At 53.8% G+C, this 139,308-nt stretch overlaps 4 protein-coding genes across 14 annotated transcripts; 2 read left to right on the top strand and 2 right to left on the bottom strand.

Moving 5' to 3' along the window:
* Positions 1-11,624: 11,624 nt before the first annotated feature.
* On the bottom strand, positions 11,625-21,732 carry MAPRE1 (microtubule associated protein RP/EB family member 1). Of its 3 annotated transcripts, none has more exons than XM_058850431.1 (7): positions 21,601-21,732; positions 20,839-20,962; positions 18,087-18,232; positions 16,608-16,812; positions 16,122-16,231; positions 15,292-15,444; positions 11,625-14,916 (listed from the first exon to the last, which is right to left on the bottom strand). In XM_058850431.1, the coding sequence occupies exons 2-7, from the start codon at positions 20,957-20,959 to the stop codon at positions 14,860-14,862; spliced, it is 792 nt and encodes a 263-aa protein (XP_058706414.1). In that variant the 5' UTR covers positions 20,960-20,962; positions 21,601-21,732; the 3' UTR covers positions 11,625-14,859. The 3 variants fall into 3 exon arrangements, with proteins under 3 accessions (XP_058706414.1, XP_058706416.1, XP_058706415.1); XM_058850433.1 differs by having other exon boundaries at positions 16,623-16,812; XM_058850432.1 differs by lacking the exon at positions 21,601-21,732 and adding an exon at positions 21,458-21,590.
* A 1,758-nt stretch (positions 21,733-23,490) lies between these two features.
* Positions 23,491-45,248, bottom strand: DNMT3B (DNA methyltransferase 3 beta). Of its 6 annotated transcripts, none has more exons than XM_058850919.1 (21): positions 44,622-45,248; positions 41,175-41,251; positions 40,464-40,744; positions 36,769-36,895; positions 35,972-36,078; positions 34,767-34,850; positions 34,088-34,276; positions 32,825-32,983; positions 31,978-32,085; positions 31,045-31,186; positions 30,695-30,823; positions 30,230-30,274; positions 29,807-29,886; positions 29,430-29,542; positions 28,865-29,048; positions 28,541-28,625; positions 27,823-28,064; positions 27,574-27,664; positions 27,214-27,362; positions 26,483-26,568; positions 23,491-25,608 (listed from the first exon to the last, which is right to left on the bottom strand). In XM_058850919.1, the coding sequence occupies exons 3-21, from the start codon at positions 40,566-40,568 to the stop codon at positions 25,467-25,469; spliced, it is 2,367 nt and encodes a 788-aa protein (XP_058706902.1). In that variant the 5' UTR covers positions 40,569-40,744; positions 41,175-41,251; positions 44,622-45,248; the 3' UTR covers positions 23,491-25,466. The 6 variants fall into 6 exon arrangements, with proteins under 6 accessions (XP_058706902.1, XP_058706904.1, XP_058706906.1 ...); XM_058850921.1 differs by having other exon boundaries at positions 27,823-28,055; XM_058850923.1 differs by lacking the exon at positions 34,767-34,850.
* Positions 45,249-48,752: 3,504 nt separating this feature from the next.
* COMMD7 (COMM domain containing 7) lies at positions 48,753-54,376 on the top strand. The gene is made up of 9 exons (XM_058850947.1): positions 48,753-48,888; positions 50,122-50,175; positions 50,261-50,363; positions 51,911-51,967; positions 52,048-52,085; positions 52,645-52,735; positions 52,858-52,907; positions 53,409-53,457; positions 53,989-54,376. Exons 1-9 carry the CDS (start codon positions 48,805-48,807, stop codon positions 54,063-54,065), a joined length of 603 nt encoding a protein of 200 aa, XP_058706930.1. The 5' UTR covers positions 48,753-48,804; the 3' UTR covers positions 54,066-54,376.
* Positions 54,377-75,273: 20,897 nt separating this feature from the next.
* Positions 75,274-139,002, top strand: NOL4L (nucleolar protein 4 like). 4 transcript variants are annotated; one of them, XM_058850716.1, is made up of 11 exons: positions 75,274-75,582; positions 93,220-93,375; positions 96,964-97,075; positions 101,568-101,677; positions 117,809-117,950; positions 129,222-129,493; positions 129,908-130,093; positions 130,173-130,364; positions 130,448-130,570; positions 130,842-131,043; positions 133,852-139,002. In XM_058850716.1, exons 1-11 carry the CDS (start codon positions 75,274-75,276, stop codon positions 134,049-134,051), a joined length of 2,004 nt encoding a protein of 667 aa, XP_058706699.1. In that variant the 3' UTR covers positions 134,052-139,002. The 4 variants fall into 4 exon arrangements, with proteins under 4 accessions (XP_058706699.1, XP_058706701.1, XP_058706700.1 ...); XM_058850718.1 differs by lacking the exons at positions 75,274-75,582; positions 93,220-93,375; positions 96,964-97,075; positions 101,568-101,677 and adding an exon at positions 111,742-111,846; XM_058850717.1 differs by lacking the exons at positions 75,274-75,582; positions 93,220-93,375; positions 96,964-97,075; positions 101,568-101,677 and adding an exon at positions 112,069-112,293.
* Positions 139,003-139,308: the final 306 nt, after the last annotated feature.

The raw sequence follows: 139,308 nt of genomic DNA, 5'->3' as shown, positions 1-139,308 counted from the left end.
TTTCTGTTTCTTTTGAATATTTCTGATGGATTCCTCTGGATTCTCAGTAACTGTCTGAGCACTGGAAATCAGTTGTGTTTTATCATGAAAGCCTCTATTGTTTTTTTTCTACTATTTTTAAGCATGCTGCATTTAATACCACCCATTGGCTCCAAGAGCGCTAAGAGAAACAGAATCCACTACTAAAAGCACTCAGAAAAGTCAAATCTCTTGTTTAGGGACATATGTGGCAGGATGGCTGCAGCATTTCCATTGGAGTCAGCTTCTAATGGCTCCACAGGGAACGGAGCAGAGCCATCAGCTCAGCACAGGACAAGCTCCACATCCAAGCAACATTCATTAAAATACCAAGAATATGAACTCCCCCCCTACTTCCTTCAAAATCAACTGTTTGGGGAAAGGTATGGCAAACAGCATCTTGCATTTGCAAACAACAGCCCCACTCAGGTGCTGGCAATGCCTCTGGAAGCTGGAAGAGATTCTGAACATGTACATCAGAGCACTGAGTCATGATCAGAGTTTTAATCTAAATTTGTTCCATTGATGTGACAGGAGATTTGTTCCACACCAAGCTGTTTATGTTTTGATGTGCAAGTGAGTAGATTTAACTCAAGTTTCAGCCTTCTGGAAGTCAAAATATTTCTTAGAAACACGGCCCATTTATTCTGCTTGTTCTTTGCTGCTGGAACACTATTAACATGCATGCTGCTTTTATTTGGATACCTTCCTATCACTCTTCAGCTCTAGTTTCTAGTGGGCACTTCTCCAAAACCATAATCCCCCATACAGCCAATTCACTTAAGAGCTGGACTCGATGATCCTTGTGGGTCCAAATATTCTGTGATTCTGTAATACCTCTACAAATATTCTCTGTGATCCCAGCCAGGAGAAGGCCAGAGACAGCCTGGACTGCAAAACAGTGATAAAGCATAACATAGCAAACATCATCTCCATGTGTTAATCAGCACTGATGAAAAACAAATTTAACATTTTTCAAATCCCTTAGGTGTTGATGAGCTGGACAATGTGTAACTGGAGTGTCTGAATCAAGCAGACAGAGCTGGTGATGCCACACAGGAGGGAGGGAGTCCTGTGCCATCAGGACTGGAGCGATGTCACCGCAGACCTGATCCCATCAGGAGATCAGCTCATGCTTCCAGTGCTGGAAAACCTGCACCTTGCACAGCTCATCCAGGGTTGACAAAGGATGCCTTGTCATCCCTGACAGATCATGTGGCTCAGGTGAGCCATCCCCAGGAGGAGGGAGCACATCCAGATCCCATCAGCTACACACCAACCCTTTATAAGGTACGACCTCAGAACTTATTCATTAGACAAATCCATTAATGTACAAAAAGAGCCAACCCATTACTGGCTCTTGCTGGAGACAGGCTGTGATAGCCATCAGACAGGTGCAGGGGCACGATAACTGGATTAGGAGAGCCATAAATGCAGCTTGTTGGGACTGGAAGCTCTTGTAACAATTTTAAAGGAGAAAGGAAAGAATGCCTCAAGGCCATTTGTGGTGCCTGTGAGAAGAAAAAGATCCTCAAAGCCCAGCACATACTGAAATCCTGGTCATGCAGAGTCTAAATCATTATCTCCTTGCAGGCACACTGAGGATTTCTCCTCTCACCCATGTCCCTCTCCCACCGGGAAGGTGGGGCACATGAAATTGCTCACTGCACTGGAACCAGCATCAACAACACGACAGCGATCCAACATATTCCTGCCAGGAATTATTTGCAGACAAAAGTGATCCATCAAGTACAGCCCAGGAAAAACCACATTAACATGCTACAAACATCGTGAGGCCAAAAAGACAAGGAATCGGGAGGCAGAAAAACTAATTGCATGGAGGCTGCTTAATTATTTTTAAGGTTACAAGAGAAGCCTGACAGAATATGGGCTCAATATAGCAGACACTGCAGAAATTTCTATCAATCTTATCACAATTCTACCCTCCTACTAGAGCAGTACAGCCGTGAATGCTGACCAGCATCAACTGACTGATTAAGACACAAATCTCAATATTACTAATAAAACAGCAAGTGCCAGAAATAATAGGCACTATGAGCATGTTCAGTTTCAGCTGCAGAATGAAGAAAAAAGAACTTTTATGGTGTCTTGCCAATAAATTCATCTCTGGGGAACCATCAAAACAGAGGATGCCTTTCTGTAAAGCAATCACTGATGGCCTATGAGCAGAGAAAATATCCAGCTCTGCATGACAATGACAGCAGGGCATGAGCCAAGGAGCAGATCCTCAGCCAAGCCCGTGTGGGACAGGTCCCTGTGTCTGACAGGCTGCATGGAGAACAGGAATTCCAGGGCAAATAAAGAGGGCACAATAGGGAAAATGATGGAAAATCGGAGAATATTAAAGAGGAGAGGTTAGATTTTAAAAAAAAAGGGAAGGCAAAGAAAGGAATAGAGGAGAGAAATTTATAAAAATATCCAAACTTTGAACCTCTGCAGTGGTCACAGACAAATTCCTGACCTAAACAGATTTAGACTGTGAAGCTCAATCAATTAGATTCATGTCCAGGTTAAACAAGATTTCAGAGTGCAAGGGCCATTCCTGGCCTTCTTTCCATCCCAATGCTGTGCAAATCTCTGCTTCCAGAAGGAAGACCAGGGAAACCTGGCACAGAGCTGGCAGTCTTTTCTGAGGAATATGGGAGGAAGAGGAAATCTCCTGTTGCAGTAGGAGGCAGTAGAATTTTGGGAGCTGTTAAAAATTGCAAGGAGAAGGAAGAACAAAGATGCATGATTCCATAATCCATACAGAAAAGGCAGCAGAGAAACAAGATTTGGAAAGGGTCACTCTGGAGAAGGATGCACCATGTGCTCCTGCTGCAAGCAGGAAAAACTGGGAAGCAGAAGTCAAATGCAGCTGCTCTTCATGCAATCCCTTGGACAGGACAGCAGCCAGGCCTGGGCCCTGGCAAGTCAGTGATTTACAACCTAAAATCAGAGTCCTAATAGAAAAATAACAGCCTGTCAGTGTAAGTGATGGTGCTTGCAGAGGCCTGCCAGCCTCGTGGAGCAGCTGCTCACCACAACCTGCCAAGGAATGGGAATAACCAGGAGAAAACAGGCTGTTTGCCAGGAGGGATGGGGGATTCCTCTGGTTTACAGGTCCTGGACAACCCCCTGAGCAGGATGCTCAGACACCCAGCAGTGCTCTCAAGATCAGCACCTGGTAGTCTAATGGAAGAAGCACAGTTTCTGCTAAAAACAAGTGAAAAATGAAGTGAATGCTGTAAGCGCAGGTGAAGAAGGTAGCACAGGGACAACTGATTAAAAACCAAGATCAAATTTTGGCTTTGAAAAGAGGCAAGAAGCTCACACCTTAGCCATGTACCAGAACACCTGGAAATTAGTGCCTCCCTGCACTAGAGAAAACTGCTTTGAAAACAGAAAAGGCATTTCTAAGAGGCACCTCTTTTGACCTTTGCTCCATTCCTTTGCCATGGAGCACAAAGTGGGGGTGGCTGAGGAGCAGCTCTGGCCCTGCAGCACCCTTCTCGGTTTGCTCTGTTCCTAAAAAACCCAAAATGACCTGTTTGAAAGGATCCAGGAGTACATTTTAACAGCAGCAACAGGGGTCCAAAGAAACAATTTAAACAGCCAAATTCTAAATATTTGTGAGTAGACAAGAATTTGCAAGCCACTCATGGGCTGAAATTCCCCCATATGCAAAGCTTATGTGCAAATAACAAAACAAACCCAAAAAAATCCGCAGAGATGACCTGGGTTAATCCCACTATATAATCCCATTTCCCAGCTCCTTCACTGAAAGCTTTACACAAACCTCAGGCTGGTCAGAGCACAAACCAAAGCCCAACATTACCACCTGGTGGAAATCCTCTTCTGCTACAGCCACAAGCAGAAAAATCATTAAATTCATTTGTCAGTGTAAAAGAAGCCAGGTTTAAACTGTGGCAGTGTTACACCAACATCGAGCTCAGTCCTGCACACCAAGGGCCCACCAGGGGCTGTGGGTTTAAAAAACACAAGTTTGGCAGCACAGGAAAATTACTTTTTCAGAGAGAAAGGCAACAAGCCCACATGCAAAGCAGCCTCCACATGCCCATGTCATTTCCCTGGAATCCATCCATCCAGATGCCAGAGAAGATCCACAAGAAGGATTTTTTAAGTAAGATAACACAAAATTTACAGATAAATAAACCATGACAGCTACAGAAGACTCAACATTACCCTATCCACCAGCATCAAACCCAGCCATTTAGGAGCCAGCAACCAGGATTTTGGACTCTTGGAAGCAGTGATTTAACATTCACATCTTTTGTTATTGCAAAACTGTTTGGACAGGAGAACTCCCTGCTGTAGAGACCCCCAGTTCCCAGGCACACATTGTTCAGCCTGTGTTGCTGAACAGCAGAGCCCAGAGAGGGAAAACAGGGAGGAAACAGCAAGGAAAACTGCACAAACAACACAGCCTCCCAACTTTATGGCAGCCCAGATCCAGAACCCTGTTTGGGCAGTTTCCAGCATCTTAAACAGCAGCCATGGGGCTGCCTCCTTGCTGGACCTCATCAGCTTTTGGGAGCTGGCTGAAAACAGCACAGAAGGGGAATGGGAGAAGGCAGAGCCAGAAAGGGAAAAAGTAAGAAACAGGAATGAGATGCAAATAAAGAGAGACAAAATCAAGGAGTGTGGATGTTTTTGGGTTTTTTTTAAATAAAGGAGGTGGGGAAAAAATGGAAAAGAGAAATTCAAATGGCAGGAAAGTTTGGTATGAGAATGTTTAACTTGGATGTTAAAATCCCAGCAGCATGGCCTGGTTCCACTGAGCAGTGGAGAAACCCCAGATCTGAAACACAGATCCTGTCCTGCAGGAGCCTGCCTGTGATTTGAATGGGAGCAAAGGAAGCACCACGGATTTTATCAGTGGCTGAGCAGGAGACAAGGCTGAGCTGAGGAATTAACTTTATCTGGTGGCACCAGTTCCCAAGGTGTAAAAGAGGAAGGACCTCACGGAACGATGTTGTGGTTGGAGCCTCAGTGCCTGTCAATGCCTTGCTTTTTAGGGCAAGATATGGCAGGGGAGGCCCTTTGGTTTAGTCCACTGCTTCTGCTTCTTCAGGAGAGTCCAGCGGGACATAAACAGTACCAGGTGAGTCCGAGGAAAAGCAGAGAGCAGGAGGGAATGGAGGGGAATGGCCACTGAAAGGAAAAACAGAATAAAAATCCAAAGGGGAATAGAGGAGTTACAGCATTTCTGTGCATACAGAGGTTTGGGACAGACAGAAGCTGAAGGTGCATCCCTGGCACTGAAGAAAGGCCACGAGAGCAGCAACATTCCCCCAGGACTCCCCACTACACCCCGGAGAGCAAAGGTTGAGTGAGGATCCACGAGCCTCCAGGGACAGTGCCAAGACTGGGTAGAGCCCAGAGCTACAGAAGGATCATGACCAAGGCCCTGCTCTCCAGAGAGCTGGCCTGGGGTGCAGCCACCATCTCCCAGGGACAGGAGCAGGTGCAGGAGCATCAGCAGCAAAGTACAATTCCCATTTTGATATGGGAAGGCACAAGGCAAGGAGAGCAGTAGGAGTACCACTGATCCACTGCTATCCGTATTTATGGTATGCCAGTATCTTATGAGCAATAAAAATATCCAAGGACAATTTTATAGAGCAGATTCACAGCCCATTTGAGACACAGCCGCAATAACAGTTTGCTACACTGTCTTACATGAGGCCTTCAAAGTCCAGAGCTCTTGGAGAGAATCTGTGAAAGACTGTCTCCTGGCCAGAGATAAATGCATAGATGTAAGCCTGGAAGAAAGCTACAAATTATTGATAAACATAATTTTTGCATAAAATAAATATATTTTAGATATATTTAATTGTCTCCACATATCATTTTGCAGAAAATAATAAAGAATTAAATAAACTTATAACCTGCAAAGCACAGATGAGAAATGAGTGGTGACCTGAAATCCTCCATGAGTAAGAAATTTGCAGAGTTCTCAGGAGCTGCCAGAATTGGTTTACACCAGGGAACGCTCCCTCAGGGAACCCTTTCCAGAAGGGAGGCACAGACTCCCAAAGCCCTGGTGTAAAGGAGGCATTTACCCCTTTGGAGCAGCATCCCACCCGTAATCCAAGGCCCTGGCACAGCTGTCCCTCCAGCGAGGGAGGAGATCCTGACACATTTGTTGTCACAGATATCAAAGAATTTGGTGCCAAGTCTGCAGAGGGAGACCCTGTGACACAGGAGTAACACCACAGTGGCTTCACACACTTTTAACCTCAGGCACCCACAGCCATTTTCACAGCACGCAGGGTATTGGATGTGCTGGTAACATCCCTAAATCACAAGCCAGCTGACAAAGGCAACATTCCCTTGACTTCCAAGAAAAGGACACTGCATGTCCACTCAGAACAGAAATTTTTGTAAATATCACAGAATTACTGTCGGGTTTGGGTTGGAAGGAACATTCAACCTCAGCTAGTTTCATGGTCTAGGACATGCTAGCCATGGTCAGGGACACCTACCAGACCTAGTTGCTCTAAACCCCATCCAACCTGGCCTTGAGCACTTCCAGGAATGGGGCAGCCACAGCTTCTCTGGGCAATAGTTCCCTGACATTGCTCAGACCCACATTTTTTGATGTAGCCCTTGATTAATGTCCCCAGGATGCAGAGAACAAACGGGTTGTTTTCAGAATTCAGGCAAAGCTGCCACAATCTGCCTCTCTACACTTCACTGTCACCTCAAGTGACAAACAGGTTTCCTCATGCCTCTGCTCTTGGATGAGCTCTGTCCCAAAAGAGCCGTAAGTCAAATGCTTTTCAGCCACAATAACCCTTAGAGACAAACTAAAAGTTCAAGAAAAACTCCATAAAGAATGTTAGGTTGAAGCTCACTGATGCCAAAAGGAGCGAAACAGGAATCAAGGATCTAATTGCACCTCTCCAGAATCCAACCTTGTGACCTTGTGCTCAGCCTAGAACTTCACTCAGCCAGCAGGAACCTAAGAGAGGATGAAATTATTCTGTTTAAACAGAACCTCCTAGGAAATTAATGAAAAATTGTTTTTTTCTCCATTTCAGTTCCTAAAGGGCAGCAATGCAAAGGAAAAGTATTGCTCTCAGACATCTTCAATCCATGCACACTCCCACCTTGTGACACTGCTATCTCAGCACCCAGGTGTGCAAACCCTGAAATCTCCTCAAAGAGTCCCACTCTGGATGAAGAAGAGAGAGGTACAAGGAAAAAGCTGGGAATGGAATGAAGTAGGAGAAGGGCTATCTCATATCATCATATTTCACCTCACTGAAAGCCCTTATAATCCCTAAAGAATCAGAAATGTTTAGTTTTTAAGCACAGAATCAAGAATGGATTCTCTCTCAGCAGCAGAGGGGGGGATGGAATCCAACACCTATTTATGGTGGAGTTGGAATCTTTATCCTTCTGCTAAATGTCTATCAACTTTTGCACTTTCCTTAGAAATTCTTGCACTAGTCCTGCCCTGCCTTTAGTAAGGGGAAAAAAAAAGTGTTCAATGTGGAATTTAATTCCATGAGCTCATTTCACCATGGACATAGACTGTTTTTACAAGAGGCTCTCACAACTTTAGTCTCCTCCTGCAGCCCCGGTGCAGTCGTTCTCCAGGTTGGATTAACCTCAGTTCTTTCAATCTTCCTGAATATGCCATTTTACCTCTAAATCCACACCCCATGAAGGAGAATAGCTGTCATAACTTATACCCTGATTTGCCTTTGTAACAGGCACAATCTTCTATATTCATGGTCTCACATACAATAGCCTAACCAGACTGGTTAAACCCAAAAGAGAACCCATTTGAAGGAGTCATTTATCACCCAATCTATTACTTCATAAGAGACATTCTTAAATGAAGAACTGGTTTATTAAGCCAGTTCCATCAGGAAGGATGCTCATGTTTTCTATTTGATGGAGAAATGAATGCTTAAGGAGCAGACACATTTCCTGGCAGCACAAGAGAACCAGTTAAAGTGGAAGACAAATCCCAGCAGCTCTGGATGCAGGGTTGGGCCTCAGAATGGCTTTCCAGCATGAGATCCCTGCTTCTGAATTTGGGTTGCACATAGCCCAGACCCTTCCTGCTGGACAGACAGTGACATGATGTGCACAGCACCAAAGGGAGCAGAATTAGTTATTGAGGTTCTGTGGTGCTCACAGGAGGAGCTGTGGAAGAATGGCCATGAAAAAAAAAACAAACCACTGCCTACCACTGGTAACAAATGGTGCTCCTTTTCTTTCTTTTTTTTTTTTTTCTTCTTTTTTTTAATACATCAGGAAATTACTTTTGCAATGCTACTCCTTCAGCTTCATCTTTCATCTCAGAGGACAATGCCATTAGCCAGGCTGTGAAGCATCACAGCCAGTGTCAGCCTTCAGAAAGTGCCATCAATGTCTCTATTGTTAATATGATCTATAATTTCTTTCATTGCCTGCAGAACCCATTCAAACCTGTGAAAACAAGCATTGTAAATTCAGACCTAGACTTAACCAGGTAATTCATAACTGAGGAAAAAAGATCATAAACATGGCAGGCTGTAACAGAAGTACCAAAAGTGAACCCCAGAAGAACCCTGCGGCACACTTCCAGAGTTTCCAAACCATTTATTAGAAGCCTGAATGGTGCAGTTCATGGCCATTACACACCTAGACAGGTATGACAAACAGTTATTTTTAAATTGACTGTTTGGACACAATGCTTTCCAGTTTGCAAACATACCTACAGTGATCTTGCACATAGAACAAACCACTATGTAACTCTGAAGTATTAAATTTGCATTGTGATTACCACTCACTAATCTAAACTTACCTAAATTGGTTGAAAAGGAGTCACAGGTTGCAGCTGTTATCTTGCTTTACTACTGGAAGCCTCATTCTAAATGCTATTGCCTTTAAATATTGAATGTTTGAAGGAGGAAGCAAAGGAACATTTTTCATAAGAAGCATATCACAAATTAGGAGGAGAGGAAATCCATTTCCTCAAGTATTTCCAGCGATGTTTCCCAGTCAGTTTGTTGTTTACTCTAAGTGATCAGAAATAGTATTTTCCTCATGTTGAGCATGAGAGGTATCTGTGAAAGGCAGTCATTGACCTCTGTCAGAGTTTCCTTGACTAAAAAACAGTCTGATTCCTGAATTGATCACGTGGAGTTTGACAGCACAGGGAATCTCATCACTATATCCTGCAGAAAGGGAGGGACAGGGACAGTATAGTAAATGTGCTGGAAATTACTTCTAATTGTGCCAGAGGAGATTTAGGTTGGGTATTGGGGGAAATTTCTTCCCTGACAGGGTGGCCCAGGGCAGCAGTGGAGTCCCATCCTTGGAGGAACTACAAAGCTGTGTGGATGTAGCACTTGGGGACATGGTTTAAGTGGTGGCCTTGGCAGTACTGTGGGACTCAATAGTCCTGGAGGGCTTTTTAAACCCAAACAATTCAGTGATTTTTACAAGGTCACTCTTTCTGCCACTCTGCTTGCAAAGCTTTACCACCCCAGGCAAGCCCTCACAGCTCCTGGCAGTGTGAAGATGCTTTACACAAATCAGCCTTACCTGAAACAGAGGGAAACCAGTTACCACCAGCTCATGGTGTCCCACGTTGCAGCACTGTGTGGGACGGCTGTCACTTGCTGTGGTGCCACTCACCCTTGCAGCAGCACATTCCATCTGTTCCCACCTCCCTGTGCATCCTCAGCTCACAGGGAGAGGCTCCAGGGTGGCTGCCCCAGCTCCCACCACTGCTGTGGGGCTTCCCCTCATCCTGACAGCCACTGTCACAAACCTCTCCTGCCACTTCCCTCCCTGCTCTCCCAGAAAACCCTTCCTTGAGTGAAAAGCCAAGATTAAACACAGGTTTTTCTTCAGGTCTTGGAAACGGACCCACCTCCACCATCTCTCATTTTAATCTCATCTGCTCATCACTCCATAAATATCAACCTGCAGAGCTTTGGACATGTTAAGATTTATATCCATGCTGTCCCCTGAGATTTAATGCCTCCTGAATGTCCATTCATCCTTATGCATACCCTGGGGACAAAATCAGAGTCAGAGAAGATTGACAGGCAACCATTTTATGAAATATTTTCGAGAGGAAAATGTCCGCAAAACATCTGTTGGACTTGAACACAAAAATTACACCAGTTCCTGTGTCCTCCAGCTTTGACAGGTCAGATCAAAGAACTTTTCATATATAAATGTATATATATATTTATATATAAATAATAGAAATGTATATAACATAGGTATATATAATATTTAATATTATTGTATGTTGTCATACTGTTTCAATATTTATATATTGTTTAAATAAATATTTACATCTATAATAGTATATCTCAAAGTTAAATATATATTATTTAAAGGCCACAGTTCACAAAGCCAGACAGCTGTGTTGAAAAAGAGAAGAATCATTTTTACAGAGAGCAGCCTTTGCCCCCTCAAAGCTGGGGTTGCCTTCTGAAAACTTTGTTTTTGGTCTTAGGAGTTTCAGTTTAGTTTAACTTTGTTCCTTCTCTATTAAAAAGAAAAGGAAAAGATCAAATGGATAATAAAGATTGTCTTATTGACAATCTTTATTATGTCTGCAGAGCCTCAAGAAGACCACTGTCTTCCCAAGAGCCAGATTCTTCACCTTAACAGGTGCTACTCCAGAGAGAAACCCCATTTGCTTTGCCTCTCTTTGGCTGGACTTTGCCAGTATCAAACCCAGCTCCCTCCCTGTGGCACAGCAGCACCACGCTGTCCTGCCCAGAGCTTGTGCAGCCATCCCTCCTCTATAGCCACAGAACAGAGCACTCTTCCTTCCTTCCCTCCCCTAGAGCTGTTTGCCCACACCAGACACCTTTGCAGTATTCCCTGTACCACCCCACAGCACGATTTTGTTCTGACACAGATTTATCCTCTTCCCTTATCACTTCTCGAATTTCTACACCCATATACACCCACCACATTCTCTGGTCACACCTTTAACATCCCTCTTTCCACTGACTCCAGGCCCATTACCTCTCCAAACGGAATTCCTGTGAGGAACCAACCTGCCCAGGCACATCACACCCCCAGTGCTCTCACTCAGGAGGTCGTTCAGGTCTCCTTCCTGCAGATGATGCTTTGGATTCGCTCCCTGCATTCAGAGCATCACCAGAGCAGCGCTGCACTCCCTCCACCCGCTGCCATTTCACTGCAATTAACCAGAAGTGGTTATTATGAATTGGCCATGGCTCCATCTCACCTCACTTACTTCACATTAGAAGATCAGTAATTCCTCAGCTGTCCTGACACAAATTCCCTCTCCTCTGCCAGTAACCTGCAATGACAGCTCATGTTATTATCCCCTTTTTCTTGTACTAGTACAGGATTAGAGGCACAGGATGTGGTCTCTGCATCAGACTGGCCTGAAATCTATGGTACAGCCCTTTGAGTTTACACTCCCTCTTGCAAAAAATACCTTTCCCTTGTGAGCATCAATTCCAGCCTTATCCTTGACAAGATGCCCTCAACTCCCACCCCTGAGCCTGTTCCTGTGAAAGGACATTCCACCAGACAGCCTATGAGATGACTGAGTGCTCAAGCAGCCACATCAAACTGTGATATGATATGACAACAAGAAAGTTTCTGGCCTTTATTTGAAGGCTTTTTACCAGTTACAGTAAGAATTGTCATTGCAAACCAGGATTTTTTTTAAAAAATGAATAATAAAAGTTAAAAAAACAAACATCCACGAGTCCACCTGCAAGTAAGACATGTTGGTACAGAAAGGAGACATGAGCTTTTGCTTCTTCCATTCTGTTTTTCAAAGAACTGATAGAACTAAGATACTAGGAAAGGTTGGATGCTATCAGAATCATTCCAGCAGGTGAGCATTTAACAGCATATACTGTACCAGGGTCACAGAGTAGCTATGTTAAATCTATGGGTTTGAGTTGAGCCTATTGTAATTTGTTTCTCAAAAAAGGACATTAAAAACCAGATTATGCCAAGATGTTATAATGGAGCCATAAGCTGGCTACATGAGTTTGTCCCCATTCTATTTATGACTCATCTTAGTAGCAAAGAAGTGATGTAAACAACTGGAATTCTGAGCAGCGTGTGGCTGACCAGGATGCCACTGCAATTTAGCTTTATAACGCACATCCAGTACATCCACACATCCTTTGGCCTCCCCAAGGCACATCAGCAGCAATTCTGACTCAGCCTTCTCTTAGCAGGAAAGGCCATTTACTTGCTTTGACCAAAATCAACCCATCTGATGACCTGTTGCTTCCCAGTTCCACACATGCAATCCTCTTGGAAAGAGACTTGAAGCAACCAGGTCCCAGTGCACAACTTCTGACCTCCCAAAAGTCATCTTCACCTTCAGCCACATCCTGCTGCCACCTTTTGCTTTGAGTTGCTGGAATAATGGAATATTTAGAGTCGAAAAAAATATGCTTCCGACTTCAAAGCAAGGAAGTAATGGGAAAGAAGATTTTATGTGCATCAAACCCCGGGTCTATGTCCACGCCTCTGCAGTCCAGCCCCAGCTGTGCCACACCAGCAGGCAGTGCCAGCAGTGCCTGTTCTCCACAGTAAGGCACCCACAGAGTCCTCAGGGTGCTCCCCAGCACAGGAGCAGCCCTGCAGGGATCACTTCCCATTCCAAGGTCAGATACATCCTGTGAGCACTTCTCTGCAGATGCTGGTCTGTGCACACAGCTGTGACAGGAACATTTAAGCTCATTTAAGAAACACAATTCAAGTCAAACAAATCAACTCAGTTTACAGTCAGTCTGCTCACAGAGCCTGGTGACAGAAAAAATTAACATCTCGTTTGTCTGTAACTCATAACCAGTGTTTTAGCAGTTTCAAAACATGTTAAACACACAAAGTCATGTGACAGCATGCCTGTAACACATCCCTATTCCCACTGCAAGAGGAGGAGGAGGAAGTCAACACCACACTCACATCCCATTGACTTGTGGGAGGGAAAATACAGCACAAAAAAAACCAAAAAAAAAACCAAACAAACAAACAAAAAAAACAACAACAACAACAACCACTTGTGCCAGCACACTCCAAACAAAATTCCAAGACTACTGCTACTGAGGTTAGCAATGCCTGGGGCTGGGGAATGGAAGCTGAAATTCCAGGTCCTGCAAGCTTCACCATGAAACTATCACGGGCTTCAGCTCTGCCTAATCATATCTGAAAGCATGAGAGACTCCAGCAGACATGACACTCTTGAAATACAGAACTTTATTTAGAAACTGCTTAAAATAGAAAAACCCTGTCAAGAAAAATCCAAGTCAAATATGGTTTCTCAGTAAAATGGAGTTTTAGGGCAACAAAAGTCTAAAAGGCCACAAGAGAAATAGCACCACTGCAATTTTAAACAATGGCTAGATACTTGCATTTTTGGCATTCACTGAATTTGGGTTTTTCTCTGAACTTCACAAAGATTCATGCACTACACAATTACCATAAAATGCTCTCCTACACACATTTTAGGACAAGCTACCACCAGAAACAAATGAATACAAGCACAACAGGACTGATCAATCTCAGTAGTGAAGGGGGGTCAGAAGTCTTGCAGGATCTTGCCAAACACAACAGTAATGAGGGGCATGATAGCAAAAAAGGACAGTTAAGGAAAGTATTTTAAATATTAATATTTAAGTTAGTCTCAGTACTGTATTTTCTGCAATAACATTAGCTCTGTTAGCCAGCATCTTTTAGTTTTTACCCCAGAAGACTACTGAACTGACAAGTGTTATTACTAATATGCCCTGGTTCAAAGAGGGAAGGGGGAAAAAAAAAAAAGAAAGCAGACAGAAAAATCTCATCCTCATGTGCTCAATTCACTTTCATTCAAAGCCAGTTGCACAGTGCAAGTCCTGTTACAACTATTGGGCATGTTCAGCATTCCTTGGGATGGGAAAGGGAAAAGTGAGAGAACAGAAGGGATTATAACTGAAATGAAAATAAACAGAACAAATAAAAACAAGAGCCAGGAAGAAAAATCACTTCTGAAGGACATTTTAGGCAGTAAGACCATGTGCCCTTTGCTTTGTTTTGCTTTTCTTACAGAAAACACAGTACGTTTTGGCAAAGCCACAATGCCACAGAAAAAGGCTTCAGCACTCTTCAAGGTAATTTATGTGTCTCAGCTGTTCATACTCCCTCTAATCTTGTGACAGGCAACGTTAAGGCCCATTTCATCGAGAACTAATCACTTAGTAAGCAGCTTTACATAGGAATGGAGTTTTGTTTTAATAGCCCCTTTTGAGCACTTGCTGACACAGTGAGACTGCCACGCAAGGCCTCTCGGACAGCAGTGAATGGAGTTAAACAAACGTCTACCCCAATATGAAGCACATAAAATCTCCCATCACATTACTTCAATTTGGCATATGGAAGCATATTTTAAATACTCTTAAGGCATTTATTATAATTTCTGTTCCGCAATTTCACATTAACTCAATCTTTCTGCGAGTCAGTCTTTAATTTCTCTACTGCACACCGCCTTAGATACAAAAAGAGTCTTCCCACAAACCAGTGTTTTACCAGCAAACCATTCTGCAACGAGCTCCAAATATTCAGCCTCTTGCTCCCTAAATATACCACCTCGATGTGAATACTGCTCTGCTACAGCGTGAGAGAGAGCTCTTAACTCAAACCCACTGTAAAAGTGAAACTTCCGCAAAGTGCACTTTAAGAAGAGGTACTTTTTGCTTATGAAAAGAAACCAGTGAGTCCTCTAAGAATAAAGTGGAGTATTTTACAGTTAAGCACATGATCTGGGGCAAAGAATTCTGATGTTGCTGCTCTGCTGGTACAGTATGTGGTCTGTTAATACTCTTCTTGTTCTTCCTGCGGTGCTCCTTCGTCAGGTATCACAAAGCCTTCCTGAAGGGGAAGAAAACAAGTGCTTTAATGAAAATCTGATGTCAAAACAGTTCCTGGCTACACTGTAGGTATTTTTTTTTCTCTTACTTCAGGTAAGACACCCTTAAGTCACTATTTACAGTGTCAAGATGTATTACCAGAAGTATTTTCCTCAACTTTGATCTATTTGTTACATACTAGTCATGAAAGGTCTACCTTGTTTGCTGACTATAATTAAGTTATCTGCTCCTTTATTGCAGGAAAAAGCTAGGCCATAAACCTCACAGGGAAAAAAAAAAAAAAAAATAGAAATAAAGAGAGCCCTGGAAAGCAAACCAGCTTCCAATTACAAGGGCAGGAAGAACTGTGCAATCCAGTCTATAACAGATTACTTACATCTGTGGCATAAAGAATTTCCACAATCCTCTGCAACACTGGATCATTCTCCCCTTCATTCTCCTGGCAGATCAATTCAATGTTCCTCAATTTGCCAAAGTAGAAGTCTCTCTCCTTCTCCAGATCTTCAACAGTAAGTTTCAATACGTTGATCTGCCAAGGAGCATCAATAAAAATTATATCCAGAGATAGAATTCATTAGGATCTATGCAAAAGGGGCATCCCAAAAGCTCTCAGAAGGGTGTTGATATACAAAGCACTTCAGCCGTAACCAATTTATGGGGGGAGGGGGGACTGTGAGAGGAGAAAAAGGGCCATTTCTCAAATTTTAATATCACTGACACAACATCCAGTCCAACATACACAAATCCACTTGGAAAGACTAAAGGCTGATTCCATGAAGTAGGTAAAGCACTGACTGCCAGCAGTTCTCTCTGCTCACACATTCTTTCACGACAACTCTTCTGCTGACAGCAGGTTCACTTGTGTTGCTCTCTGGATTTCAGTGAAGGAGCAGCTGCTCATAGCTCTGTTGGAATGCTGGGAGAGCTGCAACACAGCTGTGGGAATACTTACAACCCTGCTATGTGTGACACAGCCCACACTGGGGTGAAATGTCTGGGCACTCGTGTGCTACAGGAGGGGCTTTGCTTCCATCAGGAGAGCAAGACCATTATAATGAAGGGTTCCCAATTAAGTGATTTTTAAATGAGCTGATTCAGATTGTTTTCTTCCATCTGCCTGACCCAGACATTCTGTGGTATTGGAAAAACAAACCTGCACATAACTCTATCAAGCAGAGGTCAGTCACAGGGCTGTCCTGTACACACCTGCTCGATCAATCCTGCCGATTCATCGTCTCCTCCACCTTTTTTGCCCATCCCAGGCCCAGCTTTGGGACCTGCTGGGGTCCTCTGTGCAACAATGGGCCTCTGCGGGGCTGCAAGATCAATTCACCAATTAATTCAAATTCTCCCTCTGATAAAGGGGGAATAATAATTCAAATTCTCCCTCCTATCCCCCCCCTTCAAACATGCTTAGTTTGAAGACATGCTCCTTCTTTAACTCCATGTAACATGTCCTTTCTTTTTGGCACACTTTGCACCAATCCTTGCCATTTTCTCTTCTATAGAAGACTGTTCTTTCTGTAGCTTCCAGATACCTGGGAACTACAGCAGCCTCAGTCTTTGAGCCTGGCATCTCTTAAACAAAATGCAAAATACCAGAATCCCATACACTGATTTTAAATAGCAACCCAGTCTTCATTTCCCCAGAGTTTTTCATGATCTAGATCATCTTTTAACTATTTTCTCTACCTGCACTGCCAGTACCGAGAGATTTCCTGGTTTTGTTCACAACTGGAGTAACAAGGTTTGGTGCTATTGTGTCTTGGCCTTGTCGAGCAGCAACAGGATCATACTCCTTCCCGTCATAGTTTGCATCAAAAAATTTTTTGAACCACTGAACAAATTCAAAGTTGTCCTGAAATTTTCCTTTCACTAGTTTGTCCACAGGAATTATCTGAAGAGGGGGAAAAAGAAAAAAAAATAGTCAGACTCATATTAAGGGTAAAGAACCTCTCTGTGTTTTTAGATGAAAAGTTTTAAAGTTAATGCACTTAAAAGATATGCAAATTTAATTCTTGTCCAGTCTAAGGAAAATCCCCCTTGACCACTATGTCAAATAATAAGATTTGTGTAGCTATTGGAATGAAAAAACAATCATGCTTTGCCTTTGAGGGTCCAAATAATTTTATATAATTCTGCAGCAAAGTTTCTCCTAGACCAAGTTTACAGACAAAACTTCTTCCTGTTCACATGAAGCTGGTTCTGATGAATCTGATGATCAACTCCAGAACTGCTACAAGAGCTAAACTTCACTGTTATAGCAGACTTCAGCTTCTCTGGGATGAGGTGTATAACCACAGACTGTCAGAAAGATGCAGCAAATAGGGAAGTTTTGTTTGTAGGGAAATTTCTTATTTTCATAAGGCATTTGGAAGCCAGGCTGGTTGTCCAGATGGGTTGTGTGGACAGACTGCACAAGCCACTGTCCCCAGGCAGAGACTGACTCTGTGCTGGAGCTGCCAGCTATGGAATGAGACATCTGCTTAAAGAAAGAAAAAGCTTCAGCCCTGAATGTTCTGCATCCTACCAAATACACTGTCTGTAACTATTACCTGAATAAATCCCCCGTCCATCAGTGGAACTGTCATTCCATCTGAACAAGCTTTTTCACAATTTCATTTTCACTAGCTAAAAATCGCGTATTTTAATAACTGGAGGCACTTAAAAGCCATGTAGATGTGGCACTTGGGGACATGGTTTAGTGGTGGGCCTGGCAATGGTGCAAGAACAGTTGGATCTGATGGTCTCAGAAAGATTTTCCAACATTAACAATTAAGTAATTCTATACACTTGTAAAGAGCAGTCTGGAATCCTTAGGACTATCATAGCAGTAGGTTATGGGAACATAGATGGTCCTCCTACAAAGATGGTCCAAGGAGGAAGCTCAAGCAAACCTAATCTCATAGAAATTTCAGTATTATCTTGTGCCACAGAATTAAAAGGGTAACACTCATCTCATCATTATGAACTGGAAACCTGACCTTGGCTGGAGGAAAGCAAAATGTGTCCTAACTAATGTGAGGATCCCAAGGCAAGCCAAAACAAAAAGTTTTGAGGTTTACAAACCAAAATCAAACTCTGTTCCCAGATTTATTCAGTTTTAAATCTGAAAGTTCATCCCATCTACATTAACATTAAAAGTAGAGAGGCAGTTACAGCCCAGCTTACTTTGTCAACACCCATTCGTTTAAAACCTGCTTGTAGAACCTTGAAGTTTTGAATGTACTCATGTTCCAATTTTGCTTGAAATTTCACTTTCTTGAGTGCTACAGAACCTGGGAAGAGCATGTCCATGAACTGACAGTATGCAGCACCTGCCAAAAGGAAAAGAATACAAATCCTGGGATGAATTAAGTCAGCTCAGCTCACTAACCTTCATGAGTTTCTTTCCAGTCAGGTCAGCAAACTGACCTGACTCACTCCTCAGTCACACAAGCCCTTTAAAGGCAACACAGGCAAGAAAACAGGAAGCTTCAGACTCCTTTTTGGTGCAGCATGGCCATAAATAAGCTTAAAGGAGCTGGAGAACCAAACTTTTGGGTTCATGACTTGAACTCTTACAAATAAGAACAAACCTGCATCCACAATTCCAAGGGAAAAAAAAAAATCTAAGGAATAAATTGACTTTCCTTTCTTCATAGATACCAGTACAGATCTGAGATGTTATATGTGTCCAACAGGCATGTATTCTTCTCTTAACAATACTAATAGAACTAAATCAGAAAAAGAATTATTCTAAAAATTGTATTTGACCATTATTGAAACCATAATTCATTTACCTCCTACAAACAGAACCTATACACAATTCAAGGTGCTCGCCAAGATAAGAGGCTAATTAAGCTGAATTATATTTAAAGCAGGCCTTAATCAAAGCACCAAAATAAGATAAGTGTTTCTTCCTATTAATTTAAATGCTTCATGTCCTCCAATTCAACACTTGCTGTAATATGAGGAAAAGAGATTCCGTTCAGCCACAGAGTGGACAACCACCTCCATATCTATAAAATATACACACATAGTAAAAAAAAAAAGTGGTTTTAAACTAGATCCTCACTCTGCAGTGATGATACATAACCATTAAAAGCACAGGCACAACACTCAGAGGATTATTCCCACACCAACATGAATGAATTAAGGAGTAATGGAACCCTAACCTAAACCATACAACAGCTGCTCAACAAGTTTTTAGGAGCTATCTGAAGGCCAAGAAGGAATATAGAAGAGCACTGCCCTCAACTACTCTGTTCATCTCAACCACATCCAATAACTGTTCACTCTCTTATCAAGGTACTTTGCAGGCGCTCCCACTTTCACCTGCTACCAGAAGGCTGATGTCATCTACTGGTGCAAATTAAAAATAAAAACAACAAACCAGCTCTTGCTGTTTGCTCTCCACTGTGTCTCAGTTCACTTGCTGCAGAGCTCCAATCCCAATTCAAACACAGAGGACTTGCCAGACACCAGGGGTTTGCTCACTATTGGCAGTCGGAGCAATAAGTGCGATAAAAACAGAGGGATCACAGCGTAAGTCAAAGGGCAGATTTTGTGCATTTATGCAACCTCAAACTGCTGCTGTCACTGCTCCCCTTGCCAAAGACAGCAGAACAAGCTTGGGAACTCCAGCTTCCACAGGACTATGACAGCAAAAGCCACTTCATCCTTGCCAAGGCACAAAGCATTATTGCAGACAAAGAAAAGAGACGTTACTCAGGATATACCACATCAACAGCTCTCAGTCTTTTCCCAAAAACAGGTGAGTTGGAATTCTGCAGAGCCAGTACTAATTATCCTCACTTCCACACACAGCTCTCCCAGCAGGCAAGACTCACACCAATCCCATGCAAATCAACCCTGCACACGACAGGGTTTAACCTGCCTATCTGAAAGCAGACAGTGCTTATCACTTCCCTTCCTCCTGTGGTCATAGATCTTTAGTTCCCTCACCCTTACAGTTCTTGTCCATCATCTCACTAGACAAAAGCCACTACAAATACCTGTCAAATGCCTGTTATGTCCCTTGCTTCTCTGTAATCTTTGTGACTGTTTCGTCCATAGATTCAGCCACAGCCTGTACTGACAGTCCAAAAACTCACTTTTAACTAATTCCTCCTTTTATTCTACCTCAAATTTCCGCATCTCTCCTTCCATGAGCAACACCTTATCTTAAAGTTACTGTATGAGCCACATTTCCACTTTTCACCAAGTACCTGTTGTAGTTATCCAAATTATCTTGTACCCAGGCTGTATTCCTAGCCCTGGGTTTTTTTCAGCTCTTATTCCACAGACTATTATCTTTTATTCGTTCTTACAAGCCTCCTCCTCCCACACACTCCTCCCTGTGATGACACTTGACTCCATTTCTGTACCACAGACACTTCCCCTTTTCTGCCTACAACTGTACATGAGATTCAGCTGTGCTGAAGTCGATTCAAGCCCAGGTAAGCTGGGCTGACACAGACTGGATGTGCTCCAGGATGAAGAGGAGTTGCAAAGTCCTGCAGATGACCCCACAAGTCACTGCTTTGTCTTCCTCACACTCCAGTAGTCTTCCAGAACAGATCGCTGTTTTTGCTAGTTACACTTGTAAGACTTACTCTATCTATGCAGGCTAAATGCTTAATTCCTCATGGGAAAACAACCTCTTAGTCAGTCTTTTTTTCACATTAACATCCATTCCTCATAGCACCTATACTGTAGTGAGTCACGAGAACGTGCCTTTTCATTACACTGACATTATTAACAACCACTTCAATAACACCCTGACCATAACTGGATCATAACATTGACCACGAATCTGTTCACACCAGGAACGAAGCCAGGAGCACAGCTACAGCAGGGCAGCACAGAGGGTGCAGCTGCACCTCTACAGAACCAGGGTGCACATCCCGTGTGGAACTGCCCTCGGGGTGAACCCCCGTACCTGAGCACAGCTGTTCAATCTTGGTCAGCGTCAGCTGCAGAGACTCATTGATCCACGCCAGCATGTCATGTCGGCTCAAGTTATCGCTGGTCACTGAAGTAGAATACACATTCACTGCCATTTTCTGAAAGACAGAGCCAGAGGTGTGAGTGCCACAGACGCTGAGCTGCGGTGGAGCCGCCTCCTTTTGAGCCATCCCGACCCATCAGCGAGTGAATCGCGACGCAATTGCGGGCTGCCAACAGCTGGGAGGACCCTCCCGCACCACCACTGCAAAGGGCTCGGCTTCGGGATTTTTGACGAAAAATTAGCACCGAGGCGCTCACGTGGGAACCGCTGAAAGGAATCGCGGCTGCGGCAAGTTACACATCCCTCTCCGCCGCGCCACCGAGAACGGCCGAAGCACTTCCTGCCCGGCCACGGTATCTCCCCGGGGATCAATACCGAGCGGCCGGTCCCCGCCCAGCCCCGCCGGCACAAAGCGGAGCCGCCGGTGCAGCTGCCGCCGGGCAGAGCCGCCCGCGCTGCGGGCGGGGCACGGCCCGCGCCCCCCCCCGCTCCTCCTCCTCAGCACCCCCCGCCGGTCCCTCCGCCCCACCACCCGCGGTACCCGCCGCACCTCCGCCCGTCGAGGGGCGCGGCCCGGCCCTGCAGGCCTCGCGCCAGCCCCCTCGCGGCGGCGGCTTCCCGCCGGGCCGCTCCCCGAGCCCGGGGCCCTTCCCGCTCCCGCCCGGCGCCCCCGCCGCGGCCCCGGCCCGGTACCTGCGCCGCGCTCGCCCTGTCGGCCCCGCGTTCAAACCGGCCCCGCCCGCCCTGACCGGGACCGCGTCACGCGCACCCTGCGCGCCTGCGTCATGCGCACGTCACGGCCCGCGCGGGGAGCGCCGCGCGCCGGCACGGGGCGGGGGCGGTTGTCAGGGGGCGGGGCGAGCCGCTGCGTTGCTATGGAGATGCCACGCCCACTCCGCCCGCGGGATCGCCTGCCATTGGTCGAGCCGCTGGCCCCGCCCACACCGGGGGTCCCGCGTGCCCGAGGGGTCGCGCTGGGCTGGAGCCCGAGGGTGCGACGGGAGCGCTCCGGCCGGGGGCACCGGTACAGCCCGGCCCTGAACACCCGGCACAGCCCGGCCCTGAACACCCGGCACAGCCCGGCCCTGAACACCCGGCACAGCCCGGCCATGAACACCCGGCACAGCCCGGCCCTGAGCACACGGCACAGCCCGGCCCTGAGCACACGGCACAGCCCGGCCCTGAACACCCGGCACAGCCCGGCCCTGAGCACCCGGCACAGCCCGGCCCTGAGCACCCAGCACAGCCCGGCCATGAACACCCGGCACAGCCCGGCCTCGACCCTCAGCACAGCCCGGCCCTGAACACCCAGCACAGCCCGGCCTCGACCCTCAGCACAGCCCGGCCCTGAACACCCAGCACAGCCCGGCCCTGAACACCCAGCACAGCCCGGCGCTGAGCACCCGGCACAGCCCGGCCTCGACCCCCGGCACAGCCCGGCCCTGAACACCCGGCACAGCCCGGCCCTGAGCACCCGGCACAGCCCGGCCCTGAACACCCGGCACAGCCCAGCCATGAACACCCGGCACAGCCCAGCACGGCTCCAGCTCTCCTTGCACACCAGCACCAGCCACCTTGGTGTCACTGGCATCACCTCAGGGGCAGCAGGAGAGGGGCAGCTGGGCTCCCTGGCTGTTCCCCTCCTCCCACTGTGAACCCCCTTTATTTACCCAATAAGACTGTCCAGCCATACAGAAATACTCACTTTTAATCAGACATGATAAATGGTAAACTGTCGACATTATTTTCCCCACATGGAAACCAGTGAAATCATGTGGACAAGGCAGAGTTGCGAGTTTCCACACTCCAGGTTAAAAAATTGTGAAATGCGTTAAAAATTATACATTTCTCTCATTTTTAAAAGATTGTATAAAAACCTGCAACATGTTCAACATTAAAAAATCCTTAACCTAAAAAAATAGCACCAGGGAGAGTTAGAAACCTTTAAGAAGTATCAAAAAGGAATTTCTGAGATCCCCTCCCTTAACAACATTTTATAAACTCATAATAAAAGGCAGCTCTTACAGGGAAAAACATTTCAAGGAAGACTTGTCTACTATAATTCTCATCAAGTGAGCTTAATGCCAAGACAATTCTCATTCCTCTTTTATCTTTGTTTACTTTCCCCAAGTCCTTTTTTTCCCCTCATCTATTTGTTTTCCTTTTGATCAGATAGGAAAGGATGTGAGATCTGGAGTATGTAAGATCAGGGATGCCATGGAGTGGAGGGCACGTGTTCACCCAGTCTGGAAAAATCAAGCCCATCAGACCAGAGGATGGCTGTCACCCTGAGCCCCTGCACTGGATGGCTGTTCACCCTCAGGCCCCACGCTGGGCTCCAAATGGGGACTGCAGGAACCTGGGATGAGGAATTAGTGTTGTGGCTGGGGTCCAGCTGGACATAAGGATCACATTGGCGAGGAGTCCAAAAGCAGCTGGAGCAGTGCTGGCAATGCCAAGGCTTCCCAAAGCCCTCCAACATGGCACAGAACCCACCCTGCCATCTTCCCAGTCCAGGGGCTGGTGACAAGAGGGTGTCCCCAAGCATTTGTCAAGCGTTGGATGTGCCAGCAGTGACATGGACTAGCCTGCTTGGCTTTCCTCAGAGTTTTCTTAACTAAGGCAGCGTGGTTTGAACAAGAATGAACCCCCCAAGGAGTTTTCTTGAGTAACCTCCAGGTTAAAACAGGGGAAAAAAGCCTTTAAATTACCTGGGCTTCCCTTGCTATCCATTCCCAAGTACATCCTTGGGTTGGAGACCAAGAGAAGATTGTCCTCAGAGCTCGGATGGAAAACTGCACGCAAGGGTGGGAGGCTGCTGTCCTCCACCACAAGGACAGGGGTGCCAGAGAGGTAGAAGGAGCTGGGAGAGAAGCTCTTCCCAGTTATGCTGTACAGCACCTTGCAAGAGAGCAAGCATTGATTGGGTGGAGGGTTGGTTGGCCCATGGTTTGAACCTGAATAATTTTGAGAAGGTGCCCAAGGGCTCTTCCAGAGCCCCGTCACAGGTGAACAGCAGAGGTAGGGGAGGACAGAGGGACCAAAGGGGGAATGGTTTCAGTGCATTGAAATGTGCATTGGAATTCAGAATCCCCAGAGATGCCTGCTGGAACAGTAGCCCAGTGGCTACGGAAAACCTGGTGGAAACGGACACAGGCACCTGCACCTTCCCGGTGGCCACAGGCGCAGCGTGCCCAGGACAGCATGGACAGCATGATAATCACTCTGGCAGAGCTGGAGAGTAGAGGAAGGCAATCAAGTGAGTACAGTGGTGGCCACAGGAGCTCCCAGTTTGGGGGTACAGCCCCAGGAGCCCCCAGGGTGCTGCCAAGCTGGGGCTGGGCACACAATCCCACCTCTGTGCACAGGGACACACAGGGAGATGGAAGCACAGGGGAGGAGAGGTACAGCCCCCTGCCTGCAGCCCCCTGCAGACCCCCCCCAGCAGTGGCAGTGCTTTCCTGCCTCACTGTCCCATTCCCTGTGCACAGCATGAGACAGGCACAGGAGAGAACAGTGCTGGTCCCTGCACTCCACGAGGGTTGGGTGGAATTTTCCCTGGAAGGAATGCCCTGCCACCACTGCTTGGGTTCATGACATCCTACATGACATTTGGGGTGCTGAGATTTGAGGGTGCCATTGACCATTACACTGTTCTTCCTGCTGACATACCACATTCATTTGGGAAATGGATGCTCCAAGAACATCTTCCTTTACAGGCCCTGGAGCCCAAATCCTCCCTGCTCCAGTTACTGTGTAAGCTTTCAAACCATTCAGCAGGATTTCAAAATGTAAGAAAAGGTTTTAGATATTTTAAAAAGGAAGTAGTGAATATTTGTAAACTACAACCAAACATATAAAACAGTATTTCTTTAGTTCTAGCTAGAAAAGTAATTCTATCACCTCACAGTTCAGTTTCAGCTACATTCAGGTCTAGGAATCTCCACATTCTTATGTAATGCCTTAAAGCAGCAATAGACATAAAAAACAACAAAATTAAATTTTATCAAAAAAAAAGAAAAAAAAAAATTTGGTTTTTGTATGATCCTGTGTTCAGTGTGTAACCTGAGCAGGGTCCCTTACACCTGCTGCTATGGTTTGGGGGTTTTTTGGCAGTTACTTCAAGAGGTTTTGTTAGTTTAGGAAAAGCACCAATTCACTGTAGTTCAGGTTTGCCTGCAGCTCCCCGGCAGCTGCCCGCACACAGACTGCTCAGCAAGCGGTGACTTCCCGGCTCCAGGCTAAACCGGAATAGTTAATGCTCTGGAGGATGAGGCTCCCCGTCTCATCAGTGATGCATAGAGCTTCGTGTGCTGGGTAATTAAAGCTTTGTCCATCATTTCCTACATATCACTGTTAGTCCCTTTAAAGAAGTTACCCTGCCAGGTTCTTTGGTTACAGACATTCCTCGGCTCTCCCGGCGAGGCCAGGCTGCCGTCCCGCGGCACGTGGCCGGGGAGGGATGGGGCCATGGCAGTCCAGTGGCCGTGCCCGCCCCTCTCCCGCCACAGCAGCGGTGCTGTGCATCTTTACCAGAGAGACGAGGGATGCTCCGTTTGCTATTCACAGGCAAAGTAATCCTTGAGCGGGGAGAAGAGGTGCCGGATGACAGGGACGTTCCACGATCCCCCCAGCAGCTTCTGGCGCGTCCCACGGCTGATGTTGGAGACATCCGTGTAGGCGAGGGGGAAACCAAAGATCCTGTGGAGCAGAGGCAGGAAAGGGGAGGTGAGGCAGAGCAGGAGCAGGAATCCATTTCCTTGGGCAGCACCGCTCCCAGGCCACCCCAAAGACAATGAGCATCGGGAGTCTCCTGTGGGGAGGGGATTTAGCTCTCCAGCATAATTGGAGCCCCATGTGACCTGAGCAGAGTCACCATTCTGGATGGGGCCAGGCTTTGAATTCCCACCATCCTCAGTGCCCTCCACCTTGTAGGATTTCCTGGCAAGGCTACTGTGTCTGGGCATCCAGCCTGCCTCTGCTCAGCAGCACCTCTGCAAGCATTGCCCTGGGGGTACTCCATGGAGATAGGACTGAGTAGCTCTGGGTAGCTCTGAGTCATGGCCTGGGCACTTTTCTTACAATCAGATGAAAATCCAAGAGCCATTTCACATAACAAAGGCTTGGAATTGTCATTTTACTTTCAAATGCCTTTAGCTCAGTGTTAACTCCAACAAATACTGACAATTTAAATATAAGCAAGCAAAACTATTTAACCCTAGTTTTGTTTACTAGCCAGAAGCATCCAACTAAAAAACTTCAGTTTTTTTTCTCACATAACTTCATGTGCAGGACTGCTTGTAATTGGATTTATCTACTCCCACTCCTTCTGTAGTGTTTTGCCATGAATTCAGGGCGCTACAGGGTGTGAAGTGTGGAGCAGGGTGCACTCATGCTTTGCCACAGCAGCTGCATTATCATGTGCACATCCCTGCAGGGAAGCTGCCCCTTTGGGAGCTCACTCCCAGGAGCTGGGCTTAGAGCCAGGGAGACAAAAAGCCCACACGAACAGGCACCACAAAACAAACCAAAACTACTGTGAGAGGCCCAAGAGGACAGCAGACTGATTGATTACCGGTCCATCCCAGGGAGGTTGCCCCAGAAGTAACGAGCTCGGTGGGCAGCTGATATCTTGATCGCATCAATCATAACTGGGTTACACTAGGGACCAAAAAGAGGGGAAATAAGTTAGAGGGAATGTTGGTTTGACTCTCTCCTTCATGGACAGCCCTTCCCACTGCACTGCAGGAACTTAAAAGTTTTCAGCAAATCCTCAGAATTATGTAGCTCCCACAAGACCTGTTTCACACCAGGGAACAGCCTGGGTGGCCACATGAGCTCCCAAGTCATGGCCATGGCCAGCAGCTATTGACCATCACAGGGTGCTCAGTGCTGGTTCCCATGGACCAGGATCAGGATTGTCAGCCTCCAGTGGTGATTTTACACCAGCAGTCCCTACTGACCCACAATCCATCCTGGCTACCACAGAGTTAAAACTCCTCCCCAGTCCCTAACCCACCCCCCTCCCTAGAAATAACAGGCATTGCTGGGAACAGATGCTTTCTGCAAGGCTGGCAAAACCCCTCCCCCAGAGGACTAGTGCTTGGGTTTGACCTGATGAAATCCAGACGGGAGCATCCAGAGCCAAGACTAAACTTGATTCCTTGGCATGTGCACCAGGCAGGGGTTTTCCAGCATCAGGGCCACAGGAAACCATAGCCAGACCCTCACACCCGGCACACCCTGCACAGCCCAGCAAGTGTCACCTGCTCCAACGCCTTTCCCACAGCTGTCAGCAATCCCTACCTCCAGAAACCGGGAAATGTCCCTCTTGTCGTTGATCCTCATGGCCACCACATTCTCAAACATCCAGAAGAAGGGCCGCTCCTCGCCTGCCTTGGGACGAGCGTAGTTGAGCAGGTGGTAGAACTCGAAGAACAGCCTCCCAGTTCCTTCTGCGAGGAAAAAGCCGAGCAGCAGGTTTGGACCAGCTGGGACACGGGCTGCGGGGCTGGGGGGCCTGGCTGCCCTCCTCACCAAGATGGGTACAGAGACAGCCCATCACCAATACAGCTTGGGGCTGAAACACCTCCCCAGGCTGTAGGGTGGCTCCATGCCCCAGAACATCCCAAGGTATGCAGCCCAGCAGAGGCAAAGCAGCCTTACCAAAAAGCGCCTTCCTGGTTGGATTGACAAGGGAAACATCGTCACAGGGGGTTCCACCGATTACCAGGTCAAAAGGACCCCACTCCTCAATCTGCAGAGAACAGACAATCCAGACTGTTAGGAGATGCCACAGAAACATGTCTCTGCTCCCCAATGGGCCAGGGCACAAGCCTGTCCCAGAGCTGGTGGGGCGAGAGCCGTGCCCCCATGGTGCCATGTCCCTCAGGCTCCCACAGAAGCAGAGCTCACATTTCTCTTGGTTATGTTCCTGACATCGTGCACGTAGGTGATGTTGCCCTCGGGCCGCACGGTGCCCGCGGCGATGGGGTTCTCGCAGATCTCTGAGGCAATGTACTTCTCCACTTGGATGCCCAAGTCCTTCAGCACAGTGTACCCTGCCAACGGACAGAGGTCTGAGGTCGCACTGCTCTCTTTAGGCTCCAAGTCTCCTCCTTCGTCAGCACCGCTTGATGTGGCCGCTCCTGGATGTCCTAGGTGGGTGTAGTCAAACAGCACTTCAGGGTGAGTAAACTTTTATTTGACCCATTCCTCCAGGCAGGTTTGCTTCCAGAAAGCAGAATGCCAGGGCTGAGTGAACTGAGCCAAACCAGTTGCACTCAGGCACTTCAGAGTACAGGTTACTGGTGTCCCCAAAGCTCTGGCTTCTCAGGGAACCAGCCATCCCAGATCACACTTGGCACAGCAGGAACACCTCTATGAGATGCCCACACACGCCCTCTCCTCCATCCCTTCCCCTTCCATGCCCTCTCTCAATCCCTTCCCTCCTCCACAGCCCTGTCCAGCAGAAAAGGGAGACCCTGCCCTCATCTCTCTTCTGATGGGGATCTTCCTGCTTTCAGCCCCTCCTCCTCACCACAATTTTAGAGACAGGTTTGAGCCCATGGAATGACTCATTCCCAAGGCCCAGTGCCAAGACCTGCCCAGCAGTGCTCCCCTACTGCCTCACCTGTTGCGACCCCATCGAACAATGAGAGCACTCGAATTGGTCTCCTCTTTGCTGGAGGAACTGTTGGGTAGATTTTGGGTGCAGCCTGCAATGGAGACAGTCATGAAACCCCAGCCCTGGCAGTGCTGCATTGTCCCATAAGGCTCTGAATGCAGCACCTCCACCTTCAGGACAGCATCTGCGGGACCAAGAGCCTGGCACCCTTGGAAGGGTGGATGAACAAGACAAGGGAGAGGGAAGAGGAAGTTCAGGTCATTCACCCTGCCCTCAGTGACCCTCTTCCCCACATCCCAGCACACTGGGCTCCCTGCCCACAGCCCTTACGTATTCCTGTCCCTTGTCACTGGTGAAGAAGTCCTGCAGGCGAGTGTTCCAGTCCTGCCGGCGCTGCAGCACACCATGGTTCTGCTGGGGCTGGCACATGTAGCAGTTCCAGGGCTCCTGCTCTTTTACTCTGGCTGACGACCCTCGACCCACCAGCACCTCCAGACACTCCACACAGAAGCACCTGCCCAAACCACAACAGCTTGTGTTTGTCACCCCAGCAACTCCTTTGGGTCAACCCCAGCTTCTCCTGGAGTCTCCCCTGCCATGCACAGGAGCCCCCACCATTTTACAGAATATTTTTTCAGGCAGTACCCTGGTTTTTAGGGCTGCTAACACAAGCTGGTGACCAAGGCATGGGTAAATCTCCTGCCAACCTCCACAGGGCTTATTCAAGTGATACTAGGCTCAGTAAGTGCAGGTAGGCTGCATTGGGCTCTGCTGCGTGGCAGGCAGCTGGGGAGAAGCACAGCCCCTGCCCAGACTCATGGAGCACCCTGCTTCCTGCAGCTCCCTGGGAATGATGCCAGGCCCTCAGCCCCAGGAGCAGAGACATGGAGCTCACCTGCAGCAGCTGCTGTTGCTACAGAGCAGCAGCTCCTTGCCTGCGCAGCAGACGGTGCAGTAGGACTGGTACCCATCTTCGTCATACATGTAGAAGTACTCCAGGAATCTATCCTAGCAAAAGGACATCCAGGAGCAGAGGAGGATATAGGATCAGGAGCTGTGCTCACAGATTTGCACCATTCCCTGTACACGATGAGAGCTCAGAGATGCACATCTTGTTTCGGGTGGTGAGAACATGCTGGGGGACAGCCCCACGGGAGACACAGCATAGCCAGGACGTGGCACAGCCAGCCCCTGTCCCAGCAGCACTGGCTGGACCCCAGCCCCATCCTCTGACCCCAGGCTCCTGCTCAGCCCCAGCACGACAGCACTTACCCTGCACGTCTGGCAGAGGCCCCCCTTGAACAGTGGGTGGAAGGTGGCCGGGTTCCTCCTCCCGCAGGACAAACAGCTCTCTGTGGGACAGAGAGAGCTACGCTCAACCCAGGGCGGGGACTCCTTACACCACACCACAGGCTGCAGAGGCTGGAGCCTCCCCTTGGAGCTGTGTCTGGATAAAGCCTGCCCTGAGAACTGCATCCAAATGTGGCCTGACCTTGGAACTGTATCCGGATGTGGCTGTGGCTCCCCAGGGAGGATCCGCAGAGCACCCTCTCACCCTGCACCTCACCTCAGCACCCTGCACTCACAGCACCTTCCCCCCTCCTACATGGTGCAGTTGAAAAGGGACCCACGACCCTTGCTGAGCACCCCCAGCAGCTCACACCTCTTCCAAGCAGAGACAGGGCTAGTGTTTACCTTCCAACTTCCCGCTGTTGCTCGTAGCTTCAGAAACCATTTGCTCTTTAGAAAATTGAAAAGAAGAAAATGGAAAAAATAATTTATTATTCCTTATGTAACAAACTCTAAATGCACTCTCCTTACAGGTGCCTTATTTCTTGCATTAGAAGTACTCCAGCTTTGCTGAGAGATTTGGGTGCAAAACCCACATCCTTTTACTGATGGAGATTAGAGCTCAGCATAGCAGCACATGGTCATGCTCCAAGCTGAGCCACTAGTGGGGCCCAGCCCATGTCTTGCAGTTGGGTTTGCTGGTGTCTTGTAAGGCACAAGTCAGCACCACTAGACCATAAAGGCTTTTGTCTTCAGAAACCAGGCTCATGGTCCCTGGGAAGAGCCAAGCCCTTTGCCAGAACGGTATCCCAGTACTCTCAGGGTGCACAGCCCAGGCCAAGCCACTCCCCAGCTCTCTCTGTTCATTACCTCGGGTCTGGTCCTCTTCCACTCGCTGCTCCTTGCTGTTGTTGCAGGGGTAGGTCTTCAGCCTCTTGGTGGGGGGACACTGTTCAAGGGACACCACCTCCTCTGTCCCATTCTTCAGCACCCCATTCTCTGCAAGGAAAGGGAACCTTCCTTAAGCATCCAACCTCAGGATTGTCCCAGGGCACCTCTTGCCAAGCCCTGCTGCCAGTTCTCACTTCAGCCACAGCAGGACCCTTCCTGGCCACCTGGGTCCCTACACATGGTACAAGGCTCAGCCACTGCCCATGCCCGATGGCTCCTGCCCATGCCAGCCCCCACCAGCCCCCAGCCAGCTGATGCCACCACCTCACCTGAGCCTTTGGGTGGCCGCAGTCCCTTGAGCCCCAGGGGTTTGAAGCCAGTGATTGCCCAGTCAATCATGGGCTTCAGCTGCTCCTCCAGTGACTCCCTGGGGCCAGTTGTAAACGTCTTCCCCGACCGGCTCCGGGCAACCTGATGAGGATGAGCAGCAGGGGTCAGGGTGACAGGGTGGTGTCCGTTAGGGGAGCAGTCACAACCTGCCAGGGTCACAATCCCAGGCCCCCTCCCCACCCAACACACACACACACACACACACACACACACACACACACACACACGCACACACACACACACACGCACACACACGCACACACACACACACACACACACACACGTGGGGCTTGGTGGCCCCAGGACAGTGGCAGCTGATCGATTCCCACTCTGGGACACTCCGGTGCCTCCATCCCTCCAATGATCTCATCTGTCCTCCACCAGCCCCACTGGAGCCAGAAGCAGGGACAGCCCAAACACACCTCTTGCCCAGATTCTGCACCCTGGAATTCAGCAAGTGGCAGGAAGAAAAGGCAGAAGAGGTGCCTGTGGGTCTGCAGCCCCATATGCTGACATGTGATGCATCCCTTGGATGGGGAGTGGATTCATGGCTGCTCAGCACCAGATTTGACTTCAAAGGGCATCCAGCACTGACCTGGGACACCTCTGGCCAGCCTGGCACTGCCCTGCTGCCATGATGCTGCCACGTCTAAGCCCTCACTGGGAGCCTGGCCTGGGGATCTGGAACAGTGAGACCCTGGAGCAGCAGCAGCTACCCCTAAACCCTCAGGATAAGCAGAGTCTGGCCCCACAGCTGCACTTGGAAATAATCTCAGCAGTGAAAGGAGGGTTTTACTGCACCCCATCCCACAGGCCCCCCAGCCCAGCTGGTTCAGCTGGCACCTCCTCACCCACCCACCCCTTGTGGTTACCTCCAGGGCGTGGTAAATGGCACGGCGGTAGGACACCAGCTTGTTGAACGTGGAGGAATTGAAATGTTGCCTAAAGGCCATCAGTCCCACAAGTTTGTCTGCCGAAACCTGTGAGAGAGCATCAAGATCCCACCTGTGAGATGGGAAAGCCCTGCTTTGTCATATCCCCCCAGCAGTGCAGTCCCCAGCTCCAGCACTGTGGCGACACAAGGAAGCCCAGTGGCAGCTTTGCCAAGAGCAGCAGTGTGACACGGACGGGTGGGTTGCACCCTCTGCCGGCACTGCTGGCGTGACACCAGCACGGCACTTCCTCCCTCCTGCCTGCAGCATGGGAGGGGTTGGATATCCTCACTGGATATTAGGAAAAGGTTTGTGGTTGTGCACTAGAACAGGCTCCCCAGGGAAGTGGTCATGGCATGAGGCTGACAGAGCTCAAGGACTGTTTGGATGACACTCTTGGGCATATAGTGGGATTTTAGGGCTGTCTTGTGCAGGGAAAGAGCGCAACTCTAAGATCCTTGTAGGTCCCTTCCAACTCAGGATGCTCTGATTCTGTGAGGGTGATCAAGCTCTGAGGGGACATCCCTTACCAGACAGGGGAAGCCCTGGAGCATGGACAAAACCCTGTGAAGTGGCCAGGCAGATGTCCCTATGTCTGGATGCTGTCACCAACCTACCAGTCATTAATTACAGACATCACAGCCATGAAAACTTGCCAGGGCCTGGATATGCTTAACACTGGGAGGGGAGGCCTGGGAGGCTGCAGGAGCACATATACCCCACAGCCAGCCTCAAGAGGGGCAGAAACATGCAGGGAAGGGTGTTTAGGGCTGGGCAGCAGGCTTACCTCAGAGAACTTCCCGTCTCCAAACCACTGCACCCACCGCATGCCCGAGACTGCCTGGCGCTTGGCCGTGGCTCTGTGGGAGACAACGATCGCAGGCCACCAGGAAAAACCTTTGATCTTTCCCCAGACGAGTTCCCCAATTCCAAATTCCTTCCCATCCTGAAAGCACAACACAACAGATCAGCCAAAAGTACAAACTCCTCATTTTGTCTGGGCAGCTGCGCAGGAGAGCCCTGGAGCACAGGGGACAGCCATGGTATGTCACCACGTGTGCCACGCGTGTGGAACCTCTGTGCACTGATCTACAGAAACTGCAACCCCTCCCTCAAGCACAGGGCCAAGCCATTCTCCCCCGGGAGCACTGGATCCCAGCCCTGATCCATGCTGAAGCTTGGTGGGGAGGCCTGTGCGTGCCAGCCCCGTGCTGAGCCCGTGCCTGGCACACGGCGTGGTGCATGCTCCGTCCTGCACAGCCCACCTGGCATGGGGCCCGTGCGTGTCCACTCCTGCCTGCCCTCCCAGGGTCTCTGCGCACACGGGGAAGCCTCGCACCAAGGTTGTTCCCTGGGTGCCCTCAGCAGATGAGGCTCCCCCTTGGCACAGAGCAGCAACTTCACAGGGCTCACAACTCAGCCTTGCTTGTGTGGCTACACCCCAGGGAGAGGACACCCACCCACCCTCTTCTTGTTCCTTCGAGGGAGAGCAGGAAATGTGGCAGAGTGAAAACGGAAGAAGAGCTGAGAATCTTGGTGTGACCTGTCGCAGGCCATGCTGGGTGTGTGCACAGCAAGGCACCTCACAGGGAGCAAAGTCACCTCTCTGCCTGCAGAGCCCTCCTTCCCAGCTTTGTTCTGCAATTAGGTACTTAATTATGCAGCAAGATGCAATTGCCCAATTCCTGCAAGTCTGGGGCCGTGCCCTGTGGCCTGCAGGCGCCGAATCCCGCTCTGCAGCCCCAGCAGCTTTGATTCTCTCCAGCATCCCCGACAGAAATGTTTTCTGCACATGCAACTGCCTGTCTCAGCAGGGCACGGCACACAGCACACGCATGCGTGTCTCGGGGGCCCCCGTGTACCACCACTGGCAGCTTGGCAGGGCTGGTCCCCAAAGCATCCAAGCCTGATAGATGGAGACAGACCAGCACCATCACACCCCAGGCAGGTAGAGGAGGAGAAACAGCACTGAGGTTTCCAGTTTATTTTGGGACAAGTCACAGGATCCTTGTGCTCCTGGGTGCAGGAGCAGAGTTCAGCCCCTCCGTACCTGGTACTCCAGCGCCATGCCCATGTCTCTGCTCTCTGACTCCTCTGCCCCCAGCTCAACAGAGCTGTTCTGCCCCTCCTGGGAGCTGCTACCAGAGAGTGTGCTGCTGCTCCGGGATGAGTCCTGGGAATCCTCCTCCGTCAGGTCGATGGTCACAGGTGTGGGCACGGCTGAGCGACGCCTGGAGCTCTGCATGGCGGAGACAGAGGAGCGTGAGTGCAGCAGGGAGAGGGACAGGGGAGCAGAGACCTGCCCCACATCACCCCCCATCCCCACATCACACCCAGCCCTGTGCCATGCCCTGCAGTCAGATCAGAGAGGGGGAGCCAGGGAGTGAGGGCACCACTGCAGCCATCAATAGAGAGAAGAGCCCTTCATGAGGCCATGTGCAGGAGAACTGCACTGCTTTTACTGCCAGCCCCAGAGGAAATGGTGCACCACTGCCTCCTCCCATTTTCCTGTCCCAAATCCACCCCGGGGTGCTCAACACACCCAGCTCATAGCAGGGGCAAAATACAGCATAAACACACCCCCTTCACAGGGGAAACTGAGGCACAAGGAGACTGCACCATCTCTGAAGATACATGACCAGGGCACAGCAGCAGTGCAGATCTCTGGAGCCCCAGGGAAGCCTCAGGGAAGTCCCAGGGAAGAAGCCCTGGCCCTGCCAGACCCTCACCCGCACGGGAGTTGGCAGGTCCCTGAGAGTCTCCACACTGCGTGGTGGTTCCTTGATCCGCATCTCGTGCCGGGTCCGCCCTGCCTGGAACATGAGGCAGAGGGTGGTGGGCTTCTGCCTGAGGCTGCTCTCCCACCCAGCACTGCCCCAGGGCTGCACCTGCTACCAGCACAGAGGGCTGTCACAGCATGGGTGCTCTCCTCACAGGGGGACACGGACAGTCTGTACCCCATGGGGCTGAGCACCACAGGCAGAGCCCTGGGGAAGGTGAGAGTAGGCAGATGAATGCTGGAGGCGCCTTGTGCTGAGCCCCTTTGGGACACTTTCTCCTCCACTGCACCTCTGCAAGGCTCAGGAGCCCCATTGCTGCAGCCTACTACACCCACGTGACAGAGAGATCAGGAGCCAGAGCTGGGAAGACTGGGATGCCAGGAGAACCACAGAGCACAGCAGAGCATCCATCCCAGGCATGGTCCCACTTACACACCCTGGATGCTCTCACACTCCCGTGGGTGCTCTTTCCCACAGCCAGCCCTGCAGCAGCACCCAGGGCAACCTTTCCCTGGTGGTCACAGTTACAGTCCAGCTCAGACTTGTTTCCTGCATCCAGCATAACAGAGGTTCAAAATTAAATGACATTTTGCAGTGAAGAGCCCTCAAACTAAACATAGTGGGAGAGTTGAATTTTCACCCACTGGACTTACGGCTCTTTCTTTTGGAAGCTGCCTCATTTCAGGCAGATCTCCAACCCTGGTATTTAATTCTATCTCAAAACAATACAGCCAGAAGGCAAAAATAATTCCAGACCCTGGAGGTTTGTCACTCTCGTCAACAAAAGAGGGTGGGTGAAATTGGGGTCCAGCCCCACAGCAGCTGAAAGCAGCTCACCCTAACATTGGGAGGCACGAGATGCTTCCATCTATCAATACAGCCAAGACTTTAAAGAAATTATCAGCATAATTATTAGGCTGCTGCAACATGCAATGGGCATTGCTGCATCCCACACCACCCCCTCCTACTGCTGTGGTATCATGAGAAGCAGGAATTTAAAAAGTAAAATATTAAACTGGTGAGCATTGCATCCATCACTGACTGTTCCTCTAGCACTGAGCACAAGAGAAGCCCAGATGGAAAGAAATGAGGATCCTGGCACCAGATGCCCCCCAACAGAGCGGCCCCAAAAAGCACCCTAGGTGTTCGCTTACCCTCTGTGCTGGCGCCAGATCGAGCGGCCAGGCCAGCTCCTCCTTGGAAAGGTCTCCATTGCTGTCCTTCTCCTTCTTCAGGGGCAGCAGCCCCAGGCCCCTGGAATCTGTGCAAAGACAGAGCAGCCTCAGGCTCTGCAAGCCCACCTGGCTGTGTCCCTGCATGCCCCAGCCTCCCACTGCTCCCACAGCATGTCACGATTTGGAGACACCAAAACCTCATCTCGGAGAAACGCGGCTGAGAACAGAGCCAAGTGGTGCCCCGAGGGCTCCCCATTGTGGCACCAATGCCCCAGATCACCCACCTGACCCTAAAACTGGGAGGGATTAGCAGCAAGCATGGGGACATTCTGATCTACTGCTTTATTTCTGAAAGCTCAGAGGCACAAGGAAGCCCCATGCCAGCTCTTCAGGGCTTGTCACCAGGTCAATTAAAGCAGGACCTTGTGAACCCAAGAGGTGGGATTTGGGAACGCTGACTGGAGAATCCCAGAAGCAGCAATGCAGCCCCTCAGGTCAATGGCACCCCTCAGGCTGAAGGGGCTCCCCTGCTTTCCTCATTCAGTGGGGGTTAAACTATCGAGGAGCAGAGCCAGCATCCCAGTATGGCACCCACTTCCACAACCATAGCATGGCCTGCACGTGCTACTGGATCACAGAAATCCAGTGGGGTCATGGAGGGACTCTGGCCACAGCCACAGCACTTCATGGCTCTGGGACAGAGGCTGTGAGATCCCAAACCCCCTGCATCCTTGCACATCCTGGGAGCACTCTGGGCTCAGCATGGTGACCCTCACCTGGAGTGCTGGGCTTCCCATTCGCTTCCAGTACAACGCCAGGTGCATTGTCCCCGTTGATGAGGATCAGCTTTGCCCTACAGTCTGCCTCATCCTGCCCGTGGCTCTTGTCCTTCTTCATGGTCGCCTGTAGAAGCCAGAATGGAAAGGAAATTCAGCGGTGCAAGGAAGCCCCAGGGAGGGCACAGAAAACATAGTGAGGTCCTTGAGCCAGCTTTCACTTCATGCATTTCAGCAGAGGGGTCTGACTGGAGATGCATCTAAATGTCCTGGGAAATAAAGGGCATAACCTCCACACAAATATGGTGGCCCTGAAAATCAACCAGTTCCATCTAAAAAAGATCCCAGACACAACCCACTTATCCTTAGGGAAATACCAGGTTTTCCCACAACGTGTGTATGCTGGCTCAAAGCTGCCGATCCCCAGCTCACTCCGGTAGGCCCTGTCTGGAGAGGAGTTGCATTTTCCTGGCCACCCTGCAGAAACCAAGGGACAGCCCAGCCCTGGGGACAGCCCAGCCCTGGGGACAGCCCACCCCTAGGGCACCAGGCTCCCTGTATTGTGGCTGCCCAGCCCAGAGGTGGGTGGGCTGTTCCCGCAGCAGTAGGACAAGCAGGCAGCCTGTCATGAGGGGCAAAGTCCTGGAGCCTGCATTAAACTCTCCCAGAGAGAAAACTCCTCCTGCCCCCGCTCTTGGCCTCAGCTCCCCCGCCCCAGGGTGAAGGGGCAGAGCAGGGGGCTGTGGCACAGCACCCCAGCACCCCCTGCCCTGGTGTCCCCCTGCAGAGCTGGGGCTCGCCTTGCTTGCTGCCTTCCTTCCCTTGGGCCTGTTTTCTGAGCCTCCCTGGCTCCTGTTTTCTGAAGTGGAAGCTCCCAGCTCTCCCAGAGGCACCCGGACGCCATGAACTGTGCTGCCTCATTGCCGGGCTATGGGTCTGTGCTGCAACTTGCCTCTTCAGCAGCACAGTCATTTTAGCAGCACGCAACTCAAAAGCTGAGGAGATTGCAGGGCTTTGCCCACCTACAGCCATGTTAGGAAGCCAAAGCAACACCCCCCTCAGCCCCAGGGAGACCCCAGCTCCAGCCCACCGCCCCTTCTGCGTCACTCTCGTTCTGCATCGCCTCCAACCACTGCCCTAACAATTGAGATTTCTGCTTTGAAATCGTCTGTCAGCACCTCTGACAAACAAAGACCAGTTGGAGTTCGATGTTTTGGATGCAGAGGGCAGAGTTAAAAACCTGGTAACACTCAAACACAAAGGAAAACAGGTGTCCAGCACCCACCTCCACAGGCAGAGACCCCGGTGCACATACTGCCTCCCCCCTCGACAAAGGGAGGAGAGGAATGGCACCAGACACTGCATAACCCCCCCCAGCTGTGTGTGCAGAAATCCCTCTGCTGCAGCACATCTGCTCCCAGACCCGACAAACAATTCCTGGGAGCTGCCCAGACTCGCCGCCTGCCCCCGGCCCAGGCGGATGGTCCCACATGGCCCCAGATGCTCCAGGATGCAGCAATCCACCACAACACAGCCAGGTCAGGGTCAGCTCCTCCTGGTCTGCACCCCCTCCCCTAGCCCACAATGCTGCAGAGCAGCAGCAGCCATGACTGGCAGCAATGCTGCCACCAAAACCAGCAAAAACTCACCAAAAAAAGTAAATGTCCCTTGGGAATCCCTACAGGAAGGCGTTAGGCATGCTGCTCTCCCAGCATGAGGGTGAACTGAACCAGAGGAGATGGAGCTGCATGAGGCAGGTAAGATTCAGGGAGAACAGGAGCAAGCAAGGATATCTCCCAGCCTTCCCAAACACCTGCACCCACAAAACTCCACTGGGACCCTCAGACAACCTCTACATTCATTCCTTTGTCAGGAACCGGAGTCCAAGAAGTTCAAACTTGCATCTCAAAACGGCTTTTCCTTTCTCAGCCCCGGGACTGCCTCATGCCCAGCACACCAGGCAAGGGTGTCCTGTCAGTCTAGCACTGGAGAGATGAAGAGCTAAGGTGACAGTGTGGCCAGGTGTCCCCAGGGACACAGCCAGGACTGAACACCTAATGCCCCAAGCTCAGCTTTGCCACGTGCTTAGGGAGCTCCCACATGGCCTTTATTCCAGTTATAAAGTGGGGAAAAAAGGGTTATCCCTTTGGATGGAACTGCTCGCTGGCAGAGCGGAGACCCACAGGTGACAGCTCTGTGGGTCTATGGCACAGGCCACCGGCTCTACCGCGAGCACAGGCACATCAGCTCCCTGCTTGGTCCGTGCCCTTCTCCAGCTGCATTGCCCAGGATCACCTCAAGGACATCCCATCACCATCCTGATGGGAAAAGGAACAGCACACCATGGCACAAACAGCTCGTTCAAAATCCCTCTCCCAAAATCCTACGCCTATGCAGGACTGCAATTCCCATCCCTTTTCCTGCTGTTTGCACCAAGTGCTGAAGCCACATGAGCCCATCCTGCTGCCCACTGCTCGCCCAGGGTCCCCTGCAGGAGCCACATCCTTGTGAGCTCACCCCCTCCTGCTAAGGAAGAAGGCTTGGTTCTTTGTCCTCGCCTCCCCTCGCAGAAACACCAACATGTGCACTCAGGGCATTAATAATAAGAAACAGAGCACTGCCCTCACATGTGTTGGCTCACAGGAGACCAACCCTGCAGTGTTTTTGCATTGCCCAGCACCCTGCAAACACACGGGGTGCTCCACAGTCATGCACTCCAGACAAAAATCCTTAAGGAGGCAAATAATGCAGAATTCCAGTTCCATTGCCGAAAGCTCCCCAAGAGCCGGACACCAGTGGCAGCCGTGGCACTGCCTGGTGACCAGGACCTGCCCTGCAGCTAAATCCCACCGAGAAGACAATGAACTCGCTGACTCCACAGCCCGCCTTCATTTTGCAATACCAGTTTCTTTAAGATTTGCCAAACTGGTCAAAGACCATGCCACAGTATTAACTGCTTCGAGAGAATTATGGTCCCTGCCTGGCCACGACTGCCGGCCACCCTGGAGTGGGCAGAGCAGGCAGAGTGGGCAGAACGTCTGGGCTCACCTGGCAGAGAGGGCAGGGTGGGCAGGGCTCACCTGGCCGGGCCATGCTCTGGACTGCATCCCTGCCCCTGCTCCCGGGGCTGCTCCTCCAGCCTGGCCCAGGCTGGTTTCAGTTTTCCTTGCTGGGAAAACAGGCCTGTTATCAGGTGCATGTCCCCAGGAGGTGGGGAGTATTCGGACTTTGCCTCCAGACAGGGGCATGCATATCAAAAGCTGGAGGGAAGAGCTTTACCCATGGCTGGGATGGAGCCATCGCCCAAGCCCTGTTTGAATAACAAAAAGAAATAAAGGACCCTAATGGCCGGGCTGGCTCTGGGCTGTCGTGCACACTAATGGCCTTTAAGTCTCCCAAAAAGATACATTTTCTTCTAATCCTGGAAAGAAAGGAGTTGCTGGGTTGGCAGTTCCGTAAGAAAGGCGCCGATTTCGCAGATGTGTTCGTTGGGAAGGGCAGGGGGCGAAGGGCAGGCTCCCCCTGCCCGCTTCCTGTGCCTGGCCTCTCTGCTCTCCCGCTCCGGCACTTCCCTCCATTTCCCCCGGTTTCCTCCTGCCCCGCTCCGCTCCCCCCGCAGCCCTCGGCGCTCACCCCGGCTCTCCCCGCTGCCTCTCAGGCAAAGCTGGGTTAAAGAAAAGAAACAAAACACAAACCGGCCCCTCCTCTCCCACTGCAGACCAGGCTGGAGACGTCTCCCGGACAGCCACCATCCCCGCCAACCGCTGCTCCAGCTGCTCCGGGCTCTTTACCATGTTCATCCCGCTGGGATCCCGCCGAGCCCCCCGGCGTGGGGCAGAGGCAGCCGGCGGGCAGTAGCTGGGGGCTGTGGGCAGGGCTGGAGGCTTTGGGGGCTGTGGGGGCTCTGGCGCACAGGTGAGTCCCGCTCAGCGGTGGCGAGTCTTCTGTCCGGAGTCGTCACTGCTTCATTCTCCCCCTGAACAAGAGGACATAAAGATGACAATGACACCTGGTTGTCCCCATGGCCGCCCGTCAAGGCCCGTGCAGCCCCAGAGACGGGACTGGGATACCCGGCCTCACTCCTCAGTTGATTGAAAATTAGGAAACTGGAAACTGAGGCAGGAAAGGAGAGTACTAGTACTGCTCAGGGCAGCACGCTCCAGCCACCCTTTCTTTGCCCTCTCCCGTTCCGAGGGAGGTCGGTGCAGGACCACCTCTTGGCCCAGGACCACACTCGCCCAGGGGTCCCCCCGCCGCTCCCCTCTCCCGGCTTCCCGGGACTTGTGCCCCACGCTGGGGCCGCGCCGAAGAGTTCATTCCTCCTTCTCCGAAGACGTGCCCTCCCCGGAGGGAGGGCACCCGGGCTGGGCAGGAGGCGGATGCCAGCAGAGCCCTCCGGTCGATACCTGCTCCGGCCACCCCGTCCCTCCGGATCGGCGCCGGGGAGGCTTCGCGCCCGAAGTGCGGCCGGGAACCTCTTTTCCTGCCAACAGAGAGGGAAGATGCGCTGTCAGATCCCCGACCGAAAACCGAAAACAAAGGTGTTCGGCCCGGGGCAGCAGCGCCACCGTGTCCCGGTACCCGGCAGCTCCCCACGGTGCCCCCGGCCTGGAGGCGGCGCTGCCCGGGACGACCGAGCCGGGCAGGGGGACGCCCCCCGATCCACCCCGGCCCCGCAGCCATCACTCGCCGTATCAGCGAGGGGACCCTCCCGCCGCAGTCGCTGGCTCAGCCCCGGCCCGGCCCCGCGGGTCGCGGGGGGTCCCGCACCGGCCCCGTGGTGACAGTCCCGGGACGCGCCCCCGGGGCTCGCGGCGCCTCCGCGGGAAACTCCGAAAGTTGCAACGGGACCGGAGGGGTGGGCGGGACCAGGGGGACTTAGGGGACCATGCCCGAGGCTGTGGGACCGACGATCTCCACAACACGCCCCAGAGCCGAGTGCCGGCAACAAGTGGCGGCGGGGCCCACCATCCCCTGCCCAAGCCCTCGGGACGAAGCCGCGAGTTCCCGGTTACCGGACACCGGGGCCGCCAGACCGGCCGGGGCGCTCCCGCCGCCGCGCTCCGGTGCGCCCGGTGCCGCCTTCCCCTCCCGCCTCATTGTCCCCCGCCACCGCCGCGGACAACAAAGCCGCCCACGAGGATGTGCCACGGCTCCGGCTCGGACCCTCCGGTCCCCCCGGTCCAGCGCTCACCTGCGCCGCGGCGGGACGCGCCGTCCAGCGGGGCCGCGCCGCCGCTCGCCGCTGCCCGCGCCCCGGCCGGCCCCCGACAGCCCCGCGCTCCGGTTACATGGCGCTTTAACCCTGCCCGTGCTGGGCAGCCCCTCCTCCTCCTCCTCCTCCTTCGCCGCCCCATGGCGGGGGAGGGGAGCGCGGGGCCCGCACCGCCACCGCACCCGACAGGCCCCCCAAGCCCATGGGGCGCGCAGCCCTCGGGCTCCCGCATTCCCCCAGGGCCCGCATCCCCCGGGGCGCCACATCCTTCCCCGCGGCGACTCCATACCCCCCCGGTGCCCCAATGTGTCCCATCCACTGCCCCACATCGCCCGGGACCACCGCCTAGCACCCCATATCTCCCTTGCCTCGGCTCCCCGCGTACCCGCTCCGGTGCTCTGCATCACCTCCGCGGGGCTCAGCATCCCTCTCCGGGGGCTTCACATTCCTCTGATGTCTCACACCCTCCCGGGCTCCCCACCCCCTGGTACCCGCCGGCGTCCTGGTATCGCCTCCACTGCCCGGCATTCCCCAGGGTTCATCATTTCTCCGGGGCTCGGCCCTTGGAGCCCCGCACAGCTCAATCCCGGAGGCAGAGGAGAATGCCTTGGCACCCCGGGGCCGGGCAGAGCCCTCTCCCACCGAGCCACCGCTCTGCCCTCCGGTTTCCAGCAGCACCATGCCCCACACAGCCCCATGCAGCACAGTCCCGCGCAGAGAACCGTGAGCAGACAAAGCCTCACAAGTTTTACACTCAGTTTTTGTTTGTTCTTTCCCTTTCCCGTCCAGAGTCAAGACACTTGCAGGGCTGCGCCGGGGCCAGGGACACAGCCCGCGCCTCTCCTGCCCCAGACAAAGCATCCGGAGTCCACGTGGGGTATAATCTTCCCTGCTCGCCTGTTATTACTCTAGATTCAGCAGAAAAAAAGTGTGTAACAGTAAGAAAAGGAATATGGTTATCCTGGTGTGATAGAAATGAGCTTTCAAGGTCAGGAGGAAATCTCAGTTAGCCAAAGTGTCTGAAATCTGCAGGACCAGCCCCAGGCCTGTACGGCAGGTTCCCCCAAACCACACCTCCATCCCTGCAGAACACAAGCATGAAAAATTTGGCAGCAAATGTAAAAAATGCTCTGCAAGTGAACAGGAGGAGCTGAGAAATCCACTCTGAATAAGCCCTTGGGGATACTAAACGTCACCATTCAAACAAACATGCACCACATAAACCTAAAACAAATTTGCAGCTCGGGCAAGTAGATTAAAACAGGCAAATATATTTTACTCCCATTTGTTTTTCCAGATTTAGGAAAGGGGAATGCTTCTGAGAGCTGTGCTCATGAGAGTTTCCAGGGCACTGTGAGGGTAGAATCAGCCCTTCCAGCATCCACGGGTTCCTCTCCCTTTCTACAGAAACCTTCCTGCTGCTGTTGGCCTCGCTGACCTGCCATCAATCTCCCGCCAGCCGAAACGCCCTCTTTCCCTCTCTGCCCCTCAGTTATCATTTTATTCAGAAGAGCAAGGCTCTGCAAACTGCTTGTGGGAAAGGTCTGGTACCAGACAAAGCAGCTCTGGCAGACGATGAGCAAAAGCCTGATCCTTTTCCTGTCTTTGCTACACACACCACAGAGAGATGCTGAGAATTTATTTCTGTTCAATCAAGAGGATTTGTATGTCATTTCACAGGAAACAAGGTACCTCTATAGAGGATTTTATATCCAGGCTCCTGCCACACATTCCAGGTACCTGCATCACACTCTCAGCAGCTCCTGTTGACCCAGGGCTGGCTGGCATCAGCAGCCTCTGTCAGAAGAGTACCAAAGCAGCTCCCTCACTGCTTCCCACCAGCCCTGTGGCTTTCCAGCATAGACCAGTGATGGGACACGGCTGTGTGGGCAAAGCTCCTCCACTCCAGAGCTGGAGCAGCTGCAAGGAGCAGGCAGCATGGCCAGGGCTCATGTGAGCAGGAAGGGAAAGCTGGGGGGTCCCTCACCATGCCTGGGCATAAGCAGCATGTCCCCCACACACCATGCCATGGCCACATCCCTGCCCAGGATGGAGGAACTCCCATTGGCAGCAAGGCTGGGCTGCCCAGCTTCTGCAAAAAGTGATTCCAGCAAGAACCATTCCCCCAGTCTGGCTGTGCTCCTTTGGCTGGCTGGCATCTCAAATTCATGGAGCCAGTGACCGATCAGCTGAAGGAGCCATTCCCTGTCACTATGACACAGTCGGGACTGGCAACATCCATTCACATTGGAAGTGACTCCTCATTTTGCACATGCTTCCCAGAAACCATTCCAGCTCTTCCACACATAACTCCTCACTCCCAACCCTGAATCCTTCTCTTCACTGAAGGCTGCTCAGCCAGTGTCTTCTCTGAAGTGCACCTGGGGTATGCCACCATGCCCAGTTCTTCTCTGTCCACCCAGTTCTCACACTCCAAATTTCTTCCTAAAATTCTCCTTTGCCACCCTGGCCAGGCAAAACAATGCCACTCCCTGCCCAGAGCTCTGCTCTAGCTGCCACCACCTCCCATCTTTTGCTCTGCACCCAAAGGTTTTAGTTGGGACCTACTCTGTGTATCACAGCAGTGTTCATGGAGATCCTCCACAAATAAAGCGATTGAGCAAATATGTGTCATTACCTATAGCTGGCAGCAGTGTAACCTTGTCACCTCCGGATCTTTTGAGTCCCAGATTCCCACATCCCAGTAATGGCTGAGCACTTGTTTGGTCTTCTTGCAGGCAGGGAGAAGCACCAGCACCATTGAATCAGCTTGGACAGTCGCAAGCTGGGGCTGAGAGCAGGAGGAACTTCTCTTTCCACCGGAGTTGGCAGCGATTCTCCTGCTGCATTCAGGCTTTGGGGTGCCCATGTTGTTGCACACACAGCTCAGCAGCTCTTTCCCAGCCCACAGTAATACCATTCTCACTGCACAGCATTCTTCACTGCAAGACCCCATCACAGCACATCCCACAGGATGTCTCCTCCTCTTCCATGAGTATCTTCATGGTCTGAGCCCTCACCCCAGCCCTGTGCTGGCCACCTGCCTCTCCACCAGCTCCACCAGTGCTGCTCCATCACAGCTCTCAGCAGCCAGTCACTCCTCACCACAGCTCCCCAGAGTAGGTCTCCTGTCCCTGGCACCTCTCTTGAGTGCAGGGAGAGCTGTGCCACTCAGCAGGGCTCTGACTGCTGGAATCAAGGTCTGTTCCTGCTGTGGGAGAGCCTCATCCTGCTGCCACATGTGGGAATACAGCCCCAGCCTGCCTTACAGCTGGGCTAGCTTTTCCCATCTGGGGAGAATTGCTGTTTACACAGAGATAGGAAATGTTATCCCTCCTACAAGAAGTTTCTAGCCCTTCCTGTGGGCTGGCCAGGCCCACATGATACAAACCTCTAATAAAAATAAGGTTAAAAATAAGTGTCATCCGTGTACCCAGAACATCTAGAAAGTCTGCAGCTACCCGCCTGCAAACTTCAAACGCCAAGGCACACAAAGAAAAATCTTCAATGCCTCTCTAACAAAGCTGGCCACAAAATCCTCTTTTTCCTAGAAAACAGGATACGCCTGCTACAGCCTAATCTGAAGTGACGAGGCCTCCCCAAACCACCCTCCTAAGCACATATACTTTTATCAAGAGGAACGCTGCTCCCAGGGGGTGGCTGCCGACAGAGCCCCCTCCCTCCACGCCAGGTCCAGAGCTGCTCCTGCCTGCCCGGGTCAGGGATTATGGTCCCTGCTCAGGAGCAAAGGAGCCGCTGGAGAGAGGGAGGGTTTTGCCTGTGCCTGCAAGGCAGGAAGGAGTGTGGCACAGCCCAGCACTGGAGCTCCCAGCCCTGCTCCAGCTTTGCACAAAAGGTTGGCAGCCAGTTGCTCCTGCAGCAGTGTCTGCCTGGGACCAAAAGCTGAGGAGTGTGATGAGGAGAGGAAGGGACATTAAACTGCAGAAGAAACTGAAATCCTGGTCTCAAAGATCTCATTTATCCAGGGGGATAGAACTCCTTGGAAATATCAGCTGGGCAGCCAAGAGGTCTCACAGCATCCCTCAGACTATGTCCAGAGATGTCCTCTTAGTGCTTCCAGCCCAAGGCAGACACTGCGGGTGGGCAGAACACTGAGAGAGCAGGTGGGCTCTGAGAAGCTGTGTGAAAGCCCTCTTGGCTTCTTCATAGACTCTTGCCTTTTCCAAGCCTTTCTCAGGCTGGCAAATGTAAGCAGTGTTCCCCTTCAGCTGCAAGGCTGACCTGGGAGCAACTGCAAAGGGCTGGGAGAGGTTGGCATAATGGCATCAGAGAACAGGATGGCGACACCCCAGGATTCGATCTCTTGGGAATACATAAGATACTTCAACAGGTAGCACTCTCCAAGTGCTGAGGAAGCTTTTCAAGTAGGGCACATGGATCCTCTGCCCAGTTTGAAGAGCAACGTTTTCAGACTGTTTTCCTGTGTGTGTGTATGTGTCTGTGTGTGTGTCCGCATTGCTTTTTTGCTGCTGCTTTCACTTTGGTATTTATGGCGAACAAGGGCACATACCTGCAACTCCAAACTGCTGCCCTTGGCCTGTCCTCAACTCTGATGAGTCCATCAGCGACGCGTTCTGCATGAGAATGGCAGGAGCACCCATGGGCTAATAGCTGCCTGCACCCCTACGGCAGCCCTGGGGCTCTGAGCACCATGCCCCGCCAGACACCCCTATAACTACGGTCATCACCCTGCAACCTTCTCTTTTATTCGTGTAAATCCTTCTTGATTTGAGAACTGAGCAAGTTCTGGCAGCGCAGAGCCGCCCGTGCCATAGCTGGGGCTCGTGTCATGCCACACTGCCGTCAGCTCATATATCCCAGGAGGAAGGACCACCGAATTTCCTGGTGATTGTTTAAACAGGATGTTGTGATCACGTACTTCAGCCGAGACTCTTCTTCTTGGATCCAGTCACTCAACTTTCCTCGAGAATTTGGTTCGCTGCCGGAGAAGTTGTTTTGGCAGCGTTGGCATCACCGTCCTGCCCTACCTCCGGCGTGCTGGCACACGCGCGCACCCAGACCGCCCTTCAGCAGCTCCTAAAGCATCACCCTGGGAAAACACGGGCAAGGAAAGATCCTCCACAAGACTGCTCCTGCACGGCTGACCTCGGCTGCCTACCTGGCAGAAGGCTGACTCTCGCCTGGTTTCAAGTTTTCGAACACGGAGTACAGGGGGAAATGTGGTGGCTGTGAAAATGTGCGATAATTAACTGCAACTACTAATTTACACTTGGGAAAAATTGCATAGGGCTGTCTGCAGCATTTTAAAGCCAGAGAGGAATTCTGTGTTCGCACATACTGGTATCCAGTTGATACCCGCTGCATCCCATTCCCCGCAGGAGTTTTAGTTCAGATTAACTCATTTATAGACACAAGGATTTCCCATGATTTAAATGTGCTGGCTTGGACAGTTCACCACAGAAACCAATACATTGTTCCAACATGAAAAATCTCTACCTTGTTAAAAGGTTTCTTAAATATTTAGGATCAAATCCTGCATGCTCCTCCACGTGCAATTTTTTCACCCCAAAAATCGAGGAGGTGCACAGTCTCACCTTGGATCTAGGAAACAGAAACAGAAACCAGCTGGTCTGGGAGGTAGAGGGGGAAGGAAATTAAGGTGGAAGCCATTGCCAGCCAGACAACCAGTAAATATCTCTTAACTCCCCATCATTAGTGGTACTTAGCTGCTTATCTCCTTGTTTATAAACCACTGCTGGGATAGTCTTACAATGAAAGCACTATAAAATTTCCTATATTCTCATTTGCAATTGTAAGTGTCAGTAATAAACCAGAAGACTTGTGGGCTATCGATGTTTCACCTTCCACAAAGGTTTTTACACACCGTCCTCTGGCCCGACAGACAGGGAACACCTTCCATGGTAAAATGGGCCAGACACGTTCACACTGATAGTGGAATCCTGGAGAGCTCCTGCTCCTGCTCAAGGGAAGCTGTGAAATAGCAATTTAAGGCAAGGGAGTTTTTCAGGATGGTATCAGTTCCATTGTCCTCTTCCGGAATAAATCAAGTTTCAATATTCTTGGACCAAGGCCTTCCTCCCAAGACGGAACAGAAACCAGACTGTGCAACAGGGCGTGAGAAGGCAATTCCTCTGCCTTCCTACAACATCTTTGAGTCAAGAAGACCTCCTGCATATGGATTATGTCGAGAACTGGGCCAAAATCTCCCTGTGGAACCCTGACCCCATGGACATCTGGGCACTTTCTGTCCATGGGCTGGCTCATTCCAGGGCAGCTGCTTCCTTGCCCAACATCTGTCCATTCCACGGAGCCCAGTCCTGGGATGTGGGCTGCTCATCCCTGGGCCACCCATCATCCCGAGCTGGGCAGAGAGCAGCGCTGGGAGCAGCAGTCGGAAAGGGAAAAGCACCGAAGTTGCAGTTCCCAAGTGGAATTTTTGGGGGAGGAAAAAAAAAAATCCAACCAAACATACAAAACCCAAATAAAAACCCAAATTATTCACCTCATACACTTCATAAACCATGTTTACAAACAATTATATATATATTTTTTTTTTTTTAGGTTTTAGGGTTTGGGTTTTTTTGTACAGTAAAAAATCCTACAGTACTCAGCTGCCAGCCAGCTCTCCACCGACCCCCGGACCCGCTGCGGGCGCTCGGGCTGCGGGGGCCGCGGGGCCACTCCGGGGTGCTGCCCGGGCTCCCGGATGCCCTGAGCGCGGTCCGGGAGTGCGGAAAGTGCGGCCGCCAATGCTCAGGCTGGCGCGGCGGCGGGGCCGGGGCTGGGGCCGGGCCCGGGCGGGCGGAGCCGCCGCCGCCATGGGGCTGCTCAACTTCACCCGTGAGCCGCTGCCGGAGGCGGTGAGCGCCGACATGCACAACCTCAACCAGCTCAGCGCCCAGGTGCGCCGGGACGGGCATGGGCGGGTTTGGCTGCGGGGGCAGCCCCGGACACGGAACCGGTGGGGCCGCGGCGGCCGGGCCGGCACCGGGAGCGGGACCCGGCCGGCAGCGCGGCACCGGAGCAGTCCCGGGTGTGCCGGTCCCAGCGGGTATCCAGGCCCCTGCTGGGCCCGGTGCCCCAGCCAGGGCGGGCAGCGTGGTCCCGTGGCCGGTGGTACAGCCCCGATCCAGCCAGGCGAGCGCCGCGCATGCCAGAGCTGTTTGAAGGATGTTTATAGAACCATGGAAACCCAGAACGGTTCCGGATGGAAGGGACCTGAAACACCATCAGTTCCACCCGCCTGCCATGGGCGGGGACACTGGTGGAGTTCCTGGTGGAGGGCTCAGATCGTGCCTGGTGTGCAGTGGGGGTCCTGTTAAACACTGGGGTTTGTGGTGGGACCACACAATGTTCTGGTTGTGGATCCCACCCCAGATTCCCACCCTGCGCTTCCTGCCTCAAGCTGAGGTCCTGCTCTTTGGTACCATCTGCCTCCGGGTCACTGACGCACCGGGTGTGCAGCCTGGGCTGAAGTTAGTCGAAATGCTGAGGCTTTTCCAGCCCAGCTTGCCAGGACTGAGGGTATCAACCTGGTAACAGCCCAGTGCCATCTCTGTTACATGGCCGAGGCCAGGGCAGAATCTGCAGCCACAAAGCAGCGAATGCCACTTTTGGCCGTAACCAGAAAGTCACAGTCAGCGCTGGTGCTGCAGAGGAGGGTGCTGGTAGTGCTCCGACACTCGGACAGCCTCGCCATCCCTGCCTGCCAGCTGCACACCCACAACACTGAAAGCAGCAACTACACCCTTAACCGGTTCTCTTCCTTTCCCGAGTTAGTCTGGTTATCCCGTGGGGTTTGTGAAACATGAGACTGGATGTTCACAACTTTTCCCACTCGCAGTTTTTGGATTGCACAAGATAGAACAGCAGCTTCCGATTAGCCACAAGTCACAAAGGCCCTGTGCAGTGCCAGCTACCAGCTGCACAGACCCCTTGAGAGGCTCTGAAAAGCGTCCTGAGCAAATCCCATCCCATAACGCCAAGGACGGGGCACCAGCACAGGTCCAGCTCTGGGACCAATGTGCTGGAGGTGGGTGGAGCTGGGTCGGGGGGTACATCACCACCTCATCGTGGTGCTGGTGGGGTGGTGAGGTGCTGATGTCCGAATCTAACACTGTCCTGTTTCTTCACAGCAATTCTCAGCGCTGACTGAAGTGCTTTTCCGCTTTCTGACAGAGCCCAAGGAGGTAAGGCAGAACTGGAAAGATGTGTGAGTGCAGCTCTGGTCAGAAAGAGATAAAAGATTTGGTCACTGCTCTTTCTCTTGAGCAGGTAGAAAGATTTCTGACTCAGCTCTCAGACTTTGCCACCATGAATAAAATCAGCTTGGGCCCCCTGAAAAACATTGTCAAAAGTATTCTTCTGGTACCCAACGGTAAGTGATGTATTTGCATATGCTCCCCTGAGGCCAAACTGTTCCAGCCATTCCCGCAGGGCTTGGTTTGCACAATAAGTGTAAATGGTAGCTAATACAGTGCTTAGCACTTAAGAATCAAAAGTTCCCCTGTTTGGTGATTCTTTGTATTCTTTATACCCTGCCTGCATGCACATTTCACAGGCTTAAGTAAACTCCCTTAAATATCTGTGCATTAAATGCAGCACAGCCCTGTGACAGTGCTTGGTTTAAGCAGCACCTGTAAATCCCTTTTGCCAGACCAGGGCAGCCTCATGCTGGCACCGAGTCTCTGCAGGAACTTCCACCCGAGTGACCCAGTGCTGTAATTCCTCCAAGGACAAGCGCTGCTGGAGACAAATTAGACAGCGCACACCCATTTGGAGCGGGCTGGGGACTGCTGCAGTTCTAGGCCATGTGAAGGAGACAGCTGACCCTGCAGTCTTGTTCTGGAGAAACACTTAACGTGTCCAGCTTCTTCTTGTTCATAAACAGTGACGAAGAGGTTTGGGGGGATTCCACTGGAATACCCCAGACTCCAGCACTTTATAGGATTACTGTGATGTTGTGGCTATTTGACAGGATAATGGATCAAACACTCCACGGCACATTCATTGCATTGATCCTTCTTGTTATTAATAGTCCCTCGCTATTACCCTTCAGCCCTGGGTTCCCTGTTCCTTCCTTCACAGCCCTGATGCACAACTGTTTTCTGAATTTATTTTAAACTTGCTCTACTGCTTCAAGCCACCTTCCCTATCCAGGAGTAGCAATGATTTTCTTTCCTGTAACCGTCTTGTGGGGATCTAATGTGGAATTTGCATTTTTTCCCATCCTGATTCAGGCCTTGGTGGCCTCATCTTGTCGTTCCTGTGTGTGTGCTCTGGCTTCAATCCCGTTCTAACTTTTCCTCAGCTCTGGGATGCCACGGACGATATCAGAGCAGATCACAGCAGATAACTTTGCCTCTGTGCTACACAGCCGGAAAGCCACGTGGGGCAGGCAGTCTCCTTGAATTTATGAGATTTCTGCTCTTGGCTTCAGAGAGCAGAATCCTTGTAAAGGTCCCTGTGCTGCCTGGGCCCCAGAACAAAGGGGGAAGGCGCAGCGGGGGAAAGTGTTATATGCACACGTTCACACCCATCATCCCAAACACAGCAGGTAGGTCAAATTAGCAGCCCGCCAGCCTTAACAGTTCTCCTTTAACAAGCAAAGCGGCTACAGGAGAGAAAGCAGCAGCTTCAAAACATAACCGCTGCCGCTGTTCCCATGGATACCTGCAATGGGATCTCGCCCTCTCCCAGGCACTCCCAGAGCCCGGACTTTTAAAGCACTGGGCATCTGCAGAGATACCGGCAGGCACGACTGGGTTTCCGATCTCCGAGGAGCTGTGTGGTTTGCTTCAAAACACAGCTCAGAAACAGAGGCTTTCCATCGTCGGGTCCTGTCCCTGCCTCTATTTGACTCAGTAAAAATTGGTTTGACTCATTAAAAAGTGGGTTTTTTTTTTCTTTGTGGTGTTTATTCAGGTGCCCTGAAGAGGAATTTGTCTTCTGAACAAGTCAGAGCAGATTTTATTGCTCTAGGTAGGTCACGTGATTTCCACTAAATAAAAGATAATTAATATTTATCATATATAGTAATCTCATATGGTTTCCCCCCACAGGCCTCAGTGAAGAGAAAGCCAGTTATTTTGCAGAACAGGTATTCATATATTTTTGCTTGTTTCTAAGCTAACAAAATGTCAGTTCTGTGAGTGGGAACAGGTAAAACCCCACTGCGCCCCTGAGATGTGTCAGCACTTTGGGTATTTTCTTCAAAACCAGCTTGAGATTTTGAACTGAAGATCCTCAGAGAACTAATAAGGAGCAGTTTGTCTGATGATACTTCTGGTTTGCCAGGGCCTCTCCCCCATCAGTGTCACAGTTCCTGCACTGCTGTGTGGCTTTCATGTGATGTTTTTGTGCTTCCCATGCTTTGAGCCCTGAGGTCATGCAGTTACATGAACACATGGCTTTTTGCACAGATATTGTTACACGGAACCAGTGCTAAAACAAAACCAGTGAGTTTCATTTACAGAAGTGACAGGGCAGATGGAAATCCTAGCAGGATTCAAACACCTCTGAAAGCCCTCCTGAGCACATTAGTTCTCTCTTTATTCTGAGCTTCTGCCATCCTGTACCTTCTTTCTGACTCTTGTTGAAGTTTCAGGTACAAACAGGCCTCTTTTAATTAATTGCTGATGTGTCTTTTGCTCTTGTAGTGGAAGGTGAATTCTCCCACCCTAACACGCCTGGCTGTGGGTCAGACACTGATGATTAACCAGCTGATAGATATGGAGTGGAAGTTTGGAGGTAATAAAGCTACAACCTAAACTGGAGGGGTTGGCAAACCCAGCAGCAGCTCTTGGCTAAATAACGTTTTATTTCACCTTTAACTAACCGATTATCTGCCTTCTTTTCTTTCTGACTCACAGTGACTGCTGGGAGCAGTGAGCTGGAAAAAGTGGGAAGTATCTTCTTACAGGTAAATCTCCCACATCACAGAGTTCAGCTTGTAGGGCAGTTGAGGAACAAGCTCCAGCCAGGCATGTGGGAAGCACTGGCGGGGAGGGGAAGGGGAGGGCAGCTGGGTCTCATAGGAATGGGCTCTGTGACTGCATCTTCAGTCTCCAAGTGCTGCTGCCAGCAGAGAGCAGACAGGCTGCTGTTTGTTTCTCCTCTGAAGACATGAGGTATCACAAGAACGTGGCCCATTCTGGAAAGCTGTTCAAAAAGCTCAGTTTAGCAAAGGTCAAACATCTTGGGGAGGGAGGGAAAGTGGGATCAAGGACTTTCAGAGATCTTCCCAATCTCAAGGACTTCCCAGAGATCTGTTCCTACAGTGACACTTCTTGAAAAGCCTGTCAAAGATGTGTATGCTGTGCAGCAGTCAGATTCACAGGAGCATACTCCTGCTCTGCTGTCCTCTCCTAGTCACAGATACAGATCCCTGAACTAAAATACTTCTGCTTTTCCTTTCCTCAAGCTGAAGCTGGTGATTAAAAAAGGGAGCCAATTGGAAAATGTGTATGTTGGTGAGTTAACAGTTCTGGACAAGAGGGAAGGACAGAAAAGCTGCATTTTGGGGCTTGGGGTGTTGCTGGGGGAATCTGGGGGCAGAATCAGGGTGGGGTCACTGCAAGAGCATCGCTGTGGTTACTCCTGCCTCAGCTTCTCCGTCACTGTGGCTTTTCCTGCCCCAATCTCTCCCTGCCACAGGCACTCCAAAACTGTTTAGGAACACGGACTTTTGGGCATCTTCACATCTGTGCCTCAGTAAACACAGATCTGCCACAGAGCAGTCAGAGCAGCAGGGCAGAGGAGGAAAATAAATTATTCCCAAGCATGGAGTGCTGTTGGGAGATCCCATCCCAGGGGGATGATCCCAGTCTAGCCCCCCTGGCAGCCTGGCTAGCATAAGGAACCAGCTGCTGGGAATCACAGTGGCTCATCCTGCCCAGCTTAGGTGAACATGAATTGCTTCATGGTAGCACCAGAACAGCATTGCTAATGTTGGAAGTGTAACCTGAAATCTAAGACTTGATGCCTCTACTTTTTTTCTGCAGAGTTAACTTTGCCCCAGTTCTACAGTTTTCTGCATGAAATGGAACGGGTCAAAACCAGCCTGGAAAGCTTCAGCTGAAACTGCACAGACCTGAGCCGACATCTGTCTGGGATGTTTAATTCCTCCTCATGGGTCTGCAGATCTGCTCTTTCCCAGCTGACTCTTCACACCCTGATAAGAGAAGACAAGCTGAGCAATGAGCAGTGGTGTCATGGCCCAGCAGGACTCATCAGTCCTTTAGAACCTGAAACTTGGGCAGAGTTTCAGCTTTTTCAAAGCACCTACAAGTCCACTCTTTATTTTTTTTTTTTTTCTTACACTATAGTATTATCAGAAGTAATGTGGGTAACTACTAAAATAGCAAAGAAATAAACCCATTCCCACCCTGCTCCATTTGTATCAGAATCTGTTTTTGTAAGAAAAAGAGAAACAGGTTTAATTTTGAAACATGGAAGAATTGGCAGAGAGGATGAGGAAAACAAGGAGATCATCTAATGTGGGGAATCAGTGATCCCTTCAAGCCTTTCCCTTCTCTTGTATTAAGAAACATGTTGATGAACTTCTTCCCAGTTGTGCCTCATTATGGAAAAGTATCTCAGTGATAGGTGATTTTAAATAACTAAACAGCTGCCTCTGTGCACAGGGCTGGGGGGAACATGTCAGGGAGTGACGTGATAAATCTCATTTGGATGTGCTGCTCTTTAATCTGCAGCCTGTGTGACATGGCACAGTCAGAGCCAGCCCATTTCCCGGTGGACATATGTCCAAACCCCAGGAAGTGCCATTAGCTCAACTCTTCAGTTGTCTGAGGGCAAGGATGAGCTCTTCATCAGGAGGCAGAGGGGTGCTCCAACCCACCTGAGGCAGTGGGTGATGTTACAGTCACTGAGGTTCCTCTCATGTCCAGACTGCTGAGCTGTCCAGCAGCCTGAGCTGGCTGAAGCCTCTCCCACAGCACAGGGATGAAGGAAGCTTCTCTTACAGGGCATGTCCCAAAGCATCTCTGTGTCCCTGCGACACTCAGCAGTTCCAGTGAAGGGAATAAACCACATTACCAGGGAATATCCCAGTAAAACACTGTTTCCAGGATCCACCTGAAGGGATGCACTGTCCTATGGCATCCTGCCAGTCTGCTGTGGGGCTCCCTGCAGCAGCAGCAGCTTCCAGTTAGACCTGTCCCAAAGAGAACATTTCTGTGAGAAAAGCATCACAAAGCTCCCTGCAGCTCACAGCTTCACCCGTGGGTTTCCAGCTGCAGCAAACCCAACACTGGGTGTCCCTGCACTGTGTTTCCTGTGGTGCTGCAGGAGTGACTGGGAACGACAGCGGGCACAGGCTGAGCCATACATTTGGGAACTGGGGAATCCTGCTGGCAAACCCGGGAACGGATTTATTTATTTTCCCACGTATTAGGTCAGTCAAAAGCATGCCAAGCTTTGTCACATGATTACTGTAAAAATGAAAAAAAACAACCAAAAACCTCTGAAATAATGTTCTACAGAATATTCAGTCTCCTTTTGGGTGGCAGGAAAAGCTATTTCAGGGCAGAAGAAGCACTCCAAATGGCTGCTGCCTTCTCAAGACAAAAGCAATTTTTTTGCTTTACGTTTTCTGCTGCCTGTTCCCATTATTTCTCCTCACCCTCCCAGTGCCAGGGCGGCACCACTCAGCCCTATCCGGTTACGTGGGGAGGTGGCCACGGCGCTGTGGAGAAGATGCCAGGCTCAGTTGTGGGTCAGGAATCCTCCATCCCCCCGTGCTCCTCCCCTGCCCGGTTGGGATTAAGCCGCTCGGGGCTGACGCACGCCAAGCCCGCTGACCCCGAGTGTAGAGGTCACCTCCATGCTGGTCATCTCCATGGTCCCCACGGGCAGCTCGGATCGGCGGCATTTGCGCCGCGGCCTGGCCTTGCTGCTGCCAGCGGCCCTTCACCCCCCACGCCTGGCTGTGCGGGAGCCGGGCTGGCAGGGAAGGGCTGGAGGGGGCACGGGGTGATGACACCCATGAGGGGATCACCCTTCCCATGGGCCGGCCAGGAGCGAGGACGGCTCTGGGAGGCAGCGTGGCAGCGGAGCAGCCTGCGCAGCGCGGCCCAGGGCTGAGGGCCGCTGTGAGGGGCCTGCTCCGGGCGCTGGTGGGCGGCGGGCACGGCCCGGGCAGGGCTGAGCGGGGAGCCAGGCACGGCGGCAGGGAAGGAGCCGGGTGCCCGTTCTGCCCGTTCTGCCCGTGTTTCCGTGCTCGTGTGCGCGGCCCCTTCCGCCTGCCCGTCAAGCCCAGCCAGCCGAGAGCTAATCTCGGCGGGCCAGCGGGCGTGGGGGAAACAGGGGCCTCTCAGCAGCCTGGGGTGCAGCTAACCGTGCTCCCGCAGCCGTTTGCCTCCCCGAGGCCTTGCCCGGCCCGTTTCCTCCACGGCGCCCGAGCCACAACCCCCCATGCCTGGCCCTGCTGTGTGGGGACACACGGCCCCCCGGCTGCAGCGGGGCAGGGGCAGCTCGGCCATGCCGAAGCCACACACGGTCACCTCCCTGCGTGCTCAGATACCCGTGCAGCCCCTCTCGCAGTGCTGTGGGCTCTCTGCTGCCTCGGGCCACCCTGGCACAGCCTGGGCTGCCAGGCAGTGTCTCCTGAGTGCAGGGGAGGTGGCAGAGTGGCCCCAGCAGCCAGGCTGCAGTGGGGATGCTGTGCTGCCAGGCATCCTCCCACTCATCCCTGCCAGCTCCAGCACAGCAGCAGAGAACAGGGGCTGCTCTCTGGGGTCTGTCAGTTCCCAGCGTGGATTCAATGCTGTTGTGATTCTCAGCCATGTCAGATGCTAATGACCAAGGGAACTGGGATGTTTTCAAATGAAGCATCTTCTCCCTGCTGGAAATGTCAATGCTGCTGCTCCCTTCATATGTGAAGGAATCCTCCAAACCCTGAGAACAAAAGCCTCTGCTCAGAGGGAGCAGAGGAGATGTGGACTCCACTCGTGCCTGTGAGCCCACAGGCAAGCAGGGACAGAAGGAATTGTGGCTCCTCGCTGTCGGCTCTGCCTGACCTTGAGCAGGTTGTGTGGGAACTGACTGAGCTCCTCTGGGACATTCTGATTTCCACAAACCTCGTCAGGATCCACTCCGTGCCGAGGACTTTCAGCTTGGTATGTATCCCTGTCCCAGCTTTCCCGTTTGCAAAACAGAGTGACAAATCACAGGGTTGGCCAACAGCTGGGAGGGAGCCACGGCAGGTGAGACAAGCCAGGGAGCAGAAATGGGAGGTGAGGGCCCCAAGGCAGCTGGAGCTCAGCCCAGTGCTGAAGACAATCCTGCCCTTCCTCACCCCATGCCGTCCTCCTCCTCAGTTCCTCCAGGTTTTGGGGTGATGCAGCACCGAGCAAAAACACCAGCTGTGAACTGCAGCTCCCCAAATTGCTCTGTCTGCCTGGGGACACAGGGGTGCACCACCACCCTGCTGTGCTACATGAATCCTTGGGGACAGGGACCCTCAGGGGCTGCAGGGGCTCCCTGGGGTTCCCATGGCACTCGCAGTCTCTTCACTGAAGCAGATAGATGAGGGTGGCACAGGGAACAGCACCATGGTGCAGCCAAGGACACGCTCCCAGGCACGAGCTCTCAGCCTGCCTTGGACAGGATTCTGCACCTCTGCTCAGAACAGGGGCAAAGCGTCCCACCCTGCCTGCTAAACAGAGCTGCTGCCTCCCATTCTTGCAGGAGGTGGGGAAAGAGACTGGTGGTGTCCAAGGCAGTGGAAATATTCCTAGCATGTCGTCTGCTCCTAAGCCTTGCCATCTCTCTAGGCAGTTCTTTGTCCAAGCACACTGGGAACAATTGGGGTTGCTCAGCCAGACCACAGGCTGTCGATCAGCAGAGGGAATGAATGCTCCAGCATACGGAACCCATCTTCTCCCACAGCAAGGGGAGGTGGCCACCAAAAACCAGCCTGTGGCACAACAGCACAGGCAGAAACAATGCCCAGGCACCCATGCCAGTGCCAGCCCCGGGAAGGGGGGTGGTGCTGCCCAGCCCATGCAAGGAACAACTGAGAGGGAGGGGGTGGCTGGGCATCCCCAGGCCCCATGTGTGGCTGGAGGTGGCATGGTTGACACAGCCATGGTAACAAGGTCCCTGTGTGATCCCGCACTGCAGGTGGCTGAGGAGGAACAGCTGCGTCCTGGGGGACAGAGAAGAGCCCCCAAGCTGTTGGATCAGGGCTTGGCCAGCCCCTCTCAGCACCCAGTGCCTTTGGAGTGTCCTATCTGTGGCTGATGGCATTTACTGCCTTGCAGGCACAGCTTCACAAAGGATGCCCGGCCCTGTGGTGACAAATCCATCCTGTCCCTAAGAGCCTGATACAGCTTCTCCTCTCCATGACACCCTGAGCAGCCACGGGCTGGTGCTTGGCGGGGGGAGCACCCACCAGCCCCTCGCTGAGGCAGCTCAGCCCATTTCCCAGCACTCAGCTCCAGTTTATAGGGCTGCTCTGTCCCAGGGGCATCGCTGCCACCGCTAACGAGGTTATCCCAGACCAGGCACCGACAGAGAGGGAAAGCAGGGTTAACCCTTGTGCCACTGACACATCCTGCAGCACTGGGGAACAGCTTTGCTTAGAAACGAGCTCTTAACAAGTCCCAGTGGTGATGGGTGGCTGTGAATCACCAGGTGAGGATTCCCGTGCCATTGCCATGCCAGTCCCAGCACCGCATCTCTCCTCTCAGAGCAGCCCCACAGCCATGACAGCAGCACCAATCCCTGAGGATTGGTGACCTGACCTTGCAGCCGGTGCTCATGGCAGTAGCACAGAAAGGACGGTGCAGGTCCTCATCATGCCCCCATCCCTCAGCTTTGTTTCACATCGACAGCTGGGATGTGGATAAGGAGCAGGATGGAGCCAAGGTGCAGGCAGGAGTCGTTGGGTGGCCGAGGCCATTGCTGCTCACAGGGACACAACACCGCTCACATTCCTGCGGGAAAATGTGAAGGCTGCAAGCAAGGTCAAGGGCCCTTCCCTTGCTGGGACTCGGCGTCACGCCAGCACCCGGGTGGCCCCGACCCGCCGTCTCGTAGGGTTGGGGACTGTCCCTTCACCCTCACCCCACCTCTCCTCATCTGCAGGACTGGCTGGGACACGGGTGGGTGCTGGCAACGCTCCCCAGGGACCACCAACGCGGGCAGCGCTGTTCTCCCGGCTCAGCAGCCCCCGCGGGGCGGGTATTGGGGTGGGATCCCCAGGCAGGGCCCCTCCGTTTCCACCCTCGCTGCTGAGACCCCACAAACTCACGGCACTGCCGGGCGGTGCCCCCCCCGCCCCGCCCCCGTTGCGGTGCGCGGTGCGGAGCAGCAGAGGGCGCCAGAGCACCGCGGAGGACCCCGCGCTCCCCCCATCCCTCCCCGCACCCACCCGGTCCCACCCTCCGGACACCCCCATCCCTCCCCGCACCCACCCGGTCCCACCCTCCGGACACCCCCATCCCTCCCCGCACCCACCCGGTCCCACCCTCCGGACACCCCCATCCCTCCCCGCACCCACCCGGTCCCACCCTCCGGACACCCCGCCCCGCGCCCTCCATTCTCCGGGCTTCGCTCCCGCATCCACCGCTCCCGTCCCCCGCCCTCTCTCCCCGGGGCATCCTGCCCGCCCTCCTCCAGGATATCTCCCTGCATCCTCAATCCCCGGGCATCCCTCCCTCCCTCCCTCCCCCGTCCCCTTTCCTCGACGCATTCCTCTCCCTCATCCCTTCCTCAGCCCCAGTCCGCCTCCTGGCCCCATGGACCCTCCCTCCCCGCACCCGGCAGGCAGCCCCCCCGACCTCGACCCCCGCTCCTGCCGCCAGCAGCACCATCTCCCCCGCAGTTCCCACAAGCGCTTTCCCAGCCGGGAGCCCCGGAATCACACTTTTCCTCGCCCACCCCAAAGCCGGGCGTCACCCCCAGATACCGCCCGGCGGGACCATCCCACCCCAGCCTCCTCGGAACTGCCCCTGCAGCAGCCTCAGCCCCGAGCACCGGCTCCCACCGCCTCCGACAGAGCCCCCTGTGCTGCCTCAGCTCCCAATCGGGGGCAGGAGCTCCCGGATTTATTCAAAAGCAATAAAACTGAACCCAAGTGTTCCTGTTCATTTCTGTCACCCGCGGCTGGTACTGGAGTGAGCTCTCGTCCCACCCCACATGCCCTGTGCTGTGCTGGGTCAGGCAGTTCTTCAGTCGGGCTGGCTTTGATAAGAGCAGATTAAAAATAATCATAACAATAACGAGGAGACCCGTCACCTCTCTGGGGGGCACCTCACAACGCCTGCTGGGACTTTCAGCTTCCACTACGGAAGAATTATCTGTATTTATGCATTTGTCGATGTTAGCCCACTCCCCCCATACACAGGGGGATGCCAGAGGGTGCCTGTCCCACTGCAGGTGGCCTCAGCAGGGCCAGATTCCAGGGAGGCAGCAGGAGCACGGGATGCTGAACTCTCTGGAGCCCCCGCTGGGTGCAGAGAAACCGGGTCTCAGGCAGAGCCCAACGTGCTGGCCCAGCTGCATGGGGTGGGACTTGGGGGGGAGCCAGAGCCCCCCTCCCCGGGCTGCAGGCGTGGAGCAGTTTGACAGAGCACCATCAGAGCAGGTGAAGGGGAGGGGGAGCACCCACCTTTCCACCAGTTTTTCTAGTTGCTCCATCTCACATATAGCAAATTCTGAGCACACAATGCAGTTATTGAATAAAATTATGCTTTTTTTAGTACTTGTATGCATGTGGTTTTTAAGGCTCTGCCTAGAAACGAACCTCTGAGCCAGGAGCAGAGAGATTGGAGGGGAAAGGCAGGCCAGCCCTGGACAGTTGTGGGACACAGAGATGCAAGCGCAGCACTGTCAGCCATAGCAGCTGGCAGGTGACACATCCAGCCCATGCAGGTGACGCGCCCATCACTCCTTCCACTCCAGGAACAAGGAGAATGCACTCCTGGATGGGGCAGGGATCATTAGGGAGAGTAGCCATTGCAGCCAGCCCGGGGCTGCCTCGCCTCTCCTCTCCCTGTCACTATCTCCGTCCCCCTTGGCGCCAGCTCTGTCCCCCTCCCGCAGAGCTCTGCCTGTGCCCGTGAGGACGAGTCCTGCCTCCCCTCCGCCATCTCGCTGTCCCTCCAGGCAGCAGAGCCGAGGCGCTGCCAGCTCCATCTGCACAGTGCAGCGAGCACCGGGCCAAGGGGCAGGACCCACAATCGCATTTCCTTGGAGCACATTGTGCTCCCGCCTTGCCGAGGGTGTTGGAAATGGGTGGCTGTAATAATGGCACCGTGAATAGCCGCAGCTCACTCACTGTGGCCTCCAAGCTCAGTGTGCTCCAGCTCCAGCCTCATCCCTTCCCAAGGCTGTTCCCTGCCATGACGTGCCCTGGTTTCCAACCCGCCTTATAACCTCCTGCCTTGGCCCAGGTATCTGCAGTCCCCACACCCACCCACAAGCTCCCATCAGCACTTCCCCCACTGCAGCTGCTTTGGCTTTGACCCGTGTTCTCCTCCCAGCAGGACCCCCATGGACTGGGGACACAAAACCCCCAAACGGACTCTGCTGCTCTGTGACAGGCAGTGCTGCCCAGACGTGGTGCAGCACAAAGGGCTCATGGAGCTTTTATTGCTCTTGATCCTGCATGGCTCCCCCAGACCTGCTTTGAGCAGAGCCTGCCCTTGGAGCCAGCGTTCTGCAAACAGCATCCCCGGGGCCCTCCCCAGGGCCGGGGCGCAGGTCCCCACTCCCGCGGCAGCCTGGCTGCAGGGCAGCAGGTTCTCCTCTGCCACCAAACCTGGCTGTGGCTGCGCTGGTGCCATCTGTTCGTCAGGCACAGTCCCGTGTCACGCTGTGCTGTGGGAGCCGTGCCAAAGCTCCCGGACCCTGCTGGAGCACCCGCACTGGAACCGGGCTCTGAGTGCCGCGACCGATGCGATTTGCACCCCGGTGAAAAGATGAGGGCACAGATGCCAGCGGCGTTTCCTGGCTCTGGAGATGAGCCGCGTCGGGCGGGGCTGCGAGTGCTCGGGTTGTGGGGGGCAGCTTGGGGAGGTAGCAGGGCTCAAGTAGGGGGCATCTCGCCAGACCACCCCCCAGCTGGGGAGATGGGTGCCTTGTGGGCTCCCAGCAAGGACACGGGAGTTGCAGGGCTGGAGTGGCTTTGGGAAGCCTCGGGCTGGGCTCTGTCCCGCTCTGCTTGCTCGAGAATGAAAGGATTTGTCAACAAGGAGCTGATGAGTCCCGCGGGCAGCCAGCTCACCCTCCTCCCAGCACTCCCTGTCCAGCAGGTGGGCTCCTGACGGCACACGGCCATTGCAGGCACCCGGAGCAGGTTGGCCCCAAGTGCAGACTGCACCAGAGGCTCTGAACCCACTGTCCCACCAAAGCCCCCGGTGTGGGGGTCCCGACCCCACCGGCCGGACAGCACGGCAGCTCTGGAGGCTCTGACCCTCTAAGGTGTTTCTGCGGGATGCTCGGTGTGACCCTGGCAGTGCTTGGCACACGGAGCAGCCACACGCGGCGGAGACAGGAATATGCTTTCACCAGGAGAACAAGAAGAGCCTCTGATGGCTGCCATGTCCCTTGTAAACACCAACTTTGAGAGCATCAGATTACAGCCGCTGCCTCGGCTCCAAACAAGATGGTAATCGGGAGCACGGAGGCACCCTGCCTGCATCCTGCCTGCCCAGCGGGGAGCGCCGGGAGCCTGCTGGCACCGCAGAGGCCATGACACCCTCTCCTGCACTGCAGGACTGCCGGGGCTCGCTGCGCCCCGACCCCACACAGCACAGCGACCCGGCGCGCCCCGGGCGAACGGGAGCTCCCCGCCCCCGGCGGAACCGCTGCTCGTTTGTCCCCGAGTGCGTGCGCAGGGTCCCGGTGGCAGGGAACGCACCGCGGTTCGGTGCAGCCCCGTTGGGGCACACCACTGCCCGTCCCCCGCGGCCGTGGGCGTGCAGGAGGATGGCTCCCACCGAGGGCTGGGTGAACCGACACCCGTGGTCCCGGGCTCGCTGTGCTGCTACCGCCCTCGCTCCCGGTGTCCCGGCTCGGGAGATGGTCGGTCCCACGGCCGCTCTCCGAGCCTCCCCGCAGCAAGGCCAGTGTCCGGGCTGCAGCCGCCGCCCCAAGGAAAGCTCGGGGAGGGCACAGCCGGGCAGGGCCATTCCCGGGGCCGCAGCTGGCGGGGTTGGAGGCAGCTGCCCGCAGCGCGGCCCCTCCACCCCTCCCCTTTCTCGGGCAGGAGCCGCTCCGACCGCTCCCTGCTGAGCGGTCCGGGCTGCGGGGACGGAGCAGCCCCCACTCCCTCCTCCTCCTCCTCGGCCCCGGCCTCAGGCAGGACCGAGCGGTTCCTGCCGCCGCCGCCGCCCCGGCGGTCCCGCACAGTGCAGGGACACCGGGATCCGCCGCTCCCCGCCGCGGGGCTCTGCTGCTCCCCCCGCCGCGGGGGCTCCACGCTCGGCCGGGCCGGGGTGCGCGGTGCCGGCGGGGACACGCGGGACCGCGGCTGCGCCCACGCTGCGGCAGCTGGCGGGGGGCGGCGGGGATCAGCTGCGGCCGGGGATCAGCTGTGCCCCGCGCCGCCCCGCCGGGCCCCCCCCCGCTCCCTGGGGAGCGGCCCCGGCTCCCCCCGCACCGCCCGCCCTGCCCGCCCTACCTGCCCGCCGCCCTCCCGGCCCTCCCCGGGGCGGCTGGCGGCCGCCCAGCCCGGAGCTGCCCTGCTCCCTCCTCCTCCTTCTCCTCCTTCTACTTCTCCTCCTCCCGCGGGCACAGCCCTGTCTAATCCCACGGGTGTCAAATCCACGGTGCGGCTTTGGCCGTGGCGGGGCCGGTGCGTACCCGATGGGGCCGGCGGGAAGGACGAGGGAGGAAGGCGCGGGATGCTCCGGCGGGGGCACCCGGCCGAGCCCCCCCTCCCGCACACCGCAGCCATGGCAACCGCGATGGGCTGTCCCAGCCCGGCCGCAGCGCAGCGAAGGCGAGAGGGACGCAGGGAGGGAAGGAGCCGCTGGGCGATTCCTGAGGGGCTGGCACACACACAGCCGCTGGAAGCGACCGGAGCCAATCCCCCAGCTCCCTTTGTGATGCTTCCTGACACAGATTCCCTCTCCATGGCTGACTTTGCAAGTTTCCCCATCCTCTTCCCCTCCTCGCGCGGTTGCTTTTCATGCGACTAAATTATACACGAGAGGAGGGACATGCTGGAAATTCTAGTGACAAAATAGAAATGAGCAGATTTGCGCAGGCGGCTGCAGCCCGGCCACCCCCGGGATTCCTGCGAGCCAAGAGGGACCGGACCTAGTCCCAGGGCAGCACCATTAAAGCCCGTGAATTTTGAAACCACCAAGGAAAAGGCTTTTTCTGCGACAGCGGAGAAGTACGGGCGTGTGGAGCGGGATGGCGGTGGGTGCGGGACCGCGGCCCCTCCATGCAGAGCGGCTGCTGTCCCAGCACACAGCACCCTCGGGGACGGCAGGCGACGCATTCACTTCCCCGGAGAAATGTCTTGTTTGGGAGCCAGTAAAAAATATGCAAATCTGAGAGGGCTGGGCCTCAGCCTCTGAGCAGCCTTTCTCCCCTTCCTCCCCATCCCAGAGCTCCATGGGGCGAGCCGAGCCCTGGGCAAGCGAGGGAAGGGAAAGGCAGCGCCGGGGGAGCGCGGGGGCTGCAGGAGGGGCAGCAGGATGAGATTTGGTGTGTCACGGAGCAGGACGGGGACATGTGCGCGGGATAGCGGCTCCTCCAGACCGCGGGCATGCGGAGAAGGCTCCTGCTCCCGCAGCCGGGGTGGGTGGAGCATGCTGTCACTTTTTGGTGCTGGGCAAGCCCGGCATCGCTGTCGCAGGATCGCTGCCTGTGCAATGAGTCAGGAGCAGCGCTGCCACGTTTTCCTCCTACAGGCAGAGTCCCGTGGCGGGTCGGTCGTGCTCCGCACCGGGACGCGCCCGCACACGCGGTGCTGTTTCAGCTCCGACGCCACGTGGGTGGGTGAATCTCCGGCAGAGACTCTCCGGGGAAACCCCTCTGTTGGAAGGATGAGGACACCGACCTGCAGCTCGGACGAGATGCGGAGCGCCTGGCTCAGGCAGTGATCCCACGGGACACGGGCATATTCCTGTGCCTGCGTCCCACCTCCTCTGCCAGACAATGAAACACTGCCCTCCTTCCCAAGTCGCAGCAGAACAAATAAAGCAAGCGCCATATGGTGCCAAGACACGTTGGAAATGGGGCCAAGCCCAGGAGGTAGGGGAGGTGGCAAGCCTCCATCCCCACACCAGTCCCCATCGCCAGCTCCAAGCCAGGGCTGTCCTTGAGGGAGCCCTGTGCCCACTCCTCCTCCTCCCTCCCGCAGCCACTGCCCCGCTGCCAGGCACAGCTCTGCATTTCAGCCATGGCTCTGCCTGCAGTCCTGGGGGAGCACAGAAACCAAAGCTGTCCCCGAGAGCACTTTCCTCTAAGAGCTGGCCCAGGGACACAGGTGTCATCCCTGGACTGACACTGTTGTCAGGAGATAAAGCCCTGCACCCTGCCACGGGACAGGGCACCCTGCTACCTCTCCCTGAGAATTACAGGCACCACAGACAGCTTGTCCCCTAAAGCCCCTGCAGCCCAGGGGCTGGAGGAGAAGCCTCCCACCTGCTCCAGGCTGCCACAGATACCCCAATGCAAGAAGAAAGTGGCACCATCTTTCTGCCTGTCACAGCAATCCTCCTGCCTGGATCCTCCCACAGCCCTGCAGCTCCTGGATCCCCTGCGTGTTTTCAGGCGAGTCACCTCCAAGCACAGGCACCCCACGGTGAGGGACCACCCAGGGGACTTGGGCACCCTATGGCAGGGCTTTCTGGGGTGCTGAGCGCCTGCAATTCCCTGCAGCCTGTTCTGTGGAGCAGAGCACATCCCTCTGAGAGCCCAGCCTGCCCTGGTTGCCCAAGGCCTGACTCAGGACAGCAGATCCCTTCCTCGGGGGCAGGATATGATGAGCTCCTGGGGGAAGAGGGGGACTCCAGGAGCCCTTCACACTCTAACAGACCTCCTGCACGTGTGGCAAGCAGATGCCAGCCTCGTCCGTGCCTGGGAGCCACGTCACAGAGCTCCATGTGGCACCTACCCACCTGCCACCCTCATTCACCCCATTCCCTGAGCAAGGGCCTCTAAAAGGGAAGAACCTGGCTCTGTCCTCCAGGTTGAATCAAAGTGAGGATCTCTTTTGTTTTTGAGGTTTTGTAGCCACAGGGCTCAACTCTCTCACTGCAAATGTGAGCAGATCATTTGCACCTGAGTCACAGAGATGAGAATCGAGTAAGTTGTGCAAGCAAAGGACTTCGTTGAATCATACACAAAAATGTTGGGATGATAAGGATCAGACAGGACCCAGGAGTAGCCCACAGATCTTTCCATTTCTGTGCCATCCTCCTTCCTACTTTGGAGAGGCAGCATTGCCTGATGGAGTGTCTCATGACCTGGCTCCATCCTTACCTATCTACGCTCCCATCACCTGGCTCCATCTTCCCTACCCTACCTATGGAGCCTCTGGGAATGCTCCACACCAATGAGTGCTTGACAACTGCTCTGCAGATCCAAAGCACTGTGTGAAAATAGTATTATTTATTGATGATGTTATAGGTAATGAGAAAAAGAGGCAGCCTTGCCCTGCACAGCCTACCTGGATCCCTGCAGAGCGAAAGCGAACATGGCAGAGGGTCCCAGCTGTGGTTCTGTTTGCTGACCAGTGGCTGTGGAGGTCTGCCCTCATCCTGGTCCCAGCTCCACTTGAGCTTCTTACCCACCACGTGTTGATAAACAGAAAAATATGTACAATGGCTGCATTGAAGTTCTCAGTAAAACAGAAGAGCAGTGGCAGCTCAGAAGGGGAACCTTTGCATTATCTTTTGCTCTGTTAATTCAGAGGTGGGACTTGCTGAAACAGGGACAAGCCACAGAGCAAGACCTGGATTTTTGAACAACCCCTGGGTGAGATCTTGGGCAGAGTTAAATACCAGCAGGCAAAAGAACAGCAGCAACCCCAGGAACAAAGGGGACATGGGTATTTAGGGACAGGCTGACTCCTAGGAGCAGAGGAAGGATTTACTGGGAGAACTGGGGTTAGGCCATGCCACATTCCAGCACATGTGGCTGCAAGGCGAGGTCAGGGATCCCAGGTGGGTCACCAGATACTGACTGGCAATGGGCTCCACCAGAGGCCAGGGATCCTGCCTGGATCACCAGGTAGCAACTGGCAGCAGGCTCTGCTGGAGGCTGAGGATCCAGCTCTGGCACCACAGCCATGCACACAGGACAGTGCCCGGCTGCTGCAGGGTGGGCAGCAGCCACAGCTGAACCCGGCTGAAAGTCACTGAGCTGCAGGCAGCAGCAGCACAGGCAGGGAGAGCAGGAAGGAAGCCCAGGCAGGGAGCACATGCAGGGGAACACAGGCAGGGCGTGCAGGCAGGGAACACAGTGCCAGCAGCAGCCTACCTAGGGAGAACCAGGGAAAGCCTTGGGTCCATGCTGTGACCCAGGACCTTGCTGCTTCCAAAGTCCCTGATGGTGTGACAATCACCGGGGTCTACAGCCTGGTTTGTGCTGAGTTGGCAGGGTCCTGCTCAGCAGCAGCCAGGTGGGATCCTGCGCCTGGAGGAGGCACGGCAGGATCAGCCCAGAGCAATCTGTTCAGTTGGAAGAGGGTGATAAATTAACGGCAATGGAAGAACGACTCCCCGGTAGCTCCAAAGTGGGGCGTCAGCAAAGAGCCGAGCTCTAACGAGCCTCGAAAAGGCTGGAGCCCTCCGTGCCATTTCATCTCTGCTGCTCTGCGTCGGATTTCCCAGGAGCCCTGCAGCCTCGGCCACATTAATTATGCAAATGAAAAGGTGATGCCAACTCACCATTCCTCGGTAGGGTCCCTGCGAGTGAAGTTGGGCCCGAGCACCGGCCGCTGCCCTGGCTGGGGCAGGGAGGGTCCGGGAGCACACCAGGCAGGATGGATGTTTGCAATAATTATCCAGTCATCCCCTTCAAGTGTACTGCAGCCATAGCAACAGACAGATGTTCTGTCCCAGCCAGAGTCCGCAGCGAGCTGGGGAGGGAAGCACAAAAATTAACCCGTTCAGCCCTAGGATGGCACAGAATCCACTTTATCCTGGGACCATCCCACACGTGGGACATCCCTGAGGAAATCAAGCAAAAACCCAGTCACACAGTCCCCAAATTAATCCAGGAGAAATTGCCCCAGTGCTGCCTTGGCCACTGTCTGACACAGAAAGTTGGATGAGAATGAGCAGCCTCCCATGGGATGGGGTATGGCACTGGGAGGGCTCTGCTGTCTCCTGTCCCACATGGAAGTAGCCTGGCTGAAGCTCAGCATGTCCTGGGGGTGATGCTGCAGGTGAGGCTTCTCAGCTCTGCTGGTAACCAGGCTTTGGAGAGGGATGGATGGCACCGGGAACTTGCTCAGGGACAGCCACAAGCAGCTCTGCCATCAGCAGCCACACAGTGCCCTCAGCACAGACCCTGCTGGGCACCCAGCTAGGCAGGAGGGGATGGATGAGCCACATGGACCAGTGTCTACTTCTGAGTTAACAACTGGATCAAAGCCTTTAAAGTATTTGGAGGTGGGACGCAGCCAGACTGAGGAATAGCTGGCATTTCTTTATCCTGCTGCTTTACAAGTTCCCAGGATTCAGCCCGAGTCCATTAAATCTCACCCAGAAATATCAACACAGAGGCCTTTGTGTCCCCCAACACACCAAAAATGTAAACCCAGCTTTTCCTGGGGCCTGCTGAGCAGGCAGCACTCCCCAGGCACAACGTGTCTGTCTTCTCCACCTGCCAGGAATTCCTTCCAGCACTGGCATTCAAATGTTGTAAGGTAAAGGCCAGACCCCCATGGAGGGGTCTTCTGGAAGGATCAGAGTTGCCCACCCGAGCTTTCCCCTCCCGTGCCAGCTGTTCCCAGGAGCCCTGCAGAAGCAGCAGGGATTCCTCAGAAAGCAGAGCAATGGCCCTGACTTCAGAGCAGGCTCACTGGAAAGTCCCATCATGATGTTTGCAGCTGCAGATGCTGCTGGAGTGTACCCATGGTGAGGATTTCAGAGGGCAAAGGGGCTGAGTAGAATGGCCTGAACAATATGCCTGAAGTAACAGATCACACCTGGAGAAATGGAGAAGACCTGCTCTGGACAGGTGGAGAAAGAGAGACCCCCTGGCACAGAATCAGAGAATCAAGGAACCACAGAACTGCAAAGGATGGAAAAGACCTCTAAGCTCATCAAGTCCAACTGTTAACCCAATACAACTGTGAGAGGTCACGGGAACAGTCTTACTTCTTAAACTGTAAGACTATTTTTGGTTCATATTCCTTCCCTCTTGTCCTCTGCCACACAGACAATGAGATCTCCAGCTTGCCGAGGGCACCCCAGCTCCTCCCAGCTTCTCCTGGCTGCTCCCAGTGCGCTTGCTGACAGCTTGTGCCGCCTTAGCACAGCCTAGCCTGAAAATCTGTGGTCTCCTGGTTGTTTCTTTTTTTCCCCCATCTTCCTCCTGAGGAGAAAAACAGGGAAGGGTGAATTTACTGGTCTTGAAACTGAGGGAGACATGGCATCATGTGCAGTCACAGAGGATGTGGGCAGGTGCCATCAGCCTTCCCCACGCAGCTCTGGGAATGGAGCTCAGCCCTGCTCTGCAGTTCCCTGGCTGTTCCTGCCCGGGCTCCCACACAGCTCTGGCAGCTGCTGGGTATTTCGGTTCTTCCCCACGGCGCCAGGCTACCCCACTCCTTCTGTGGCTCTTCCCCCAAGCACATCAATCCAGTGGCCACGTGGTTTGATTCCCAGCCTGCTGAAGACACGCTGGAGACAGAATAAGAAGGTGGGAAAAATGTCTATTATTTCCACAAATCCCCTCTCAATTTGTGACTCCGGCTGCTCTGCTTCTCTTATTCCCAGGCCTCTCCCAAGCAGAAGCCCGACCAAATGATGTTTGGTGCTGTGATACGGACAGCAATCCAAGAGTCTCCAGAAGGAATCCACATCCCTTGCTGACTTCCCTGAGCTGCTTTGACTTATTATCTGACCTGGATCTAAATTGGGTTTTGATTAAAGTCAAGAATAATTCTACTTGGGAAAACCTCTTGGTTAGGCTCAGTGTTAGCAAAAGCTACAGGAGAATTAAATCTGATTTCTCACTTTGGGGAAGAGACCCTGGTGGGACCCTTGACAGCGCCCAGTGCCCACTGTGAGAGGCGACCACACTGGGCCATGTCACCCAGAACCTGCCTGACCAAGCTCTTTTCTGCAGCCACCAGGTTCTATTCCCAATAATTCTCTGAGGTCACTCCTGTAGACCCTGATGGCTCCAATGCTTGGTCAGCATCTCCTCATTTCAGACACAGGGATATTCATGGTCTGTTCATTCTTACTCATCCCTTCCTAAGGTAGTGCCAGGGTTTAGCCCATGTCCCTCCCAGGTTTTCCACAAATGTGTCTTGTCTCAGCATCCATTTCTCAGAGATCAGGGAGCTGAGTCATCTCTGTAAGACACTCTCCTGAACAATCCAGCAAACCCTCTCTCCACTTGTTTCAGGCTAAATTCTCCGTGTGGCTCACCAGAACCAGGTGGCAGCCCAAAGTGTCACCAGAGCCCTCATACTTTTCTGTGCCTCCCTTGAAATGACTCTCCCAAGACAACTGGGGTCATTCCTCTTTTCCATCCTTCTGGTGGATCACAGTTACCCAATTGGTGGATCACAGGTCTCTCCATGGATCACAGTTTTCCCACCCAACCTTGGACGGGTGAACATCTCAGATGGAGACAGAGACACTCCCTTTGTGTTTGATATGGAGAATAATGCAGTTCCATTGAAAAATTCATCTCACTCCACGGGGAGTGTTCAGAGGATGGGGATGAATGGCTTCTGTGGGTGCTCATTGTCTCACACTGACTGTAGAGACACCCAGGTACCACTGGCTGTCCAGCTGTGACTGTAAAGTTACAAGAGCCAAACTTCATCTGTAGTGATCCCAAAAGTACCTCAATATTCACTGTCGCTCCCCAAGGAAGCACTCCTGGATGCCAGCAGAAGGAATGGTTATTAACTCCTGAGTTCCCTTTGTGTGGCTTGGCACTAAATGATGTCTAAGGATGGCTTGGGTGCTGTCGTGCCCACTGCTCTGCCTGGCTCTGATCCCACCCAGCAACTCTCAGGGGCACCCAGTAAATGGTTCCAGTTTTGGCTCTACTCGAGTCTAGATACTGACCAACAAGTCCAGGTGTTCAAGGCCAGGTTGCACAGGGCTTGGAGCAACCTTGTCTAGTGGAAAGTACCCCTGCCCACGGCAGAGGGATTGGAACTAGATGGTTTTTAAGGTCCCTTTCCAACCCAAACCATTCCATGTTTCTATGATCTCTGGAGTATTTGATGGGATGTCTCTGGCAGCATGGCAGGATTTCTTCCCATCTTGTATCAGACCTCAGTAGGTCCCAACTGCTCTGCCCTGTGCATGTCCAGCCCCTGGTCCAGCTAAGCATTTTTGTCAGAAGACCAACAATTTCTTTAGAACAAAACAGAAGAACAAAACTTGTAAGAAATTAGAAGGCACCTAAAAGAGGAAAGAGCAGCAGAGTGCTCAGATAAAACCCAAATCCAACCTTTTTTTAATACAGTATAAATAGCAATGGACCTGGAGTCACCACATGTTTGTCTATAACAAAGTCATCCGCAGAGACCCTGTGCTGAACACACCCAGTATCCGACAGGCTGAACCAACAGCTGAAGGTCCAGTGCCACCAAACAATTCCACTTTCTTTTTCCCCTACTATTAAGGACAAGAGTGCCTCAACATCATGCATTCTAATCTGGAGTGGCAGGACTTTGCTCTTGCAGTGCAAGTTAAACCCCCATTGAATCCATGCTGGACTTGACCTAAAACATTGATCTGAAGCTTCAAGCCAGGTGTGAATGGTCTGCCCCAAATCCTCACTCAGAGAACATCAGTTCTTGGTGTGACTGGCCTTGCATCCACAAACTGGGGAAACTCGTGTTCATGCTCACCAGAGATGGACACTCTGCATTGCTTTATAAGTGGATCCCAAGCCTTCCAATGGTTGAGCTGAGATAGGAGAAGATTTTTGCCCCTGCCTATGGTGCCACAAGAGGACATTCCCTCTGTACCAGCTCCTCAGCAGCTCAGCTGCAAGGTGGGGAATTCAGTGGTGACCTCAGTGAAGAAGTCTGATCATTGTGAAAAATGCAGCATCACTGCTGGGTAGATCAACTCCTTAGCAGAAGCAAAATGTTCTTTTACTCCCTTCCTTGCTCAACATTTCCTGCAAAGTGGCTGGACTCCAGAAACGGGATTTATCCTGCCTCTCCTGAACATCCAATGGTCCCCACATCTCTCACAATGCTGATTCAGCAAGTTCTCATAGGATCCCCCACAGGCTCCCCTGTGCCAACCAGCTCTGAACAACAGCTCAGCCAGTCACTGCTCTGTTTGGGACAAGTGTATGTCCAGGGGCTGGAGCAGGCTGAGAGCTGAGCCTGACTTCATCCACAAATTCATTGTGAGAAAGTCACCCACTGAACACAAATTCTGCAGAACATCCTTTTCTTCCATTTCCATCCACTCACTGCTCCTCACAGCCGTCCCTGGAAAAAGCCATGCTTCCCTGGCTGGCTGAGGCTTCAGAGGATGTCCATCCTGTTTGTAGTGGTCATCAGAAACACTGCAGCACACCAGCGAGTTCCTGTAGGCATCCTGCAGAATGTGCCTGGGAATGAAAATTCACAGTGGGGAAGACCCTCTGAGCTGCCCAAGTCCCTCTACAATGGTGTCATGTTGGGCCCAGAGCAAACTGGATGGTGACACTGAGAATTTTTTGAGAGTTGTCCAGATATTCAGTGGGATAGGCACAGTCAACACGATCTACTATGGTACATTGCAATGAGCAATGGCAATGCTCCAGTGTCCTGGACAATCCCTGGTTTCACCATACCTCCTCTGGCATGGCTAACCCATGGCTCAACTCCTGCAGCATTCCATTCTCACCTCAAGATCTTTTGGATTGGCACCATGTGACTGGCACAGAGCAAGAGACAGTGAAGAAAATTGCCCTTCAGCCATCAAGTGCCCTCACCTTCCCCTGACTCCAGCCTTGGCACGTGGCACAGCTGCTGGCTGTGCCCTGGCTGCTCCAATGCCACGCCCAGCACCTACAGCACCAGCCTGAGAGAACTCCCTGACACATCAAATTCCTCTTCCAGGTTCCAACAGTCCAGCGGCTCCTGCTCCTACATCCTCATGCCAGTTGTACTACTGCTGGCCGCGCAGGCAGCCCTCGGATGGACCACTACTGTGCCCTGACTGGGGATGGAGCAAGTGTGTGGCACCTGCTGGGTGGGCATGAAGTACATATGGCACTGGTGGACAGAGCAGGAGAACATGAATGGCACTGCCAGGTGGGCATGGAGCACACAAATGGCACCAATGGGCAGACTGGGACCACATGTATGGCAGTGATGGACAGACAGAAAACACACATATGGCAGTGATGGACAGACTGGGAGCATGCAGGTCACTGATGGTCAGGGAGCACAGGCATGGGACTGATGGACAGATGGAACACACGTGTGGCACTCAGGGACAGTCTGGGACATGTGTGGCAGGTATGGGCAGACAAGGAACGTGTGGTGGCACAGACAGACAGACTAGAAGCAGAAACATGGCACTGTTGGGTGAGTGTGGAGCACGCATGTGGCACTAATGGACAGACCAGAAGCACAAATGTGGCATTGATGGACAGACAGCGGACACGTATGACACCAACAGACAAAAGACGAACACACACGTGACACTGCTCAGAGGTCATGGAACATGCATGTGGCACTGATGGACAGACCAGGAGCACACGTATGGCACTGATGGACAAGCAGCACATGCGTGGGACCAATAAACAGACCGGGAGCATATGTGTGGCATTGATGGGCAGACCAGGAACACACGCGTGGCACTGCCGGGCGGGCACGGAGCACACATGTGACAGCGATGGACAGACCGCGAGCACACGTGTGGCACCACCAGCATCTCGGCACATGCGTGTGAGAGCCGGGCAGAGCCCGAGCCGCAGCCGCCGGCCGGGACGGGCCGCCCCATCTCACCCCCCCGGGGCCCGCCGTGGCCGCCCTCGCCTCCGCCCCCTCGGGGCCGGAGCAGCGGGACCGTGTCCCGACCCCCCCGCTCTCCCCGCAGTGGCGGCGCTCGGTCCCGCCGCGGGACAGCCGCGGCTGCGGGGCGCGAGGCGGATGCGGAGGGCGGGGGAGCGGAGCGAGGCACCGGGGCCGGGGTCCGGCCTTTGTCTCCCGCTCCAGGGGCCGGCAGGACAGCGGCTGCCCCGGGGCTGGGCTTGGGGCGGGGTGCGGCTCTCCCGGTCCGGCGGGACAAGCCGCAGCCGCTCCGGTCAACCGAGGGCGCTGCGAGGCGATCCCGGTCCTCGCGGCGGGTGGCGGACCCCCCCCTCTTCACCTTCCCACCGCCGCTCCCGCTGCCCCCGCGGCTCCTCCCCGGCTCTGCGGCGGCTCGGCAGGTGCCCGCCTCCGCCCCCGCCGGCCCGTCCCGCCGCACACGTGCGCCCGCGCCCCGCCGGCCCTTTGTCTGGGACCGGCACCGGGACCCGCGCCCACCGACACCCCCTACCCCGCCCCGGCCGCTCGCCCCCCCGCTCCGCTATCCCGCGCCCCGGCCGTACGGGACCGTATGGCCGGGGAGCGGGGAAGCGGGGGGGGATAGGAAGAGGCGGCCCAGCCAGGGGAGCGCATCCCACCGGAGCCGGGGCGGGGGGAGCAGCTGCCCCGGGGCCGGGGGTTGAAGTGGGGGGGGGACGACCCGTCGGTGGTGGCGAGGCCGCTCTAACAGGTGGGATCCCGCTGAGAGGAGGAGGCGGCCGGAGGGGGGCGGAGGAGGCAGGGACGGGCGGGCGGGCGGGCGGGCGGAGGGAGGGAGGGAGGGGGACGAGCCGGAGCCGCCTGTGATCCTGTGACAGGAGCGGCTGCTGCTGCTGCTGGCGCCGCCGGTGCCTCCCTCCGGTCGCTGTCCGAGCCCCGGTGCTCCCCCCCACTCCCCGTTACAGCGGCCGCCACCCCTCCTGCGCCTCCTGCTCCCCGCTCCATCCCGCCCGTCGCCCCCGCAGCCCGTCCCGGGAGCGCCGCTGTCCCTCCGCCCGCTCCGGGACAGGGCGCGGGGCCGGGCGCCGCCGCTGCTGCTGCTACCGCCGCCGTTACCGCCGCCGCCGCCGGTCGGGCGATGCCGAAGCCGCCGTTACTGCTGCGGGGGAGCCGCCCCGGGGACAGCGAGCTGGGGCGGCAGTTCCGGGACTGGTGCCTGCGCACCTACGGGGACTCGGCCAAAACCAAGACGGTGACCCGGAGCAAGTACCAGCGCATCGCCGAGGTGCTGCAGGGGGGAACCGGCTCCGGCGGCGGCTCCGGCGGGGGGGAGAAAGGCAAGTTCCAGTTCTGGGTCCGGTCCAAGGGCTTCCGCCTGGGAAACGGCACCAGGGAGGCGACGAAGATGGGTCAAGTGGTGGTATATGTGCCGGTGAAAACGGGAACGGTTAGTGCGCTCCGTGCCCCGGGGGCTCTGTGTCTGTCTGTCTGCCTGCCTGTCCGTGTCTGTTTGTCCTCCCCGGGGGTGCGGGCGGGGAGGGCGGGGGGGAATTGCCCGGGGTGGGGGCGGGCACCCCCGGGGCCCCGGTCCCCTCCACCGCCGCGCCGGCCCTGTCCCGTCAGCACCGGGCGGCCCAGCCCCGCCGGCCGCCGGGAGCGCGCATGCCCCATGCGGGGCGCGACGCGGGGCCCGGCCGCTCCCGCAGCCCCCGCCGTTCCCGGGGCAGCCGCCGCGCCCCCGCCGCCCCGACCCGCCCGGGATGCGGATGGGGAGAGGCGCCCGCCCGGAGCCTCGCACCTTCCGCCGCCCCCCCGATCCCCATCCCCGTCCCCGTCCCATCCGGTGCTGCCGCCTTCCCCGGGCGCTGCCGGCGCGGGGGAGGTGGGGGGGCGGCGGTGCCCCGCGCCCGCCGCCGTGCACCTGCCCCCGCGGGGGGGCCGCGCCGCCGCCCGGTGCGGGCCCCGCCGCCCCCCCGCCCTGTCCGATCACGTTCGCCCGGCATTTCCCATCCGCCCCACGGCCGGGGACAGGGCTGCAGTCAAGGGCAGCGGGCGGCGGGGAGGGGGCGCCGGCACCCCCCGCCCCCCCCGCGCCGCCGCCGCGCCCTGCCCGCCCCGCCGCTGTGCCGAGCGGAGCGGAGAGGAGCGGAGCGGAGCGGGGCGAGCCCGGCCGCCGCGCTGAGCCCGGCCCCGGCGTCCCGCGGCGCTGCCCGCCCGGCGCGGCCGCCGCAGCCGGTGCCCCGGGGGGTGCGGGCAGCGGCAGAGCCCGGATTAGGGCAGCCTCCCCCGCCCGCTCGCGGGCCGCTGTCCCGGGAACTCCCCCGCCGGAGCCTCATTGTTCAGCGCCCGGCCGGGCCGGGGAGCAGGGCACCGGCCGCCGCCTCCCTCCCTCCTCCCGCCGCCGCCCGGGGCTGCCCCGCCGCCCCATTGTTCCCGTCCCGAGCGTGTCCCGCTCCCCGGCGCGGGGGGAAACGCGCAACTTTGGCGGCCCCGGCCCCGCGCAGGGAGCGCCCGGCGGGGCTGCCCCGGCCCCGGCCCCGCGCCCCCCGCCATCCTCCGAGCCCCTCTCCGCCCCGCCGGGACCGCGGGCACCGGAGGGCTCTGGCAGGGATTTTTTTCCCCGTCCCTCCCCGCCTCTCCCGCTGCTGCTGCTGCTGCCGCTGCTCTGAAGGGTGCAGTGTTTTCTGTGCACACAGACTCCAGCATTGATGTGGCTGGAGGATGCTTCCATTGAGGGCAGCCCATCTGTGGCAAATGCTTCTAAACGCACTATTTACCTCCCATCTGGTCCGCCTGATTATTGGGGGGAGGGGGAAGGGTCATTATTTCTCCCTCTCCCTTCGTGGTGCTCAGAGGCTCCTTTCTTTCTCCCCTCTCTGCCCCCCTCCCCCATGCCATGCCCCAAAAAAATTCTTTGCGATTTTTTTTTTTTTTTTTTAAGACCTCTTAGCAGCCCTCCTCCATCACTCCCCCTGTGCCAGGAGCCCCTGAGGAGGGCAGATTAGGAGCTGTACCCCCTTCCAGAGATCCAGCACTCCCTCCCGGGTCCTCTCCATCCAGTCAGCGACTCTATCCCAGATCTTCCAAATGCTGCAGAGTCATGGTACCCCAGAGAGGCCGAGCCAGACTCCCTCGACCCCGCTGCTCGCTAGACACCCCCTCCCCTTTGTCCGGGAGGGAGTCCCGAGGGTCAGCAGCTCAACCAGGCCGGCACAAGCCCGCATATTCCCAAAGGGCCTCCGCACAGATGAAGTTTCAGCGAGGAGCATGCCTAGGCCCCCGCATCTTCTCTGGCAGAGTCCCTGCAGGCTACAGACAGGCGTTACACCCAGGCTCCCCTAAACCAACAAACACAAGCAGAGATATCCTAGGGGACAACCGAATTTTCCAAGGGGCAATACAGTTTATTTCCCAGTGCCTAGATGCCTGCCAGATGTTAGGACTGGGAGCACTTTGCAGAGCCACTGCAAAGGGAGACCAGTCATCACAGTCCCCAAAACCTTCTGGAGTGGGGTTTGTAGAAGTTGTTGCCTCCTGCTCCTTTGGTCCTGGCCTCCTGGCCCCACTCTGCCACTCTCCACCAGGAATCCCATGGACCATTTCAGATGGATGCAGCTGGGAATTTGGTTTTGCCTGAAGTGGCTCTCAAATTTAGAGATAACTTTTCAAAGATTTTCTTCAGCTCCTTGTAATTCAGTGCTCTCCACATTCTTGGTGATTTGGGCTGGGTTTGGGGTATATTTCCTTGCTTTCCTTGCCTTTCAGGCATGCAGTCAAATAATTCATGAAGCTGATATGAGGCTTTTGCTGGACAGTAATGCCTGGATTCTGGTTTAAGGTCTGTTCAGCTGCTTTTCCCAAATACTTCTGGAGCAGTGTTTTGGTTGCTTTCCCCTGGCTGTGCTCCTCAGCAATCTGATCCCGCTCGTCCTGTCCGCTCGCCCTTCCCCGAGCACATCTGCCAGGCGAGCACCGTTCTGGGGATGTCCCCTGCTGCAGGAACAGGCAGAGCCCCCACCCCGGGTGCAGTGAGGCGGTGGCAGGGGGTGCATCCCGCTCTGCTCTCACTGCAGGACGCTACAGGAAATCCAAGGGACCTGGAGGAAAGCTGGAAAAGAGGTGGTAAAGAGCGCATAGAGGGCAGCAGTGGGGATAAGATTTCCTTTCCCTAACAGGGCTGGGGCCACTCCTCCTCTGGAAAATAATAATAATGATAATCCCAAACCCCCAAAATAATCACCACCACCTACCCCCCCAGAAAACCAGTAGAGCTGTTCCTTTTGGCTTATGCACCCTGAGCTGGTTTGTGTATTTTCAGCGCATCTGTAGTGAAAAATTAATTAACATGTGGTTATTATTTTCTCTCCGGAGTAACTTTCCCTTGCCCTCTTCCAGGCCTCTCATCAGAACAGGCCTAATCAGATTTGGGTGGCTTGAGAGCAGGGACTGTGCACTGAGAAGGGGGCATCTGCCTTAGGTGGTGGTCAGAGCAGATGGTGGTCTTCTCAAAGAATGCACTGGGAATAGGAACAGCAGTGCGGACGGATGTCTGGCACAGAGACTGTTCACATTTCTTTTTCCCAGATGAACGTCCCAAAGATGCTGGACATTTAACACATACAATTAAAAAAGCCCTATGCAGATAAACACAGGCGGTTTAGCGGTGTAGGACATTGTTGCCTGACAGCCCTATTCACACACAGGCTGGACTCTGCATCCTTTAGGTCAGGGTGTTGGAAAAAAATACATTTAGGCTGTATTGAAGAAGCAGAATATCTTTGTGTGCTGCTGCAGCACAGACAATGGATACAGCCCAAAGTGGTCAGATCTGCCCTTCTTTCCTATGGCTGACACACTCTAAGATGTGAACCCCCTCGTTATCGATGGGCTGCACACCCTGACACTGGATGGGCAGCACTCATCCTTCTCCCCAGCTTTGCTAAGAACTGTGGGAGAATTTGTCTGTGACAAGGTGCTAAGATGCAGTTCATTATAATCTCATGTCCCTCTTGTCCTAAGCATTTAGCATCATTTAGACAGTCTTTCCCAGACAAACGTGGAGCGAGATGGAGCCACAGTGCAGGGAAATGGACAGTGCTCGGTGACAACCGGCGGAGCAGATGGCTGTGGCCGGAGCAGCGGGTGTGCAGGGGAGGGTTCTCCTCAGACTTCGGCTCGGGCGTTAGCTGCTCTCTAAATCGATGCTGTACTTGGCCGTGTGTGGTGGGAGCTTGTCACAACTCCGGCGTGGCGGCCCGGACAGATTCGTGCTGGCAGGCCGTGATGCAGGCTGGGGGGCTGCGGGATGAGCCGGGGAAGCCTGGCGTCAGCCCGGCCCTTCGGGGGCTGTGCGGAGCCGTGGGGACCAGGCAGGCTCTGCAGCACTGCCCACGTTTGATTCTGCTTTGCTGCTCTCTCCCCGTCCCCCGCAGCGCTGACATGAGGCTCTGGGGCTCTGTAGGCATTGCTAACAGGATGAGGGCATTGCTCCAGTGGGTTGCTGCTGTTGTACAGGTACAGCTCACCTGTGCTGGCTCCTCTGGCACCAGATGTTCAAAATTATTTCACAATTGTACCTGGTGAAACTCACCCAAGGAATGAAGCTGGGGTGGGGGGAGCACTGGAAATATAATTGGTGAGTCCAAAATGCAGAATGGATGGAGGCTTTCATGGACAGCAGGAAAACTATCCCATGGGACAGCAGATAAATCTCACAGCACAGTCTATCCTTAAACTCGTTTTAGCTCCAGAGACAGGGAGTGTTGTGCTGTGCAGGCTGCGGTGCCAGGCCGTGGGACAGCACAGCTCAGTGGCAGAATGCCGGAGCTGAGGAGCCGGGCATGTCAGAAAGATGCTGCTCCAACAGCTAATAGAGGCTACATTTTTCCTGATACAAGTACCCTTCAATGCCCATATTCAGTGCCCCAAAAAGCTGCACATCTATAACCTCTAAGAACATCAGTCAACAGAAGGTTTTCATGGCGTGAATAACCACTCAGACTTTCTGGGGACTTCAAGTGATAAAAAAAAATAAATCAAGACCATTCAGAAGAGCCTTAGACAAGGCAGATGGGCCTGAGGGTATTATCTGAGAAATTGTCTATTACTCCCATTGCACCAGCCTTACTTAGAGCACGCAGAGCTTTCACCTGTGGAGAGATCCCACCCTGAGCACATGGGGCAGCACTGGCTTTTCCAAGGAGTGGAACTGATGGCAGGTTTACATTTAAATGTGCCCTTAGGAGACTGGAACAATTCTGGCCTGGGTGCATGGTCCCATTCAACCCCTTCTAAAGATAATCTCCCACATTAGCATCCTCTCCAGATTCGGATCCAAGTTTGCACAACATCAGTCACAGATTTTACATCTGAAGCCGCTTTTGGTAAGAGTCACAGAGAGCAGTGACACCCAATCCCCTGGGTCCAGGAGCTGGCTTAGGCTCACCAGGCAGTAGCTAAAGCCTTAGCAAGGTGAATTTAAAGAGCTCTTATGATCTGCAGTTATGCAGACTGGCAGAATGAAGTTCCTTACTGCTGGGAGCAGGAGATCTGGCAGCAAAGTCCACTCCCTGCTCACTCCCACCCTTTCAGGACAGCCCACTGAAGCCACTTCTAAGGATAAGGGGGAAACCAGCATCTCATTCAGTCCTTGCTTAATTTCTGCCAAGCCTACAAGCCTGATTAAAGGCAGTCCCAGTGTGGTTGTTAGTACCATGTCCCAGCCCCAGAGGTCCCACCATCCCAGCCACCCTCATCCTTGGGTGCTGGCTTCAGTCACCAGCACTTGTGAGACCTGGAGCTCCATCAGCAAAGGTTCCAGTTCCCAATACATGTCTGACCAAACAGTTTCTGAAAAAAATAACTCTCTGCCATCTACACTGCACATCCTGCATGATTCCAGAAACAGGCATGGCATTGCTGATCCGAGAGGAGAAGTCGGTTTTAGATAACATTTATCTGAAAGTTATCTCTTTCACCTACAACTGTTTTCATTTTTGTAATTCTCAAAGGATGTCACTCTGAAGAAGGTCCAGAAGCAAACAACCAAAGCACAGCTCTGCCAGGCCTTGGTCAATGAGGCTGAAATGGAAAGAACCCCAGGTCAGACAAGGGGCCGTTGTTCCCACACTCCAGGTTATGTCCCACCTTTGCACAGGAAGATGGTCCAAGCACTCAGGGCCTGGTTAATGAGGACTGGCTGTTAGGACAGTACATGGCTGTTCTCAGCTCTCCTCGTGGGTCATTGCTCAGAGGGGCTTGCTCTGACCACGGGCAGAAAGGGGAATTCAGTCACCGACTAAATTCTGCAGCAGAGCCCAGAGCGGCAGCCACAGTCCTTTCAGTGGGAACTTTCTCAGGACCATTCTCAGCAATAATTTCCTTCTGATACAACTGGTTCAGTTTTAGTTTTATCATTATGTTAGGCTTGACATGAGCAGTCTGTGAACTTAACTGTGGACAAGCAAATGTCAGGGAAAGCCCAGGCACCCTGGCCCAGGGATGTGGAGGAGCATTGGTGGAGTGTCCATCTACCTGGCCTGGCCAGCATGGATGCTCTGGTGTTGCCATGACAGAGGGATGCATATTCATATTGCTTTCTTTAGTGCAAATTATTAATTAGCTTTCCCTGATCTCATATAAGCTGTGCCCACCTCTAAAGAATCACATTGAGAATGGGCCAGAGCTACCCCTGAGCTTCAGTGTCTGGTTTAATTAGCTGATTGTAGCAAGGGCAGGTACCTGTTGGCCAAAATCATTGTCTTTGTTGGAAAGCTACTGACTTCCACTTTTGTGGCTGGTGCCAAAGAATAGCAATTTATTTGAGGAGAAATAACTGCAGGCAGTCTGTGCAGTGTGTGAGAGCAGAGAGCAGAGCAGAGGTTTGGGTAACACTGTCTATGTCTGAGGTTAAGGCAGCAGCCTCTGGAAGTGGAGTGGAGGCTGGTTGTGTCTTCCTGGCACAGGGCAGGGCCCTTCACAGAGTGACAGCCAGCAAGACAATGCTGTGTGAGTGCTTTCTCTCTGTCCTTGCTCTGCTTTGGCTTGGCAGCCCCAGAGGATGTATTTCCATTCCAACAGACAGGCAAAGGCTCTGATGGATTTGCTCCTCACCAAGAGGGAGGGAGTGCTCTGGAAAAGATGGGCTCAAGTTCAGGCTTTCCAGTTGGTAGTAGATTGCTTTTATGGGAGTCTTTGGGCTAAGAATCCAAACTCACCAGGAAACCCCCCCAAAAAAAGGAGACGAAAGTTTGGGAATCCTCTCCTGGCTTGCACTGGAAGGAGAGATCTCATTTCAAATACCGAGTCATCCACACTGTGGCGACATCCAAAACCTTCTGGGTGTCGGTGCTGCAGGTAGCTCCTACACTGGTTCCCAGGTGCTGCAGGGTGTTCCAGTTTGCAGTCTCACAGCGCTGGGACAAGCAGCCAGTCCAGGGAAGCTGGTCCCCTGGGGATGTTTTTGGCTCTGTCATTTCCATGCTCAGTTTGAACGCCTGTGGGGCTCCCAGAGCTGGGAGGAGGCCTGCCTGCTCCGGCTCACCTGCGCCGGGCGTTTGGATCCGGCAGAAAGCCCTTGAGCTGGTGACAAAGGTCTGGATGTGGGCTGGAAAGTACAGTCCTGTCTCTTAGCAACTGGTTCCTACCTCTGAGCTCTCGGAGCCGTGTGTGGGACAGAGAGCATCAGTCACGCTCCCGCTGCCGCAGCAGCGACGCGCCGAGGAGGGGATGGGGGATCAGGCCGGCTCCAGCCACCGCCGAGGCGCTTAAAGAAGCTCAGGCATTTCTAGCACAAGCAGTCATCTGTGAGCCCAATCAAAGCTCGGTTTAATTGCTTTCCTCGTGCCCTTCTCTGCCCGGCCAGCGGGCGCCGATTGGCTGCGGCAGCGGTGCCTGCCGGCACCCAGAGCCCGCTCCCCGCCGCACCAGGGTGGGGACGGCGAAGGGAGCAGGGAGAGGGAGGACACAGCCCGTGTATTTCTAGAACATTAGGTGTCCTCGGGTCCTCCCCTGAACTCCTCCGCAGGGCACCTGGGAATCCCCGTCCTCTCGACACATTTGCATGGCTGTTTTCCCTCTCAGCGCTCGTTCTGCTGTTTCACCCTCGTGTTTCCTCTCCCAGCCCAAAACAGCTCCTCTCTGGTGTGTGTTTCTCAGGGGCTCCCTTGCCAAGCACTCTTTCATAAACATTTTCACGAATCCTCTGCTTTGTCCTCCTAATTAACCATCCAATTGGCCCCCAATGGAGCCTTCACCTCTCCTGTGAAGATCCTGCTTGCACAGATTATAACCTGTCAGCTGCCAATTTATTCCTCTCACAGAGGGCAGGTTGTATTAATTGTCTGCCTTCCCTGCCCCGCTTGCTTTGCCCCTCCTTTCCTCTGCTCCCAAAAGCATCCCTGTTTGGAGACACAGACACACAAAAGACCAGGGAAAGCCAGATGTGAGGCCACTCCACATGCCCTGTGTGTCCAGCCTGCAGTGATGTGGCACTGAGATCAGATGTGATGGGATGAAGTGTCACACCTGGGAGAGGGATCTCTGTGGATGGATTACCACAACAAAGTGTTTAAGACTGTGCTTGACTTCTACTCCCCCCACATGTAAGAGCTTAAAAAAATTCCACTTGGTCATCCCAGGTTAGTGGGGAATCATTCCTGGGTTCATCTACAAGTCCAGGTTTGGCTTTTGGAAGGGTTGGGGTTCACCAAGAGTGGTTATGACAGACACACATCAGAATACGGGGTGGGGAGGGTTTACCTGAATGCAAAGGGAGAAAACCAGACTTCCATCTTTGTCTGTCCCCTGTGGCCCCTGCCTTGACTCCCTGTATAGGACCCTCCAACCTTGCAGAGCCAGAGCCCAGGATAAATATGAGTGAGCCCAGGGTAAACACAAATGTCTGCTCTCACTGAGGGCAGTGGACATCTGTTTTCCTGGGTTCCCATGCTGGGAAAGTGTGTGATGAAGTCCAGCACGACCCTTGTGGTTCTATAATGTCCCCCTTTCTTGAACCCAGCGTGGGCTCACGGGAAGCAAACGTGGTGGTGCTTGGCTGTGGCAATGGGTGTTTCCAGGCTCCGGTGTGTCATGGCCAGGCTGTGCTGAAGCCACTGTGGTGTGGTACAGCTCAATCCCTGCAGTGCCCTGACCTGGAGAGGAGGCTGGTTTGGAAGGGGAGGGTGTGGAGGCCTTGTACCCCGCTCCAACATCCGCTGAGCTGTCAGCATTTCCCTAGAGGCACATCACGCTGTTCCTGTGGGAGTCTCCGACAGTGGCCCACATACTGGGAACTGCCAGGGCACAGGGAGCTGGCACCGGGATGCCACACATCCAGGGCTCAGCCTCTCAGCCCTGCCTGACCTTGATTCACTGTAGCATCATTTGTAACTGATTTTACATAATTTTTCTTACCACTGAGGAGCTGAACTGCTGCTGCTCCTCCTCAGTTTCATTTTGACATCACCACATTTTCACTGTAGGTGTGACGATGTCACCTGGCTGCCCTGACACTGCTGGGTCTATTCCTAGGCAAAGAGGGGTCACCTTGCTGTGACAGGTCATCTCGTCACTTGTTACAGTGCCTTGGCCACCCTCTGACTCAAAGGATTTTGCTTTGGTCGTGATTTTTATTAGATTAGTGCTTGGTGCTGCGGAAATTGCTCACAGTGATAAATTACTTCAAGGAAGAGCCACCTCTAGACATGTTCTGAGTTTGTGTTACAGATACATATTGTCAATATTCTTTAGATTCCTAGTTTTATATTTTTTTCAGGATACTATGGAGTATAAAAACTCTTCTGATTGTAAATGTAGTTTACCACCATTTCCCCCCCCGTTTTTTTTCCATTCCAATAGCATTCTCCCCCAAATCACCTAAGCCAAGATCCAAATAACATTAAGACATCACTGTCCACCTTTGCAGATATATTTTTAAAAACCCCACCAAACTCAAGATTTAGAATCATAGAATCCTAGAAGGGTTTGGGTGGGAATGGACCTTAAAGATCAGCTTGTTCCAACCTCCTGCCATGGGTAGGGTCACCTTCCACTAGACCAGGTTGCTCCAAGCCCTGTCCAACCTGACCTTGAGCACTTGCAGCAACAGAGCATCCACAGTTCCTCTGTGTAAACCCTGCCTATTTCAGAATAGTAAGAAATACTGCAACATTATAATAATCCCCAGATAATAGTGCTCATGATCTCTTCCGTGTTGGCACCCACAGCGTGGCACTTCTCCCTCACAGGTCCTGCACACCTCAGAGAGGAGGGTAATGCTCACCACCTGACAGGGAGTGGGAAGTCCACTGCCCCAGGGAGAAATTTCCCAGGAAGGTCAGTCAGGTGCTCCATTCATGAGGCTGCAGGAACCTTTCTCACCAAACCCAAGTGAAACAGTGCTCCAACAGCAGCTCAGGCTGCCCAACGGCACCCAGTATTTTGTTATCCCTGAGAGAGCCAGCTCCCTCTCGCTCCTGGCCAGCAGGTGCAGGGTCAAATTTATTGGGGAGCACTGCGACCGCCTCTGCCTGCCAGATCCAGCTGCTCCTGCGGCTTCCCCGTCGGCGCACAGCCTGGTGCTGGCAGGGAGGCAGCTCTGCTCTCTTGCGCCGTGCAAAATGTCCTCTGCCTCCCAGGCAGAGCAGGCATCCAAGGAGCCTCTGAGCAGGCATCTGAGCAAGAATCTCTTCCTGCTGGGCTTCTCCTCTGTCCTTCAGGCAGCCCTGGGATGGATGGCAGCCCCATTCCCAGCCGCCCACCAGACCCCGAGCACACCAACCTCCCCCTGGCACCCTGCACCTGGGCCCTCTCCACAGCTGGAGGCAGGGCTGCCATTTCCAGGCTTGCTCCTCCCAGGCTGCTCTGTTTTCATTCCCAGGCCTGGGAGCCAGGAGAGGAATAAGCAGAGGTCAGAGCAAAGGCCTGGACCCATCCCCGTGGCTCAGCTGCGGCAGCTGAAAGAGCGGCTTGCTCTGAAGAGGTGCCTGTGCCCTGTGAAAGACACACACCTCAGCTGTGTTTGCCGGCTAAAAATAAAGCACCCAGCTCCCCTCACGAGGAAGTATTTACTTTGGGAAAAAAAAGGTATTGTGTACGGTTCTGGGTAGAGAAACAATGTGAATGCCCCCAGTCTTGGCCTGAGTCAGCACAGAGTGTCGGGAAAATTATTTCTTCTTGTGCCTCAGTTTCCCCAGGAGAATGAGCCCTCTTGGGCCAGTGGGATGCTCAGCTGCTCAGGAGGGCTGGGGCTGTTTTCACTGCAGTGAGTGGATCTGAAGCTCTAAGTGCAGGATGGGGCTTAGTCTTTGCTTGGTGCAACAAGACACAACACAAAATGCTCAGCACAGGGAAGCATCATCAGCATTTTAGGAACTGCTTTTCTCCCATTTTTCAACCAGAAATGATCAGAAATATTTCCTAGCAAAATACTTCCAGGAGAAAAAAGAGCAAAATCTGTCAGTCAGAGCATTTCCCATCATCTTCTTGTGGGTTCTTTTATTATGAGCAATACAGCTGATACTGTTTTCAGCCCAGTGTCTCCCTGGTGCCTATTTCTAAGGCACGCACTGTGCCCGTGGCATGAGGGGCAAGAGGAAGAGGGAAGTTCGAGGAATGTAGCTCCTCTTTCTCCTCGCAGCATTAGCAGAGGGAGCCTGCTGTGGTTTAACATATCCCCCGCAAAAGCTGCTTTCATCCTACACCTAAATACCATGAGGAGTGAACTTCCTAAAGCCCTGGAGAAGTCTAAATATAGAAGCCAATCAAGGGCTGACTTCCCAGAGATGAGAAGTACCAAGAACAGTTTCTTGATCAAAAGTTGTAAGAGTCCATATTGAAATAAAACGTCTGTTTTGGTGCTGAAGCCTGTGCAGGAGGAGTAGTTGCAGAAGTGGGCTGTGTGTTGGGTGCTGCTGGTGGCCAAAGCCAAGGGCTGTCCAGGGGGATGGACTTGAGCCATGGGCTGCCCAGGGTGGGTGGACTTGAGCCATGGGCTGTCCAGGGGGATGGACCTGAGGAATCATGGTGTTCAGAGGAAATTCTTCCCTGTGAGGATGGCAAGATACCAGCACAGGCTGCCCAGAGAAAGTGGCTGCCCCATCCCTGGAAGTGCTCAAAGCCAGGTTGGATGGGACTTGGAGAAATCTCGTCTCGTGGAAGGTGTCGCTGCCCATGGCAGAGGGATTTGAACCAGACGGCTTTTAAGGTCTCTTCTAATCCAAACCATTCCATGTTTCTATGACCTCTGGAGCACTTGATGGGAAGTCTCTGGCGTCACGGCAGGATTACATCCCATCCTGTATGTCACAGTTTCTGATCCAGATAGGTCCTAATTGCTTTGTCCTGTGCACATTCACTCCCTGGTCCAGCTGAGTATTTTTGTCATCAGACCAAAAATTCCCTTAGAACAAAATACAACTTGTTGAAAATTAGAAACACATTTCTGAGAGGAAAGAGCAGCAGAGTGCTCAGATAAAACCCAAACCCCAGTTTTGTTCATCTCGAAAGAGGGATCCTCCTTTGTGCATCAGAAGGAACCACCCAGGGCTGGAAGAAAGGGTGAGGGATGGGTGAGTGCCGCAGGAATGGTACTGCTGCTGGTGTAGGCTGGGGAACCCACGGTCATGCCATAGGGTGACTGCATCATGGGACAGATGAACTCTGATCCTGATGTGGCTGGGAACAGTGGCTGTGTCCCACAGCCAGCAGCAGCTGGAGCACAGGCAGAGCTAGCAACGTGGCCTGTCTGTGTGTACAAGGGAGGTGACCTTGAGGGACAGCTCGATACGGCTGGCCCCAAACATTCAGCTCGGCTGTCCCAGGGATGAGTGTGACAGTGGCCCTTCCAGCCAGCAGCAGGAAATTAGAGTTTAATGTGCAACTCTGTACTGGGGCGGGGAGATGCTGTGGTTGGGAGATACATAAGGGAACGCTTTCATGTGGGAAGTGCAAGGAGAGGCGAGGGCATGGGGTCTGCTCCCGGGCAGAGAGCAGAACACAGCCATTATCAGACAGGGCTCTGCTGGCAGGAAGCGGCTTTTGACTCACAGGAAGCTGAATTTGGCTGGTATCAGCCCCTCGCGCGAGGGCCAGGGCAGTGTTTTATCTGCTGTTGAGCACAGCAGATGGGGAAGCAGTCGGCACTCCCATCCCACTCCTGCTCCAGCAGTCCCAGTCTGATGGCCCTCCAGCATAACCCCCTTGGAAAAGGGATGCTTCCCTGCAGAGCCATGGAGTGGGGTAGCTTCCTGGGCCCCAGGAGAACTGCCAGTCCCACTGGAGAAGGCAGATACTGCCCTGCCAGCCAGTGCAAGGGCAGAACCAAGACCCTCTGTGCTGCTGAGCCCAGAATGGGCAGTTTCCAGTTCCTCTGGCAGTGCCTACCCCAGTCAGTCTGAAGAGGAGCTGGGAGCATGCAGGCTTGGGAGAGCTCAGGTTAAATGCTCCCAGATTCTCTCAAACCTAAGTCCAAATTGGGGGAGGGCTTGCAGGGTTGAGAAGTCCCGTGCACGAAGCCTGCTGTCATCCCTTGGCCTCCCTGGAGCTGCCTGGGTTGGGAGTCTGGTTTCACTGGGGTGGTGGCAGCTCACTGGGGCTTGGGGTGGAGGTCACTGCGGGCAGCATGGACTGGATCAGGTGGCAGCTGCTGGCCGTAGATCTGCTGTCCCACAGAGGACAGGGCTAGCTCATCAGTGCTGCAGTTTGGCTGTGAAAATCTCCCATTATGGCAGTTTTCACACCCAGGCCGGGCTGCTAAGGAATGGCCACAAGGGCTGGTGGAGACACAGGCGGCTGCTGGGAGCGGAGGGAGCTGGGTGGGTGGAGGAGGCCGGTCATGGAGATGTGTGGGTGCTGCTGTCAGGCTCCAAAGCAGGACCGGGCTGTGTAGGAGCAATGGCAGGGCTGTGTGGGAGCATGGCAGAGCTATGGGAGCCACAGCAGGACTGTGGGTGCCACGGCAGCTCTGTGTGGGAGCCAGGGCAGGTCCGTGTGGGAGCATGGTAGAGCCCTAGGAGCATGGGAGGGCCATGGGATCCATGGCAGGTCCTTGAGGGAACCGTGGCAAGTCCATGTGGGAGCCTGACAGGGCTGTGGGAGCTAGGTCAGGTCCATGAGGAGCTTGATAGGGCTGTGGGAGCCAGGGCAGGTCCGCGTGGGAGCCTGACAGGGCTGTGGGAGCCATGGCTGGTCCGTGTGGGAGCCATGGCTGGTCCGTGTGGGAGACTGACAGGGCTGTGGGAGCCATGGCTGGTCCGTGTGGGAGCTCGACAGGGCTGTGGGAGCCATGGCTGGTCCGTGTGGGAGCCATGGCTGGTCCGTGTGGGAGCTCGACAGGGCTGTGGGAGCCATGGCTGGTCCATGTGGGAGCCCGACAGGGCTGTGGGAGCCATGGCTGGTCCGTGTGGGAGACTGACAGGGCTGTGGGAGCCATGGCTGGTCCGTGTGGGAGCTCGACAGGGCTGTGGGAGCCATGGCTGGTCCGTGTGGGAGCCCGACAGGGCTGTGGGAGCGCGGCAGGGCTGCAGTGGGGCTCGAGAGGTGAGCAGAGCTGCGGCGGGATGGCGGTGCCTGGGGGTGGTAGGAACCCGCCCCGGACTCTGCCCCTGCCGCTGCCCGCCCGTCCCAGGCTCGGCGAGGTGCGGGACCGGCCACAGCGGGCCCCGCCGGTGCCTGCCCCGGGCCGGTCCGCGCCGGGCGGGGCGCGGGGGCAGCGGGCTTGGGGCGGCGGCGGCGGGCCCGGGGGAGCGGATTACCGCCGGTTGCCGTGGTTACCCGCTACCTGCCGGCGGGCCCCAGCCCGGCCCGGGCGGGGGGGCTCGCCCGGCCCTGCCTCCCTCCCCGCCGCGGCAGATGTCACCCCGAGCCGCCGCTCGGGGCTGCCCGGCCGCTCCCCGTCCCCTCCCGCCGCACCGCCCCCGTCCCGGGCCGGGCGGGGGCCGAGTGTGCCCGGGGCGGCTGCCGAGAACAAAGGTGCCGGGGCTCGGCGCTGGCAGCGCCATGGCCGGTCCCCGGCCCTGGGAAGCGCTGCCCGGCCCGTGCCGCAGCCGGGACAGCGCTGCCTGAAATGGCTGTCGCCGCCCGGGGCCGGGCACGGGAGGGGACCTCGGCCCGCAGAGGCGCCTCCCGGCACTGATTCGCGGGTGCTGGAGGCTGCCGGGGTCGGAGGGATGGAACAGGGACAGAGGAGGTGCGGCGGCAGCGAGGCCCAGGAGAATGGTCCTAGGGCAGAGGGTCCCAGGGGTACGAGTGCTCAGAGATGTGGAACTAGAGGAGATGGGGAAGACAAAGGACACTGGGGAGGGAAAAGACCTGATGGAGGAGAGGAGCTGAGAGGAGCTCACAGCTCTGGGAAGGTGGGGAGGCTGAGAGGAAAGGGAGGGTGAGAACTGTGGAGCACAGTATACAGAGACAAGGAGAGACTGGGAAGGGGAAGAGACAAACCGGTGCTGAGCAAATATAGGGGAAAGGAGGATGGATGGGAGGTGGCAGAGGGATTCCTCAGCACCTGAAATGCCACCCACTTCCACGCACCTCTGTCAGAACTGAGCTTTGCTCCTGAAATCTTTTACTCCTTGCAGGGGCAGGTGACTTCTAATAAAGCCCCAACACCAGGACAGGGTAAAAGCATCCCCTCTTCCCATTCTGCTTCCCAAATGATTTTTTTATTGCTATTTAAACCTGAGGGGTTTTAAGCCTTTATGAGATATTATGGGCTCTGACTCATGCCTTGAATACTGGTGAGCAATGCTGGGTGTGGAAGGAGGAACCCGAGGGGCGTGGGCCCCTCGGAGAGGTACTCTACAGCACACGTGTCCTCTTAAATCCTAGGTCAACATTTGGGTATATTGCCAGATATAAACCTCCCTAATCCTGGAGGCACTGACTTGATACAGCTTCTTATACCCAGTGGCTTTGATACTGCTTGCATCTCACCTGCTTCCCAAAGCTAAATAATCATCACGGGGAGAGCAGTCACAAGGCTGAGGAGGGGATGGAGAGACGCAAGGAGTCAGGGGAGGATCGCTGCAGGGAGTGGGATGCTGAGGAGGCAGCTCCGGCATCCGGCATCCAGCCGGGGTGGAGAGGAGAGCGCTGCTGGGTGTGCAGGGAGGCTGTAGCAATGCCCAGACCCTGAGGTTACCTTCACTGCATTCCTTCTGAAACCGGGGAGGAAACACCGACCTGCCGGCCGTGCAAGGAGGAGGATATTAGCTTGTTGGAAACAGTGATTTGCATACAGGGTTGGTTACAGCCTTAATTTTGAGGGCTCTGCTTGTTAGATCTGACTGTGCTTTTTCCCTGCTGCATTTTCCTTTGTCCTGTTTCTGTAATTATCCTCATTTCAACCCTGCTCTGAGGATTATTGGTCAGTAGGAAGCCTCCTAATGCCCGCTCCTCCTTGGCAGGGGAATACCCATGCCCTCGATTAAACTGAAACTCTCTGAACGGTGACAGAAGAAATTAGATCTATATTCCTCAAAGACACTCCCTGGGGCGAAGTTTCCCGACCCCCACCACGCAGCCCTGCCACCCTGCCCCTTGTGTTCGCTCTCAATATTCTCTTTGTTACAGCCACCTTCAGACCCAGCTTGGGGCTCCCCGGGGAGGGCAGAGGTGGTTTGTGTTGGAAAATCCTCGTGCCCGTGTCCCGGGTGAGCTCAGCGACCGTCCCGCTGCAGCCTGTGCCCAGGACAGGCAGTCTCTGTTCCGAAATCGGGGTGAGGAGCCAACTCTAATAGGCAGCGTTGTACATTAAATGACTGCTCCTCTGAGATGTTGGGTAGCTTTAGCAGAAGGTGGGCCCACTAAGTGATTGATTTTTGAGAGGCCCTTCACTGGTGGCTTAAAGAACAGCATTTATTCAATCTATAGACTGTGGAAGATACACAGAGCCCAATCAAGGGCAACGCAAATGCAGGTTAGGAGACTGGCTGTTCCCTTTGCATGCAGACCCCTGCCAGACCCTGCCCACAGCCCCTGCCTCTGCCTGCCCTCAGGGACGTGTGAATGCACCTGAAAAAGATAGTTTGCAGGTCATTTAGATGTGCGGGTTGCTGCTTAGCAGCCTGGTGGGTACCCACTGGACAACATCCATGTATTCCTTTTGGAAAGCAGCCCTTAAAGGGATGTAATATATATACATATATGTACATATATATATTATATTTTAATTTTTGGGGGGTCTATTTTCAAGGAGCAAGCTAAGTGACCTCCCAAAGCCTGGCCCATTCTCAGTCCCCCCTGCCATTACAGTAGCCACTGACCACCTCCCACTAGCCCTCCCTGCTCCGGTGCTTTGTGCCGAGTGCTGAGAGCAGCTGCCGGGTCCCAGAGGCTGCCTCCCCTTCCCACGGCATACCGTGCCAGTGTGAGCTGACACCGTTGGTGCCAGTCAGCTCGGAGGAGCACTGCTCCCCACACTTCCCACTCCCATCAGTCTGTCACCACTGTCGTGTGGCAGAATTACTGCCTCCTGCTCTCCAGCACATCCGAACACACAAAGAGCTGTGCTGCTGCTGCCAGCGCTCAGCTGCTCTGCGTCTGTGAGAGGGAGGGAGCCTTGGAAAGGTCAGTGCAGGGAAGGAGGGGATGCTGGCTCCTTCCTTTAGGGGCTGCATCCTGGCATCACAGTGAAACCTTGTCCTGCTGGCTGATCCATGTCCATGGGGACTGCAGCCAGCGAGAGTACCTCACATCTCAGGGCTTCCCAGGATGGTTTAGCACCATGTGCTGGTCCCAAGAGCTTCCCCTGCCTGTTCCCCGCCTAGCAAAACCATCCCACATTACGGAAATTGAATTTCTTGATCAGTTGTGACTCCACTCTGGACTCTTCCCTTGTTTTTATTCCTGGCCCAATTTCATTGCCAGCTTTAGCAGCACAACAGCAGCAGCCGCCACTGCCCTGGCTACAGCAGGATCCTCCCTGAAGCGATGTTTAATTTATCCCCCACATCCCCCGTGCCCAAGGCAGCCCGAGGCGGGAGCACTGCCACTCTGCCCCCTCCAACCACATTAGCCCCGGGCCGATCTCGTCACCCCTGTCACCCACTGCTGACACTAACTCAACTTGCCTGCACTGTTGTAGGGGGCAGATGGACTGTCGGAGCCCGAGGGCATCTCTCTGAAACGCGTGGCTGTGGTGGAAGATTTCTTTGACATCATCTACTCGATGCATGTGGAAAGCTCGTCGGAGCCGGGCAAAGCACCCAAACATGCCGGGCAGAAGAAAACCTACCGAGCGGTGAGAGTCCCCCCGAGCCCCGGGCAGGGAGGGCACTGGAGCGGAGGGGCTGCAGGAGGGACAGTCCCTGGGGAATGGGGGTGACAGGGCAGGTAGAAGCAGAGCCACTGGCGGGAGGCAGAGGCGAGGCAGAGCCCAGTGTGCCTGTGCGGGGAGGCGTGAGGAAGGAGGGGTTTAAAGGCAGAGCAGCTGTGCTCGGGGACAGGAATCCGGGCTGCAGCGGCAGCACAGCGCGGCTGCTGGGAGAGGAGAGAGCAAGGGAATCATACAAAGACACTGTGCATGTCTGAAGGGTAAAGGAAGAGAAATCCTCAGTATTAGTGATGGACCAGAGAATGTTTATCCAGTCCCTTGCATGCTCTGGGTCATCTGCCTCCCTGTCTCCTTCAGCCAGAGGGAAATGTCTCATGCAGGCCTTGAAGGTCAGGAGCAGCCAGAAAGGGGGATTGGGGCATGGCTGTGGCCTTCCCCTCCTCTCCAGCCCATCCTGGGTTTCCTCAGTTACAAAATGGAGGCAGGCACCAAGCTAAGTCTTGTCTTGGTTCTATGGATGCCAAGAACCAGCTCTATCCATCCTGAAACACCACTCTAGTTAGGTCAGGAATAATTTAGCTTGAAGTGTGCTTCTCTAGGGAGCTTGCTGTTTCTCCTGACTCTGCACAGCCCTTCAATGCAAACATTTAGGCTCTCCTTTTACAGGAAGAGCTGAATTTACTGTCCAAAACCAAGCTGCTCCCTTGAATCCCACAGTCCTAAGGACCAGGTCACTTAGAGACAGGAGTAGCTTGCTGGCAGCTCATCTCTCTGGTGTATACCATGTCTCAGAGAGGTCTTTGCAAGCTGCCCTTGTCTCAGTGAAGATGCCTGAGGTTCTGCCCAGCTCAGTGTGCTGCCAGAGTCAGTACAGGGTTGGAGTCTGTCCTGCCTGCCTATGTCCATGCTCCATCCACGCTGTGGTGCTGGCGGTGCTGGTGAGGCAGCCCAGTGCCCTGCAGCCTCCCACATGTGGTGGGAGTCCCCAGGGAGCAGGGCTCTGCACACAGAGCTCATGGCATCACTCCATGCCCTGCTCCTGCGGCTGAGCATGAGGCTGGGGGCTGAGGCACACACTGACCCTCCCTGGCTGGGGGCAAGTGACCTTTCTATGGTCCAGGGAGGGCAGCCCCACCAGCATGACCACAATTCAAAAACTTTCTGCTCATTTCCCCAGCAGACCACACCGACCCTTCCCTAATTCCTTCAATTCATCTCTCTGGAGGACTAATCTGTGCCCTGCACAGCCCCAGGGGAGCAGGCTGGATCCGTCTGTTTTCCCAGGCCTGCTCACAGCAGTCAGAGAGCTTCACGCTCCACCCCTCATCTCCCTCTTGAGCTGAGATCATCACATTAGCAGTGTGTATCCCCTCCTGACCTGGCAGGACGCTGCTGGCTGGGCTGCCCAGCCTCGCTCCTGCCCTCACTCCTGCCCTTGCTCCCCGGAGCGCCTTTGTGAGCTGGAAGGTGAAATGGTGCAGAGCACACACCATGCCTGACACGGGTGCACAAAGGGGCTCTGCTGGGTGGCCAGCTGGGAGGCTGTGGATCCCCTGCTTCCTTCTCCCTGCTCCCTTTCCCCACCGCTTCTGATTAGAGACACTGGAGAGTTTGCCCTTGTCCCTGACCTCCGGAGGGAGGCAATCAGAAAGGGAGTTTGGATGGGAGATAACTCATCAAGGAAGCTGTCTGCTCTGCAGAGCATCAAATCAGCTGAGAAATAACAACTGTATCACTAAAATTAGCTGAACATTTGCAGCAGAGACTGTGGGCTTGCTGGAGCAAAAGAGGCAGGGAGACGGCTGAGCCCGGCAGGCAGCACGCAGGGACAGTTCCCTGCCTGCAACACCACACCACGGCTGCCACCAGCAATTTCCAGGCCCCTCATTCCAGCGTTTCTGCAGGAATCCCTTGTGCTTGTGCATCGATAAATATCACACAGAGGCGAAGACTGAGCTGGCATCCGCTTGGCCACAACAGAGCTCGCTGGGGCTGCAGCTAAATAGGAGGAGAATCCCATGAGGACCAGGCATTGCAGCCTCCATTTGAGCGCTGGGACAAGATCCCCTGAACTTTCCACCCATCTGGCATTCTGTGTGTGTGAAAGCCCGGGCTCTGCTGCCGCGCAGTGGAGATGGATGTGGCTCCCTCCCACCGCAGAGCCGGGCACGGCGCTGCCTTAGCCATGATCCAGCAAAGCCTCTGCCCCTGCCCCGCTGCTCTGCTTCTAGAACAGCACCCCCTCAGGGCAGAAAAATGCATGGAATTTAGGTATTTTTGTATTTAATGCGGACTTTTAGAATTTAGGTATTATTTGTTAACTATCTAAGATAGGAGGATGATGCCCACTGGCCAGAGGAGGGGGATCAGGACATCCTGGGCCGTTCTCCCAGCTCAGCCCCATCACCAGCCCTCACCCACGAGGTGTCTGATTGCAGCCCCACTTCCCGTCCTGAGCCCCACTTCTGCAGGGCTCACAGCCCCGAGGACTGGCACAAACAATTGAATTTCTGTCTGCTTTATGACCCCACTTGTAAGTGCTGTGACCCCTGTGGGGGTCACGGCCCCTGGTTTGGGAGCTGCCGTGCTCGGACAAGTCACTTAGACCAAACAGGATGGGAGATTAACCATAGGAACCAGCCCAAAGTAAGAGGTGGGCTCTCCACCTTTTAATGCCTTCCAATTAAGACCAGATGTCTTCCTGGATGATGTTTTAGGCAAACCACAGGCCACTGGGCTGCCAGAGAACCTGGGTGAAGTTTCATGACTTGTGCTACACAGGTCAGACTCCAAGATTTGATGGTCTTTTATGGCCTTAAAGAAGTCTGCATTAAAATTGACTCATTCCTTCTCCAAATAACCTAGTCTTGATCTATAGAAATACTGTAAAATTACTGCTGGCAGGAATTAATTGCAATAATAGGACTCTGGGATTGCCATACACCTTCTCTAGGTGCTTAGGTCTGGATCTATTGTTTAACTTCAAGCATACAAGTTTTAAATATTTATCCTTAGCTTTTCCTCATCTGTAAAATACATATCCCACAAAGGTTCAGGAGACTTAATTCATTACTGTTTGGAAAAATGTTTTCAATTCCCTAGATAAAATATGTCACAGAAGTGCAAAGTATTATTAACAGTAATTGATTGTCATTGTGGGAAAAGTGACCTGCCCTTACAAAAGATTAATGGATTCTTCAGGTTACTGGTGTGATGGTAATTAACAATGCAAACAGAGCTGACAAGGCCTTACTTTAACATTTGATTCTTACACGTTCATAGCTTTGCTCTTCCCAGACTGCAAGGGGGAATGGGAAGGAGTTTCTGGGAAGGTAATGGGTACTGAGGGATACAAAGGTCTGTTCATTTGTGTCTTGGTGCCTCACTGGCACACCAGTTTCACTCCCAAAGTGTTCCCCCACTAACAGCTGCTCTGGAGGGAGGGATTTAGGGCTGGAGGGGACCAGGTATAGCTAAGAGTTATGCGCATGGTCCCTGTGCTCTCCACTCCATTCTCGCTCTCCCAGGACATACAGCTCTCTGTTGTTCCCCCAGATTGCAGAGACCTATGCTTTCCTCCCAAGAGAGGCTGTGACCAGGTTCCTGATGAGTTGCACTGAGTGCCAGAAGAGGATGCATTTCAACTCCAACGGCCTGGAGCCCAAAGGTAAAGTGCCAGCAGAGCTGACATTGCATTTTGCACCAGCACAGTGCCACCAACAGCTGCCAGATACTGCCCTGCCCAGGAGATACATCCTGAACTAAGGGTTTTCCTAACCTGGGCTATTTTTCATTTTATAGCCAAGCTGAAGGAATTGCATAAACCTGCTTCTTACAGCTTAGGGAGCAGAAACAACCTGGCATTCTTTCCAAGCTTCCCCAGTGCTGCCCAAAATATGGGTCAAAAATACCACAGATATGGCTGCACCCATGATCATGTGTGGGTGGAAACTTGAATTTCTAAAAAATATAACCTAAAGTTTTTCCCTGGAACTCGTAATTTTGTATTGAAAGACACAGAATATGTCTGAATAGCTGAAGTTTCTGATAAAGAAGCAATTTACACTAATTAATGGATAAGCACGTGATCCTGAGTTAGGTAATGGCAAGTGTTTTGGCAATCACAGTTACACTGTGCCTGTGTACACAAACAGTGTGGCCAGTGAGGTGGTTGACTCATTACAGTTCTTTTGTGGACAGGTCCAATCTGCATCTCCTTAGGTCTAAGAGAAAGCAGGATTGGGAAGAAGATGGGAACAGGTTGTCTTCCACTGTAGCTGGTTAAATGTTTATGTGTTTTTTTTCTGAATTACAAACTTGTTTTCATGATCAAGTGTAAAGCATCAAAGTAATATTGGTTTCAGCCATTAAAATTGCTTCTTTAAAAAAAAACTAAGCAAACTGCAGGGAGTTGGTCTGTTTCAAAAGTGGCAAGGCAAAGTGGCTCACTTGGCAGCTCTTATCAAGAAGGGAAGCAGAATTTAAGAAACAAAAGGCCCAACAATAGAGAATTTCTAGTATTAAATACTGATTGCCAACTGTTTACTGCTGGGAGCAGAGCTAAGGACATCCCAAAGGTTTTGTGTAAGTGGATTATGTGCCATCTATCCAAAGGTAGTGACTGAAATGCTTTGTACTTGTTACATTTTTAAAAAACTCTCAAAAACTCTCCCAAATAACTCCATGTGAATTCTATTAGTTGAAGCTCCATTACCACAACACTTCCCACTCTGCCAGCTAAGGGCCTGATCCCTCTTTCCAATTACATCAAGAAAAGTTTTGGCCTTTGGCCTTGCTGGGAGCAAAGCTGACCTTCACACTGATTGCTCTGCATCCATCACGGGTGATGTCCCGGCACTGCGGCTGCAGCAGCCAGCTCATGGACAGGAAGGGTGATGGGATGAGTCAGGCCATCAGGGATGTCACTTGTTGGCTTCACCCACACCAAGACACCTTCCTAAATGCCTGGCAGTAGCTGAGCTGGCCAGTTCCAGAGTTTGGGATCTTGTGTCAGGAGGCATCTAATGAAAAGGGTTGTTGTTCCTTCACAGAATCACAGACTGGTTGGGTTTGGAAGGAACCTTGAAGTCCATCTCATTCCAACCCCTTGCCAAGGGCAGGAACATCTTCCATTAGATCAGGTTGCTCAAAGGCCATCCAACTTGGTCTTCCTTCAGGGGCTTCCACCCACCCACCATCCTGCATCTCCTGTGGATATCCCCCGGAGTGTGGTCCTAGCTGTGGGAACCATGATCAGGGCTGACATCCATCTGTCCTGAACAAATTCATAACTTAATATCAATTATTGGTTGTTTTCATAAAGCTTCTCCCCTCAGCAGTTCTTTTAAAAATAAATCAATCAGGAATACAAAGGATCCCACAGGTAAAAAGTCTTACCCTCCAGGAATGAAAGGACAGAAGTGCTTCTCTGCCTGAATAGCACCTAAATAGTGACTAAGTACATGTGAAAATGCATTGAGTAGATTAGATAAGGTTACTTTTACTGGGGAAGGGTGTTTGATTTCACTAACACATATTCAGGAATTTATCAGGAGCAAATCACCTAAAAAAAACACTGGGGTCATAGAAGAATTACTGAGGTGTATGCACATGCATATGCACCTAGAAGCACAGACAGGTAAAGTTTAACTCAGTGAGATGACAAAATTTGAGTAATTCCCATCTCCTTCTATTTCTCTTGTCTGTGAAACAAATCTGAACACATTTAATTTGTGATCACAAAAATCCCTAATTAATCATATCTGACATCAAACCCTGCAGGGCACCCACATCATAAAAGCAAATTGTGTTGCTTGTGGGAAAGTTTGAACGTCACTGGACTTCACTGGGATCTCTTTACGGTGTTATTAAATTAGAAGTATTTCTGGTGGAGTGATAAAATGTGGAACTAGGATCAAAACCATTTCTGCCTGTTCCATCTGTGTGTCCAACATGTGGGGCATGTGATAGAGATAACTGAAAAATGAGCTAAAGGATTCCAGGAGCTTCCTCTTGTGACATAGGATGTGAGGATTGTTCCCATGGAGGCCCCCCAGGCCTTTTAAAACAAAGGTTTTCTTTCTTTTCCAGATAACTTAGAAAAAGGGGAAAAAAAAAAAAAAGGGTTTGGTTTCTTAGACTCAAACCCTCATATGGTTCAGTTGCACAAATTCACAGTAAATTTGTGGCCTCTAATGGGATTGTTCCAAATTTACATCAGGATGGTTTCAGCCAGAATCTAAGCACTAAAAGATCACTTATCTCCCTCATCGTTCCCATCTGAAGTTGCTGAGCTGCTCCTGTTCAGCTTCATTCATCTCTGCAGCAATGAGCAGTGGAGTGGGGAATGGCAGGACAGCAATTCATAATCCTCAGAGATCTGAAACACTCACCTCATCCATGCCTGAGCTTCAGGAGAGAGCAGCTCAATCTGTGTTACTCTTAGCAAAAGCTTTCCTAAACTCCTCGGGACTCAGCCAGCTGGGGAAGGTGGCAGGTTTTGTTCCTGTGAAAAGCTCCCCTTGCACTGGGATTTTAGCAGTTTTTCATCACAGCACAGCATCCATGCACAGCAGAATAAGGGTGTATTTTGGGTGTTTAATATATGGAGACAGAGCATTGCTCCTAATCTGTAGGTCAAAGTGTGACAGAGACTGCTGACAAAAAGCCATGAGAAAAGATGGAGGAATCAGTTTACAAGGTTCCTAAAAGCTTTGGACCTTCGTATTTGGGCAAGTTGATGGCTTGAGTGGCACTAGCCACCCTTCCCTGCACCCACAGGCAGGAAGGCTCCATCTACCCAGGAATGGACTAGATGAACATGAGATAAAAAGCATTGTATTTCCATGGACCCAGTCAATGTCTTGATAGAGAAGATTTGCAAAGACCTTTGTGATGTTTAAGTCAATTACAGGCGGTTCTGAGGTCAGGTAATTTCTTAATCAGACATGATGGATGTGGTGTTTCCAGAGGTGTGGTGCATCTTCAGGTCTGCTGAGTTTCAACAGGATTTTTTGACACTCAGCATTTCTGAGAAGCAGGCCCATTAGGATTGGGTTGATGGCTTTTCTGAGGTGCTGTAAAACATTTTGTGAAGGCTCTTTTTCAAGGGGCTCTGTCACACATGCCTGTGAAACCAGTGACCCCAGAAAATGCAAGCCAGCCAGGGAGATTCAGAACCAGGAATGGAAACCTCCCACCATAAGTTCACCTTCAGCTCCTGGGAATCCTTCTTCCCTTGTTGCTGCTTAAGCTCCCTGTCCAGTGGGTACCACACATCTCTTCAACATGTGCTGGACGGCTGGATTAATTCTCCAAACTTGCAGTTGCCCGTGCTGAAGGCAAAAAAATCTTGCTTGTAGCCATCAGCCATCCCTGTGAACAATGGCAGCTTTCCTTCTGGACAAACCCACTGCATGAGCCTGTAAATTCAGTGTTAGAACAGATCATTCCAGCAGCCTTCATGTTCTGTCTCCTGCAGGACCCACAGTGGTGTTGGCAGAGCAGAAAAATCTTTGAGAATTCAGAGAAATCACTGAGAATTTGCTTTGTGGGGCCTGGCCAGACAGAGCAATTTGCAGGAGCATCCAAACCTGGAGCCATCTCTAGAGTTCAGTGTGATACAGCCAGAGGAATCAACAGGAACAATTTAAATTAAAGATCTCTAAAATTAAGTTTGTGTTTTAATGAGGATGTTAAAAATAATCTTCATCACCAGATAGAGATACTTAATACGTTGCCTTAATGTTAACTCCTACCTGAGGGAATCCCAGCAAAATTGGCAAGACTTTGCAATGCTGAAGCAAGCTGTAAATAGATCCTTGTTCATCACCCCCTGCATAAATCCCATGTGCATGGAAGCACTTCTAAGGCTTCAGCAAGACTTGGTTTCTTCCTCAAGTTTGAGGGACACTGAAAAATTATACATTATGTGGAGCTTTTTTCCACAGGTGACAGCAATGCTTTTTTTTTTTTTCCCCAAGACAACATCTGTTCTGTAATTACGTTCTTGGTGGGGTCAAGTTCTTAGAGGCACCTTCTCTCAGCAGGTGGTGGCTCTTGCCAGGGATTTGAAGTTCTCCTGAATACCCTATAGTAGCAGTTACAAGAACATACCTGCAGGTCCCTCATCTAAGTAACACTTTTCCTCTGTTCTTCAGAGAGCGAGCCACCTTCCTCCTTGGTTTCTGGGATCATTGACTACAACATGCCACTCACCTCGACTTACCTGAAGCAGATGAAGCTGCGGGTGATGAATTCACAGGAGCAGGTGAGTGAGGCGCCGGGATCTGCCTGTGCCGAGGGGCTGAGCGGGTGCATTGATTCTGGGAGGATGGTGTTGGGAATGTCTGGTTTGTCCAAGCTGGTCAGGCTCTGACCAAGCACAGCAATCCTGGGAGGCAGCGCATCCTGGATCTCCTGGCTCAGGGGCTGCTTCAGAGTTGTGCCAGTGGAGAGAGGCAGAGATGGGGTTGATTAAGTTACTGCTTGTAACAGTCTGCTTGTTCTTTAGACATACGGTTCTTCTAAGAAATTGTTTAAAAATAAATATGGCAAATAGTAATTTGTTTATCTCCCAGTGATGTCTGGGAGCTTTAGCAGATGGGGTCTGAAGCCCAGACCTAGCTTTGGTTGCTCCAGGGCTCTCTTAAACTGCTCAGCAACTTGAAGGGGTTCAGCTCCAGCCGCTCTGCTCCCACCTCAAACTGGGACTCAGCTCTGTTGTTTGGTGACAGTGTTAAGCCTCTGGATTTTAATTTGGGGATGTATGGGGCACCCTGCCACAGGATTATACCCAGGCTGTGCAATTTTCTGAAGTTCTGCAGCTGCAGCATTAGCTATGGGAACCTCTGTGCACCATGGAAACAGTCTATAAAAAGAAAAGTATGTTTTACTTTCTCCCCACAATCTGCACTGGAAGCCAGTGCTGGATTTTCTTTCCAGCACACTGAAACCTGAACCTGATTTCACACATTGCTGCCAGTGGCAAGATGTGACAGCGTTTGCATGGTGCTGTAGTGGAAAACATTGCTGGGAGCCTGAGCGCCCAGTGGGGGTTTTTATCCAGCAGCTTCTAAAAGGGATGTGGGTTAGAGCATCACTGGCAGGGTGTAAGGTGCCAAGTGTGGGTTTGCTGGAGGGATACCGAGCTCCTCCATCACTTATGTTGTGAAACCTTCTTGCTGGAGGACAAAATGGCATCTGGTGGGAAGCACTTCTGTGTCTCAGAGTTTTTTCCTTTGCATTTGTTTGACACCTGAGTGAGTTTCAGGATTGGTTTCACGTTTTGAAAGGTGAAAGGCTGATGTGCCAGGTTTTGTGCTCGTGATGGGTTGGGCAGTAGAATTGTGGACAATTTGGGGGGCAGCTGGGCTGAACTGGATTGGGCTGAATGGGGCTGTGGACGTGGAGTGGATGGATGTGCTCCTTTGTGCCGCTTGATTGCTGCTTTGGGACCACTTCAACATGTTCCAGCCACCTTTGGGTTGTGCAGTTTGCTGGGTTTTGGTGCAGCTCCTGGCAGAGTGGCGTTGGTGTGGCAGACCCTGCAATCTTGTTCTTCACCAAGGTCAGGGACTCAGGGGCCATGAAAGCTGCCTGTGCTTGTCAGCATTTGAGGTGGTTGTTTCAAGTTAAGTTTGCTGCATACAGAGGACTGAGTAGTTTGACTTGTCACCATTTATACATTTTCAAAAAGTTCCTCTTGGCTCTGAAGATGCTTGAAGGAAATGTGTGCTGCAAGGCTTCATTAAACTCCTGTACCCAATTTATACAGGTGGCAAACTGGCCTTGCAGTTTGATCTTACTCTCAGGATAGCACACCACCCAGAAGCTGGGAGACTTCAGTAGTGGATCTTGAGTTTTCGAGCTGCCTGCTTAGGGATGCTTGTTTTGAGAACTTTGGTTGGTAATTTAGAGTTTATAGCCTGAATTTTGGTGCAGCAGTTTGCACTGGAACTGTCACTAGATCGATATAACGTGCTGCTAACATGAATACTCCTGAAGCTTGCAGGGATTGGAATAGAAGCGTATGTCATGTGGGAACAAAAAGGGACCAGCTGAGGCAACCAGCAGTTGTTGGTTTAGATCATAAATCAAATGGTTTGATGTTATTCCCTGCCTCTAAAGTTTTCCTTCCCCTGTGCTCCTGTCATTACACTGCAGCGCAGCTTTCGAAGCTTTTCAAGCCATAGCAGCCAAGGGAAAAAACCTGTTTGGAAGAAGTAAAATTTGCTGTTCACTGTGCTACTGAAACTGATTCCTGAGAGCAAAGTAAAAAAAGATCAGTCCTATTGCTCAGACTTCTGAAGCATTGAAATTTTCCATCATGACAAAAGTCTGGAGAGGATTCAGATGGTTGGATCTATTGAGGAGAATCGAGCAGGATTTGAGTACAGTCCCTTCTGACATGGGACATTTCCCAGCTTTCTCTGGGGAATCAATAGAATTATTTAGACTGAGAAGATCTTCAGGATCATTGAGTCCAACCATTCCCCCCAGCATTGCCAAGCCCACCACTAAACCATGTCCCCAAGTGCCACATTGACATGGCTTAAATCCCTCCATGGATGGTGGGCAGCCTGTTCCAGGGCTGGATGACCCCTTTGGTGAAGAAATTTTTCCTAATATCCAATCTAAACCTCCCCTGGTGCAACTTGAATGAAAAGTGCCACACTCAAGTAGCTGTGGCTGGACCTGGAGCTGCTAATGCTGAGGCTACATGAAGAAAATATGTGTAATAATGCCAATAACAGGGGTCAGTTCCCTCTACAGGTATTCCCCTGCTAATTTTATTCTTCATACTTTGCACTGGCAAGAAAAGAGTGCCATCCTTTTTTCCTGGAGGATCCTGGCAGTCTGTGGAACACAGGCTGTGTGACACAGGCTGCTGCTCTCCCTTCCCCAGGGTTAGGGTTAGGGTTGCACAGTTCAGGTATTGCAGCCTTTGGAGTTCCAAGTGTTTGCCAACTGAAAGAGCCCTCTAAAGACAGCAGAACTAATTCTGACTTTTATGCAAATGCAAAACAGGCAGGAAAAAAAATTAAAATTTGCACTATGCAGATATCCCCTGCAAGGGTTTTATCTACCAGCATATCCAGGCTGCTCTTGCTGAGCACTGCCATTGTGCCACTTTGCTGCCTTCCTCTCACTAACATTTGATGGTGTTAATAGAAATAAATTAAGCAATGGACTTGTGTTTCCCTTGGCTTTGGCCAAAAGCAATTATTTGTATGCAGCAGCACCAGGAGAAACTCGCTTCATTCAGGGTAACAATGAGTGAATTTATGCCAAAGTGGCCTTTTAACTTCATTATTCAGGAAAAAAAAAAAGTGTGTGTAAGTGTAATCTATTAGTGCTGCTAAGCACATCAGTATTAGGGAACCAGTGTCTCCAGAAGGAAGCACAGCCAGAAGAACCTTAAAGAAAGCATTTTATCCCTGCTTAGGGACAAAATACTGTCAGAAGAGAAGCTCTTTACATGGTTGCTCACAAAATTAAGAGTTCCCACAGAATATATTTCTATATATTTTTGGGAATCAGAACATCTGTTCTGGGACAGTGGAAAACAGCAGAGACTTGTGTTGTTTATACTGGGTTCAGTGGGACATACAGGTTCTTCTTGGGTGGAATCTTCCTTTATCCCCATATTTTTACCAGTTCTCACATGTGTGAAAAATCAGGGCCCTTACTCTTTCCAGAGAGCTGAATTAGTCCCATTTCATGGTATCTACCAAGGCATTAAAGCATCTCTGAACTGCTGACCTTCCCAATCTAGCAGCAAAAAGGAATGAATAGAAGATATTTGATATTTATCTGTAATGATCCTTCCACCTCATTTTCAAATGCTAAATATTAGCATTTTTAAATGATTGGTTATTCTACTGCAGTCATTTCTCAGACAATCTTTTCTGTGTTACTCAACCTCATCCTTGGATTTATTTTTTATGCCGCTATTGGGCAGGGTTTCCACTGGTGATAGGAGGAATAGACAGATTTTCAGAGGACAAATCCCAGCACTGAAATGCCAGGCTCTCTCTCTCTGCTCTGGAGTTGTTGCTGCTACCTTGGCAGAAACAGTCCAGGGCCGAGTAACCAGGTTTAAATGATACAGAAATGTTTTCAAAGATTGCTTCAGTGGCTGCTGGCAGAAGGTCACGCAATCAGTGAATGGCAGGAGCTGCTCTTGGATGGGAAATAAGAAGAGTGTTTTTCTTGTTGCTATGGCTTTGCTGCACTGACTTGTAAGTGTTTGAGAGGGACAGAGCCTTGTCCTGCACCATCACACATCCCATCCATCCAGTAATTTCCCTGTGAGCCTGGAGTGTGCAATGGTGCGTGGATGAGAGGTGGTTTTCAGAGCACTATTTCAAGCAATGTTTTAGCTCAGACAGCTGGATAATCCTAGAAGGGGGGTGCAGGGGCTTAAATCCCACCGATGTACATGGAGTTGGTCTTGTCTGGTGCTGGTGAGGATCAAGCCTCTGCAGGATTTGAGAGCTCACAGAGCCTCATGACCAGGGGCTGGTTGGCAGTGTGAATTCCTCCTCCTTTTTCCCTGGTCTGCCCATTACTGTGCTTGCTCGCTTCAGTGTCTCAGAGGCTCTGAGAGGAGCTGAGATGCATTTTCCCCTGGCAGCTCACTCGCTTCCTTCTGCTTTGGAAGCATCCCATCCAGTCCTGGGGGTGCAGAAGGCAGGGAGGGGAGCCTGCAGCCACAGAGGGCACACTGGATTTTTATTTTCAGTCTATAAATTCAGTATTGAGAATTGCAGACATCTCATTCCACATAGTTCAGAGATCGGGAGCAAATTTGGCAGAGCTGGCAGCTGCTGGGCGAGCCCTGGGATTTGGATTTAGCTGAGTGTTTCGTGAAGGCATCCTGAAGAAACGCTGTGTGTGTTCACAGAGGTGAGGAAGGCAGAAGCAGGCAGTACTTGAAAGGAAGTGGGATGATGCGTTTGCATCACATGAGGATGATAAGGTACTTCCCAGTCCATTAAAGAGGGTGTTAAACATCTCCGGGAATAAATACCTCTAGATCAACTTCACTTGAGCTCCAGATAGCTCTTATTCAGGAGGCTTCGTCTTAGCTTGGGAAAATTTTTGTTTCCTGCTGCCAATTTTTAAGTCTTCTTTGAGCACGAGAGAAGTTCCCTAAACGCACCCTTAGGCACAGGAGGGACCAGTGGCCGTAGGCACAGGGACACACCGAGTCAGAAACAGATTTCCTCGCTGCTCGGCTGCACAGCCCTCTAGTGGGGACAGAGCTGCTGCCGCCGGGAGCCGGCTTTGCCTGGAAAACTTCGGATCTGTTCTTAACGACACACTTAGTCCAGGAAAAGCCAGGTCCAGCTGTCACACCAGGGTTCTTTACTGGCAAAGATGCTTTAGCAAAACTTTCATCCTTTGCCTAACATCCATGAGATGCAGGAGGTCAGATGACCGATCCATTTAGCCTGGTTTCACTTTGGTGTGAATGGGTGCTTTCAGTGAAGGGCAACTCATTTTTGTTACCGGGAATTAACTCTGGCATTCCCAGCTAGTAAAAACTCGGGAGCTTTTATTTCCCGCTGTGTGGATCTGTCGGTACTTTTCCCAGTGTTCCAGGTGAGCTCTGTTTGTTCAGTATGACGTGTGCTGCGAGCAAACAGTGTGAGACCGACATGGGCTGGCTGGGGTCGGTCCTGCCACTGTAATTCTTGTCTTCCAGTGAGAAGTGATGCCAAGGCTCTGACTCTTTGCTGTTTTGGGGCTAATCATGCTATTTTCTATAAGAAAAGAAGTGGCATTGCCTGTTTTTGCTGGGGACAATTCACCCCCCCCGAGCTACTCAGGTGTATTTAGTTGCTGCATGTGACAGCTCCAGTCTGTTCTGTCCCTTCCCCACTCTCTCTTCATTTCCCTATGGTGTTGTGCAGCTCAACTAAGGTCCTGGAGAAGTAGCTGGGGGATGTTTAGAAGTTTCTGTGGCTCGTGGTGGAGGTGTGGTTGTCATGCAGATCCACCCATGGGAAATTGGGACTGATCACTCTCCACCACACACACCTATCCTGGTGCCTGTTATCTGGTCTCAGAAGCCTGCTACAGCTGAGCTGCATGAGCTTGTGTCTTGGAATACTGAATAAGCAGGGCCAGAAGCCACACTACCTCTCTTTAATTCCTCATTTCTCCCCAGTTACATTCCCTGTTTGGTAAGGAGAGCTGCTGTCCAATCCTTTGTGTGTTAACCAGCATCAGAGGCAGCTGTTCCCAGTAGAACTGGAATCAAGGTTTTGGTTCAGGGCCTGTAAAGTGGGGCTGGGAAATATTTCCAGGGGAAAAAGTAAAGATGTCAACCTCAGAGAGATGAAAAATCACTATTGCAACATCCGTGGAGTAGTCTCATGGATCCAGTTGGATCTGTCCTGTTCCTGTGGAAGGCTGTGCATGGTGGGCTGTTCTGCATCATCTCAAAGCTCAGGTGCTGACGTGCTGTACACTGACTTTGATCAAGTCACACAAATGGCTGTTTCTTAATTGCCTTCTCCCTTTAAAAAGGGGATAATACCTTAGAGAGACTTCTGAGGTCTTGCTCACTAATAAAGCTCTTCAAGAGCTTGGATGGCAACTACTTTGAGAGCGCAAACTGTTATTAATGATTTCCGTTATTACAGAAGATGAAGCTGTGTGGTTCAGCTTTTTAACCTTGAATTGTGTGCTTGCTTTTGTTTCTGCTGCTGTTCAACCTGCGCGGGCAGGTTTGCACCTTGTCTGCTTGCACACGCCCCTCAGACCCACATCAGGAGTTGTGTGTGCACAGAAGGAGCTGAGGAGTCAGTTTTATTCACAAGGATGGATTCTGAATCGTGTGGAATGCTTGAGAATGGCCAAAAATGGGTTTAGTGGGGGTTCTGTTTATGGTTACTCCATTCTGATTTGGGGAGCCAAGAAATAAGCTGTGAGGGTTGTCCTCACTGTATAGAGCAGTGCAGACATCACTACTGGGGCTGTGGGTTTGGGCAGTGGAAAGGAATCTTAGGGGATATTTGACTGTCAGGGACCTATCTTTTCAAACACCCATTCCCTGTACTTCAGAAGAAGAAAATTCTATCCACAGAAACAACTCCTTTCCTGCTCCTGTATTTGGCAGTGACTGGTGTACCCTGTGAAGTACGGAGCTGTATTTCCTTTCCTTCTCTTGGTCTTGGCTCCTGAGAGAAAAAGCCCCTTTTATTCATGCCCATGCCAGATGCTAACTACTGCTGCTTCTCAGGATGAAGTGGGAATACAGCCCTCTGTCCATGAAGAACCTGATCTGTAATGAAGTTTCCCAAATCTTTACCCTCCTTTTTTTCCCTGACTCTGTTCTGGATGGCAGATAAAGTACAGTGTGGATAAAAGCTGTGTCTGCCCCTCATGCCATGCCTTCCTCCAGTCCCTCCTGCCCGTTTCCTTCCTGGCCTCGCCCCTGAGAGAATTGCATTTCACTGCTTATTCCTCAGCAGGGTTTGATGGTCACGGAGGACCCGATGCAGGAGGTCCCGTTTGTTATTTAACCTACTTTTCAGAGGCACAAGAACATCAAGTGACTCGCACAAGGTCGTCCATGAGTCAGTGACTCCTCTGGCGTGATGGCCAGAGCCTGCAGTCCCTGCTCCCACCACTAGATCCCCGTGCCCACAATCCACAGCACCACAACCATTCAATTAAGCTCCTGCAGCGCCTTAAATGTCGTGTATTCCTGGGTTTGACAGCAGTCCTGGTATTCTTGTGGAGTCTTGCCTTAGGAAATGACAATAGATGAGGTCAGGTCATCGTTAGTGATGCCCTTGGAAGCATCAGTGCCTGGTGCTCGGGCAGGCTCTGTGGTGTGGGTGCTGTCACAGCTGGGACATGGCTCTTCCCAGGACCTGCAGCTTGGCTCTGGTGGAATCCTGCAGGACCCTGCTGGACCAACACAGTCAGACAGGGAGCCCCAGGCTCTTTGCATGGGCAGATCTGTGTCCATGTGAGAGGGCAGGCAGGTACCAGAGGTAATGAACACATTGTGAAGAGAGAGGGAAGGAAGCGACTTATAAATAATAGATTTGATGTATATTATATATGTGATATAGTAACAGCAGCACTGGTTTGTTATGGTGTGCGTTTTTTTAATGTGTAATCTCATAAGGCACTTACCCCTGTTACTGACAACTCGATAAATTATTATTACCAATTCTATATCTAATTGCCAGTTATTTCCCCCTAGACAATTTGAATCCGAAAAATACCCGCTAGAAAGGCTCTTGGTGGGCTGTTTCCCAGAGCTTCCCTGGCTGTTTCTGGAGGCAGCCCCTCTTCCGCTGGTGAGCCCCACTTCTGCCAGCCTCGTGACCCCGCGCGCTGGCACAAACAATTGCATTTCTGTCGGGCTCATGACCCCACTTGTAACAGTGGTGACCCCCCTTGGGGTCAGGACCCCTCTCCTGCGCGGAGAACAGCTCCTGCCCAGCAACTCTTGCTGAATGGCTCTTCCTCCCTCGCTCCCCGTGTGGACCCGGCTGTTCCACACTAAGTTTGCCGATGTGAAATTTAGGTTAATCCATTTCCAAAGTGGATTAAGCTAACCCACACAAAGGCACTTAGTATAAAATAAGAGTGTCCACATGGTGAGGCAGCATGGAATAGTGACTGTGCTTCAAACTCGCATCCTGGCCAGTTTGTGTCCTCTGCAAGCTCAACAAACAGAGGGGCAGGCACTTCAGTCCCAGGGGATGTGCTCTTCCAAATGGCTTTAAGCCGGTCTAGCTTGAAGCCAAAGGAAGTGCATGGAGTAAACAAAGCCCAGCAATGGGAAGGGGTTAAAGCCCGCTCCGCTGAGGTTTTCTGCAAGGCTCCTGTTCACCTTAAATGGTCAGGATTTTATTTTAGCTTCAGGGAGGAGCAGCAGCCATGGAGTTGGAAGGGAGTGCAGAGAAGGCCCTTTGGCTGGGGGCTCACAGCCCGCTGCCCTCCCAGCCATCCGCTTCCTGCAGAAGACCCCCAGGGCTCCCACTCTTGCCTTTCAGCCTCTGGCTCCACGATTAGCCTGGAGGAGATGGAAATGTAGTACTGTGTGATGCCCATTTTCACCTCTGGCCTCAGATCTTCCTGAGACACCCTCTTCCCTTGCCACTTTCCTGGCAGTGAGGTGGTTAATGCTGGAACAGATAACATCATAATTGGACATCCGCACTAACAAGCCATAAACCCAAACCTGGCAGTTCCCATGCTGGCTCTGGCACCATTTCTGGTACCAGCCTATTGCAGGCTCCACACTGAACTGCTACACTTGGTTTATTTCATAAACCATTTCCTTTGTAACCATTAAATAGTGAAACATGAAGTGGGATGGGGAGGGGGATGCTGCAATGCTGGTGCCCATCACTGTGGTGGGGATCACCATCCCATCATGGGGATCCCAAACTAAGACAGAGGTCATTGACCCACTGCCCTCGGAGCCCAGCCTGAGAGCAGGTACCACCCTGGGGGATGCCGGGACCCCCAGCGCTGCCCTGCCAGGGCTGGGGTGCAGAATCCCCATCCTCCCGGGGATGTGGCAGCCGGTGGGTGCCCTGCCCAGAGCTGTGCTGGGCAAGCCGGTGGTTTCCCAACAGCCCTGCTCCAGCGTTCAGAGGCTGCGGCGGTGGGTGATGGTGCTGCTGGAAGCGCGGGGTCCTCCTGCTCCCGCGGAGTGAGGGAGAATCATCGGGAACAAAAGGATTCGGCACCGCGGCACCCACCGCGCGGGGAAGGGGCTGCGGGACCCGCCGCGCCCGGGGCTCGCTGCAGGAGCCCCGCACTTGCACCCGCGCACGGGCGGACCCAGGGACGGAGCTCCCGGGGCCGCACCGAGCCGGGCGGGCAGAGCGTCCCCGGGCCGGGCCGTGACGGGAGGCAGCCCCCGGTGCCGTGCCCGAGAGGAGGGTCCCCGGATCGCCTGCAGCCCCCCAGGCCGTGCGGAGCGGAGGATGCCCGGGAGGGTATCGGCCCTCCCGGCCGATCCGAACCGATCCGTACGGTGCCCCGGCCGCGCATTCTCGCGCTCTCCAGCAGGCGCCCGGCCCTGGACATTGTCTCCTCCCGGGGAAGGGCCCTCCCGGCCCTCCACAATGTGCTCTTCCAGGCGCGGCTCCGCGCCCCCCGCCGCGCCCGGCCCGGTGCGCCCGCCCCCCGCGGCCCCGCTCCCCTTCCCCCGCCGCCCCCGCCCCCTCCGCCCGCGGCCGGGCCCCGCTCGCCCCCCTCCGCCTCCCCGGCCCCCCCCCCGGGAGCCGGGAGTGACGCGCTCCGCAGCGCCGGCCCCTCTCCCCGGGCAGCAGCTGGCTGTCAGCCTCTCCGGAGCGCCGCCAGCCCGGGCCCCCTCCCTCCGTCCCTCCGCCCCGCGCTCCCCGCCGCGCCGCCGGGCTGGCGCAGGCCGGCAGGCCCCGGGCTCCGCTCCAGGTAGGCGCCCGCCCGCGGGGGGCTCCGGTACCGGCCCCGGGGCGGCGGGCGAGGGGGGATGCGCGGGGGCTCCACGCGGCCGCGGCGCTGCGGGGCTGGGGAGGAAGGGGGGGCACCGGCGGGCGGGGCGGGGCGGGGCGGGGGGGGGGCGGTGGCCGCGGGGCCCGGCCCCAACTCCGGGGGGAGCGGCCGCCCCGCGGCCCCGGGAAGTTGCGGGTCGCCCGCCCGGCTGCCCGGTGGCGGGGGGGGGAGGGCGGCGCGTCCTTCCCCGCGCCCGGCGCGGCTCCCCCGCGCCCGGAAGAGCACAAAAGCGCCGAAGAAAGTGGGAGGAGGCGGCGGCGGGAGCGCTCCGTCCCCGGCCATCCCCGGGCACCGGCCCCTCGCTGCCATCGCCACCAGCCCCGGCCCCGGGCGGGGATTGTGCTGGAAATAGCCGCCTCCCTGGAGGTAAAGCCCTACTTACGTGTCAATCCTCGCCGCACGCTGAGCCCCGCACACGCGCGGGCAGGGCTCCATCGCGGGAGTATCTATTTACCTGCGGGCGGGGGTAGGACGGGGACGGGGACTCTCTCTCGGCGCCTCGCACCTCGCTGCTGCGGGGGCACACGCGTGGGAGCCGCGTCCCACCGAGGTCCCGTGGCCGTCGGGGAGGGTGGGGACACGGGGACCCCCGGCCGCTCAGCCCACAGCGCTGCTCCTCTTGGCCACCGCCTCCGAAACCGCGTCCGTCCCCCCCCCGACATTCGCTTCCCGGTGCTGGGGGAAGAGCAAAGTGCCCTTTCACACCGCGCGGTTATCAGGCACCGTCCCCACCTCTCATGGAAAAGCAAACGCCTGCGAGCAAGTTCAGGTGCGGGGGAGGCAGGTGCGGGGCTCCAGGGTGGTGGTGGGAGTCGTGCAGCCCGGTCCCCCCTGCCCCGCGTTCAGCACCTCCCCGCTGAACAGCAGGAACGGGGCAGCGGCTCCGCGAAGGGGCTGCGGGGCCGCCCCCCGCCCTGGCGAGCTCCCCGTGCCTCGGGGCTGTGGGAATGCTCGGGGGGTTCCCAGAAGAAGAGCTCTTAGAGAAGGGGGAGGGGGAGAAGGGGATGAGCTTCCCTTCCTCTTCCATTTGCCGTTTGCCGTTAAAATTAACTGTTTTGCCTATTTACGGGAACTAAGAAATTACTCGGGTTTTGCTGGGTCCCGTAGAAATCAGCAGAAATCGCGGTAAATAAGGACGTAAATGACCTGACAAAGAGCGCCGGGGATGTTCTCTTTGGTGTGAGAATTGTACACACGAGTAGGCAGCGCAGTCACAGCTCACCGCCGCCACAGCCCGCGTACACCCGTGTGCTGTGAGGCTTCTCGGCGCTTTGAAGCGATGACCACCACAGTATTTGTGGCTGCAGTACCAATCTTTGACCCGGAGTGTTTTATTTTCCATTAGCAAGCCTTTCTCTGCGCTGAACTGGTTAAGTTAGGGTCAAATCTGGTTCAATACCTTCTTGGCATGCTCAGAGGGCTGGGTTTAAACAGTGGCTGAGACGGAGATGAGGCTGCCTTCCTGCGAGCTGTCCCTGTGCGCCGCTACCGGGGGTCACGGTGCGAGGAGCTCTGCCCTGGCCAGGTTTGGCAGGTCTGGGGGCTGCCTGTGCCGGGCAGGTCGTGCACGGCACCGGCGTGGCAGTGGAGCAGCTCTGGGGGCTGGCAGTCACGCGTTGCCTTTTGTTGATTCTAAAAACACGGCTGGTTCTGGTGGGAAGCTGAGCGTGGCTGTGTGCTGGGGAGGTTGCACGGCACACAGCCTCGGTTCCTGCTCCGCGGAAGGAAATCCCATCGGGATAGCAGGCTGTGGTGTGAAAGGACATGCTTTAAAATAAAAGGACTTAAAGAGAGAAAATAAACCGTCCTGAGACTCGGAGCTTGGAATATTAAACGTGAGGCACAGCATGTAAATGACTGGAGAGAGATTGCAAGGCAGTCCCCAAGAAACTGAGCCTGGCTGTAAAATAAGCAGGTTACCGATAGTCTTGCATATATTTACGAGGTTATAAGAGTAGCTTCCCCCCCTGCCCTGCTCCAGCCCGTGCTGTGGGAGGTTTTTCTCCAGGAGGAAGAGCTTTGGTGAAGAAACATTGTCTGGCAATTACAGCCTTGCAGTCCGGAGGACTTGATCAGGTTGCTGGGTCTGCCAGCGACTCGCTGTGTTCTTGGACCAGCCAGGGTGGCTGTCAGTACCCGGGGTTTCCAGCTTTATAATACGAGGAGTAGTTTTCTAACTCTCAGTGAAGTTGGGAAGCTCAGCGGACGCTTGCAGGCACAGTGCTTGAAGATCGTGAATGGAAAGTGGGACAGAAATGTGGAGTGTGAGTTCTGCACATGTGAGTGTCTGCCTCTGCTGGGTAGAAAATATTGGCTGTGAATGTCTGTAGAGCAGCTGTGAATGTTGGACTGTAGATAAGGAGAAAAGCAAGGATTTTGTTTTCCAAACCCTGAGTAGTGCCGGGAGCCCTGCTCAAATGTTTGGGTGTGCCCTATGAGTGCAGCAGCAGCAGGATCCGACTTCCCCTTGCAGAGAGGAGCTCTGCTGCCTGACCCTTGATCGCTCAGTCCCTTGAACATTGGAAACAAAGCGATGGGACTTTACTGCGGGGTGAGGAGATCTCTCCGGAGAACTGGGAAAGGCAGGAAGGAGGAGGGCGGCAGCAACAGTGCTGGGGTTCAGGGTTTGGCTCTGGGCTGGCGGCTTGGGGCGCCACTGGCACTTCCATCTGTGCCACGAGTGGTGTGGAACTGGGGAAAAGGCAGCAGGTCCTGAGACAGGCACTGGTAATGGATTGCATTCTGTTTTCTAATGAAAGTTTCATTTGAAGTTTGTTTACAGGAAAGAAGAAATTAGCAGAGGGAATTCTCCTGAGAACCCAGAGAGGAAAAAGAATGAGCTGCCTGACTTGCAAGCCAAAAGAGGGTGGAAGGGTAGATTAGATTTACCGTATTGCTCCGAGTCGTGGCTGTTGCTGCTGTTGAGAAACGCTTCCTTGTTTGGCTGGATGGGGAGCCCACTGCAAGGCTCAGCCTTCAGCCAGGTTACAGGCATCCAGGGAGATCCAGAGCTCCCACCCAGCCAGAAATTTTGATCCTGCTCTGGTGGCCTGTGCTTTGAGGCTGGATTTGTGCTGTGCTGCTGTCCCTCTGCTCCTGGGCTGTGGCTGGGCAGGCGGTGCTCTGGATGCTGCTGCTGGGGCCTCCTGTCCCTGGGATTGTCCCTGGTATGAGGAGGCAGTGCCAGCAGTTCATGGGCAGCACTTGGAGGTCACAGTGTTCAGCTTTCAGTCTCCAAGGGGTGTCCTGAGGCAGGAGTTTGCTGGTGGCCTCTGGTGTCCCTACAAGCAGTGAGGAATGCAGCCAAGGGCTAATGCAGGATGCCAGAGCTGGAGTGATGGGGATGGCCAGAGCCACACTTGAGGCTGGGGCTTTTCTCTTTCTTTAGTAAAGAGACACAAAGGTGTGAAGAGTTCTTGGGGCACTGTGGTGTGGGCAGAGCCGGGTGGCTGCCCAGACCCAGCAGGCAGCGGATGCTTTCTCCACAGTTCCCACTGCCAGGAAGGGTTCTCCTGTGCCACCTGCACATTTGGCTTTGTGTTCTGTTGGGGTGGGCTGTGCAGTGGGAGCTGTGAGATGCCGGGAAGTTCATCCCGTTGGCATTTTGGCCAAGGGTATTAGTGCTGGAAAGCAGAAAGCTCTGTCTGGAAAGCAGGGGGTAACTTTCTGGACTGGTGAACGTGTGACAGCCTTGTTTAACTTGAGTCATTTATAGCTTATCAGTTTCTGGTTTGATAGCCAGAGTATTTCTAATAATAGGCAAATGTTATTGCACCTCGAGAGAATTGTACACATTTATAAAGCACTTTATATCGCATGTGCATGTGAGGCATCCTTCGTGTCACTGCTTCTCCCCCATGTGTGAGTGCACGGAGAACATGATGCCTCCTGGGTTGTGGTTTGGGTGCTGAGGCTGGATGTCCTCTGCAGCTGAGCCTGAACAACCTGAAAACATCATGGGTCGCTCCCTGGGCTCCTCCTCCTCACCGGACAGGTGAGAGACTGTGGGCAGCAAGGACCTTGGCATTTGCATTTGTCTCTTAAGCCTGACAGTAATCTTGAGTAAGCCTTGTGAAGAAGGCCAGATATTAGGGTGGCTGCCTCCCTGCAAATGCTTACAATAAAGAGACTATTTATAGTTTGCAACAGGGAGACCTTTGCAGTTCTGTTCCTGTACGTACAAGATGGAGTTTCTGGAGAGGCAGGATTGCTTTGTGGCTGGTGTGGCAGTGGAGCTGTGCTGAGCCAGGGATACTGTGCCTGTCCCTACCTTCTGCCCTCCTCCTCAGCTCCACCTGGGCACAGGGGGGCTGCTCAGAGACACCTGGTGGGTCTGGGGTCAGGGTGTCCCTGTGGGGGGCATACATGGGGCTGCTGAGCCCTGTCCATCTGTCCATCAGTCTGTCCCTTGGTGCATGCAGGGTTTCACAAGCCATAAATTCCAGGAAACTCCCCGGGAGGCACATGGAGGGAGCGGGCTGGGGGCGGCACGAGCCCTGAGCCAGCAGATGTGTCTGCAGGGACGAAGAGCTGGGAGGAAAAGCACAAACCTGTCTTTAAAGACATTTGTTTGTTCACAATAAAAACTATCAGCCAGCGGCAGCCAGACAGGGCTGTTTTTATGAGGAGCAGGCGTAGGTTGGAGGGGTGCTGCCAATTACTGCTTACACGGAAAGGGAGCGGGGATTGTATTTTATCTCAGGACCAGGGGGAGGGTAAAAAAAATAAGAGCAGAGAGGTTTACAAGCCTTTGAAATGTTTCAATCAAAGGAAAGCAGAGTTGAAAGCGGCTCTGGAAACATTTTCGGTGTTCCCCTGCACCCCAGGGCGGTCTGTGCCCCTGGCTTTGGGAGGGGAGCAGGGAGAGGAAGGCAGATAAAGGGATCACCAGCAGGACCGTGTCCATACAGGAGCACGTATCTGCTTCCTCCCAAGCTTTGCATTGGGAGAGTTCAGCCTGGGGAGGTCCCGCAGCCCCTCCTCTCATTCAGGATCTCAGTGCTGCCTTTATGATGATGGTTTTGAAATCCTGTGGCTGACCTTTCCGGCACTGGAAGCGATCCAAGGGCTGTGTCTCGAAGTACTGTAAAGGTTAGTGAGAAGGGAGAGAGGGAGAGAGAAAATGTCCTTTGAGCTGCAGAAGTGGGAGAGAGGAATGTCATCTATGCCATCGTCGGGGAGCAGGCAGCTGGCTGGGGTCCCTGGCCTGAGCTGGGGTGTCCTTGCCTCATTGGGGACCTCACTCCCCCAGCCCCTTCCCAAGGTGTGTGCTGTTATTTTTGATCAGGATACAGAGGCAATATCCCTCTGGAGAGGTCTGGAGGAGCCTCCTCTACAGCATCAGGCAGTGCAGACCTGTGGGGATCAATACCTGTGTCCATATGTGCCCCAGAAGCTGTTCCTGCTGCTGCCAGTGCTCTGGTGATTCCTCATGGAGCAGGCGATTTGATCTCAGAAAAGTCCGAGTTGTTTTATGGAGCCATTTCTTGCCTGTCCTCAGCTCCCCCACGCCGCTGCCTCGCCAGGAGCACGCTGGGGTGGATGGAGATTAAAGGGTAAACTCCAGGGCTCAGCCATCCGCTCCTACAGGATGTGAGCTCTTTCTAATTGTCCTCAATTAGAGACAGTGCCATTGCTCAGGCAAGTCTTCAGGCAGGAAGCAGAGCCCTGGTCCCCGCTGGGGCAGCCACCTCGCCCTGCACAGGGAAGGGCTGCTTGCAGTGGCCTTGGGAAGCCCAAGGGGCCAGCAAGGCTTCTCAGGGCGGGGAACAGGAGCTGCCCACCCAATTGTTTTTAGGAAGGAGTGTGGTGAGATGTTAAAGCCAGAGAAAGGAGGAAAGGAAATAGCTCCATGACTTAACCCTTTCCTGCTTGCCTCCAGGATGAGACGTCGGTGAGCAGCGAGGACTTTGATATGAACGACTCCACATGGATCTCAGCTGACCAGCACCTGAACTCCAGCCTGAGCCCCAGCCAGGACGAGAGCATGCGCAGCCCGCAGAACCTGCACGGCCATGAGGATGGTGAGTGCCCCGGCAGGCGGGAAGAGCCCCACGCCTCTGCCACAGGATGTTTTTGTGACTTATTAAACATTAACTAGTCCTTTCTGATCAGGTGTCCCACCTGTGGGATGGATTTCATATCAGCTCAGAGCTGGCTTCTAGTCCTTCCAATTTAGCCTCTGGGTTCCTGCTCAGCCAGGGACCTGTCCAACTTGGAGCTGATGGTCCTTCTGCCTGGAGCTGTCTCCCAGCTCCTCCAGAAAGAGGTCACTAAATCCCCTCCTAAGGGGAGGACTTACTTCCCCAAGTTCTCTTCCCAAGTGATGAGGAGAGCGCTCTTAGTTCTGAACACAGGGAGGGTGCCAAGGCTTTGCAGCACAGTCACAGGTTTCTGTGTTTGGAAAGCTGCACCTTTGACAGGTCTTGCATCCCCCAGGCAAGAAATTGTGAATAATTTGCAGCAGCCACAGCGATGTTGTGTGGGGTGAACGTGGGTGTCTCCTCCCTCAGGGCAGGCGGTTGGAAGGGCTGAAAACAGCACACATGGGCTGGGTGGGAGGAAGAGTTTTGTGAAGAGAGGTGGTGTGTTGCGTCTGTGAAACATGCAAGCTTAAAATAGGAAAAAAAAATAAAAGAGCAAGTAAATAAGTGGTGGAAGTACGAGTTCAGGTCAGAGTTCGGTACCGTGATGCTTGGGAGGATTTGGTGGTTGGACTGTTACCGGCTTCTGCTCGAGAGGTTGAATCCCTCATTGTCCCAGCCTGGCTGCTGCTGGGAGTGCAGGAAGGAGCAGAGGAATCTGAGGAATAACTGAGATTGGGTGCATCCTGCTTTAAGAAAGGGGACTGGAAAACCACCCCTAAGCAAAGAAAAAGCTTTTGTGCTGGCAGGCCTCCCTGGCGTGGCTTTTAGCTGGTGGTGTGGCCGGTGGCAGGGATGGTAGAGACAGAAGGGGAAACAGGGACACTGCTCTCTTCAGTCCAGTGCCTTGTGGTGTTTCAGTTTCCATTGCAAATCTGCAGTTTTGGGAAACTGCTGGTTTTCCCTAGCCAGCCCCTGCACCGGAGCCAGGCAGCCTTGGTGAGGATGTGAAACCTGAGTGCACGGCACTGCATCCCAGTGGTGGGATGGACACAGGCACTTCTGCTTGCCCAAGGGCCCCAGGGGGCTGTGTCTTGGCAAGAGGAAGAGTGTTTTGGTGGTGACACAATTGCTCCCATAGAAGCTTTTGGCTCTTGGCTCTTCAGGACTAGGCTGCAGCCTCCACCCCAACAAGCCCAGCCTCTCATCCCTGTGGCCTGACTGGGTCTCTCTGTACCCCTTGAACTTTGCCATTCTCCCACTGGGACTTAGCCCTCACCACTGAATTCCCAAGTCTCATTTACAATCTAGAATGACACAGTTTTGATCTCTTCGCTGAACACTGTTATTCAAAAGGACAGTAATTTAATAAGGGACTCACGTATTTAGGCAAATCAAGATGTTCTCACTAAATCTAAATCCTCCCTCTCTCTGCGCCCTCTTAGGAATTGCTTCCAATTTTTCATGCCCTGTGGTTTTCCTTCAGAAGCAGGTGTCCTCTTTGGGGCTCTTCTTGGCTCCTTTAATTTCTTTTGTAAGGTTCAGTGATGAGAAATAAAGCAGAAATAGTCCCGTAGGAATGCAAGTGTTCCTGGTGTCAGCATCAGCTGAACTGGGTAGACTTTGTGAAGTCTAGAAGATCAGAAGTGATGGTGTCAAAAAAATAAGCAAGCCAAGCTCAGGGTGACAAATGAGACCCATACAAAAAAAAAAACAAACCAGGAATTGCAGTTTTCACCAGGCTGTCACACTTCAGAAGCATTTTGTGGACTGAGGTTTTGTGCCTGTGGTGAATGCCCATGATCTGTATCAGAGCTCTAAATACAGACTAATGCTGCCTCAAGTCAGTCCCTCTGCCAAACCAATGCTCCCACCCAGGCATGGAGCACACACAAGAGTGGGAAGGGAAGAAGGACAATGGAGTAACCGAGGAGGGCAGTGGGTTATGGGAGGAGCACAGAGCAGAGAAGGAGCATGGAGCAGAGGAACATGTTGAGAGAGGAAAAGCAGATTACTGCTCTGGGGAAGGGAATGTGCACTATCAAGTGTCGACCACTCTTCAGTTTCCTCTTCTCTCAACCTATGAAAGTGCTTCTTTTTTTTGGAAACAAATGTGTTTTCCGGGTTCACACAAGCTTGCTAAGGCTGTGAAAAAAATGTGAGTAACCAGCCCACATAAGCTGTGGAGTCTCCTTGGAGCCCAGTTGGCCAAGCTGCTGGTGCAGTGTGCCTGCACTGGGGCAGCCCAAATACTCCCAAGCTGGAAGTTTGTCCACATCTCCTGTGCTCAGCTGTTCCCTGTGCCCTGCAGGCATCCTGCAGAGCTCCAGCCAGTGCTAAAGTGAGCCCCACATAGGGATATGCCCAGCTCTGCAGCCGGGCTGGGCTCAACTCTGGGCATCCTGGCACTGCAGAGGGATCTGGTTGCACACTACGTCCTTCAGCTGGGAGCTTGTTCAGGACTGGATACTCTCTGCCTTCAGGAAAACCTTTTGAGTTACTAAATTGGTCCTGCCTGCTGCTGTTTGACAGGTGTGATGCTTGGAGTGTGTCTTCAATGAAAGGCTTGCTAAAGTATAAAGTTTTAATGAAGAGTTGCCTAGTAGGAGAGCAGTATCGTCTGACACGCTTGTTAAAAAAGTCTTGTTTAAAGGACCAAAGCACCAGCTCCAGGTCTTTTCAAGGCCTGAGAGGGGCAAGTGTTCTCCTGTGGCATAGAGTCGTTGAAACCCAGAGAGGCGGGAGAGCAGGGAATTGTCATCCCATGCTTTGATAAACAGGTACCTGCTAAATCATCAGAGGCCTTTGTCCTGGTGCCCAGAAGCCTTGGCCCAATCCAGCCATGCAGCAGCTGGTGTCAGCCCTGGAACTGCAGGGAGAGCAAGACACACCTAAAGACTTGGCTGGGTCATGGACAGAGCAGGCACTGTCAGGAGAGTGGGGGTTCCTGCTGGCTTAGGACACACCGGCCAGCCCTGAGCAGCGACACTGAACACACACACTCCCTCCTTCCATTTTCCTTTGTTACTCATCCTGCGGGCCCCAGCACGGAAAACGTGAAGCTCCCAGCAACATCCCTTCCCAGTCGGATGTTGCTCACAGCGTACGTGCCCGCAGGAAGCCGCCGGCTGCCCAAAGCAACAGCAACATCAACACAAACTCCGCTGCTGAAGCGGAGCTATTGTGCCGGACATCCTGGAGGGACACATCTGTGGGAGCCAGCGCACACTGGGAGCAAAGGGACCCTGAATGTTGTGCCGTCCCTCTGTCTGGGCCCATCTCCATTCCTGAAGGCATCCCGTGCCCAGTCCCAGCTGAGCGCAGGGCCCAGGCCCTGGCGTTGTGTTGTTGTGGCAGTTTGAGCTGGGCTCTGTCCATTTTCAGAGCCTGTCTGCTTCTGCAGGTGAGCACCACGCTACAAATCTCTCAGTTTGGTTTGGTGTGTGGAGTTGAGCAGGGTATCCCACCAGAGGGGTGCTGGGTATTCCACCCCACGCCTGCTGTGACTTTCTGGTGAGTACAGTGCCCTTGAAAGTAAAGCAGGAGTCAGACTCCAAACCTCAGTGTGTGACATGGCAAAGTGCTTGAATTCCTGCAGAAGAGCCTCTGTCTTGCCCACTAACAGGATGCACCTTGCCTTGTCCCTGGCTGTACACATCCTGTTCACTGCCCAGGAGCAGCACTCAGCCCACGGGCAGGGCTTGCTGCTCCTCAGCCTCTTTTGAAGAGCAGGGAAAACTCCTGGGTGTGTGGTGTGCTTACTCTGTGTGAGGGATATGGGTTTGCTTCATGGCACCATGTTGGACTGATCCCTTTCTGCTGAGATCCCCACGTGCCGTCCTCGCTTGACTGGCAGCTGAGTCTGTTCTGCCCGGAGCAGCAGTGGCTAATCCAGACCTTGGAGAAAGGACTTTCTTAACCTACTTAACTGTGAAGGCACACGATTCTTGGGGGCATCCCTTGAGGCAGCTGGTTGGGGAGGCTTCTGGGTGTGGGGGACATTCCTCAGGAGTGCTACAAGGAGGGACCTCAAGGACATGTGGGCAAGCATTATTTCCGGATTCCAAGTCCCAGAGGCTTGTAAGGCGTGTCACTCCTCTGGAAACCTTGCCCTGGGATGTCAGGGATGGCATAGAGCTGTCCCAAGCACTGCAATCTCTCCGCTGGTACGGCATATATCCCACAGCTCTGGGTCACACTGCTGGCACTTGATGAGATGCCCACCATGTGCTGCTCATCACCATCTGCCCTGAACCACCAGTCTAGCAGAGCTTTCAGGGGAGGAGCAGCCTCTTGCCGTGTGCTGATCAAAAGCCAGGCTCCATCCCCAAGCGATGTCCCACTCCACAGCTGCACTTCTGACAGCTGGCACCTGACCGTGGGGCAGTGGTGCCCACCTTACAGGGTCGTTGCTGCAGCACTGGGTGTCACACAGCTCCCAGGGCTTTCCTCAGCCAGCCTAGCCCTGCTCCAGGTGAATACAAACACCCTCTGTAAGCCAGAGCCCAGCAGACCATGGGCAGCTGGCTAGTGCAGGAGAAGGCCTGTGAGCCCCAAGACACTTGCTTAGCCTAGGCTGTAAAATTCCCACTTCCCAGGGTTTCTTGCACCAGTGTTGAATTTTGGCCCCCATAAAGCCTTATCTTTAAACAAGACTAGGACCAGCAGCCAGGCCTTACTACAGCTAGACACAACCTTATTTCATTTTCATTAGGGATATATTTCCTCTTTCTCCAGGGTGTCCCCATGTCGTGCTGGCTCCATAGCAGGAGTCGACAGACGTGTCCCTGCCTCGCCTGAGCGGTCTGGGCTGGTGACTCCATTCCTGTCACCTCTTCAGGGGCACATCTGCTCCTCCCGAGCAAAGGCCCTGGCCTGTGATAAACACCCTCCTTTCGGTGTCCTTTGAAAGTTGTCCTTCCCTGCTGCCAGGCTGGGGAGTGCAGCAGGGACATTGTGAGGCTGTGGTGGTTTTCCCAGCCTCGTGCATTGAGCTCAGCTCCAGCTCTCTCATGTCTGGTGCAGTTGCTGCCGAGCCAGTCAGTTCATCCTGCAGGTGCACAGAGCAGAATTTTGGGGGTCTCTTCCTTAATCTGGAGCAGAGAGGATCACCAGGCTATGGACAGCCAGCACCACTGTGCCCCTCCCTTCCACCCCAAACGGAGTACCCCCAGCCAGAGGGGTGAGTGGGGACAGCAGGGTGAGCCCCACAGTGCTAAAGGACAGTCCTTAAAGGATTGGAGGTGCACAGCAGGGTCTCTGGTGGTAGGTCTGTGCTGGAGGTTCAGCATGAATCCAGCCCAAACCCACCAAACCCGTTTGTTTGGCATGGGGAGAGGCAGTGCCCAGGCAGCATGGGGCCAAGGCATGTCCCCTCCCTGCAGCAGGATCCGGGTGGCTGCCAGCAGCAGTGGCACAAGGACAGGCTTGGTCTGTGCCACCTCCTTCCTCAATGTGAGTAAGGGCCAGCTCCTGGCTCGAGCATTCCTTAAGCTGCAAGGTGGCTGGAGGAGCAGCAGTGGGAGGGAAAGGACAGTGTTTGGGAGGAGAAGGGAAAACAGAGGGACAGAGAGTGTTTGTGACAAGGCTGCTCTGTGCAGCGGGAGCTGACGAGCTTTGGTGCATGGGAAAATGTCCAGCACGGGGCTGGCGCGGTGAGATCCCGGTGCCGGAGGGAGCTGCTCCCTCGGGCTGGGCAGTGGAGCCGGGGGGAGACGGCACTGGGGGGCACCTTTCATGGCAGGGGACGGGGAGGCGGCCGCACAGCGCTGCCTTGTCCGGCCAAGCTCTCCCTGCAGACGCGCATTGTGTCCGGCCGTGCCAGATGTCTGGCTCGTCAAGGGCTCTGGTCGAGGCAGGGACCCAGGGAGGGAGTGTGGAGGGTGGACACTTTGTCTGGGACATAACGAGGTTTGCGTTAGCGAAGGAAGACAGGAAATAGAGCGTCTTAACTGGAACCTGGCCAGCCCCAGTGCACTGCGGCCCGCAGCCACGTTGCTTTTTTCTTTTCTGTGCATCTTGGAGGCAAACGCTGGGCAGGACCTGGAGAAAATGGGCTCTGTGCTCTGACTGCGTGAGCAGTGCAGGACCAGGGCCTCTTGCCACCCACCACCCAGTAGTGGGTGCGGGATCCCTGTGGTGCTGGTCCCTTGCCCCTAATGAGTGTGGCTCTAAGACCCAGTAATGGCCCCCCCACAGGGCCCCCATTCCCACATAGTGTCTCTAATTTGTATTAAGTATCCCTTCCTCGCAGGCTTTCCTCCTCCCCTCTTTCCCCCTTCTCGTCTCTTTTGTAAGTGAATAATTTATGGCACTTTTCATCTTCCTGGCTGTTGTTCCAGGCAGGCGGCGGTGGGATGCTCTGTGCCCTCCTGACGGCCACTCCCAGGCTGGGTGTGCAGCTCCATCCTTTTCCGGTGCCATGGCAGGCTGGAAATGGGACAGACCCACCCACGAGCTACAGGAACTCAGGTGTGGCAGAACCACTGCCATCACCCATGGAGTCAAAGCAGGCAGGGCAATGGCTGGTGGACCCATGATGGCCCATGGGGCACCAAAGGTCACTGGTGGGACATCACATGGCTGTGTGACACCCACAAGTGCCCAGGCAGGTGGGCAGCAGCTGAGGGAGGGCTGCCCCAAGGCCGGCCAGGAGTCCCATGGCAGCGGGATGTGGGCAGAGCCGGGTGGACCCTGGCCCACTGCATGGTGCGGGGCTGCGGCGAGGTTTCCGTGGGCCGCTGGCTCTTACATAAGCTCATTGTTTCCTGAGTCAAAAGAGGTTTTGTCTCCGCTCTGGAGATGTGACAGGAGGAGGAACAATTTGCCCCATTCATCTTTAACTCTGCTCTGGAGAGTGGTGCGGTGGCCTGCGCCGGCAGAGACGTTAAACCCAACCACTTCCTCGCCGTAAAATCTCCCAGGGAGCAGGTGTTGGAAATCGCCCCTTCCCCTCCTGATCTCCTCAAATCCAGCGCCACAGAAATCAAGGATAATCCAGCAGCCTCTTCAAAATGAAAACGCTGAGCCCTGATTAATTCATTTAATAAGTGACTGATCCCCTCCTCCCCCAGCACCGCGGCCCAAGAAGCCATTTTGCTTCTTGCTCTCCTGGGCTGATGCCGGGGCGATGCCGGGGCTGCAGCACAGGCACAAGGCTGCTCCCACACAGCCACCTCACCAGCCTCACCACGTGTCTTGTCATGGTCTGGCCTCTGCAGAGGGGCCGAAGAGGGCAGCACTGCATGGACCTCGGGGCCTGCTGCCTCTCTTGGGCTCTCCAACCTCACCAGTCTCTCCCTCACAGTGCCAGCGTCTGCTCCACCTCCATGCAGCCCAAGGAGCCCCAGCTCGAGGGGATTAAACAGGAGAACGAAATAGTCCCGTTTTCCAACCGAAAGATCAAACCGGTTAGAAGTGACATTGTTTTTGCAGTTCCATCTGCTTCAATTAGGGCACGGGGGTGGAGCAGGGGGGCTCCCAATTATCCTCATTAGAGGGGCTCCTCGTGCAGCCAAGCTCCAGCCGTGAGCAGGGAGCTCACCAGGCTCGTGCTGGTTGATAATGAATATATTCATGGCTGCACAGCCTGGCCTTGCTCGCCTGCTGCTGCTGGAGCCCTGCTCCTGACATGTGCTTTGGGCACTGCTGGGAGATGTGGAAAACTTCTCCAAGCTCTGGAGCTTGGTAGTTTTTGCCAGAATTGAGTGTAGTCGACACAGCTCCACCACTGCTCAGAATCCTGACACAGCTGCCAAAGCAACGCTGGAGCCTAAATCTGGTCCCAGCACCCAAGGCAGGAGCGCTCCTGCTCCCGCTCCCCCAGGTCCCACTTTGCTGTGGGGTGCTCAGGAATGGCTGGGAGCTGGAGATATCCCAGTAAAACTGCCCAGGGAGCAGCCTCATCCCCATCCCTGTCCCATCCATCCCAACAAGGAGACTGCAGCTCCCTCCTGAGCTCATCTGCATTTTCAAGCTGGCTGAGGCCATTTCCACTCAGACCAAAGGACCCAGCAGTTTGAATTTGTGGTCATTTCTCTTCTCACAGTACTGAGATTAACCCACCACTTTGTATGTGGAGCTCATGGGACAGCATAACGTGTAAAAATGCAGAAATAAGAAAATATCTGTAGCTCATGGGTTTAAAAACATCATTATTTATGTACATCTGTCCTTGTATAAACTAAATTGTTGTTTTTGTAGGTGCTGGGCACTGATATTAGATTCCCATTTAATTTCCTTATCCCACCTGGCAGGTTCCTAGAGACATCTCCCTCTTTGTTTGTAATATCTTTTTCCTGTAGCAAACCCAGGGTTCGTAAATGCAGCAGCATCGGGTGGAAACCTGACATGCAGCTGCTGCTGTGTGTGTTTTGTGTGACACAAAAGAAAACCTGAGACGTGGAGGAATCGGGGCGGTCCAGGTGTCACCCCCAGGATCCTGTCCGGTGTCAGCAGCCAGCGCAGGACTGTCACTGCCTATGGGAATGGGGGGCCAGAGCTGGGGGCTGTGAGGAGGGTGGAGGCGGATGGGCAAGGGCAGAGTGGGATGCCCAGGGTGGAGTAGGGGTACTCAAGGCAGATTAGGGATGTCTGGGATAGATTGGGGATGCTCATAGCAGGTTGAGGATGCTTTTATCCCTGCAGGGGTGCCCAGAAGAGGTTGGGGATGCCCAGGACAGGTTTGGGGGATGTGCAGGATAGGCTGGGGATGCTCAGGGCACCTGCACATTCTTCTCCCAGGTGACGCCTCTCTTGGTGCCCTTGCCTGGCAGGGATTTTGTGCCATGGGGGGCTTCCAGCCCTGCTGGTGCAGGCAGCCATGCCAGGGGCTGCCAAGGAGCTGAGGGAGGAGGTCCCCACCATCATCCTGGCCGCGGCGCCGATTGGCCCAGCGCTGTTGCTGTGGCTGTGCCCAGGCCGATGGCAGGGCCTGGCCTACAGCTCATGCCTCCGTGCATGGGAATAATTCTCCTTAATCCTTCCGAGAGGCATCGCTGGATGAGACTGGAGCCTCCCTCTGGGAGCCCCATCTCCCCTGGCGCAGAGAACAGTGCTGGGGGAGGGACAGCCGCCATCCTGGGCAGGGAGGCCTCTGTGCCCCCGGCCACCTGCCCGCTCCTGCTGGGGCCACAGCCAAGCCAGCATTGCTCCTGCACCCATGCTGAGGGACAGCAAAACCCTGGGGGGCTCAGCACCAGACCAGTGCCCTGGGCCAGGAGGGGTGTGGGGGCAGAATGTGGCCATGCCCCCAACATCCTGCCCCTCCAGATGCAGCAGGAACCTGTGGACGTGGTCTGGGATGCAGCTGCCCACTGCAGCGCCAGCATTGCAAACACTGGGACAGGAGACCGGAGCTCCTTTTGGGGAGGTGGCTTGGGAGGGTGCCCCTGGATAAGTGCTGGCTGCTGAGCCCTTCTGGAGCCCCGCACTCCCTGGCACGGAGAGCTGGGACCAAGGGCTTTTGGCAGGACCCAGCCCCGTGGTGGGGCGGGTGACGCCTGCCACCGGCCCAGAGCACCCGGCACATAAACACCACCCCAGGGATTAGGTCAGCTCTGGTCATCGCTCAGACGAATAAGTGGATCAGCACAAGGGAAAGGAGGGGGAGGGAGCTCTGCCGAGCAGGGAGCTCCAGTAGGGACCTTTTAATTTAGGGGCTCGTGGGGCCAGGAGCTGCCTTGGCGCAGGCGCGAAGCTGGGCAGCGAGCGCTGCCGCCCGTGGCGGGGTGACTGGGGACACGCGGCGGCAGCCCCAGCCGGCCCCACAGTCAGCTTGGATGCCCGAGTGTCCTCAAGTGTGTTTATTTTAAGGGATACAAAGTCCTGGGCCACTGCAGGGTCACCACAGCACTCGCCCAGCCTGGCAGGAAAGTTTCCCGCAGGTGCTGGCAGGGGGAGGAGGAGGGTGGATGGCAGCAGCTGGGCACCATCCTGCCACCCTGCGCCTGCACACCTTTGGACCTGGCGCCCATGTGCCGGGAGCCATCGGCACGGGGCTGCAGCACCCCACAGCCCCAGCCCATTGTCCCACGGTGGCCAGGCCAGGCGCAGGGACGGCCATCTGCTCGTCGCTGCCGACAGCTTCTTTGTTCACCGCCCGGCGCACGCTGGCGCAGGAAGCGGCTCCCACGTGCTTCGCCCTTTCCCTCTCGCGGAGGCACCTAATGAAATAAAGGATTTACTGCGGCGAGGGGGAGGGAAGGGAACAGGCTGAGCAGTTTGAAATGTCGTGCCTGGCCCCAGGGCTGGGCTCCCTGGCCAGGTGCAGGAAGGGTGGGTGCAGGCAGTGCCGGGCTCTCTGCCGCTGCTGGGCTGTTCTTTGGGAGCCGCCATGGTGGGAGCAGGCACAGGCAGGGGGATGGTGCCAGGGCCTGGGGTGTGAATGTAGCCAAGATCTGTGCTCTGTGTCTGTGTGGCACTGGCATTTCCAGGGCCCTGACCTGTTTGTGTGGTGGGGAAAAGGCCTTGCATGTGCTGTGGGGATGGCTCTAGGGCGTGTGGAAACTGGGAACGGGAGTGTCCATGTAGAGTGTAGGTCACTTGGGCTTTGAGTGAGACAGGAAGGACATCGTGCAGCCCCTGTCCCCTCCTTGCAGCAGCATGCCAAGGAGGAGCCTTGCTGTGTAGTGTGCCAGCTGTGAGCAGAGCTCCTAATGTTACTTCCAGGCACCATGGATTCAGGGTTTTCCCACTCCAGTGAGCCCATCATGTGTCATCCCCATGGCCCAGCGCTTTGCAGAGCTGTATGTCCCTTAACCACTGCTGGAACTTCTCACTTCCCACCACACCCAGCCCCAAACTGGGCCAGGAGGATGCAGGGGACCTGGCAGGGAGAGGCAGTGCCCCTTTCTCCTCCCTGCAATGCAAACAGAAACCGAAAAGGACCAAATTCCAAAGTTCTTATTCAAGCCCAAGCACCATGGCCGAGGGCGGAGGCGTGGGGACTGTCACCTGCAAAGGGATGGGTGGCTCGGGCATGGGGCACAGCAGCACCTGGTGTGCTTTGAGGGATGAGGGAGTGGATCCCTGTGACAATGGCCTTGCAGGCTTGCACACCAGCAGTATTTCCAACTGCTGCATCCCAGGGCCCAAAGCGCAGCAGTGCCAGCCTGGCTCCCAGTGGCAACTCAGCCAGCAAGTCAGCCCAGAGCAGCTTCAGGAGGGTGGTCATAGGGTGCCAAGGGAATGACCACACATCCTTCCTTGCAGATGACTCCTCATCAGAGAGCTGCAGTGGGAATGGCTCCTCCACCCTGAACCCCTCCACCTCCAGCAGCACTCAGGGCGACAGCGCCTTCCCCGAAATGAACGGCAATGGCACCGCAGCCCCCATGGACTTCACCGCCTCTGCTGACGACCAGCCCATCAACCTTTGCGACAAGCTCACACCTGCCCACATCACCCCTTCCTACCAGTCTGACAGCTGCAGTGCCGACGGGCTGCGCAGCAGGGTCAAGTACGGGGTGAAGACCACAGCAGAGGTATGGCCTGGGATGGTCTGGGAGAGCCAGGGACATGCCCCACGCCCCTGCTGCCCCAGAGCTGGGCACTGCAGAGGGCTCACCTCACCCCTGACCAGCTGCACCACAGCCACCATGTGAGGAGGAGCCCATTCATGCTGGGTCAAGCAGTGTTTCCCACAGGATCAGGCAGAGCTGTGACCCCACCAGCGAGAGCTGCCATTAGGCCACCAGGTTATCACAGGCTCGCTGAAGCCACCATGCTCCCCCCTGCCCAAAGCAGGCAGGAGGTGACACGCAGAGGACCCTGGCCATGGGTTCATCTCCCTGGGTTGCATGGGGGCCTTCGGGAGAGGGGACAGACATAGTGAGACAAGGAGAAAGGGCAGGTGCATGAGGTGAGAGCTGCTGGTGGTAACCCCTGTCTCCTCTCAGTCCCCCCCGTACAGCTCTGGCAGCTATGACTCCATCAAGACGGAGGTGAGCGGCTGCCCCGAGGACCTGACTGTCGGCAGGGCCCCCACAGCTGATGAAGATGATGATGACCACGACGACCATGAAGACAATGATAAGATCAATGACTCAGAGGGGATGGACCCAGAGAGGCTAAAGGCCTTCAATGTAAGGAGAGCTCCACAGGGAGGGCGAGCCCACCTGCCTTCTGTTTCGGGGTTCCCACCAACTGTCTTCTCATTTGCAGATGTTCGTGCGCCTTTTTGTGGATGAGAACCTGGACCGGATGGTTCCCATCTCCAAGCAGCCCAAGGAGAAGATTCAGGCCATCATTGAGTCCTGCAGCCGGCAGTTCCCCGAGTTCCAGGAGCGGGCACGCAAGCGCATCCGCACCTACCTCAAGTCCTGCCGTCGCATGAAGAAGAATGGGATGGAGATGGTGAGTGGCCCCCCCCAGCGCCCTGCCCCTCGTCCCAGTGCCCAGGGCAGCACTGAGCATTCTCTCTGCTTGTGTTCCTGCAGACCAGGCCCACGCCGCCTCACCTAACCTCAGCCATGGCAGAGAACATCCTGGCCGCTGCCTGCGAGAGCGAAACGCGGAAAGCAGCCAAGAGGATGCGGCTGGAGATCTACCAGACCTCCCAGGTATGGTGCTGGCAGCTGGGGGTGAGCGAGGAACAGAACTGGCAGTGTCCTATGGGAGGGGTCAAAAGTCTTTCTGAAAGTCTGAGGGGCTGCAGAACAGAACCCCGTGGTGTGTCCTGAGATTTGGGCCAATGGAGATGGGAATGCTGGTTTGGGTTGGCCACACTGCAGCTGCAGGACACCCTGCAGGGCACCCTGTACTGTCCATCCTGCTGGCCACAGAGGCCAGCCAGGCTCCTTGCTGGAGCAGGTCTGTGTTTCCCCTGTGCAGGATGAACCGATTGCCCTAGACAAGCAGCACTCCAGAGACTCCACAGCCATCACCCACTCCTCCTACTCACTGCCAGCTTCATCTTACTCCCAAGACCCGGTCTACATCAATGGAAGCCTGAACTACAGCTACCGTGGCTATGGGTCCCTGGGGGGCAGCCTGCAGCCCCCCGCATCCCTCCAGACGGGCAACCACAGTAATGGTAAGTGGCTGTGCCAGGGGCACGGGGAGCCCACCCTGGCATTGCCTCTGCCCCGTGCCTGGGCAGTGCACCAGGGGCTCCTGGCATCCACTGCTGTGGGGTTGGGCTGGTTGCTGGAGGAGAGGAAGGAGCTGCTCCCACAGAGCCCAGTCATGGCAGCACCTCTCCCACTGCTGCACAGAGCTGCTCCAAAATCTCCTCTTGTCCCTTCTGTCTGGCAGGCAGCTCTGCTGATGTCATCAGCAGGTGGTTGGTTAATTGTTGAACTGCTCTTGGAAGGACGGTTTGGGTGGCACTGGTGGAGGGAAGGAGTGTCACATATAAAAAAAAGGAGAATCTGTACCAGATTCTCTGTTAATTATTAACAGGGGCGGCACCTATCACTGCTCTGATCTCCTGCTGGTATGAGCCGTTCCGCTCTCAGAGATGGGGACAAGGTGGGGGGCACAGCCACAGCTCAGGAGGGCTCTGAGGGGCTGAGGACTGCCTGGGAACAGTTGAGAAAACAGGACTGATGCTGCAGGGCAGGAAGGCTGAAGGAGAGCATAGGCAGAACTTGAGATTAGGAGCAAATGAACAGAGCAGAGTATCCTGGGCCGGAGCAGGGGACACAGGAGGGATCCAAGCTGGTGACTCACTCACACCTGGAGTGAGAGGTAGTGGATGAGACTAAGTGTTCCCTCTGCCTCTGTCCTGCAGCAGTGGTTGCAGGAGGGGCTGGATCCCTTGCCAGTCCTTGTCCAGTCCTTCTGCAATCCCTGGGTTACCATCGCCTGTCCTGGTGTGCTCTGGGCTCCTGCCCCAGCCCACCCCGACGGGAGCCAGGATTTGGAAGGATGTGATTTCCGGAGGCCTGAGAGATGCCTGTCTGGGATTAACTCTTATCATCCCTTCCTAATGCTTCTTAACCCTGAATAAAGATCCTGTCCCGGCCTCCAGCTGCTGAGACCTAATCCTCACAGCAATGGTTCCTCCCCAGAACAGCACAGGCACCCGGTCCCCCACTGCTGGGCACCCTCCTTTGGCTCTTCCGTGTCAGACAGTGAACGTGCACAGAGGTTCTTGAGCAGTCCCAGGAACAGCAAACAGGCCCAGGGTGCAGCACCCAGCAGCACCTCTCTTTCTTTCTTTCTAGAGGATTTTTAAACCTCTCTTTTGCAGCTGTGTTTTTTGCAAGCTCTTGCCCAGTCCTTCAGAGGGAAGAGCACTCTGCAAGGAGCTGCATCTTCTCCTCCCTTTGAGCAGAGGCCCCACAGGGCTTTGCTGCCCAGAAGTGTCTTCACCCTCCATCCCCCACCTCAGGCAGTTCTTGCTCAAGCCCACATCCCTGCTCCCAGCTCCTTCCCCCTTGGTGAGCCGGGAAACAGGCTCAGTTTACTGCTGCCTTTTCTGTCCAGTGAAATTGCTTTCGCATGAGAGCCTCCTCCTTCTCCTCCTCCTCCTTCTCCTCCTCCTCCCCCGCTTTGAAGCTCTGGTTCTCTTGGCATGGAACTCTTTTGCTGGTGCTGCTCCTCCCGCAGCTCCAGCATTGCTTTCCTTGAATGCTTTCCATTCCACCCAGGGCGATGAGCTCCCCTCCCTGCCACCATCACCAGTGGCACCCACCTGGACTTGGGGGTAGCTGAACTCTCCCATCCCAGTTTGCAAACAGCCACAGCACCCAGTCCTTGCTCTGTGTCCATGGTGTCCCATGGCTGTGTCAGGCCACCCAGCAGGAGCAGCCATCCCAAAGCCTTCCTCCAGCATCACCAACAGCTCCAGCCGCCTGTGCCACTTCAGCTCACAGCCCAGGGATTAGTTCAGTGTATTCTCTCCTTCCCTCCAGGCTGCAGCCTCGCCAGCCTCCTCTCCCTGACTATCACATTTCTAGTACATCTCTTGGATTTTCTCATTTCCAATTGATAGTGTGTTTCTTGCTCTTTGTTTTGCTTCTCTTGCTTAGTCCAACATGAAGCTAAGTCCACTTTTTCCCCTGCCTTTACCTGCTGGGGTCACTTGTCAAGATAAACCAGGGAAGCACAATCCATATGAGATTTTACTCCCCATATGCAGAGGGAAAACCAGAACCTGGAAGGCAATTTTGATGGTGCAGGTGCCAACAGGAGCTGGCTTACCTCCCAGCAGACCCTCTCTGCACAGAGCTGTGGAACAGGCTGCAGGGATTTTTGTCATGTTGGCTCTGAGACATCTTTATAGAATCTCAGAATTGTTTGTTTGGAAAAAGCCTTAAGCTGACTTCACTCCAATCCCCTGCCACAGGCAGGGTAGAGAGGGTTGCTCCAAGCCCCATCCAACCTGCCCTTGAACACTTCCAGGAATGGGGCAGCCACAGCTTCTCTGGGCAGCCTGTGCCAGGGCCTCACCACCCTCACAGGGAAGAATTTCTTCCCAATATCCCATATAAGCCTGCCTTCTGTGAGGGTGAAGTTGTTTCCCCTTTTACTGTCACTCCACACGCTTGTCCAAAGTACCTCTGCAGCTCTCTTGGAGCCCCTTTAGGCACTGGAATGAGCTCTGAGGTTTCCCTGGAGCCTTCTCTTCACCAGGCTGAATAGCCCCAATTCCCTCAGCCTGTTCCCCTGCCAGAGGTGCTCCAGCCTTTGGAGCATCTCTGTGGTCTCCTCTGAACTTGCATTCCTGTTGCAGAGGCAGTGAGTGGCTGCTCTGGTGTCTGTGGGAGCAGGAGCTCCTCATGTTATCTGGGGCACTGTGGGGACCTTTCAAGTGCTGCAAAGGTCTGGAATCACAGCAGGATGAGCATAGGAAAGGTTGCTGTGCCTGAGCTTCCCTCTCACTTTCCCTTGGCAGGTCCAACCGATCTCAGCATGAAAGGTGGGGCCTCCAGCACAGCCCCCTCCAACAGCACCAGCCGGGGCATGCAGGCGGCCCAGCTCAGCCCCACGGAGATCAGCGCCGTGCGGCAGCTCATCGCCGGATACCGGGAGTCAGCGGCATTCCTGCTCCGCTCTGCAGACGAACTGGAAAACCTCATTTTACAGCAGAACTGACTCCCCGTGTCTGCATCGCTCCTCGGTCGACAAGACAATTTATACCTGCTAGAAGGAGGCTCCCGGCGGTGTCCTGCTCAGGACCACCATCGTCCTCCCGCCACGCGGTGGGCACATGTAGTTTTAGAAGGTGGGATCCAAAAGACCTGTTTTCTTTTACACTCCAAGCACCTGGGACTTCAGGCACAAGGACACGTTTTGGAACCGTACCAACACCCGTGCCTCCGACCGACCAGAAGCCAACCCTGCAGCTTGGAAGGATGTGGGACTCTGAAGGGCAGAAGGGAGCCTGGGGAGGTTTGGGGCTGCAGATGTATTTAGAATAACCTTTGTGGACCCAAATGTTAGATTCCCATCCCTGGATAATTTCCAAGTCTTAGGTGAGCTGAATCACATATTTATTGAGAAATGGACCCTCCTCTCCCCTTAGTAATTTATTTTTCTGAAAATGGATTCTTTTGAGTTTGTACAGATTGCCAGTTTTTTGTCTGTCTGATCAGAAGGAATTTATTCCTGTGAAATAACACATTCCATATCACTACACTACTAATTTCCAGGCAGCTCTGCCTGTTTCTCTGGTGAACCCTTGTCCCACAGGGAGCAAGTTTGCCATCCAGTCCTTGACATCGAGGCTGCTCAGCCTCCAGTGAGCGTAGGTGGGAGCTGAACAGCAGCGCAAGCGTCCTGCTTAGGCCTTTGTTCTAAGGGGTCCCGTAGCAGCAGTGGGGTCTGAACCTCCCGCAGAGACTCGGCAAGCTCAGCAGACCTCCGGCTGGAAGGACATCTCGCACTCATTAAAGTCATTGCAGATAAGAGAAGGAAGGAAGAAAGGAAGGAGATAACTGAGAAACACTGTCTTGCAGTCGCCATCCGTACTCTACCTCACACTCCATTGTGGGCTTCTTCCAGGACTGGCGGCGCCGGTCCTGGGGGACAGCGAGTGTTGCAGACATGGGGATCGTGCGAGGAGGCTGGAACCTCCGGCTGGGGTCCTGCTGCGCCCGGCCGCGCGCTCCGCTCCGTCCGCAGCCAGCCCCGGGGGAGCACCGGGGGATGAACCGCCCGGGACCCGCGGGGGTGTGAGGCAGGGCAGCCCCAGGGCTCACCCCAGAGGTGAGCTGGAGTGGTGACCGCCCTCTTCTGTGGGAGAGACGGGCAGCACTGAGCAGCAGAACTGACAAAGTCCTCTCCGGGGCCCAGGATCCTTCCCCCTCCCTGCTCACAGTCCTGGAACAAGCCCACAGTTCCCAAAGTGTGGAAGAACCGTAGTCCGATGACCATTCTGCCCTGTTTCCACCCCCCCACAACGATGCACTTCGTTTTGCTCAGTGCAATACCTACTGCCAGTGCTGCTAACCCAGGGACCTCGCTCCGGCCAGGGGTGCTGAGCCCAGCCCAGCAATGCAACGTGCTCTGGAGCTGTGCAGAGACCAGCGAGGGTCCCGCTGCTCCCTGTCCCCCGCAGCCCCCCCTCTTGGCTGAAGCCCACACACCATGAGATAGAAATTTGAGAAGTGTAAAGCTATTTTGTAGGTAGAAACTTTCTTGCTTTGGAGCCAGTTTTTATCTTAATTTTTGGCCACTCGGAGCCAGCGGCCAGGGGCTGCTGCTCCAGGGGCCAACGCTGGTGGCACAGGCTTGAGCAGCCGCTGGTCCGGCCAGGAGCAGGCCCGGGCAGTTCCCCTGTACCCTCTGTACCCCATGATGCTCCACACACTGGAAGAGAAGCAAAACTTTACCCCGCTCTTAGTCTCAGAACAGAAAAAGCTGCTGGCTCCTGAGGCCAGGTGTGCCTGGCCCCACAGCAGAAGGGATCAACCATTGCATTGACTGTTTTCCCCAAACCTTAAACTTTCCGTAGCATTTGGAGAAAAGGGACCCAGCCCCTCGCTGCAGGGTGCAGCTGAGGGGTCAGTGCAGAGACGAGGTGATGGTGGCTCTCAGACCTGAGCCCGTGCTGGAACCGGGAGCATCGTGGCACACCCAGCCCCTCCTGCCCGCAGCAGCGGAGCGTGGGGAGGGGGCCCCGGAGACACCAGCCCCCAGCCAGGGCTCAGACTTAACACTTTCCCCAGCACTTCACAAGCCTGCTTGGTTTGTCCACTGCATCCTCCCATACTTGGAATTTATGTAAATATTTATTTTTGTGTGAATACCATGAAGTAACAAACCTTTGACAAAATCTGTAACCGCAGCCATTTGTGAAAGTCTTACCGTTCAGGCAGGAGAGGCAGAGACAATCGCTGTCCCGGGATTCTCCCTGTCCGTGGTCTCCCACCCACGCCGGTGCCTCCTGCCTCGGCAGAGGCAGCAGAACCTTTAGCCATAAGTTTGCCATCAGTTTGTACCGAAACAGAGGTAGCCCGGGGGCACACGGACAGACCACCAACAGCCACAGTTGGGTTAAGTTTTATTTATCCAAGTCATTCCTGATCACCTCTGAACCTGTCTCGGCACATGTGGAAGTTCAGGAGCTCTCACACATGGTCAAACTGCTGTAGAGGACACCGAGGCCGCGTCGCGAAGGAGGGTGCCCAACACCACCCTGATGTTCATAACCTGCAGCTGAATGGTACAGACTCAGATTCCCAAAGCCCTGCTGACAGCCACATCTGGGACAAGTTGTGAAACAAACAGGATTGACTCCGAATTTCTGTCAGGGATCTTTTTTTTTTTTTCTTTCTTTTTTTTTTTCTTTTTTCTTTTTTTTTGTGAGCCACAGCGTTCTGGTTCCTTTGGCATGAGCTCCACAGACATCTCCGTGCTCTGCAGCTGCTCCGTGCTCCACCGTGGCTCCCTGTGCTCCAGGACTGTTCACAGCCACATTCCTGTGCTCTCACTGGGCAGGACGGGGTCAGGAATTGCTAGTCCAGGTTCTCAACAAGAAGGAACAAGCAGGAGCAGAATACACCGGCTTCCCAGATATCTGAGAGGTGGAAGGAGAATGCTGGGTTAGCGAATGGTCTGGATGGTCTTGGGTTTGGTTAAGAAAAGCTGATCACTGGTCGAAAAAAGAGATTTTTTATTTTTATTTTTTTTTAATTTAATTTTATTTCAACACACCCATCCTGCCCTGGATGTGCAGTTCCCATGACACTGTTTCTCTATGGGAGAACGTCCCCGGGGTTGTGAGCAGATAAAACTTGTACCTCCCCAATCCCAAGGGCCACTTCCCTCCTGGAGCGGCCGTCGGATTTAGTACCAGTTCATGAAAAAAAAAAAAATGCTGCTTTGAACTCAGAGGGTTAATATACTTTTGATTTGTAATTTTTTGTAAAACTTTTTACAAGGTAGCATAGTATTTCTCCAGACACCAACTACAATCCGTCCATGGTCTGATTTTTATATAATTTAGTGGTGCTTTAGAAACTTTTGTTCGGTTGTTTCGGAGCTGCAGAGCTCAGTTCTTCGCCTGTATCTACCTAAGACCAATGTGAACCTTTGTATTTTTGCTCCTAATTTTGGACTCAGTGAAAGTGTACTGTTTACATGTACAGAACTCCCGACCCCGTGTGTTCTGCCAGACCTGCTGTTGAAGAGGAAGCTGCCCCTCACCCAGTTCGTCTGCTTAACCCAGCCACAGCCTCACCCACCCACCGCCACGCGCCCGCCCCGAGGGACACCCCACCCACCCCAGACACCCTTTAAAGCAATTTTGGGTTTTGCACAAGCTGTTGTACTTTTTTTTTTTTTTCCTTCCTAGTTGTACGGATCGGCTGCAATTCCAATCGGGAGCTGATCCAGAGCTCTGAAGCACCAGATCTGGGCAGTGCTGCTGCCTCCCCATCCTCCTCCTCCTCCTCCCACACAGGCGGGAGGGCGGCGCTGCCCGTAGGGTCCAGCTGATGTAGGGGAGCAGTGGAGGGAGCAGGGGGAAAACACTCTGCAGAATTGGGAATATTTTAGGGAAGGGGGTGAGCTCGCCCAAGCCAGCCGCTGGCTTGGGGAGGAGGGTGGGAGCTCAGTCCCACGGGAGGCTCCCAGCGAGGCAGAAGAGGCTCTTTGGGAAGCTGGTGCTTTCCCGAGGGCTCAGATAGAAAGCGTATGGCACTTAATCCAGCTTCTAAGGTGACACTTTATTGCTTAATCAATTGATTCCTTTGGAAATGATATTTTTGCAGATAGGCACCTATGCAACTTCATGTGGCTCTTAAGCAGATGAGCACTTCCTCCTCAACGAGCTTGATAAGAGTTATTTGTGTTATATACTGTGGATTTTTCCAGTAAATGTGGCTTAATATTTTAATTCTTAGAATGTGTGTCTATTATATATGTGATGCAACTTAATTCTGTTCTGTTTGTGGAATGATTAGCACAGGCCAACTCCCTGTCCCCTCACTTAACAAAGACCAATGAGCTGTTAATCGAGCTGTTATCTCCATGGTATTACTTGCTAAATGCACTGATTTCATAAGTATGTGGAATCCTTTTTTTTTTCTTTTGAATCTGTATATCATATATAAGACTGAATCTACTTAATAAACACTGTATAACAAAAAGGGCTTTCTCCTCCACTGTCGAGCCCCGCTGGGTGCTGCTGGCCCCAGTGCTGCCCCTCGCCCCAGACCGTGTGCGAGAGGTCGGTGCCATCAGTCACCAGAGCGGGATCTAAATTTAGGTGTTAAAAGGAAGAAAAAAAAACAAAACAAAAACAAACCAAAACATCTCTCAGTCCTGTTGACATAAGCTGTGCTTTCCATTCCGTAACAGACAGCGTGGGTACCAGAGAGAGCAGTGGCAGCACTCAAAAAGGGGGCAAGGCACCAGTTTTATGCTTAACTTATATTTTGACAAAATTAATTTTGTGAAGTGTCTGGTTTTTGTGAGAAAAAAAAAGAAAAAAAGAAAAAAAAAAGTTTTCATTGAAGTTTGTGCAAAGTTCTCCCTCATGGAAAATACTGATTTTTCGTTATCAGCTTTATTCACTAAGTATAATAAACCTTTGCATCCATAAACGTTCCTCTTCAAGCGCTGTATAGATACCATCTCCTGTTTGATCGTCAGGAGACCCAGCGGGTCCAAGGGGTTTGCAGCTTCCATGGAAATGCAGCTGCCCGGGGGTGTGGGGATGCTGGCGGGGCAGGCAGCTGGGCTGCTCCTTCCCGGGATTTGCCGCGGGGAGCGAGGCCGGGAGGAGCCGCCCGAATGTTTGTGTTTGTAAACGATCACCTGGGGCTGCACATCCCCAATGGAGCACGCACAGGATCCATTCCTGTGGCCCTGACACCCTCGGGTCTATGAGTGAGCCTCTGGCTGA

Source organism: Poecile atricapillus, chromosome 15, assembly GCF_030490865.1.
Source record: "Poecile atricapillus isolate bPoeAtr1 chromosome 15, bPoeAtr1.hap1, whole genome shotgun sequence".
Classification (NCBI taxonomy): domain Eukaryota; kingdom Metazoa; phylum Chordata; class Aves; order Passeriformes; family Paridae; genus Poecile; species Poecile atricapillus.
Note: the sequence above shows the minus strand (reverse complement) of the source record. Positions and strands in the feature narration are given on the sequence as shown.

Bases quoted from the DNA above. Each gene is read 5' to 3' on its own strand.
- COMMD7 (XM_058850947.1), top strand. From the start codon at position 48,805: ATGGGGCTGCTCAACTTCACCCGTGAGCCGCTGCCGGAGGCGGTGAGC. The intron at 48,889-50,121 runs GTGCGCCGGGAC...GTTTCTTCACAG, and splicing joins TCAACCAGCTCAGCGCCCAG to CAATTCTCAGCGCTGACTGA. The intron at 53,458-53,988 runs GTGAGTTAACAG...TTTTTTCTGCAG, and splicing joins ATTGGAAAATGTGTATGTTG to AGTTAACTTTGCCCCAGTTC.
- NOL4L (XM_058850716.1), top strand. From the start codon at position 75,274: ATGCCGAAGCCGCCGTTACTGCTGCGGGGGAGCCGCCCCGGGGACAGC. The intron at 129,494-129,907 runs GTATGGCCTGGG...GTCTCCTCTCAG, and splicing joins GGGTGAAGACCACAGCAGAG to TCCCCCCCGTACAGCTCTGG. The intron at 131,044-133,851 runs GTAAGTGGCTGT...TTCCCTTGGCAG, and splicing joins GACGGGCAACCACAGTAATG to GTCCAACCGATCTCAGCATG.
- MAPRE1 (XM_058850431.1), bottom strand. From the start codon at position 20,959: ATGGCAGTGAATGTGTATTCTACTTCAGTGACCAGCGATAACTTGAGC. The intron at 18,233-20,838 runs GTACGGGGGTTC...TCCTTTTGGCAG, and splicing joins GATTGAACAGCTGTGCTCAG to GTGCTGCATACTGTCAGTTC. The intron at 16,813-18,086 runs GTAAGCTGGGCT...CCCCCTCTTCAG, and splicing joins AACGAATGGGTGTTGACAAA to ATAATTCCTGTGGACAAACT.
- DNMT3B (XM_058850919.1), bottom strand. From the start codon at position 40,568: ATGAACATGGTAAAGAGCCCGGAGCAGCTGGAGCAGCGGTTGGCGGGG. The intron at 29,049-29,429 runs GTGAGCTCCATG...TGGTTTGGGCAG, and splicing joins AGCAACAGCAGCTGCTGCAG to GTGCTTCTGTGTGGAGTGTC. The intron at 27,363-27,573 runs GTAAGGCTGCTT...TTTTCCTCGCAG, and splicing joins AACCAGGAAGGCGCTTTTTG to AAGGAACTGGGAGGCTGTTC.